The sequence below is a fragment of the Platalea leucorodia genome, assembly GCF_965183815.1.
Source record: "Platalea leucorodia genome assembly, chromosome: 1".
Lineage (NCBI taxonomy): Eukaryota > Metazoa > Chordata > Aves > Pelecaniformes > Threskiornithidae > Platalea > Platalea leucorodia.
Window position 1 is genome coordinate 116,603,810 of NC_138823.1, and position 144,179 is coordinate 116,747,988.

General features: G+C 42.3%; 2 protein-coding genes across 5 annotated transcripts; both read left to right on the forward strand.

Moving 5' to 3' along the window:
* Nucleotides 1-6,699: 6,699 nt before the first annotated feature.
* Nucleotides 6,700-66,322, forward strand: TRANK1 (tetratricopeptide repeat and ankyrin repeat containing 1). 4 transcript variants are annotated; one of them, XM_082319166.1, is made up of 24 exons: nt 6,700-6,766; nt 22,589-22,723; nt 24,356-24,479; nt 25,941-26,091; nt 27,177-27,295; nt 29,842-29,925; nt 33,462-33,600; nt 34,193-34,324; nt 36,086-36,253; nt 39,037-39,195; nt 39,579-39,830; nt 40,686-40,862; nt 42,411-45,290; nt 45,901-46,100; nt 46,566-46,703; nt 49,738-49,875; nt 50,596-50,752; nt 51,333-51,421; nt 54,133-54,236; nt 55,858-55,990; nt 56,902-57,047; nt 58,813-61,883; nt 63,470-63,571; nt 64,818-66,322. In XM_082319166.1, the coding sequence occupies exons 2-24, from the start codon at nt 22,590-22,592 to the stop codon at nt 64,928-64,930; spliced, it is 8,910 nt and encodes a 2,969-aa protein (XP_082175292.1). In that variant the 5' UTR covers nt 6,700-6,766; nt 22,589; the 3' UTR covers nt 64,931-66,322. The 4 variants fall into 4 exon arrangements, with proteins under 4 accessions (XP_082175292.1, XP_082175295.1, XP_082175293.1 ...); XM_082319169.1 differs by having other exon boundaries at nt 34,193-34,321; XM_082319167.1 differs by lacking the exon at nt 6,700-6,766 and adding an exon at nt 6,840-7,092.
* A 29,837-nt stretch (nt 66,323-96,159) lies between these two features.
* On the forward strand, nt 96,160-121,809 carry DCLK3 (doublecortin like kinase 3; the record flags this gene model as incomplete). The annotated part of the gene is made up of 5 exons (XM_082310532.1): nt 96,160-96,229; nt 109,848-111,736; nt 119,154-119,286; nt 120,219-120,386; nt 121,249-121,809. 5 exons carry the CDS (start codon nt 96,160-96,162, stop codon nt 121,443-121,445), a joined length of 2,457 nt encoding a protein of 818 aa, XP_082166658.1. The 3' UTR covers nt 121,446-121,809.
* Between the last annotated feature and the right edge of the window lie 22,370 nt (nt 121,810-144,179).

A 144,179-nucleotide genomic window follows, 5' to 3' on the forward strand; every position in this document is an offset into this window, starting at 1 on the left:
AGCAATCTGTTTTTCATCGCTTCCTTTTTTAACTTAACCTAGCGGACATTTAGTGGAGGGGATGTATGTGAGTGAGAGGGTTGGGTATAGAGCTTGGCAAGGGGTAAGTGATTCAGGAAGAGAAATCCTGCCAGCAACTCCAGAACCAGGCAAAGGCCTAGATACGGACCGAACAAGCAGTCCTGCAGCTGGAGGAAACGTTCTGCACGGGTGGAACCGACACAGGGATGCGGTGGCTGGATGCTCAGTTTTGTGCAGGAGTGGCCATGCCAGCCACGCTGTACCCCTGGGATGGAGGGGATCACACTGGCTCAGTTGGAAGGTCCTGGAGGATGGGTGGATTTAGGTATCCTTTTTAGTAGCCACTGTCATGAGCTGGTTTTGGGAGGTTGAATCGCATAAAGGGAGATGAGGAATTTGGAAAAGCTGTTCGCTCCTCTGCACCCATGCTGGCGGTGCCCACTGTTGGCAGTAAAAACAAATACCTCCTGCGTAAAACTTGGCATGTGCTCATTACAAAAACAAACACGGAAATTCCTGACAATCTCTTCTGCTGTGCAGCCACGAGTGTGCTGGTGCTGAGACCTGGGTGAGGACGTTTGAGTTAGGTGTCGTGGTTAGCCTGCGCAGATTCTTGACTGGTTTCCTGATGCACAAACATCTCCTGGCCTTTGGGCATCTCCTCCTAGGAGCATTCCTCTTTCTCCCTTGTCACCAAGCCTGTCACCTCTGTTTCTCATGAAGTAAGGCTCAATGCCACTCTCTCTTGCTAAAATCCTGTCCAGTCCTTGGTGTCGTAGATGGACATGTTCTTTGCTGATTCAGGCCTCACCTTCATGCTCCAAAGCAGGTGGTGGCTCTCTGCTACTGTTATTTTTGCGACTGGCTTCATGCAATCTTAGCTATCCTGAGGGTTTTGTCATTCCCATATCCCACCATCCGTGGGCGGCTGCACCCCATCAGATGGTACGGAAGCACAGGGGCGTGGATCTGAAGTTATTGGCCTGAAATTGCCCAAAGTAGAACCGGGGCAAATTTATAGATTGACTTCAAAACAAAAGAGTACAAAACTATATATCTTTGGTTTATTATTATTACGGGTTTCTCCCAGGATGACTCATCCCTGACGACAAGCCCCATGTTTTTGTTTGTTCTGTTGCTGCCAGCTGTTGGTTGCCCTTTCTCCAGATTCCTTCAGGCACTGCTGCTGGGGAGACTCACTGGTCCCAGCCTGTACCAGTGAGCCTCAGGGAGTGCCTTTCCCAAAACCATCTTCTTCTCCATGCTCCACCTTTCTCTCTTTCCTCCTTTGCCCCTGCTCCCCCTTGCTCAGCTATTTTGCCTCTAAAACAAACAGATTGAGATCACGGGTGCAGAAGAAGGAGCACGTTTCTTTACCCTGGTCACACCTATTGCTCTCCCTACCTGTTCTTGATCACTCATGTGGCTCAGTTTCTGGCTCTCATAAGACTATCTGAACTGCTGTCACAGCAGTGACTACACTTCATGTGAACAGTCTTGAACTCGTTGGGTTATTCCAAATTGTTTAGCAGCCATAAAAGGAGATGATAGTAAAGGAAGGTAACTATTTGTGTGGTACGAAATGAGTTTTATGCTGCTGCAGCTTTAATGCTGCTATCAATAGCCAGCTTAAAGTCTAGCTAAGAGACATCCCTGGAGCAGTCTTTCCGTGCACAACATGCCTTGCGGTGTAAAAGATTCTATTGCTTTCCGAACAAGATTCACAGTGCTTGCTGTCGCAGGACTCCAGTCCCAGCTCAGGACATACTTTGTGCCACAACCGTTTTAAGTGTATAAAGAATAACACCGGAAAATGGCTGTGGACTGTGCTGGTGGCAAACACAGGAGGAACAAAACCCCTTGTCTTGCAAAGAGCGCCAATGATTGTGTGCGGATCGCTGCCAACTGCTTGTACAATCATACAGACCTCTTCTTGGATGGCTATTAAAATGCCTTAATAGACATTCAGATGGCTTACAAGTATACTTGCCTATATATGATTGTCCTGGTTTCAGCTGGGACAGAGTTAATTTTCTTCTTAGTAGCCGGTATAGTGGTGTGTTTTGGGTTTAGGATGAGAACAATGTGGATGATGATACACTGATGTTTTGGTTCTTGCTAAGTAGTGCTAAGTTGTTGCTAAGTAGTTGCTAAGTAGTGCTTACACTGGTCAAGGACTTTTCAGCTTCCCATGCTCTGCCGGGTGCACAAGAAGCTGGGAGGGGGCACAGCCAGGACAGCTGACCCAGACTGGCCAAAGGGCTATGCCATACCGTATGATGTCATGCTCATAAACTGGGGGAAGAAGAAGCACGGGGTGGGGGGACACGTTCAGTGTGATGGCGTTTGTCTTCCCAAGTCACCATTACGCGTGATGGAGCCCTGCTTTCCTGGGGATGGCCCAACACCTGCCTGCCGATGGGAAGGAGTGAACGAATTCCTTGTTTTGTTTTGCTTTGTTTGCATGCGCAGCTTTTGCTTTACCTATTAAACTGTTCTATTTTATTTTACTTCAGGTATTAAACTGTTCTCATTTCAACCCACAAGTTTTCTCCCTTTTACCCTTCCGATTCTCTCCCCATCCCGCCGGTGGGGGGGAGTGAGCGAGCGGCTGTGTGGTGCTTAGTTGGTAGCTGGGGTGAAACCATGACAATGATGCTGACACAGGCAAGGTTAAGCAGTCAGGCTTTAAGGAAAAGGAGTAAGAGGAAAGGATAAAAAGCGAGATAAATTTGACAGGAGTGATGTAAAGAGATTTTTCAACATTAGGGCAACTAGAAGCAATATAATAAAATAGGCATGTATCTGCTGTTAGTTGTGTTACCCTTTATTTATTATGTGCTTAAGATTCCATTAGAAGTTCTTTTAAAGCTATTATTCTGAAGTACCTGATTTCTCTGGGACAAATTTCTTGACCTCAGAAATAAACTAGGGTAAACAGAAGTTCATCACCAGTATTACTACGTCAGTTTGGAGATAAGCTTTTAGAGTCAAGCAAACATCCTGAAATAATCACCCTGATAGAAGCTGCAGCTTGGATACCTCCACGAAACCACACCTACACCACAAACTTTGGCCTTCATAGCTGTAATAGCTGGGGACATCATTTATGGCCAGTGTATTTTTGTTGACTAACTCTCTCGTGCGGGGCAGTTATGCCAGGAAAAACATGTATTTCCGTGTATGGTGTCAGGGAGCAGCAAGGGCCAGCTGCTCCCCAAGGGATGGGGAGACATGGGGATCCCCAGGGGACCGGCTGGACAGGGGCTTCCTCAGCCAGGGTCCATCCCACCGCTCCCAGTGAGGGAGCTGGGCAGGCTGGGGGGCAGCTGGGCGCAGCCCCCAGCCCAGGGCATCAGGCAGCTCCACGGGGACGGGCTGAGGCCAGGCTGGGATGTCAGCCTGCGGGTGGGGGTCAGGATCAGGCCCAGTGAGGGGAACCAGGGTCAGACACAGCCCCGTGATTGCCGGGCCCATGGGCTGAGGGATGACCCAGGAGAGGCTGCTCAGGGCCCGTAAGGCCAATTGGTGTCCCCAGGGCCCTGACGCATGGTATAGTTTGCTTGGGTCCTTGAGGGAGAGAGAACAATGTCGATTTACCAGTTCAGGTTGTGTCAGTGTCGGGTGCATGTTGCCACTACAACAGATGCAATGCCTTCAGCTGGGAGCTGAGTCTGCATCCCACCAGACGCAGGTCTCTGGCAGGACGTAGCAGTATCTGACCTGAGCTCGGCGCTCTGCTCTCAGGAGCCGGGAGATGTTGGCTGCTCAGGAAAGCAAGAGCTGTTGGTGGCATAGCTCCCTCAAGCTCAGCACGGCCGAGGGCGTGCAACACATGCTGCAACTCTCTTTCCTGGGTGTGTTACAAAGGGTGTTCTTCCCCTCAAAGTGAGGTTTTCCCATCACTGAAAAAGGAGCAGAGCTAAAGAGCACGATTTCTAGCATCAGCCTTGTGCCAAGGCCCATCCTTTCCGTGCAATGGATGCACCTCCATCAGGAGCTCTGATGCACGGGTTCACGTGTGGAGTGACAAGGAAGCAGAGGAATCTGTTACTCACTCTCCCATCCAAAAGAAATTTTTTGCCTTGGAAATGTACCCACACCAGTGCCTCTACAGTGCTGTTGACATTCTTGAGGGCAGAGAGGCCCTGCAGAGAGATCTGGACAAATTAGAGAGCTGGGCAATCACCAAGTGTATGAAGTTGAACATGGGCAAGTGCCAGATTTTGCACCTGGGACATGGCAACCCTGGATGTACATACAGACTGGGGAAGGAGAGGCTGGAGAGCAGCCCCACGGAGAGGGATCTGGGGGTTCTGGTAGACGGGCAGTTGAACATGAGCCAAGAGGGCCAACCGTGTCCTGGGGTGCACCAAGCACTGCACTGCTAGCTGGCCGAGGGAGGCGACTGTCCTGCTCTACTCTGCACTGGTGCGGCCTCATCTTGAGTAGGGTGTGCAGTTTTGGGCGCCACAGTACAAAAAGGATATGAAGCTATCAGAGAGTGTCCAGAGGAGAGCCACGAAAATGGTGAAGGGTTTAGAGGGGAAGCTGTACGAGGAGTGGCTGAAGTCACTTGTTCTGTTCAGCCTGGAGAAGAGGAGACTGAGGGGAGACCTCATCGCGGTCTACAGCTTCCTCACGAGAGGAAGAGGAGGGGCAGGCGCTGATCTCTTCTCCCTGGCGACCAATGATAGGACCCGAGGGAACAGCAGGAAGATATGCCAGGGGAGGTTTAGGCTGGACATTAGGAAAAAGTTCTTCACCCAGAGGATAGTGGAGCACTGGAACAGGCTCCCCCGGGAGGCAGCCATGGCGCCAAGCCTGACAATATTCAGGAAGCGTTTGGACAACGCCCTCAGCCGTATGGTGTGAATTTTGGGGTTGTCATATGCAGGGACAGGAGTTGGACTCGATGATCCTTGTAGGTCCCTTCCAACTCAGGACAGTCTATGGTTCTGTGATTCTATGATACTCTACAGTTGCAACAGAAAGGGTGTAGGAGCTAGCTAGAAAGGGCTTTACACATCATTTTATGCTGCCTTGCTGGACTTTATGAGCACCTCCTCCCAGTGCTCCTTCTTCCATGCACCCCATATCAGTCAGTACGCCTAACCGCTTACCTTGCGGTAAGACATGCGGTACTGCCACCCCAAGTGGGTCCACCCTTGCCAGTTTCTATTCCTTCTCCACTCATTTAGAAGAAGGAAACGCAATAATTTGCAGTCAGTAATTCACTGGCAATGTGTGTGTGGCAGGAGCGCAGCTTTTGCAAGCATTTCGCTCTGCACGAGAAGGAAACGCCCTGGTGCACACTGACGAAAGGCTTACAAGATGCCAAGTTTCATTTTTACAGCCAAGTTAAAAAAAAAAAACAAGTTTCGTTTTCTGTCTCATGACTGGTTTGACAAACACACCCGTGGCTTGCAAACAGATGCAGCTGTTTGTTGTGCTGGTGTTTAGGTCAGAGTCCCTTCCAAGCTAAAAAGCAGTGTTTTCCACTTTCTGCACCAGAAGTGAGGTGGGTTGGTCCTGGGTTTCTCTGCACTGAAGTGAAACGCCCCTAAATAACAACAATAGGGAGTTCGGAGGTTACACGAAATGCCAGACACGTTAGTCCCCACCAGCCACTCACTCCTCTTAACATTTATATTCTGTTGATGCACGCAAACACTTTTGCCTGAATAAGAACTGCAAAATCCCACCCATGGCCTTTGATTCCTTTAAGTCACTGTAGGAAACAAGATTACACCAGGGAGCATGCAGTTTTCCCACCTCGTATGGATGCAGCTCCAAAACAGCAATTGTGGCTGTACTTTTGACTGTCTTTTTTTTTTTTAAAGTGGCTTTGCCCCACTGTTTTGATGCGCTCCACTTGGAGCGAAGCGATAAAAACACCCACGCTAAGGTCAGCATTACTGCGCTCCTCCAGTCCCTAAACGGGCCGCAGGTTAATTTGGGGGAAAACTCAGCGCAGAAGACGGATGATTAGCAGATATTCATTTTTGTGTGAGAAAGATGTGCAGACGGTAACACTTGATGACAGAGGAAAACCCGATTAAAAGTGTGGTTCACAGAAAAGTGAATTACTGAACGATCCCTCGTGATGTATTGATCCTTGGCTTCTTGATCCACTTTTCCCAGTGTGAAAAGACAATGGGACATGAGGAATGAGGGAACGATGACAACGGCAGGAGCCTTCGCTCCCTCCGCTTCCCTTAAACCCTGGAAGACCAAGCAGGAGCTTTGTGGCAGCAGCTGTCGCAGTAGCAGTAGCAGGAGGTTGTCTTGAGAAATCACCGGCGACAGCCTCGGGATGAAGGGCTGGCCGAGGCGGGGACGCACGCCGATCTCTCACGTATGCTGAAGACGCGCCGCTACGTCATTTTTAAAAAATGCCATTTCGGCTGCCGCTGCGGCGGGAGCCCGAAGCCACCCGCAGGTTCCGGGCTGCGCTGCCAGGGCAGGGCCGCCCCGCTGCCCCCCGCCGCGGGTGGGGGGACGGGACGGGACGGACGGGACGGACGGGACGGGACCCCCCCCCCCCACGCGGGGGCGGGGCGGTCTCGGTTTCGATTCCCCGCGCGCGCCCCCGGCTCCCCGCGAGGTGACGCGGGCGGCGGGGGCGGGGCGGGGGCGGCCCGGGGGGCGGGGCGGGGCGGGGCAGGGGCGCGGGGCGCCCGTGTTTAGGGGCGGCGGCCGGCGCGCGCTCTGGGGGCCTTGGCGCGCGGCGGCGGCCGGGCAGGTAGGTGTGCGCGCGCGCGCGCGCGCAGCGGCCACCCCGGAGATAGCGCCCCGGTGTGTGTGCGTGCGTGGGGCAGCGGGGGCACCGGCCGCCCGGCGCTCGCCCGTGTCGGGCGGGATTTTGGGGGGGTGGCCCGTCTGATGGAGCGGCGGTCGGGGTGCCCGCTCCGCACCGCACCGCACCGCCTCCTCCGCACGACTCCGCATAGGCGCGCGTCCCGCGGTTCTTCATGCCCTGCACGGCTGCGTGCATGGCACGGCGCTGCGTGCGCCGCGGTGGGAGCCGTTGCCCCCTGGGGGTGGCTTTCCCACCTGGGCCGAGCTGAGGTGAAGTTCCCCGGGTGCTTCAGCGGGGGGGTCCCGCAGTTCGGGAGAGGGGTCGTGCTTCCCTGGTAAGGGGCGCGGGGTGGCGGGCAGCGAGGGTGGCTGTGCTGGTTGGGAAGCCCGCCGGGGAACGTGTGGGGTGGTCGCAAGAGAAGAAGGGAAGAAGAGCGCATTCCTGCTCCCGCCAGGCATCTGGGAGCGTGTGTTGGCCTGGTACAGCTGGCGCGGAGGAGCTGGGGGAGATGCGGTGATGTATCTGTGCTTGAAAAGAAGAAAGAGAACTTCTTTGGCACAGCCCTGAGCTAAGCATTGTTTGCAGTGGTTTTGGATCCTTTCCCTGAAAAGGAAAACTGTTGTACAAGGTCGTGGAGTGGTCACTTAACAAAACAGACTTTTTCATTTGAAAAGGAGTTTGGGCACAGTGTGCACTTCAGAAGAAAAAAAGCAACAGGATCTCTCATCAGTCTTTGTATTTTTTGCCCAATTTACAGAAAATGAACTTCGGGTCGATAGAGTGGGTTTATTGCAAATGGGAAGAGGCTTTGCTTTCCCATGAAAACGTGCAAAAGGGAGTCTTTCCTACCAGTGTTTTTACCAACATGCAGTTAAACTTGTCAGGCATTGGCTGTGAACTGCACAAGCTTGAAAACCTTGCTGTTAGGGGAATCTTGTTGGTTTGGTTTGGTTTTGTTTCTTCCCCCCATTCCAGATGCCATACCATCTTGAGCTAATCTATACAAAGGAAATATTGAGACAGTTTGTTGCCATTGCTTTCTTACCGGGTCAGCTCTGTTTGATGACAGGAACATTGCTGAGCTGAGCAAACAACTGCAGCAGAGTAAACACCTCCCTCTTGGACCGAGTTAGGTCTTGTATGGCTGAGCTAGACAAGGGGTTTCAAGATTGTTGTTGTTTCAGACAATAGGAAGCAGGGTTAACTGTTGATGCTGTTTTGTGAGGTTTTGGGCTTTTTTTGTTTTGTAAAACAGTAATGACACTGTGTGGATAGAATATTGAAGATGGTTTTGCATCAGTTTTTCTGTATATAAAATGGGAGATGCAAGTCCTTTCTTAGTTTACTAACAAAGTGCTGCTACCGGAAATCATAAGTATGTGTACGTATGCACAGAGTTTTGCTTGAAAATGCAACTCCACACTTGCCGTAACCTATGTTCTCTTAGGTGTAACTTGTTACTGGTAGGCTACAAAGAGGGGAGAATCCTTTGAAACAGAAAGCAAAAAAGCCTGTTTTGTTTCACTTAGCAAAACAGGATGTGCTGGGGAACAAGGCCAAACTGTCACTGGTGCAAGCTGTGAAGCAGTCTTCAACAAAAGCTAGTCCACATGTGCTTGGCATGAGTTCAGCTTGCGAGGAAAGGAGGAAGGATGTTCTGAGATGCCACCTTAAATCCAGGATGATGTGCCATAGTGTCCTGGTTTCAGCTGGGATAGAGTTAATTTTCATCTTGGTAGCTGGTATGGGGCTGTGTTTTGGGTTTAGGATGAGAACAATGTGGATGATACACTGATGTTTTGGTTCTTGCTAAGTAGTGCTAAGTAGTTGCTAAGTGGCGCTCACACTGGCCAAGGACTTTTCAGCTTCCCAAGCTCTGCCAGGTGCACAAGAAGCTGGGAGGGGGCACAGCCAGGACAGCTGACCCAGACTGGCCAAGAGGCTATGCCATACCACATGACGTCATGCTCAGTATATGAGCGGGGGGAGTTGGGGGGGGGGAGGGCAATGATCGCTGCTTGGGGGACGTGCTGGGCATTGGACGGCGGGTGGTGAGCAATTGTACAGTGTTTTGCTTGTTTTGTATTACTCTTGTACTATTATTACTTGTTATTATTATTATTGGTATTATTACTATTACTACTGTTCTATTTTTATTTTACTTTAGTTGTTAAACTGTTCTCATCTCAACCCACAAGTTTTCCCCTTTTGCCCTTCCGATTCTCTCCCCCATCCCACCGGTGGGGGAGTGAGCGAGCGGCTGCATGGTGCTCAGTTGCTGGCTGGGGTTAAACCACAACACATGGCCTTGTGTGAGGACCTGTGTTGCCAAATTAATCAGCAACACGTTGAGGTCTTGCCTATAAACTGAGAGCTGTGATTTTTTTTCTCTTTCAGTAGTGTTCTTTTTCCTTGTAACTTTTCTAGGGGGCTTCCCAAAATGAGGTGTAATTTCAATGACATGAAGGTACCTTATGGACAGGCTGAGGACATCCCAAGTGGTCTGTAGGAGCCAGTCTGTCAGGTTTCTTTTGCCCTGTTCATGGATGTAAAACCCTGGTTTCACAGGGAGTGCTCACAGTATAAAGCAGGTACAGAGCTGGTGTCCTGTGGTGTGTGCACCCATCTTGTTTTGTGGAAACTGTTGTCTTGTTCTTGGTGATGTGCTTTCGATTTCCATTTCCTTGCTTTGTTGTTTCCTAGCCTAGTACATTTCCTGTGTGCAAGTCAACCACAAATCCCTACTCTAGAGGATTTCTTTGTAATATTTTAGTAGCGTCCTTGTCTTGAGGTTTTGCTTGGATTACTGTGAGTCAGCAGGGCTGGCCCAGTACTTCTGGCTGGGTTTGCGTCCTGTTTCTGTGGTCTTGTTTGCTGGTCGTGCATCTGAAGAGGAACTGAACTGCTAAGCAGTGTCAGCTACGTCAGTTTGGTATGTGGCTAGCTGGAGACGTCAGGCAGCTGGGCTTAGTTATTAGTAATAATTGCTTTATAACAGGTTGCATGAATAGAAACCACAGCGGTAATCTGGAGAAGGAGGACCTCGGGAGGGCATTCAGACCAGCGTTGCCCAGAGCAGGGTCCTAGGCCAGAGCTTGCGTTTTCTTATGTTTGTATTCCACTTGCTCCCCTTGTTTCACCCAGACCTTGCACACATCTCTTCCTTATCTGTTTTGTACATAGCGTTTGAGGTATTAACAAGACACTGAGATGTCTGTGTTAATCATACCCTGGGGTGTATTTGCCAAATGTTAGTAAAGATATATGTCTTGTTTCTGTGCCCTACAATTGTCAGTTTACTACAGAGCATGTTTCCAGGAAAAAGCTTGGTATGAAATGAAGAGCAGCCTGGGATGTTCTGTCTCGTTTGGGGCACCAACAGCCATTTAATATCTTGTCCTGGTTTCGGCTGGGATAGAATTAATTTTCTTCCTAGTAGCTGGTATAGTGGTGTGTTTTGCATTTAGTATGAGAATAATGTTGATAACGCACTGATGTTTTAGTTGTTGCTAAGCAGTGTTTATACTAAGTCAAGAACTTTTCAGCCTCCCATGCTCTACCGAGTGAGGAGGCTGGAGATGCACAAGAAGCTGGGAGGGAGCACAGCCAGGACAGCTGACCCAAACTGGCTGAAGGGCTATGCCATACCATGTGATGTCATGCTCAGCATATAAACTAGGGGAAAGCTGGCTGGGGGGGCACTGCTTGGGGACTGGCTGGGCATCGGTAGGTTGGTGGTGAGCAATTGTTTTTCATTTACATCACTTGTCTTTCTTGGGTTTTATTTCTCTCTCTTTTTGTTATTTTCCTTTTCATTACAATTTTTATTATTTATTATTATTATTATTATTATATTTCAGTTATTAAACTGTTCTTATCTCAACCCACAAGTGTTCTCACTTTTACTCTTGCAGTTCTCTCCCCTATCCCACTGAGGGGCAGGAGTGAGCAAGCGGCTATGTGGTGCTTAGTTGTGGGCTGGGGTTAAACCGCGACAGTCCTTTTTGGTGCCCAGTGTGGGGCATGACTGGTTGAGATAATGACAAATCTGACCAGAGCATGTTACAACAAATTTGTTATAAACATTCATTATATTAGTTTGATAGTCTCTGGTCACAATGTTGATTAATTTGCTCTAGTTGTGCTTGTTCTCAGAGTTTTGTTACACCCTACTTGCAGTGTATGTTCCCTGTTGTGCTGTTTATCACCTCTAGGAGCTGGGTCAAGGTTATAATTTTGCTGAACTTTGTAACACTGGCTTATGATATGATAAAATGGCTGGTCGTGAGACTTATCTGGTATTTGTACTCATCATTGCCATCATCTGTGTACTTCAGGAGCCATCTCTCAGAAACTATTAATAATAACTATTAATAATTACACTTTTTACCTCTCCTCAGAGAACCAATTTACGGAGGAGACACCTTCCTTCACCTTCCTCTTCTCCTCCAAGCTAATTACAATAGCTCTTGAGAATATTGAATATCCTTGGGATGTTCAAACCAGCATGTTCCTGTTGCACCTACTTCTGAATGTGTTTCAGGTCTTGTTTAAAGCTAAACAACTATTTAAGAATACCACCCAGAGATCTACCCTGAGGCTGGACAGTTATGAGTGGCAGGGTGTGTGGGATAGCATTGGCAAGTACCTAAGACTGTGACCACCTCCAGTGTTTTGGAACTTCACCCCTGAAGAAGTGCAGAATCCTGAAAAACTAGTAAAGTATTTGGAAAAAAGTATGCTGTCACCCTGGCAACTCCAGAGAGACACAAATCACTGCAACATGGTGGAGTCTGGCCCATGCCTACCAAGCCCTGTTCAACACTATTCATTACCCTCAAGGGGAAGAGGTCTCTGGATCTGATGACAAAGCGACAGGTGCTGTGGCTACTCCAACCCCGGTGACAGACACTGCGGCTGAACCAGAGAACCAACCTGTGCTGCTATCAGTCACCCCCATGCACAAGAAGAAATCTTGGAAGTGGAAGTCAGCTCGTTTAGTAAGGGATGAAGAAGCTCCTCCTAAGAGGGAGCAGGAGGAAGAAGCATACTGCCCCACCAGCAAGGAGGCAGACTACTCTAAAGCAGGGCCATCACAAGAACAGGAGGGCGAAGAGGAAGAATTCCTCGCTTCTCCCCAAGGAAGAACTCAACAGGAGGGTTCCTCTTCTTCCTTGGAGGGAGAGGAAGAACTCATTTATGAGATGGTAACCACCTGATCTCTACCCCCAAGTGAGCTGTGAGATAAGTAAAAGGATTTCAGCTGTTGTCCAGCTGAGCACATTGTCACCTGGGTGCTCCGATGCTGGGATAATGGGGCCTGTAGCCTGGAGTTGGAGGGTAGGGAAGCCAAGCAGCTGGGATCCATTTCTAGAGAAGGGAGCATTGACAAAGTGATTGGAAAAGGGGCACAAGTCCTCAGCCTCTGGAGGTGACTCCTGTCAGGCATGAAGGAAAGGTATCCCTTCAAGGAAGATGTTCTATGTCACCCAGGCAAGTGGACCACCATGGAGAGAGGTATCCAGTACCTGAGGGAATTAGCTGTACTGGAGGTGATTTATGATGACCTGGACAACAAGCAGTTATCCAAAGTTGCCGATGAAGTCAGATGCACATGACCCATGTGGCAGAAGTTTGCACGGTGTGCACCATTGTCACATGCCAATTCATTGGCATAATGACCTGGAAAGACTGAGAGGGACAAACGGTGGATGAAATGGCTGGCCAACTCTGGCAATACAAAGAAAATCTCTCTTCCTCCCTCATCTTAGCTGTGGAGAAACTGGTCCAGCAACTCAAAGAGAATAGACCCTATTCCCCACCTGTATGGACCAGTATCTCGGCTATTAGGAGTAAGTGCCCCTCAGCTCAAGAGGGAGGATGTAGTGGGTACACACCACGGGCCACCCTGTGGTTTTACCTGCGTGACCACAGAGAGGACATGAGGAAGAGGGATGGAAAATCTACCTCGACCCTAGAGGCACGGGTACGTGAGTTGCAAGGAAAAACAATCACAAAAGGGGGTTCTTCCAGGAAAATTGCTGCTCCGGTCTCCAGTGGGCAGTTCCCCAGAGAGAGTAGAAGGGCTGATCTTACTCCTGATCTTAATTAAAGGACTTGTGATTAGTATTTACAAGAAGTGAGTAGCAAATATTATGACCAGGACTAGAAAGGCCCTGCCTCCAGCCAGGTGGAGGAAAGGGACAACCAGGTTTACTGGACTGTGTGGATTCGATGGCCTGGCACATCAGACCAACAGTAGTATAAGGCTCTAGTAGACACTGGGGCACAGTGCACCCTAATATCATCAAGCTATAAAGGGGCAGAACCCATCTGTATTTCTGGAGTGACAGGGGGCTCCTAACAGCTGACCGTATTGGAGGCTGAAGTGAGCCTAACGGAATGAATGGCAGAAGCACCCTATTGTGACTGGCCCAGAGGCCCTGTGCATCCTTGGCATAGACTACCTCAGGAGAGGGTATTTCAGGGACCCAAAAGGGTACCGGTGGGCTTTTGGTATAGCTGCCTTGGAGACGGAGGAAATTAAACAGCTGTCTACCTTGTCCAGTCTCTCAGAGGACCCTTCTGTTGTGCGGTTGCTGAGGGTCGAAGAACAATAGGTGCTGATAGCCACCACAACAGTGCACCGGTGGCAGTATTGCACCAACTGAGGCTCCCTGATTCCCATCTGTAAACTGATTCGTTGACTGGAGAGCCAAGGAGTGATCAGCAAGACTCACTCATCCTTTAACAGTCCCATATGGCCAGTGCGAAAGTCTAATGGAGAGTGGAGACTAACAGTAGACTATCAGGGCCTGAATGAAGCCACACCACCACTGAGTGCTGCCGTGCTGGACATGCTAGAACTTCAATATGAACTGGAGTCAAAGGCAGCCAAGTGGTATGCCACAATTGACATCGCTAATGAGTTCTCAATCCCTTTGGCAGTAGAATGCAGGCCACAGTTTGCTTTCCCTTGGAGGAGCATCCAATATACCTGGAATCGACTGCCCCAGGGGTGGAAACGCAGCCCCACCATTTGCCATGGACTGATCCAGACTACTGGAACAGGGTGGGGCTCCGGAACACCTGCAGTACACTGATGACATCATTGTATGGGGCAACACAGCAGAAAAAGTTTTTGAGAAAGGGAAGAAAATAGCACAAATCCTTCTGAAAGCCAGTTTTGCCATAAAACAAAGTAAGGTCAAGGGACCTGCACAGGAGATCCAGTTTTTAGGAATAAAATGGCAAGATGGACGTCATCAGATTCCAGCCGATGTGATCAACAAGATAGCTGTGTCTTCACCAACTAGCAAAAAGGAAACAAAAGCTTTCTTAGGCATTGTGGGTTTTTGGAGACTGCATGTTCCAAATTATAGTCTGATTGTAAGCCCGCTCTATCAAGTGACTCGGAAGAAGAATGATTTCAAATGGGGCCCTGAGCAATGAGAAGCCTTTGAACAAATTAAACAGGAGATAGTTCTTGCAGTAGCCCTTGGGCCAGTCTGGGCAAGACAAGATGTAAAAAATGTGCTCTACACCGCAGCTGGGGAGAATGGCCCTACCTGGAGCCTCTGGCAGAAAGTCCCAGGGGAGACTTGAGATCGACCCCTAAGGGTTTTGGAGTCAGGGATACAGAGGATCCAAGGCCCGCTATAGACCAACTGAAAAAGACATATTGGCAACATATATGGGGTTTGAGCTGCTTTGGAAATGGTTGGTACTGAAGCACAGCTCCTCTTGGCACTCTGACTGCTGGTGCTGAGCTGGATGTTCAAAGGGAGGGTCCCCTCTACACATCATGCAACTGATGCTACGTGGAGTAAGTGGGTTGCACTGATCACCTGATGGGCTCGAATAGGAAACTGCAGTCGCCCAGGAATCTTGGAAGTGATCATGGACTGGCCAGAAGGCAAAGATTTCGAAATATCACCAGAGGAAGAGGTGACGTGTGCTGGGGAGGCCCCACTGTATAATAAGCTGCCAGAAAATGAGAAGCAATATGCCCTGTTCACTGATGGGTCCTGTCGTATTGTAAGAAAACATCGAAGGTGGAAAGCTGCTGTGTGGTGTCCTACACAACAAGCAGCAGAAACTGCTGAAGGACAAGGTGAATCGAGTTGGTTTGCAGAGGTGAAAGCCATCCAGCTGGCTTCAGATATTGCTGAACGAGAAAAACGGCCAGTACTTTATACTGACTCATGGATGGTGGCAAATGCCCTGTGGGGATGGTTACAGCAATGGAAGAAGACTAACTCGCAGCGCAGAGGTAAACCCATCTGGGCTGCTGCATTGTGGCAAGATATTGCTGCCTGGGTAGAGAATCTGATTGTAAAAGTATGTCATGTAGATGCTCACGTACCCAAGAGTCGGGCCACTGAAGAACATCAACCAGCAGGTGGATCAGGCTGCTAAGATTGAAGTGGCTCAGGTAGATCTGGACTGGCAACATAGGGGTGAATTATTTCTAGCTCGCTGGGCCCATGACACCTCAGGCCATCAAGGAAGAGATGTAACACACAGATGGGCTTGTGATCGACGGGTGGACTTGACCATGGACACTACTGCACAGGATATCCATGAATGTGAAACGTGATGCAATCAAACAAGCCAAGTGGTTAAAGCCTCTCTGGTGTGCAGGACAATGGCTGCAATATAAATATGGGGAGGCCTGGTAGATTGATTATATCGCACTCCCACAAAACCGCCAAGGCAAGCACTATGTGTTTACAATGGTGGAAGCAACAACTGGACGGCTGGAAACATATCCTGTGCCCCATGCCACCACCCAGAACACTATCCTGGGCCTTGAAAAGCAAGTCCTATGGTGTCGTGGCACCCCAGAGAGAACTGAGTCAGACAACAGGACTCATTTCTGAAACAACCTCACAGACACCTGGGCCAAAGAACATGGCATTGAGTGGGTATATCACATCCCCTATCACGCACCAGCCTCCAGGAAAATCAAACGATACAATAGACTGTTAAAAGACTACACTGAGAGCAATGGGTGCTGGAACATTTAAACATTGGGATACACATTTAGCAAAAGCCACCTGGTTAGCCAACACTAGGGTATCTGCCCATCGAGCTGGCCCTGCCCAATCAAAACTTTTACGTACTGTAGAGGGGATAAAATGCCTGTAGTGCACATAAAAGATATGCTGGGGAAGACAGTCTGGGTTACACCTGCCTCGGCCAAAGGCAAGCCCATTCGTAGGATTGCTTTTGCTCAGGGACCTGGGTGCACTTGATGGGTGATGCGGAAGGATGGGGAATTCCGATGTGTACTTCAAGGGCATTTGATTTTGGGTGAAAATAGCCAATGGACTGAATTGTATGATGTTAATTTTTATATAATATTGTATATCATCACTTCTATGAGGGCTATATGCCATATCAAAGGTGTTACGGTAAGAATCACTCAGATTAATGAAGAATGAACTTTGATGAAACCGAGCAAAGTGCAGCAGTGATGGAACCAGAACTGACTTCAGCATGCAACAATCCAACACCACACGCCATCTCTTCTGCCCTGAAAGACTACTATGAGAGATGAAACCTGAAGTCATGGACTAAATAAACCCAATGGACATTATAGAGGGATGGCCCATAGACCAAGGGAGTGATATCTGTGTGTATATATTAAAAGACAGGAAAAGCAGTAGTGATTCATTGAAATGTATTGGAAAGTATGGGACCTGGGGCATGACGTAGATGATATAAAATAAAGGGTGGATACTGTCCTGGTTTTGGCTTGGATAGAGTTAATTTTCTTCCTAGTAGCTGGTATAGTGCTGTGTTTGGATTTAGCATGAGAATAACGTTGATAACACACACATGTTTTAGTTGTTGCTAAGCAGTGTTTTTACTAAGTCAAGGACTTTTCAGCTTCCCATGCTCTACCAAGTGAGGAGGCTAGAGATGCACAAGAAGCTGGGAGGGAGCACAGCCAGGACAGCTGACCCAAACTGGCCAAAGGGCTATGCCATACCATATGATGTCATGCTCAGTATATAAACTGGGGGAAGTTGGCCAGGGGGCAGTGACCGCTGCTGGGGGACGGGCTGGGCATCAGTCAGCAGGGTGGTGAGCAATTGCATCACTTGGTTTTTCCCGGGTTTTGCTCCCCTCTCTCTCTCTTATGTTTTCCTTTCCATATAATTTATTATTAATAATGATAATATCGCTATTATTATATTTTATTTTATTTCAATTATTAAACTGTTCTTATCTCAACCCACAAGTTTTCTCACTTTTACCCTTCTGATTCTCTCCCCCCTCCCACTGAGGGGAGTGAGGGAGCGGCTGTGTGGTGCTTAGTTGCTGACTGGGGTTAAATCACAACACCAGTTTGGATGGAAATAACCTGATAAAGTTTTCTCTCTATTCATTTACCAAAAAATTGTTTTCTTTGTCCTTTTAGAGGCAAACACAGCTACAGAGATGCATGCTGTCTTCAGCTCTGGAGTACTGTGATGCATAGGACATTGGCTAGCCATAGGGCCCAGAAGCAATAAAGAAACGTCATTTGGTCCAATTTGTGCTAAGTTCAGGGCAACATTCACTGATAAGAAGCTATCACTATGCTGCTCTGCTTGCCCTAATCTGTTTCAAATTTGCTCTAGAATCTTATTCTTCGTTTTCAACGTGATGCTGGCTTTTACTGGGAGCAAAGGGTCTTTTGGCACTTCCAAGCTCTGGTACGAATCTGGCAAGGTGACTTGTTACAGAAATGTGTTTTTGTTTTTTTTGTTTCATAGGGCAGAGTGAGAATCTATCTAATGAGAGGCTATCCCTATCTATCTTAATCTATGCCTAACGATAGGGATGTCTAATGAGAAGCTATCTAAATGATAGGCTTTTCATTTGAGTTGACCAGCTTCTCCAAGATGAGCTGACATATTTTACAAGGGCGGAACACATTCTTCATGAGATACTGGCTGAACATTCGATTTAAATGTTCAGATAATCACAAATACCACTATGACTTTTTCCAGACTAAACAGATCGATGAGGATGACCATGTCTAAATCTCAACTTCTTTGCCCTCTTCTGCATGAGATTTCCTAATGTGTCTGCTTATGGCCTGGTCCGTTATAACTTCTTCATCCTGATTGCAGAACTTGTATTTTTATCTCTGCCGTTTCTCCAAGGCTTCTTCTGAAAGTACAGGCAATTCAAGATTTTTCGTTCACCATTTCGGCATTTGATGAAAAAGCAAAGCTCCTGAAAGAAGTACATTTTTTCCGCTTTTCACTGTCAGGGTTATGCTTATATGCATTCAAAGGAGGTTGCGTTCTGTAAATATGTCTTTGGTAGCTGTTGTTGTTATTGTCAGGAAAGCAAATAAAACTGGCTAGCAAGCAGAGCATTGTCTCTTCAAGTTATGGGCTGCTAGAGCCTTCTCATCCTATATTTTTCCTCTTTTCTTGGGCCTGCCCTGACATTCACATACATCTATACCAGGACACACTGAACGTGTCATTCGGAAGACCTATATGCAGTGTCCTTTTGTTGGGTGACTGCAGGACTGCCTGGACGGATGGTGCCAGCGGTGGGCACGTGGGTGGAGGGGTCCCTCTGATGTAGCAGGTTGGGGTGACACGGCAATTCCTTCTCGGTGGTGCCGTGCTCTCGGAGCCAGCGTGCTTTTGTTGGGCAAGAGCTAATGAGAGCGCGAAGGTTTCCTGGTGAGAAAACGTGAATTGTTAGAATGCTGATGAAATGTATTTAGTTGTCACTCAGCCACAGTTTAGATGCGTTGTTGGGCTTTTTCTCTCCCTACCTGTTGCCAGTGCTAATGTCTGCCTGTTAGGTTAAGGCAGAAGAAGGAAAGGTTCAGTCTAAAGGCACAGTCTTTAGAAGTCAGATTTCCTGGAAATAGGATGATGCTCATTTTTCACGACTATTTTAATTCAGATGCGGAGCTCCCCGTTTGTTGGTTCAAGTAGCTTTTGGTTCCTTCATTTGTTGCTTGCATTATGGAAAGCTACTGTGTCTCAAGAATAAAAACATTATTCTACCACTGAGTAATGCCATAGGGATGGAACCTCAAAGCTTAACTCTCAGTATCAACAATAATTAAAAGCATGGCTGTGTAGACCTTCCACTTTTTCTCTGTGAATAAGCAGTGTCACACAGTTTCTCTTTTAAAATGTGTAAACCAGATGAAAACCAGATGCAGACAGAACAAATCAGCTGCTTGAGTTCACTCTCAGATTTATAAAGTTTTTAGTATTGCCAACTTGAAATGTTCAGAAAGCACAAGCTGGCCTCTTGAGACTGATAGCTGGCGTAAGGAACACAACATTTTTCAAGAATGACAAATGGGTTTTCTGGGCAGTCTCTGTTTGTGTTTTCAAGCTTATCTGCTGAAGCAAGAAGAATCAAAACTTAACCTTGTAAACCCCCAAAACTGCCCTGCTTCTGAGGACAGTCTGAAGCAGTTCAGTGGGACACCAACCTTCGCAATAACGTAAGAGTTGGCAACATGTGAAGTAAATGGGAACTTTGCCCACTGGCAGCAGTAGGGGTTGGAGCCAATTGTTTCTGACTTAACTGTATAATCTTTTGTTTTAATTCTTTGAGTAGAAATTAATATGCTTCATTTTGCTGTCACAGTTGTGCAGGTGGCCTCAGGAGCCATAAAGAAAGTGAAGAGAGTAGACCATCTTGTCTGGTTTCTTTTGTTTGTTTCTTTGAAGGACAAGGTCTCAACAGTACACCGAGAAGGGTGTCCCAGATCTTAGGGTGTCCCCGCACATTTATGTGTTTCAGGGACTCCATAGCTTAGGAGAAATCCCTGTTTTATGAGGGGAACCTGTCTCACTCTACTGTGTCTGGCTGGGATGGAGTTAATGGTGCCATGTTTTAAACTTGTGACAAAAACAATGCTGATAACACACTGGTGTTTTAGCTGTGGCTGAGCAGCGTTTGCACAGTGTCGGGGGCCTTCTCTTTTTCTCCCTCTGCCTCCCCAATGAATATATTGGGGGTGCACAAGAGGTTGGGAGGGGACACAACTGGGCAGATGACCCAAACTGACCAAAGGGATAGTCCGTGCCATCTAACATCATGCTCAGCAATAAAAAGGGAGAGGAGGGGACTTAGGGAGATTAGCCATCCCTAGCTTGGGAACTGGCTGGGCATTGATCTACGTGTGGGAGGTGGTGAATGATTGCCTTTGCATCACTTGTTTTGTTTTCTTTCTCTCTTCTTCCACTTCTCTTTCGCTTATTAAACAATTTTTATCTTGACCCTTAAAGTTTTCTTGCTTTTACTCTCCTTTCCTCTTCCCCCATCCCACCGGGGTTAACCCACAGCACTCACCACGACAAAATCTTTCATTAGTTATGTTCAGATGCAGTTGTGACCTTTACCTGTGCCAGTTAAGCCAGAGACAGCATCTTTATTTAATGCTTGCCATGCTCAGTAGACTTTATATAATACGTCTTCAGTTAGTCCACTGGTTTTGAGTTAAAATTGTTTATGCTTCAGGAAGATGTTGGGCAATAGCATGACATGCTGTGCTAGTCAGCACAGCGATTTTTTTGGATCATTAACTTAGATGTCAGATTTGCATGCCTGTGTATCTCTTGGGTCTGCAAACTTGGGTGTAGTTGCTAAAGGCTGCAGCAGACATCCCAGTTATTTAAAAGACCTACAGTTTGGAGTTTTGGCTGGGAAGCTCCAGTGCTAGAAAAGGATGGGAATTTGTGGTCTGCTGGAAATCCTGCCGCCCGGAGTGGTGAGGGGATGCCACCTCCTGATCTGAAACAGGGAGCTCAGTTCCAAAACTTCTCAGCACGGGACACGTTTGAAAGTCCTTTTAAAATGTATATTTTAATTGGGGGTCTTTTGCTGTATTGTGGGAAAAATAATCCTTTAAACCTCTTGTAAATACCTTTTATTTGTAATTGTACTTTAAGGTAAATATAATTCTGGGTAAAAAATTTGCCCTAAGTAGAAGCATAACCTTCTTAGAAAAAAGAAAAAGCTTGAAATTCAACTATGATTTAGAAAACCACAGGTTCATGTGTATTCCTACATGAAGAAGCTCCTGTGTAGTTGAACTGTTTCAGTATTATTCTTGGTGAAAATAATTTCTCTAACCTTGTGATGCTAGAAAGTTAAAAGCTGAAAGAATTAAAAAAATACAAGGTAGAACCATCTTTTAGCACTTGCTTTTTGTTCCTTGCACTGTTGCTCTATTTTTTTCCTTTTCTTCACCTCAATAGTCCTCATACCGTGCAGTGTAAAAAATGTCTTGCTCACACTATGAGTACACTTGATTCGCTGTCTGGATAAGTAGTATTTTTAAGATATATACTGTATGCACATTGCTCAATGAAGTGGTGATTTAATTTGCCTAGGGTAAATGTCATAATTATTCCTCTAGCATGACTGGTCGTTGTACCTCCCTCATGTAGATGGGACCTATTTTTCTTCAGTTTAGTTTATAGCCAGGAATTTCATCTGTTCTTGGAATTCCCTGGAATTAGGGGAGGTGATGTTTGGATTGCAGACATCATCGCAAGTGTTTATTTGTTTAATTAAACAAGACATAACTTCCGACAGGCCTTTTCCCAGCCAGCCTGAAGCACTCTGGATCTGAGCTTTGTGGTTGCACCTGGTTTTTCTGCTGTTGCCTCTTCAGGGTTGTGGGCTGCTGCTCCCCTGTCTGCTTAGTGCAGATGTCATCCTGCCGAGCGCCTCTTGCGCTTGGATAAATGAGGGAGGCGCAGTGCCATCCGTAGCGTGCCTCGTCGTACCTCTGTGGTCACAATCCAATATTGATTCTCAACGTTTCAGGTTCGTCATGAGGAGTACTATAGACAAAATATGTCAGTAGCATTTCTCGGTTTGTCTGTAGGTTCATACACTTAAAAATATCTAGTTTGCTCTGTTGTGAAGAGATCTTGCAGATTATGTTAGCAGGTTGTGAAGTTACAGATTGTTACTGGGTTTGTTCCAGGCCTGCTAATACCTGGCTAATAAGTAAATCTGTGCATTCCTTTTTGGTGAATTAATCTTATTTAATAGCACTGAGATTTGTGAGATTCATACAGGTTTTTGCAGGTAATGGAAATGGCTTTTAATCATAAAACCCGTCTGTGAAGAATGATTCTATGCAAGGCTTTAGCATTGGATTTTTCTCTTGTCTGTGATTTTGATGTTCTGTTTCTCAACATACATGTAGCTGTTTTTCCTCTTGTGTTTGTTTCCTTTATCTAGCTACTTGACCATGTGATTAGTTTTATGTAATGAACCTGGACAAAAAAGTCATAGAGATAAATAAAAAGCAAGTAAATGAGTTTCGTGTTTAATTACTTGAGATGTATAGCTTCATGTATTTCTTAAGCATATGAACTCTGTTTGTTCTCTCAGATATTTCCTCCCGCATTTAGTGTGTGTGCACACATTTAAATAATTTGGAATCTTAATTTAAAAAATATGGTTTAAGACTTGAGGAAAAAACTGAAAAAAATGCATACCAGTGGTAGATCTGGTTAGCTGAGGTTGATTAAAAAATAGATGGGAAGTTGAGGCATCAGCAGCAAAGATGAGGCTATCACCTCAGTTATGTTTTACTATTCCAACTGCAGCAAACAAAAAAGATGTGCTCTTTTGTCCTCCTTTTCATATATGCAAAAACTAAGGTGAAAATTTAAGTGGATTTTAGGGAAAGAAGTGTCTCATAAATCAATGTTTTTGACTGATTAATTTTTTTTTTTTTTTTTTTTTTTTGCTCTTAATTAGCATGGATCCCATGGAATATGCACAGAGTATGAAACAAGCTGGGAACCAGGATTTTAAAAATGGAAATTACTCTTTGGCCATCAGAAAGTACGATCAAGCTCTACATGTGCTCAGTTATTTAATGCAGTGGGTCCCGTAAGTATTCTTGAATTACAAGATGTAAACCATAAGACAAGTCTGAAATTTGTACAGTACTGCAATTAACTCAGAACTGTATTTCTTGCCCTGACGTCTGATTTGCTTGTATCTTTTGTCACACTCTTTAGTGTACCAGTTTTATAATTAAAGAGGAATTGTTGTTCCTGACATATATGTGGGAGATTAGTTAGTGACTGTAATATGAATATGTTTATATAAGCATAAATTATAAATTAGTGTAATTAAAGCTCAAATTAATTTTCCATAAACGATGTTTGTTTCTGTTAAATTACTTCTGTTTCTCAGCTGACATGCTGTGGATTAATCTTGCTGTGATTCTGCCGTATACTGGTCATGTCTATGGCCTGTTGTTGCATGGGTCATCTGATTATCTTTAAAATGATTCATGCAAATTACTTTGTTCTTGTTATTTTGTCTTTCTTAGTATTCTCAGATTTGTTAAAAAATAATTTTTCAGCAGAAGAGTTCTTTGGGTATTTCTTTCCAAATGTTAAGTAGTTGTTTTTTTCAGTTAACATCAGTTGCTGATGTTATTCATGATTAAATAGTTGAGTGTTACGTTAATAATTAAATATTGATTACTACTGTATATTAACACTGCTGTTAACCTACTTTAACACCAGCCATTGATTTATTTTGACTATTAGCCATTTAGACTAAGTAGTAAAATCAGTCTGGAGCATATGCAGGGAGCAGGACGGAGCGAGGAGGGAGCTGAGCAGGCTGCGTCCCGCGCCGGCCCCTGGCAGGCAGAGGGGCTTTGTCACACTGCAGGGACCCGCTCCTGAGCGTCTCCTTTCCCCTTGCCATAGGTTGCCTCGTCAGGATTTGCTTGCACGCAAGACTGTGCTCCGAATGCATTCAGTATAGTTGAAACAACTTTCTTCAGTGTAAATTAGTAGCTAGGAATAAGATGAAGGATGCAGTTCTGTGGCATGTACTATTTGTTTAAGCGCAGGCAAGACAGGCTTTCCAGGCCCCCCAGTACCCTGTGGGCTGTAGTCTTGTAATTTGTGTGCAGCTCTTTCCAGAAACTGTCTTGGATCCAGCAGATGCTTTATATACTTCAGTATATCCTGTTCTCTAAAATACATTTCTTTATTTCTTAGCTGCTGTAAATGTGGGTAATTCTGTTGACTTCGTCAACGGGTGATACAGTAAAACGTGTTTAGGTTGTTTTTTGGTGACCAAAATGTGTTTAGCATTCTCTCCATCTAGCAGCCTCCATTCGTGTGTCTGTTTTCTCCCATTCTTGGCCACTGGCTTTCACTGAGCCGTATCTAGGTGTCTCGAGATGGTCTTTCTAAATCCTCATACTATGGCTCTTTCTAAATCCCCATACTGCGTTAGTCCAGTGGGTTGGCTTTCTGCTTCAGAAGAGACCAGGATATCACTAAGGGTATCACTAAGGTATCATTTAGGATGTCACTAAGGGATTTCGTAGCTGATGTTCAAATGATCTTTATTTTCTACAACTCCATTTGTACCTCTAATTTTGTTAGGTGGGTGATATGTAGACTTTTTTTCTTTTTTTCTTGTTGCTAACTCTAAAGTACCATGCGTCCTTTTTCAAGCGAATAAACAGTTATGCTAAAAATGTATTTTCAGGTGTTCCAGAGACATAGCTGTGTTACACTGCAACAAATCAACTGCCTTGTACAATCTTGGTAAATGGAAAGAAGCAGTGTTTTCAGCCTACCAGAGCTTACACTGGGATCGGGAGTATGTTAAGGTACTCAGATGTTTAAGCTGGCAGCTTTTGTATGCCTTACTTTCTAAAACAAGTATCAATATCTGCTTTTTATTGTGTTTTGGTTTTGAGGTGTGATAAGCCAATATAGCATAAAATATAGCACAAAATTCCAGAATGCTCCAGAAAGCAAATATGGCATAAAATATCACATAAAATTCCAGAATCAGTGTCTGGCTCTGTACGTGGGCATCAAAATTACTACTGTAATAGTACTTTTAATAAAATGAAGCAGCTCTCTTTTGCACCAGGAGATGCTGGTTCTTTCTCGGGCCCAACAAGAGAGGCAGCAACGCTTTCAAGAAAGATGACTATTTTATTGATATCCCAGACAAGGTGATAGCAAGTAATAAAATCTTACATGTCCTTGTGATGCTGGAGACCTGGGGATGACGCAGCACTGGCCAAGTCTCTGGTCAGGCCGCAGCACGCTGTGCAGATCTGGTCTGTGGTGAGGTTCACCAGCTCTGTGTTCACTTGTGGTTTTACAGAGACTGGCTCACGGTACAGATTGATCAGTCACTGACAGCAGTCAGGTCTGGGATGGGGACTTAGCTTTGAAGGCTCGCTTGGGCAGTGTGCCCTAATATTCTTTACATGTTAATAAGCCTACGGTTCCTGGGGACAGTACGTGGTGATCAAAGTCATATTGTATTTCCAGTGGACAGAACAATACACTACACATACGTTTGTGATTACGTACACATTGATTAACTACACATTGACTCAAATACCCATCTGTTAGGAATAAGTAGCAGTTGTACAGTATTTATGATACGGAGGCATACACTTGGATTGGCTTTTATGTACAATAAATAGTCTTCTGGACTAACCACTACAGACTCCCAGAGACTTTAGTAGAAGGTATTTGATTTAGATATGGTAAAATTGCAGGCAAATATCAATTTAAGTTGCACTGTATTGTAGCATGCCAGTTATCTGGTTTGAACAAACTGATTCCACTGTGACTCTGAGCCAGTACAACCTAGTTCGGTAGTGAATATAAACATGTTCAGGTGCCATTGGCTGAAGAATATATGCGTTGTGGTAAATACTGCAAAATGCAGTGACATGGGGACATAAAAATACATTCTGGACCTTGTGGGGAAAAAAAAAAAATAATCCTGTCCAGAGGAGGTTAAAATAAAGTTACAAACACTATGTCTTTCATCCTGTAGTTATTTTCCAAGTTTTGTATTCCAGGATTTATCACGATTTCATAGTATCTGTGATGACATCAGCATGTTGTGGATTTCAAGGGATGTTTATTGCACTGTTTTTGGATCTGTGTGTAAGAAGCTGTAAAAATAGTACTACATATCACGTATTAATTTTATAGCATAATTAGAGAATTTAGGAAAGAATGATAACATTTTGTTTTGTAGTAAAGATCTCTGAATATTTTCCCAACAATGGTCTTTTTTGTTCTCCTTTTTTTCTCAGGCTTATTATAGAGCTGGCCACTCACTGATCATGTTATCAGACTCTTCTGAGGCAATTTGTATGTTTCATAAAGGTTTGATTCTCCTGAATGCTTCTGCAGATCGAACTCAAATTGTTGATTTTGTAGCAGCAATCTTCATATGTGTCAACGGTAAACTCAATTAAGAGCTTAATTTTTCTAAGAGCCTTTCAGTAGTGATCACAACACAAATCCTTGGTAGAGTGTCCTTCGTGAGATCATTCATTTGGTCCTTAGTGCCACAGGTCTGTTTGAGGATTATGAATATGTTGAGTGGCCTAATCAAAAGGATGTGGTGAACTTGGTCCAGTTTGTATACAGCAGATGCCAGCAATCCCAAAACACTGTGCAGGGGAGCATGTTGTCTCACAAGAACACCTCAATTGTGGAATAGTTAGATCGAAACTTAGAGTCAAGGAGACAAGGTTGGACATTTGGAGCTCCAGACCTCTAAGGCTTTAGTGTTTTTTGTCCAAACCACTCTGCTGTTCTTTTAGCTAGGTAGATTTGAAAATAATTAGAAGATACTCAGCTTAAGCTTGAGTTTACAGTGCAGTGTATTCCAGTGTGGGGGACTTTCCCTCAGCTAGTAATGGGCAGCAATGAAAAGAGGGAATTTGGCCTTTCTGTAGCATTGTGTGGGTTGTGTGGTGGCTTTTTTTGTTTGTTTGTTTTGGTTTTTTTGTGGTTTTTTTGTTTGGTTGGTTGATTGGTTGGTTTTTTTGAGCAATGTCCACCCCATGTCTCCCTGCCCTCTCCTCAGTCTCTCCTCCTCTACTTGCTTTTTTGGCCGGTTCACAGGGGTTGTCTGATAGGTCATGCAGGTGTGCCAGGAGATTTTGGGTTGTGCCCCTGCTGCATTTACTTGAACTTGTAGCCCTGTGTTAAGGACCTTGATTAGCTTTAGCAGCATCCATAACTGGGCTCACCCACAAGTGGAAGAACCACCACAAGGTTCACAATGTCTTGGGGGTTGGAGGTGTTTCTTGAGGGCAGGGATTATTTTTTTTTTTTCACTTGTTTAATGAAGACTGGCCACTAATAACAAGGTGCCGTATCGGTTGGGTGGCCAGGGATATTTAAGCCCCCATTTGGCATTCTCCTGGGTATTAATCAGTGCTAAAATTGTCACTGTGCAATCAAATAATTTAGTTAAGACCCCAACTTTAAAAGTGCTGTGTATAGTAAACAGTTTTCTCAATTGCTTATTCTTGCAGATGAACGAGTCTTTCCACAAACTTTTTTCCCTGCACATGATTATATTTTCAGTGCAAGGTTTGATGCACTGATTTGGCAAGCAGTGATAGAAAGGTTGGCCCAGAAAGGGAAATGGCGGGTAAGTCTGTCACTGCATTACGTACTGCTACGCGGTAGGCGCTCACATCTTACCTCTTCAGGGTAAGCTCGTGTTACCTTTAAAATCCAAAACAATGGATACTTATTGCTCCCTGCTTTAAACGTCTTGATTTTTAAGACTTGAAAAATACTTCTAGTTAGAAATGATTTCGGAATTTCATTTCTCGAAGGGATACAATGAACTTGAAATCCCACTTGTCTCTTGCTGTTGTCTCTGTTATAATTACGGTGCCATCTGGTGTTGTTATTCTTGAAAGAAATTCTTCAAAGGAAAGAGGGGAAAAAACGCATGTTTATTTGTGGTCCGTTTTACTTTTCCTTCTGTATGACAAGCTGGACTTTTGAAGCTGTCTGTGAAAGACCCACAAATAAAGGAGCATCTCAGTGGAAGTACATGGATATTAAAAAAAAAAAAAATCCAGATCATTTAGAAAAATCAAAAGGTGAATCACCTGAAATTATTTTAATCCTCTTTTCTATGGTGACTGGATAAAACATTGATCATTGTCATGATTACTTGGGTGTTGGTGGCGAGGTGCTGGCAGTGGGGGCTGCAGGGGCCTCTGTGGGGAGAGGCTGGGGCTGCCCCGTGCCGGACATGGCCGGTTCCATCGGAGCCACTGCAGGGCACAGCTGAGCCCCTCGGCCAGGAGGGTGGCCCCTTGGGGAAAGTGTGTTTAAGAAAGGGCAAAACGCTGCCTGGCAGAGTGAGGGGGAAAAAAAGTGAGAAGTGGCCCTGCGAGCACCAGGTTTGGAGAAGGAGAGAAAGGAGGGGGAGAAGGTGCTGCAGGCAAGGAGCAGGGATTCCCTTGCAGCCTGTGGAAAGACTCCTGACAGGAACCGCAGCCCATGGAGGACCCATGCTGGAGCAGGGGAGAAGCATAAGGAGGAGGGAGTGACAGAGAGGGACTGCTATCGACTGACCGCAGCCCCACATTCCCCATCCAACCCCTCTGCCGTGGACGGGGATATCTTTCACTAGAGCAGGTTGCTTAAAGGTCCATCCAACCTGGCCTTGAACACTTCCAATGGTGGGTCATCCACATCTTCTCTGGGCAGCGTGTCCCAGTGTATCACCACCTGTATCATAAAAAATTTCTTCCTTATGTCCGAATTAAACCTACCCTCTTTCAGGTTAAAACTGTTGCCCCCTGTCCTGTCACTACAGGCCTTCTTAAAAAGCCTCCTACAAGCCCCCTTTACGTACTGAAAGGCTGCAATAAGGTCTCCCCGCAGCCTTCTCTTCACCAGGCTGAACAGCCCCAACTCTGTCAGCCTTTCTTCACAGGAGAGGTGCTCCATCCCTCTGATCATTTTTGTGGCACTCCTCTGGACCCGCTCCAACAGGTCCATGTCCTCCTGCACTGGGGACCCCAGAGCTGGATGCAGTGCTCCAGGTGGGGCCTCACCAGAGCAGAGTACAGGGGCAGAATCACCTCCCTCGACCTGCTGGCCACACTTCTTTTGGTGCAGCCCAGGATACGGTTGGCTTTATGGGCAAGAAGCGCACATTGCCGGCCTATATCCAATTTTTCATCCACCAGTACCCCCAAGTCCTTCTCCGCAGGGCTGCTCTCAATCCCTTCATCCCCCAGCCTGTATTGATACTGGGGATTGCCCTGACCCAGGTGGAGGAGCTTGCACTTGGCCTTGTTGTACTTCATGAGGTTTGTATGGGCCCGCTCTTCAAGCCTGTCAAGGTCCCTCTGGATGGCATCCCTTCCCTCAAGCGTATCAACTTCATCACTCAGCTTGGTGCCATCTGCAAACTTGCTGAGTGATTGAGTGCACCATGCAATCTCACTGTCCATGTCATTGATGAAGATATTAAATAGTACTGGTGCCAGTACAGACCTGTAAGGGACACCACTTATTACTGGTTTCCACTTGGACACTGAGCCATTGACTATAACTCTTTGGATGCAGCCATCCAGCCAATTCCTTATCCATCCAACAGTCCATCCATCAAACCCATATCTCTCCAATTTAGAGCTAAGAATGGTGTGGGAGACTGTATCAAAGGCCTTGCAGAAGTCCAGGTAGATGACATCCATAGTTCTTCCCTGGCTAGGGGAAGCTAGGTGGATTTTCAAAGAGCAAGGGAAAGTTTTTAGGGAAACTGAGAAAATGGAAAAAGATAGAGTATGCATTTCTTGCTTTCTGCTCAGGATGTTGGTGAAGCTGGGGAGTCTCATCCCCATGAATGTAAAGGTCCATTCCTAAAGCAAAGGGTCACTTCCAAGGTGTATTGGAGAGACTTTTAGGGCCTGGCCTTTCTAGGTAGTTTTTATTTCTGAGGAAACTTTAATCGATCATAGCTTCCTACAGTCCAACGTATATTACGTATATTAATTCAGTTGATAAATGGAAAGGGAGATTCAGTAATCTGTTATGATCTTAAAAAAAAAAAAAGATCTGAAACATTGTTAGCCCTCATTTGCTTTCTTACAAGATCTGATGAGGCAGTGAAAAACAAAGTTTCTAAGTGTGCTTATAAGATCACCAATATTTTTTTTTTTTTCCCAGTCTTGTCTGTTGTTGTTGTCCAACAAGAAAGGGTTGCCTGCCAATCTCAGAGTCAGCCAGTTATCACTGAAGAATCTCTTTGAGGTAAAGCAGCATCCTTTTTTTTTTTTTTTCTCCTTTCTTGTGTCTGTTTCTTCTATTCCTGTTCACTTTAGTGAGATATTTTCCATCTTGTGTGCAAGACTAAAACAGGTCAACAAAAAATAAAATGGAAATAATACATGGACTTTGTATGATTATATTAAATCATCTATTTTGTCCCTTTTCATTTGATGTTAAAAAATCCTTAATTTGCGTAACTTTTGTGTGTAATTTAATGTTTCCTTTAATTTGATCAAAAGAAATCATCTTCCTCTAAGTACAGCAAGCTATTCATGTCATGCTTGGAACCTGAGAATTTAATGATGAAAAATGTCTGACATCAGTTAAGTTGGATATGTCTGTTCAGCCTGGAGAAGAGGAGACTGAGGGGAGACCTCATCGCGCTCTACAGCTCCCTCACAAGGGAAGGAGGAGGGGCAGGCGCTGATCTCTTCTCCCTGACAACAAACGATATAACCTGAGGGAATGGCAGGAAGATATGCCAGGGGAGGTTTAGGCTGGACATTAGTAAAAGGTTCTTCACCCAGAGGGTAGTGGAGCACTGGAACAAGCTCCCCCAGGAGGCAGCCATGGCGCCAAGCCTGACAACATTCAAGAAGCGTTTGGACAACGCCCTCGGACATATGATGTGAATTTTGGGGTTGTCCTATGCAGGGACAGGAGTTGGACTCAATGATCCTTGTGGGTCCCTTCCAACTCAGGACAGTCTATGATTCTGTGATCTGCAGAGAGGAGAATTTAATCTTTATGTTGCTCTTCTGGAACTTGCTCTTTTCTTTATCTTGTGATTCCTCATGTCTGCAGCATTTGAGAACCTCCAAAGCTTTCTATGCTGGCAGAATAAAATAAAATCTTCCAGCTGTCATAAATGGCCATGCTCATGCACACTTTGACTGCTGCTGGCTGTCTGTGCCTGCCTGCCTGCCTGGTGCATGTGCTGTGCTGTGCCTTGCACACTGGTACACCCCAGAGGCTCCGCCCGCATCGCTGTGTGAGCTAGGTGGCCTTGTAGGGCTCGCTGCCGCTTGCCCCGGCCTTTGTGCATGGGTATGCAGCCACTGCTTATGGCCCCTTGGGAATCAGGCTGTAGCTGGAGGCCGACTGTGAGCCAGGAGCTGCTGGGAGTTCACCAGCTCTGCCGCTCAGGAACAGCCAGTGTCCGCAGCAGTAACACACTGACTTTCTAAAGGCATCTCACAATGTATATATCTGTTATCACACAGTGGATGCCCAGCCTGTTTCAATTGCAGTTAAGTAAAGCATTTCTTATGGACCATTAAAAAATTCTTCTCTGTATGCATGCTTTTTTTTTTTTTGTTTTATTCTTCCATACCTTTGTGTGTATAAGTTAATTAACTATAGTTCTGCTGTAGGTAACCTACTTTTAAAAGATATGGTTACACATTCATTGAGAAATTCCATTAGGCTTTGTGCTGAAGTATACTAGATTTCTTACAGCACTGTGGTTTTCCTGACGGAAGCTTTAGAAGATGTTAGCTGTAGCTACACAGTACATTTGCTTGGCATTTACTGGCTGGGATATTAACAGTTTAGGACATATTGATGGAATATGCCAGAATTTGCCATTTGGCTGTTACAGTGCTTGTGGTAGTTTTGTCATAAAAATTTCAAGCTGGGGCTTTTTCCATAAATGTGTCTCAGTTAGGTGCCTGATAGAGTGAGCAGGAGTAATTCTGAAAAAGAAGGGTAACACAAAGGAAATAAATTGACATCTAATTATAGGCTTGTTTATAGTGACAGCAGAAGAGTTAGTGGATGAATATATGCAAGCATGCCTTGGTTAGCTATCATTAGGCAGGTATGCTGTGTTAGTGCCAGCGGAGTAGCCCATATGGGCTACCCGCCATCATCCCTCATGTGTTCACTCAGTTTTTTGTGGGAAGGGAGGGTGGGTCAGGGTTCGGTCCTAGATCAGCCAGGCCCATGGCCAGGCAGCAGCAGGGCTGTGGTGCTAGAGCAGCATAGCCATGGTGGGGACAAGGCACGAGAGCCTCGGATTAAAGCAGCTCCCAAGCAAAGGTGCCCGCTGCTGCTGCTGTGGTTTGCAGCTCTTAGCAGCATCCTGGCCTGGGGCACAGCAGCAAAGCAGTCCTGCAAGGGATGAACGTGCTCCTCACACTGACAATAAAGCATGGCAATGCAGTAGAAGACATATGTGGGGTGTCTTGGCAAAAAGCCTTCCTTCCTAGGCAAGCGAATCAAAATGCGTCATTGAGAGAGGAGGATAAAAGTGGGTTGCCTTTGCAAAATAGTATGTCCTTCATTGCTGATTGGCCCCACCAGTCCTAGCTGTTCTAGTGGCTTTGCTGTACGTGAGGAAGACTGAAAGAATCAAGATGAAAGATCCCTAAGCACTGCTTCTCTTTTGCAAAAATCAGAAAATGTGGCTTTCTGACAACTCAAACTTCCCCTGCTGCCACTACATACTCCCTGTAATGTGTTGTATTTTGATTTTGTAACTGCACAAACAGTAATTCTTGCCAGTCAAAATTTGGCATGAGGTGTTAGAAAAAGAGATTTATTTGTGGATGTTGGAAGCATGTGTGAAGACTGCTATTTAAAAAGATGACTGGCATAAATGGAGAAATTATGTCTGAACGCTGTTTCCGAGCACCCCGTCGTGTCCTGATCCTTCTGGCATATTGTCTCAATTTCCACCTGAGCTTCCTCTGCCCACCTCCAGAGTTCTCCATATTGCTGCACCCCTTGTAGACTGTGCTTCATGTTCATTAAGTCCTTGCTGGAACACCCTTTTTCAGTTCAGCCGCCTTCTGCTCAGGCTGTGTGCTTTCAATCTGTAAACTTCTCTGTAAATTCCATACTTTTATCAGGTCACCTTCTAGGAATTTATCTGGCCAAAAATCTGTCTCTTAAGCCTTAACACCTTTTCTTTGCATGAGCAGTCATGTTATCATTGTTGTCTTAATAATGCCAGATGCTTCCTGAGCAGGCAAAGCCCTGCTCTCCATCCACAGGGTTCCTGAGCTATAAAAGGACTGGTTACCTGAGTTCCCTAAACCCCCTTCCCCCAGTCTCTAACTCCCTTTTCTCAATTTCAAGTATTTCCCCAGCCTCTTCTTGCTTTGGGGTACCTGCCTGCATAAGCTGCCTCATCCAAGCTTAAATATTCAGTTACAGCTGTATTTGCACTGAGATACAGTAACATTTAATAGACAAGTGGAAGGCAGAAAGTTGCAGTCAATTACAGAGAAGAAATATAGAAATACGTATTATAAAATAGACTTCAGGTTCAGTGCTCTTCAGAGCAGGACAAGATTCTTTAAAGATTCATGAACATCTCACAGGAGAAAAGTATTTGTTTTGAGCTTCTACTGGAATTGTTACATATATAATAAATGTTTCATTTTATAGTGGATATGGCTTGATTGTCGTTGTTCTGCTGATTCTTCTCATAAAAACCACGGAAATAGGATTAAAAAAGAAATGCTTTTTGTGTATGTAAAATAATGTGTTGTAATTGTTCTCTTTGTTATCAGACTTCTGAGTTGTATGGACATGGTGAGAAGATGCAAGAAGTGGCCGAGTTAGTCAAGTGGCTAATTTCCATTGGGGCGAAAGTTGAAACCATTGGAGTGTATCTGCTTCATGCTGTTATCAGACTGTGTATCAAAGCAAGTGAGTGACATCCGCAGCTAAAATAAAACAATGGTGGCCTTCATCAGAGAACTGACAGCTAGAGCTTTTTATTTATTTATTTATTTTAAACTAATGAATCAGATCATCTAGGTATAACCTTGCATGTGCCAGTAAGGCACTATTTTAAAAATGTTGTAAACAGTCTCTTTATTCGTCTGTGCCTGATAGTGGTACAGACCTAATATGGTGGTTCTCTTCGGTGGTTTGAAGCAAAAGTGTGATTGATGTGGGTCTTTTAGAACCTGAATATGTCAGCTTTGACAAAAATACAGTATTTCTTCCTGCGACCTCAGTGTGGAGCAACAGTTTCTGTATGTGCTAAAGAGTCGTGAGTCAACTTCAGAGTTGCACGTGCTGCTAGTCAGCGAGAATGTAGCATCATGTCTCCCACAATGCAGCTGGCTCTTACCATGATTTCATTTACATATTTCTTCCCTCTCCCACTCCTGGTGTTCAAGAAGAGGTTTCATATGGATGCATCCTGATATTTCGTGGGGGAAAAAAACAGGATCTGTTTCTTCTGTATCTCTGTTTACCATTTATAACAAGTGGGGTTTTTTGATCATTTCAGGAAAGAACCATCTCTTCAGGTGGTTACTGACTCAGAGGCCAGACTTGAAGGATAGGATCAACCAGCAAGACAGAGATGGATGCACCCTCCTGCATATTGTGGCATCTTCCAGTGAATATTCCCAGAAACGCAGTAAATACAATCCTTTTTTTTGTGTGTGTGTGGTGTTTTGTTTTCATATGGAAAAATGAATAATGGAAGAAAATTTCAGACCCCAGTGTTTACTATTTCATGCTAAGGAAAAAAATGAGAAAGTCCTGTTACCTGAATGTAGACTTTGTAATGGTAACTAATATTTAAACATTTCAACAATTCCCTTTTAAATTTGTATACCTGATTTGTGATGACTTTCTTTGCTCTTTGGTTTGACTGGTTATGATTTTCCCACAAGTATGCTGCCGTTTTTAGAATCATAGAAGTTACCTTTCAAAGTTTGATATGCCCTTAAAATCATATTAGACCACCTGGAGACCTATCCTGTTCTTTTAAATAGGTGAAGATTTAAAACCTAAGTAGCAGTGTACCTTGTCAGAGGAGGAAAATGAAATGCTTTCCTTCACATTTTCTGTGGGATTTCTTTTATGTTAACTTAGTGTGGCTTTTTTTCTTGTGTTTTTTACTCTGCCCACTAGGTGGCAACAGGAAATAAGCAGCAATGCCAAGATAACACCAGACTTCTAGGTCATTAAATGCGATGATATTCTGGTGGTTCTCATTAACAGTATGAATGAAATGTGCACAACCTATATCTAAATAATTTTCATTTTCTGGAAAGGTGTAACACATCTTTTGCAGCAGTTCCATCTGTTGCTAAATGACTCTCACATTTCCAGAAGAGACTGTGTATATTCATTTATTTATGTATTTATTTATTTCTGTTTATTTACTTATAATTTATATAGTATATATTATATAGAGAACTTATATTTTTATATGTATTTATTTATTTAAGTATATTTATATTTATATAGTATGTATATTAACTATAGAGTATATATTTAATAAAAGTTTATTTATATGTATAGTGTATATATATTGTATATACAGTATATTTATAAGTATATATAAATATATATTTAAAAATAAACCCTTGCACCCACTTGTTAACCAAAAATAATCCCTAAAATAGCTTGAATGGTAAGGCTTAGACAAACAAAGCAGACATTTGTGTTAGCCTGCATCATTTTTTCTTCATCTAGGTTTTGCCTCTGGCACATGCAGCAAGAGAGGCTGTGTGCTGTGGTGGTGTGCCTGGGGGAAGTGCGGTGGTCTAACACTTACTTGCTCACCATCGCTCAGTCTTCTGCATGACTTGGTGGTTTGGTGCTCCTGCACTGTCCCAGCTGTTCTGAGAGCATGGCTTATTGGAAATGTGCCTCTGGGAGGCAAGAGGAGTACAGGCAGCTGCTTGCCAGGCTGTAAAGTTTCCTCTGGTAGTGCAGTGTGACATACTAAGAAGAGAGCATGTAATCTTCCAGAATATTAGATACTGTGTCAAGGCTTTAAATCACCATTATATTTATTGTGTTTATGTGTGATCTGTAATATGTCATATGTTGTGAAATGCTATAGAGGGTAGTAGTTTCTGCTGAAAGCAATGGTACCTACCATTAGTCAAACTAGACATCTTTGTTATAAAGCTTATTACCAAGAAATTCATATGTTTTATGTTGCATAGGAAAGAAACTCAGTGCCTAGCTGTGTATATTCATGCCTGAATATATGAAATATTCCGGTTTATTGAGTCACCTTCGGATTCAGATTTTTTTTTTTTTTAATTAAAATTATGCTAGAAATTGTGCCAGGAAATTAAAAATCCAAAGGAAAACAGAACAAAACCCCTGAGCAATGAGAATTATTCTTCATCTAATGTTTATTCATGTAATGTTTTAGGCCAAACAGAAGATGTGATCATGCTCCTGAATTTTGGGGTTGATCCCACTGTTCCAGATGCACAGTCAAGATATGTCATAGATATCTTGAAAAAGAACAAAAACTTCAATGCTGTAAAAGCAGTCAGCAATCACCTTGAGAAACACGCTTCCTCTGAGGAACAGACAGGTACTACATGAACTGTGTGCTTCTCCTGTTTTAAAACTATATCCTTTAGATACAAAATTGTTTTATTTGTAATTGGTAATAGTAGGTGGTTTTTGTGTAACTTTTCCTATGAGTTGTCACCCTGATCTTCTATCAGTCAATGATGAACATTTTGTCCTTGCCTGAAGGTGACTGGTGTCCAACTGATAATCTTAGTATATCATGCAATAAGTAACTACTGCTCTGAGTTACTATAAGCCACTGGTTTTTTTTTTCTCACCCTTAACATGAGGCTCCCCTCACCATAGAAACTGCTTCTTTTTGATGCTTTTTCAGTTTTAACCTTTTACCTTCACTTTAGTTTTTGGAAAAATAAACATTGTGTTGAAGTATTGTTGGCATATTTAAAATGCTTTTAATAACAAAAGATATTGACAAAAAAAGGGAAGCTCTGAAATAATGAAAATGTGAGTGAAAAGTTGGTGACATTTTTAAAAACAAAATAACATTTTAGTAAGATCTCTTTGTTCACAAAGTTTTAGCCATCTTTGATCTATGTCAGTGATATGCAGCTAAAATTCCTGTATTACTAGGAAAATTTTAACCTCTGCACATGTTAAGGGGAAAAAAGTAGCAGAGCAGACTACCAGACTAAAACTACAAGAGCCTCTCGTAACCAAAGCAGGGGAACTAAAATTTAGTTACACTCTTGGAGTATGGGGAAACTTCAAAGAACATTTTAAAAATTATTAGTGATATTTCTAGGCAGTTTGCAAAGGACCTGTTGTCATACAGAAAGACACAAATCTTAATTGTCCGAGTGCTAATATGAAATTTCATGAACTGGGGTGATCAATGCATTTTTATAATAGTCCGTCAGTTCTGAAAAGGATTCTGACTTGTCTGTTTTTTATAATTTTCCATTCTGGAAACTAATGTGTCAAGTGTGATTGCCCAAATATTGGGAATTTCCTCTTCCATGCCAATAAACGAGAATGAGAAAACATACAAATTGTACAATACCACCTCAGTGTGACAGTATTGAGGCTGGCTAACCCATATATATTTTTTTGTCTGCCATAACAAATGGAGCAAGCCTGAGCTGCCTGTACTGCAGTATGGTCGGAGAGATGCTAGTTGGGGCAGGAGATGGGGAGCTGTCTACCCTCAGGACTGGAGGGTCTCTGCAGGATGCAACTTCTTGGCAGCATGGCGCTACAGCTTGGTTGCTACTTACATCCTAGCTCTGAAAGGGACTGTAGTGGGCCACAGACATTTCCAGTAGAGGATCCAGTCATAGGAGGCCATTCAGAGAAGCTCTTGTGAGTATCCACATGAGAACTGATGGATTGGCTGGTGAGGCAAGATGTTTCTGCAGGACTCTCAGGTTAAGAAACTCAGGAGCTAGATCCTGCAGCTGATCTTTTCAAGCCATGGTTTGGACTGCTGTTTAAAAGTAAGTCCCAAGTGTGGACATTGTTCATCTTGAAAGCATTTCTTCAGTACAGTCTTTCTGAGATGGCTTGGTGCCTGATCTGGTTGTTTTCCTTGGCACTAACTGATGGGAACTTTAAGGTAACACCTGTATTAGCATTATTACTGTGTTAGCCCAAAGCATAACCTTTTCAAACCAGCACTTCCTTTTGTCATGCAGATCTCAAAGCGCAGATGGAGCAAAAGACTGCACAGGCAAATCAAACTTGGCAAAAAGCAAATTTTTTAGGCTACATCCCTGTTTTCATGTGTGTATTTTATATAAGTTTGCTGGAAAGCACTGGATTTCATTGCACTTCCATCTTATGGCTCCTGGCAAGCAGATTCCTGCAGTTCCTCTTTCTTTACCTAGAGATCTCCTGCCCTGCTCTGGAGAAGGTCTTAGCCCAGTGGTTCTCAGTTAGGAGGTTAACACCAATCCCCTGGGGTGGTAATCACTTTGGTTGGTGTTCCATGTAGCTCAGGCTGTCTTTTGTGGTCAGTTGTTTGGTTTTCTGGGTTTTTTTGTTTGCTTGGTTTTTTGGTTTGGTTTTTTTTTTGCCAATGCACAGCCCCAAAGAGTTTTTTAGGCTTAGTGCAAAATGAGAGTCTGGAGAATAAGCCACTGCTTTGCAGATAACAGTCTGAGATTAATCCTCATTGCTAAAAAGATGACCAGCCTTGTCTGTCTCTTTGTCCTAAGGGATAAAGCTACTGTTTTGTTTTGTCTTTGATGTACTTGACTTCCTCAAAGATTTTAGGAAAGTCAGGCCAAGTTTTTCAGTTTTCATTTAAGGGCATTTATGAGGACATAATTTAAAATCTGCCGTTGCCCATTACCTAAGTATCTTTTAAACTTGTAGGTATGATTTTGATGTGGTGGGTGTGTTTTCTTTTTTTTTTTCCTTTTAAGAGGACAAATTATTTTATGGCTGTATTTCGTAAATGCCACTGAGGAATCGGACAAGCTCAGGACACCTGATTAAAACTATGCTGAAAACATTACTGGTTTTAGTCATCTACTCTAAGAATTCTGAACAATGATATCACTGCAAGGCAGCAGTGTCCTGCCTGCATGCAGAGCAACTTGAGAACTATTACAATTTTCAGCTTGGTGTATTATGGCAAAGAGTGTATTCGATGAGAGTATCAAATATCCTTTGGGATATGAAGTCCATCACAGGACTGGCTTTGGCAGTAAGAGTTTCAGCCATCTGATTTTAACCTGCCGGTACACATTTCTCAGAGCCCTGAGATGTAACATATTACAGTCCTGCCCTGAAAACATGCCAGCAAGGAACTGGATTTTCAATTTCTATAATGTTTTGCAGGGAGGAATGAAAGCAAAGCCATAGCTGATACAGATTCTCTCCTGGATGTTCTTGAACAGTTTGTCCAGTTCTACAAGTCTGAAAATGGAGCACATCATAAAAATGTATTGAAGGAAGATGCAGTTAAGCGATTTCTGAAAGTGCTGTCTTCTGTGAAAGGTACAGCAAGTTCCCATTTGTCCCCTTCACAAAACGTAATCACTGTGAAAAATGTGTTGGATGCTAACATACAGTTTTTGCTCTCTTACCCTTCCTCCCCTTCCGTTTCTCCAACTGATATTACTGGAACAATGTGCTTTTACTTGTTTTTACTGTTGCGTTTTGCACATAGAACCACCAGAATATGCACAAAATTTCAGTACGATGAATCAAAATGTTCAAACTTAACTTGGCTGTCAGCATCAGGACAAAAAGATGCAAGTGTTGCATTTTGCTGTTCCATACTTTCAATTTAATGAGTTCATTACTCTAAAATTAGTTTACAGTGAAATTGATTTTATTATGTGGTTTGAGTGAGTTATGTTGTCTTGACTGTCTTGCAGAAATCCCTGAAGGAGTGGTTTGCAATATCTCCCATGCCTGTGCTAACAGCTTCATAAAACAGTTGCTGGAGAAGCAAATGTGGCATCAAGTTTTGCTGCTGCTAACAGGGAAAGCCAGTGGGGAAGAGCCATCAGGTGGAGGACTCTTCAAAAACTGCAGTCTTTCAGATGTTGACATTGGCAACGTTATCCAGCGGTGTGACAGACTGGATAAGCAAGTGCACCTCATAAGATGCTTGATTGAACGAGGAGGTGAGAAACTGTGCAATTTCAATGTGTTATAATAGATTCGATATTTTGTTTGGCATGTTTGGAGCAACATAGTTTCAGAAATAGCAACACATGTTTTTTGTGGCTCTGTCTAAGTGCAGTAGCTTGTTGGAGTGCAGCGCATTGGCTGCATCTGCTGCATGCAACATGGGGATGCTAGTAAGGCTACATGGGATGGAAGATGTTTTTCAAATGAAATCTGGTTGTCAGGGTTGGTAAAAGGTAAAAGGCCAAAGATTATTGTTGCTCCTTTGCTTGTAGTTTCTTTGGTTTTTAATTTATCTGTCTTCAGCCACAATATTATCCTCATAGAAATTGTAAGCCACAGGCTTTGGGTTCAGTCTGTTGTTATGTTACAAGTAATTGACTATTTCAGTGATTTCAAAGGCATGACCAGATGTCTTTTGGATTTTTGTAGCTAGTGTGGACATCATAATTTTTCTTGTTTGGCATGAGGTTTATTCCTAGGGTTACTCTAGCATTTTTCATTTCATCTTATAACTTGATGTTAGCTATAAATTATGGACACACAGTCCTGCTGTGGTCTTGTGAATGCCAGAGGTGCAAGGAGGCTTCTTGTTTCGGTCAGTGACTGACTGACTTGAAGATACGCTCTGGCCTTTCTGTCTTCCTATCACAACAATGGAAGATCAGAGGAGATTCTGAAGATTTTCTTAGTCAATAACTCTTTAACAGCTACATGTAAAAAGCTGACAAAAAAAAAAAAGTCACCTGCACAGCAATCAGCATGTACTTTCATCTGTTTAGAACTTTCTGTAGTGTGCAGATTTGGCGTATCAGATTTAACCCCTGATATTTTCATGTCCTTCACACCAGCTCTGCCAGATGGGATTGGAACCAACTCTGAAATACCACTGCAAATATGCCTCAAAAAGGATTATTTTGAACTGGTATATTTGCTGCTGACCAAAGGTGCAGATCCTCGAAATGTCTCCATTGCACAAGGAGATACTCCTTTGCATGCTGCAGTTTCCATCTGTTTAAATAATAGAGGTAAGGCTTTTGTGTGCCCAGGCCTAGGGGACACAAAGGGCTCTAGCAGACGTGCACCGTTCGTTTTCACAGCAACTGTTGAAAACATCCCTATTTCTTACTGGTCCGGCCCACTGCCCCTTCTGCTGCTGTTTACTGATGTGATAGCAGCAGATCAGGATGTTTGACCGTGTCTTAGCCCCCAAAGCTTGCAGGCCAGAGGTTACGCACCAAACTTTTCTAAGAAGATGTGTTCTGTTTTGTGTTTGCAGTGGCTGGGACTATGAGGAGAGTTAATGGCAACTCAGGTGACCAGGGGCACTCAAGCAGCTGTGATGTCTCTGTCAGTTACTGTGTTGTGAACATATACTTGTTTAATCAAGCCGATTTAGAAAGGAAGGCTCCTCTTTGAAACCCTGTAAAATGTGTGCTAGGTGGGAATGAAGTAAACAGGAAAGATCTAGGAAGAAACAAAAGTAAAGGCAGAGCAATGGCAGCAGACTTTGAAGGAAATCCTAGTGACATCTGAAATCTTGTTTCCCAGTTTTTGTTCAGTTGTCAATCAAGCAAAGTTTTGTTCAGAGGAGTGAGTGAGAGGACTGTAGGGCTTAGATAAAAACATAAGAAATTCAGATAAACTATCAAATTAAGCCCCAAAGATTTTAAATTAAGAAAAAATGCATTTTTGAGTTGAAGGATTAAAATAATTAAAAATACTGAATTTATTGATTTTTAAAGCACACACATTTCATTTAATAGCTTTAGAGAGATTAAAAGCATAGTTGTTTACAACTGCCAGTTGTAAATTTTAAATCAAAAGATTAAGAAGTTCAATGACAGTATCTTCTCTTAAGTATTTTTCACTGTGTAAGGTTTTTGAGGTGGAATTTCTTTATAATGATTTTGGTGTGTCACTATTTACAGTGAGGAAAGAAATGTTTCACATATATTATGTGGTTTAAATCACATATATTATCTGGATTAAATCCAGAAAGCTGTAGAATCTCTCTTCCCCGCCCTGCCCCCGAGAGGTATTGGACTAATCTTACTGTGTAGGAAATTGCTCTAGGGACCTCAGATATCAGGAAATATTGGGATTTGCCACAAGTTATTTTAGTAAACCAAAGTTATCTGCAGCAGATTACTTCTGGGTGGCATATTAAAATGAACCAAATGACCCCAGAGCAGTACCCAGAGCTGCTGCTTGTCCAGATGACCAGAGTCACCAGCCTACCTTGGGTAGCAGTCAGGGCTGATGTTGGAAGATGAACTAATCTGTCTGCACCCAGAGGTTAAAAAAAGGAATGAAATTGACTGATGCTACAGGAACAATTGCAGCACTAGGGATTTTTAAAGCTTTGCTGCCATTGCTTTGTTTTCCCTGGGTATTAGAAAAGCTCAGTTTTGAACCATTTACAAACATGAAATGTAGATTTTTTTTTTTTTCTTTTGAAAGCAAATTGATTTTCATTTAATAGCTGCAGAAAAAAAGTATTAAAAATTGCTGGCCTACAAAGCAGGATTGTAAGTGATTTGATTTTTTTTTTTTTTTATGTTCTCTTGCTTTAGATGGCACTGGTTTAAACATCCTGAACTACCTACTTGATCTCTTTGCTTCAAGACCTTCTGACTTTCAATATCTTAATCCAAACATACAAAACAAGGATGGAAATACAGTGATGCATGTTATTTTTCAGAGAGGATTTTCAAAACAGGCTAAGAGAATAATAGATTCATTGGCAAAATTTGATGTTAACTTTAATATAAAAAACAAATTAGGAAGAGATGTGAAGCATAGAATTAAAAAAAATGACCCATTGCTACTTGCCTGGAATAATGCTGCACTGGAGAAAAAGAAGTACCGGCAGGATATGGCAGGGCAGTTGGCTAAAACATCTAAGCCCGTTGCAGCCTCTGAGATTTCACAGCCAAAGAGTGCAGGGCGTTCTTCATCTGGGTCCTCATTAAAGGCACCACCTGGCAACACAGCACATAAAGATTTAAAAACCCCGTGTTCTGCAAAGACAAAAAAAGATCAGATGTCGAAGCAGGAAACAGAAAGAATAAATAGCTCTTTAACACTGCAGGAAAGTCTAGTGCAGGCAATCGCAGCTTTAATTCAGCAATTGAAATTGGGTGACACCCTAAGAAAGGATCATCCTCTGGTACAAAAGCCATCTTCAGCTCAGACTAATTTGGAAGAGGGAAAAAGTGAGTCCTTGCAACCTTGTGGAAGCATAGCTTATCCCAAAGGAAAAGGGGATAATTGGGAGAAAAAGAAGGGACCAGGGGAATTTAGTATGGCTCTGCCTAATGGAGAGAAAGAAGAACCAGAGGAAGAGAATGGGAAGATTCTGGATATTGAGACATATGTGCAGGAGTTTGATAACATGACCTGGGAAATAGAGTGTACTCCTGAAATGCTGAAGATGTTGGGCAGCAAAGCTGTGCCTCATCATGTGAAAACTAAAACTATAATGACAATTAAGCAGCTTGGCAATGGGGAATGGACTAGAGGCCTTAAGAAGCCACTGAAACACTTGAAAGCTGATATCCAGCTGTATGAAGCCAAGTTGGGCAAAGGTGCAAGAATGCTGTGGGAACTTGCGATCGACTTTTCTCCTCGTTGCAGTGAGAGTGCGGAAAAGATTATGGAGACAGAACAGACAAAAAGTCTTACAGAAAAATCAGGAAGAGTTTACACGGAAATAATCAGAATTTGGGCCATTGTTCTTGACCACTGCAAGCTGAACCGTGTCTTAGAAAATATATGTATTTCCTACAATCGTGGTTTATCCTGCATCTTGAGGAAAAAGCTCAAGGGCATAAATGAAGGACATCAGAACCAGCATGTGACAAAAGAGAAGCGCATTCCACGTTGTTATGTTGAAGACCCAGAGGCGGAAAAATCAAAAGAACGTACAGTACCTGAGTATTTCCCTCCAGCCAGTGCAGCAGAATTGGAATACAATATAATGAAATTTCACAGCTTCAGTACTAACATGGCACTTAACATTATAAATGATGTACATTCTTCTGTTGAATACCCTTTCCGAGTTGGGGAGTTGGAATACGCAGTAATTGATCTCAATCCAAAGCCCATGGAACCAATCATTTTAATTGGGCGAAGTGGGACAGGGAAGACGACTTGCTGCTTGTATAGGCTTTGGAAGAAATTCTGTTTGTACTGGGAAAACGCGACCTCGGCAAATAGTCCTCTGCTGGAGAGGCAAACATGGCAGCAAAGACAGTGCAGTGAGGCTGAAAAAGCTAGGTTAGAGAAGGAAGAGGGTGAACTAAAACAAGACAGTGATGATTCGAGTGAGGAGCAGGTGAGCAACGAGCAAGACGGGGACAGCGAGGATGAAAACATTCCTGCAGGCACAGATGGTGCGGAAATGAATTCATGTGATGACCATGAAGAAGGCCAAATGCATTGCGCAGAAGCATCGAACGTGCTGGAGCACCTGCACCAGATCTTTGTGACAAAAAATCCTGTATTGTGCCAAGAAGTTCAGAAGAATTTCATTGAACTTAGCAAGTCTTCCAAGGTAACCAGTCACTTCAAGCCTCTGGAGCCAAATGTTCACAAGCTACAAGACGTTAAAGATGAAAATTTTCCACTGTTTGTCACCTCCAAGCAGTTGTTGCTGTTGCTGGATGCATCCATGCCTGACCCATTTTTTCCGAGAAATGAAGATGGAAGCCTTAAAAGAACCATTGTTGGCTGGAGTCCTCAGGAAGACTTGGTGGTACCAAATTGGCAAGACGAGGATGAAGAAGGTAACATTGAAGCAGAACATGGTGATGATGAAGGAGCTGCAGATGCATACTCTAGGGAAAGTGATCCTCGGACTTTTGTGACTTACAATGTATTTGCAAATGAAATATGGCCAAAAATGATAAAAGGTAAAAGCTTGTACAATCCAGCACTGGTTTGGAAAGAAATAAAATCATTTCTGAAAGGCTCTTTTGAGGCACTGAGTTGCTCTGACGGTATACTTACTGAGGAACAGTACAAAAAGCTAGGCCGAAAGAGATCACCAAACTTCACAGAAGACAGGAGTGAAATCTATCACCTCTTTTGTCTTTATCAGCAGATACGATCGCAGAGAGGTTACTTCGATGAAGAAGATCTGCTGTATAATTTATCTCAAAGACTTTCAAAGCTTAGGGAGATGCCATGGTCCATCCATGAGTTTTATGGTGATGAGATACAGGATTTCACCCAAGCTGAGCTAGCACTGTTAATGAAATGCATCAATGACCCTAATGCCATGTTTCTAACTGGTGATACTGCCCAGAGCATAATGAAAGGAGTTGCTTTTCGTTTTAGTGATCTGAGGTCACTATTTCATTACGCAAGCAAGAACTCCATGAACAAGAAGCAGCGTGTTAGAAAACCAAAAAGGATTTATCAGTTGTACCAGAACTACAGGTCCCATTCAGGTAGAGTAACAAATTTATTTATGATCTGAGCCTGTGCTCTTCAGATGTCACTAATGATTTAAGTTTTCTACTGGGCAATTCAAAGCATCTCTAAGCGCCCTGTTTTTTTAAGAGATCAGATGTCAGCTTTTTCTGACATGCGAATTCTGTGTTTTGACATCTCAACTGGAAAACCAAGAATGAATGTTCTTTAAATTATCGTTTTTTTGAACACTCATGCTTACTGCATGCTTTGACTGTATTTGTTTGAAGGAAAACATAAAAATAGTCATACCCATTTCTATTGCCCCATCCCCAAATTGCTAGACTTTGCAGCATTGGTGTACTACTTCTGCTTTTCTTGTTTGTTTCTTGTTTATGACCTTCATTTTGTGAGGACGCTGCTAAGCCTTTGTAGCATGCTTTCTGATCTCTACAGGCCCAAGAATGAGGTCCACTCAAAATGGCAGAAACATAAAGTGGACCTTACAGCTTCTCTCTTCTCTAACTAGTGTTTTTGTCATGATATTTCTTGATTTCAAAATTCTAACCAAATCTTTTAAAACTGTGTTTGCGAGAGAGTATGAGACAGTCAGACTGAAGTTTAAAATCTGTATGCTGCTTATTACAGGTATTCTCCGTTTAGCGTCTGGAGTGGTTGATTTGCTTCAGCATTATTTCCCAGAATCTTTTGATCGGCTTCCTAAGGACTGCGGTCTCTTTGATGGACCAAAACCTACAGTCTTGGAGTCCTGCAGTGTTAGTGACCTAGCAATTCTGCTGAGGGGCAACAAAAGGAAAACACAACCCATTGAATTTGGAGCACATCAGGTTTGCTTTTCTTAGGTATACGGCTTTTTGCAGATTCTTCCAGCTCTGTTGCTAAATCATCGTTTTATATGGACTGCCCACAACTTTCTTTTTTAAGCCCTTGTATCTCACTGATAAATTATTCTTTTTAAACTTAGAAACATTTATTGTGTTGGTTTCTGTTTCTTAACACACGTCTGGCTCTTTCTGTTCTTTTTTCCATCAGGTATTTCCTGTCCTGTTCCTTTCTAACTCCAAATTTTTTTACACCAGATCTATGACTGTCTTCTCATACCATGCATTTGTCAGTCTTCTAGTGCCAGCTTTATGACCTCTTTTGCGGGGTGTACTGGAATGTCTGTGTTAAATGCTGTCTGGTTTTGAGAAAGCTCTTGCATTATCGTGACATTTGTGTGCTATCTCTATGAGGCTGTTACCTTTTTTTGCTTCCTAATATATTCTTTTCATTAATGTATTTTATGACAGGTGGTATTAGTGGCAAATGAAACTGCAAAGGAGAAGATACCTGAGGAACTCAGTTTAGCACTTGTACTGACAGTTTATGAAGCAAAGGGGTTGGAATTTGATGATGTACTCCTTTACAACTTTTTCACAGACTCAGAGGTATTTAATTCTTATCCATTTTCTGCATTTTTTTGTTAATGTCTTGATTTTACAAGTGGTCTAATTGGCTTTACACCTGGGGAAGGATTCATTGTTTTCTCTGAAGATGATTGGTTTTGTCACAGTAGAAAAGAGAGCTCATAGGTTTATGAATTAATGCCTCTTCCCTTAGTGCTGCATCTTCCTTCAGACTGGCTCTTGCAACGTAAGGGAGAGCCTTGGGGTTCACACAATGGTGCACACACACGCACACACACACATTTCTGCTACATGCCAAGACTACGGTGCTAGCTTACAGCGTGTCCCTACCAGCTGCTCCGTGTTCAGGTCGGAGCAGTTGCTGGAGGGACATTCCATCACCCTCGCATACCCTTTATCTTATAGTGGGGTTCTGGGTTCCAGAAAAACACTTTAGACCCCCTGCTTTGCATCACCACTCTGTTCACAGTGCAATTTTTTGGGTTTGCTAGCTCATAGATGAAATCTTTTGTCAGCCACAGACGAAACAATGATTTTTTTTTTTTTTTAATTAAAAGCTTAGTAAAACAATTATGTTTAGAATCAAATAGTGTGTGTATGTGTCTGGGGGGAGGGAGGGGGTGTGCTGTGTAGCCATCCACAGCTTAGATCCAGAAAACTCATTCTGGTCTAGCTCAGGAGTTGTCAGGAAACAGGATGATCTCTATAGTGGAGACCATCGCCCATAGAATGGCCTCGGCTGAAGAAGGCTTTTTTCCTGGAGGTGTTTTGTTTTGTATTTTTTATGTACTTCCTTTTCCCCCCTTTGTGGTTCTCCAGGGAGCTCAGACCCTGCCCCTGCAGGGTTTCCTGTAACTCCAGACCTGGCAGGGGTGTGGTTCTTGAGGCTCCTCGCAAAGAGCTGTCGAGCGCAGAAGCTTTGCTGTTGTTGCTGGAGCATCACCGAGGCCCCTGCCCCAGCCAGGCAGTAAGCAGCATCCTTACTGAACATGCCTGAAGAGACTTGAGAATGGCCATGACTGAGTTGTTCTGCAGTTAAACATTCAGTGTGAACATCTCTGTTGCAGATGCCCTCTGCCTCTAGCCCTCAAAACAGTGTCTCAGATGTGGGTTTCAGCAGATGAAAACCACAGATGTATAAAGGAAAACAGGGCAGCTTACTAGTGACTCTTCGTAGAGGCTAGCAGACATCAGGTGGTGAGGGCAGAAGGAAGGAACTTGAGGTGAATGACCTTGAATCTTCCTCACTGAGATTTGGGGACAGTATTATAGTGGCTATCATGATAGATTTCTTGAAGTTGATATGGTTTTGGTGATGCGAGTTGTGCCGAGAAAAACGATGAACTAATAGCAGAATCTGGAGTTGAGTGTGTTGAGCATTTTAACTCAGCCAGACTAATGTACGTCAGGCCTAGAGAACTGCTCCTGTCTAATTCTTCCATCTTCCTGCAAGTCAGGAGTAATTGAGTTGATTTGAGCAGTTAAACAAGCAGGCAAGAAAGAAGCTCACCCTGAGGTTTTCTGGTTTTGAAAAGCTGAATTTCTGAACTGTTGTAAACACAGCAAATACGGCTATGTACTGTTTATGATTTGTTGGGTTTGCTTTTTATTGGCCTTGAAAATGAGATTTGAAATGAGTCTCCTGTTTCATGAAGCAGGTTTGAATGAAGACTCAAAAAGGGAAAAACCCCAAACCCCAAAACCCCAGCAAGCTGTTGACCAAATTGATACCGCTGATACCATCAACCCTTTTGTTTGTCCATGGCCATACCTGCCCCCTCCCTTCCTCCTCCCCCCATCATGCTTTACATAAGCAGAGATGACTTGCATGCCAAAGATGATGTGCCGAATGGCCCTCTTCTTAATCCACTGCCCTTTCCTGCCAAGGCGAATGATCTGGGCCCTGTTCAGAGAACTGCCTCTTCAGTGCACCAGCCAAACGACATCAGGCATTTGCCTCTGCTTGTATGGATCCTGCTTGCTACAAGGAAGAGGTTCGGTGAGTTGTAGGCCAGTTGGCCTGCAACTCGCTGAGCTTGGCGGCTGCCCATCCTGACCTACAGGCTCAGATCTATCCAACATGTCTTAGCAGATTTTACCATGACAGTTTGCAGCTCATGAGCATTATCCCACCACTGTTTACCGTTCATGCTGCCCTGGGCTGGCAGGGAGCTGCCTGGTCCAGCAGACAGTGCACCCCCACAGTGAGTCTGCCTGTTGCGGTATTGGGGTTTGTAGGAGAATCCTCGGCACAAGGACTAAACCTTGAGCCTCCTTCATAGTGAGGGTAACCTGATTTGCTCCTTTTCCCCATAGATGGGTTATCCATTGTAGGGGTGTATCTCCAGGTTTAGCTGAAAATTTGTAGTCTACCCAGGGAGGTTTTAATCTTTAATATCAAATTTACTTATTTACATTAGGTGTTGCATGTGATCTGGACTTAGATGAGTAATACAGCAGTAAGCTGAAATCACAAGACAAGCATAACATAACAATAACATAACAATGGCAATATACAGCAAAATCACAATACAAACGTGATTCCCATTAGCAGTGCCTATGTGCTCCACCATCATGATGCTGCGCATCCGCAGTCCCTGGGAAGTAATATGTAGCTTGAAGCCAGCTCAAGCCAGTTGCTCGCTTTCAAGTTTGTTTTGTTTGTTGCTCAGTTTTTGCACGCTCTGGGCTGAGCCACGTATTCACTTCTCCCATGTTGGTCTGGCTGGCTCAGGAGGACGTTACTTTCTACTAGCTATTTCAGGGAAAGTTGTTTATTCAACCTGATGACTGCCTGGTACAGCTGTGTTATCTCAAACAAAGGTTACCCTCCAATACCACTTGTATTGAGATGAAGTTCAGCTTTCTTGATGAAAATTTGTGGTCATTCTTTACATTCTTCCTTGAGATACTTTTTTTTTTTTTTCCTCCCATCTCCTCTGAGCCTTCTTCAGTTGTGGGTGTGTGTTGGTCGGTCACAGCACATGACCTTATTTGCATATGTGGGCAGTAGTGATTGCTGCATACAAGTAACCTCATTCTCTTGACATTTTAGGCCAGCAAAGAATGGAAGATCATTTCTTCTTATACTCCTGGTTCGGATGTGCAAGTAGGAAACAAATTGCTAATCGAAATGCCTTTAGAGGATGCTACTGGTACACAGAAAAGAACTTTTAATTTAGAAATGTACAAGGTGAGTTTTTTGTAACACTGGGAATAGAAAGAATAAACTAAATTCTTAAATCTTAGAAGTAGGGAAATGTCTTCAAGAAATACTTTCACCCTGTAGTTCCATGTTTATCAAGGTTGCTTTATCTTTTTGGTGGTTGTTCACATTTGTATAATATAATCTTGATTTTGAAAGGTAAGAGGTTTTTTGCAAATGTAATTTGATAAGAGAATAAAAATTACATGTAATAGACTTTTAGGTATATTTGCAGAACAGCTGTGGTTAAAGCAAATAGCAAATCAGTTTGTTAGTATTTGTTATTTAGTCTGGTTTCAGATCGGTGTCACTACCTTCAAATTAAGGAAACTTCTTAGAACCTAGTGAGTCAGATATTTTCAGGATTGTATGGTAAAAAATCAGTAATTATATGTGCAATTGATTAGAAGGAAAATGGACTATCGCACCTGCAGCTGCTAGATTTGCTGTAGCTGTAGTTGCATGCAAATTAGCTGGACAATGGCCTATGTATTTGAAAAATCACATATTTAATATTTAGACTTGCTTACTTAAAGATACTTTCTTATTTGTTATTCGTTCTGTATATATTCACTGTTTTCTTATAACTGCAAAGTATTTTTCTTTCTAACAATTCAGCTCATCTGGCATTTCATTTATTTTGTTTTATTTTATTTTGGTGTGTTGCCCTTTTTTTTTTTGTTTGTTTGTTTGTTTTTTCTGCTTCAGATGCTGAATGGAGAACTAAAGCAATTGTATACTGCCATTACAAGAGCCAGGGTCAATCTTTGGATCTTCGATGAAGACAGTGATAAACGGGCTCCAGCTTTCAAGTATTTCATTGAAAGAGAATTTGTTCAGGTTGTCAAAGCAGATGAAAAGAAAGGTAAAGTTATCCTAAAACTTTCTTAAAGGACTGTCAGACAGAACAGCCTATTCATGCCTTCTTGCTTTTAGGCTGTGTAATAAAGAAGGTTAAATTCCTTGGTCCTTCTAACAGTATGCGTTGATAACTGCCCTTGCAAATTTCCACTGCTTTCGGTGGGTCTTATTTCTTTTGGCTCTAAAGATCAGTTGTATATGTTAATACATAACTTCATTGCTAATTCATTAGTATAATTTTTCCTGCACAGTAATGAAGGCTGTTCATGGAAAACCATCCCAGCTAAAAGATTTACCAAATGAAAGAATTTGGCTTCTGTAAAGACAATGGATTTACTCAAAGTTTTGTCCAAAAACCAAGCATGATTTTTAAAGGTCCTTCAAAACCAAACCAAACTTGTTGATTTTCAGTGCTGATTGAGAGGGATAAAATGTATTTAACTCATAGTTACCATTACTGATGTGAGCACAAATCATGAAGAGTTTGGAACATTATGAGATGTTAATGCTTAGTTTTGGTACATGATAAGTGGTTTCTGTTCTTTATCCATTCTAACATAATATAATCACCCCTGACCTTCTAGACTTAGATGACAGCATGTTTGCTAAAACTTCAACTCCAGAAGAATGGATTGCACAGGGAGACTACTATGCTAAACATCAGTTCTGGGAGGTAGGAGCATATGTTTATCTGAAATAAGGATTCTTGCCTATTCTGAAACCTTTCTTTTTTTCTTTGTGTCTATAAAATTATCTGTAAGCCTTCAGTTGCTTTGTAGCAGTGTATCTTTGTGGTTTGTAGTTGTGTAGGTGTCTACAGACTACTTGTAAATGACTTGCCAGAAGTAGGGAGAGCAAGCCTATTGTCTGTAATCTTAAATTCAGTATGCAAAAATTTGCAGTCCAGTGAGGGGAAAAACATTTTAATGTGCACAAATGAAGGATGGTTGGAAAAAACAATTATTAGTAACAACTGGAATTGACTGGAATTTGTGAATCTGAACCACGTGCTTGACAATATCATTACACATTACTGTAGGAAAATGAAAACATTTCTTGGAAGTATATTGATTTGAGTGGTGATCTCAGAGCCCTTTTATGGTTTTTTGGACAGTAATTAGGGACAGATACAAAAAACACATTAAGGAAGAGCATGTAAGAACCAAGGGAGCACTAAGAAAACCGCAGAAAGAGTAGCAAAATGATGGTTTCGTTCCCTTACAGAGATTTTACAGTCTTTTTTTCCTAAATTGATAGTTGATACAATCCAGATATGGGATGACAGTTAATGGAATGGAAGCAAAACCCAGCCACGACAACACCACCAATGAATTATTCTACAAGGGATTAAAGGATATCTCTAGACCAACTGCCCTTGTCCTTATGGGTGATTTTAACTTTCCTGTGGGTGAGCAATTAGCTGACGGCTTGGGCTCAGAGAGTTATGGTAAATGGGGGTTACATCAGGCTGGCAGCCAGTCACCAGCAGGGTCCCCCAGGACTCAATGTTAGGGCCAGTGCTCTTTAATGTTTTTATGAATGATCTGGATGCAGGAATCAAATGTACATTAACTTAAGTTTGCTGATGATACTAAACTAGAAGGAGCTGTGGACTCCCTCGAGGGTAGAGAGGCCTTACAGAGAGATCTGGATAGACTAGAGATCTCAGCAATCATCAACCCTATGAAATTTAACAAGAGCAAGTGCTGGATTCTGCACCTGGGACGGGTTCATCCTGGTTATATGTACAAATTGGGGGATGACAGGCTGGAGATCAGCCCTGTGGAAAGAGATCTCGGGTTTGGGTTCACGGCAGGTTGAATATGAATCAACAGTGAGCCCTGGCAGCCAAAAGGGCCAACCGTATCCCGGGCTGCATCAAGCACAGCTTAGCAAGCCAGTCGAGGGAGGTGATTGTCGCACTCTACACTGCACTGGTGTGGCCCCACCTCGAGTACTGTGTGCAGTTTTGGGTGCCTCAATATAAGAAGGACATAAAACTGTTAGAGTGTGTCCAGAGGAGGGTGACCAAGATCGTGAAGGGTCTCAAGGGCAAGACTTACGAGGAGTGGCTGAGGTCACTTGGCTTGTTCAGCTTGGAGAAGAGAAGGCTGAGGGGTGACCTCATCGCAGTCTACAATTTTCTCAAGGGGGGTGGTGGAGGTGCTGATCTCCTCTCTCTGATGACCAGTGATAAGACACGAGGAAATAGAATGAAGCTGCATCAGGGGAAGTTCAGATTGGCCATTAGGAAAAGGTTCTTTACTGAGAGGGTGGTTGGTCGCTGGAACAGGCTCCCCAGGCTCACGGCACTAAGCCTGTCAGAGTTCAGGGAGCATCTGAACGATGCTTTGGTCATAGGGTTTAGTTCTAGGTAGTCCTGTGAGGAGCAGCGCGTTGGACTCGATGATCCTTATGGGTCTCTTACAACTTGAGATAATCTATGATTCTATGAAATAAAATTCTGGATACTTTGGCAGAAGGAAGGCTTCCATTTTTTTTGCTGATAGAAACATATAATTTTTTTGTATGGTAAATAGATATTTATAGGAAGGCAAAAAATAAAATAATCAGCTGCCACTATACAGTCTTTATCTCCCCTTGAAAAAAAAGGCAATTTCCTGAATGGGCAGAAAAGTGTTTAGACAAAAAACATACAGCTGAGAAAATTTCATCTTGAAATCTGAAGTGTATTAGCTATATTATCTGCTATTCTGTTTTCTTTATAACCCTGATCTTTGCTTATCATTGCTACATTAATAAGAAATTATCTGGTGAATTTGGCATTTCTAAGAGTGGCTTGCAATGTGCAATTTCCAAACAGAAGCAAATACTAAATTAATGGATAGAATAAAGAAATAATGCTATTGCAGAATAAGTGAGGTGATAATGAAGCAAACCTTGCTAGGAGCATGGTAACTCCCGATGCTTCTCTTTAGCTTACCACAGAAAGGGCCTGGTACGGTAAGAGCATGAAGAAATGTTCCATGTTTCTCAATTTAACTTTGCACACATTGGTTTTCCTACTTTTATTAACAGAATTTATGTGGCAGATGCCTGGTGACTTACCAATTAATGGTTTAGGCCATCATTCAAATTGCACGTGCTATTTGTTCTATCAGCCTACCAGGAATTTTGCTTCCACTACTTCCATGTAAAACATCATAATTAAAATTCTAATTGTGCTAGTCACATGTGGACTGACTTCAAAGCTTTTCTTTTTGTCCTAAGAACATACTGCAATGTTTTACCTTTTCCTTCTCCAGGCACCCTGCCAGTCTTTCTGTTTTCCATTACAGTAACTGTAAAATTAAGTATTGCTTTTATATGATAAGCCATGGCCTGGATGTACATGTGTGAATGCTGTGTATGATTTCACCCCAGGTGGCAGCCAAATGTTACCAAAAGGGAGGAGCAGCTGAGAAGTCAAAACTGGCCCTGGCACACGATGCTGTTCTCAAAGTGCGCTCAAAGAAAAGCAGCCCCAGGTAAGTGTAAATGCAGATGAGCGAATGTCATTCTGTGGTGCCAGACCTCCTAGGTGTGTGCAGGGGGAGATTCCCACCACAGTTGTGGGACTGGACTGGAGACACTGGAGAACCATGTGGGTGAGGTGTCTTCACATCTTTGTCTGTGGGCAGCAAAAGAGATTTAAGAAATTGGAAGGTCTAGCACAGTTCCAACAGGATCTGGGGCACTGCTGCCTTTGGGCAGTAGTGAAAGCAGTTGTACCTCATAGGCTGTCCAAACCAAATGTGGCCATTGAAAGGGCTTACTGGTTATGTGAGAGAAAAGCAACAGGATTTGCATTACCTCAAGAGGCTTTATATTCTTAGACATAGATAGAAGAGCATATGCCATCAGCAGTGCTCAACTTCATTTAATCCCACTGCATATTCACTTAACAAAGAAGGAGGAATGGTGTTGTACATTGGGGAAGAAAAGCTGCTAATAAAATGTGAGCTTTGAGGTAAAATTAGTGGTAGAGTCAATGTAAACTAAAAAAGCAGAACTTAGGTCTGAACCAAAGGACAATTTTAAAGGGACAGATTTTGAGATGAATCATTTAGTTCATGCTGTCAACTGGGCAAAATAGCTCAAGAGTTTGACAGGGGAGAAAATTTGCAGTTTCCTGAACAGGCTGAAAAACTGTTTGGTACTTGTCTCAAATAAGACAGGAAAAAAATTCATGGGGAGGACTCTAGACCTAAGTGAATTAATTCCTGTTCATGCTGGGGAGGCTGAAAACTAGCAGTGATAACAGAGTGGGTAAGGAACGACCAGAGCAGAAGAAGCTAGCGCTGAAGGGAGAAGGGGGAAGGTCTGGAGAAATGTTATGGCTGGAGTTAATCAAGGTTTTACCTTTTTTAATTACCTGTTTTATATTAGTGGCCCTGGATAGAAGTATAAGGATACTCATAAAATTTCATAATCATAGAAAATTTGTTGATGGGACTGAAAAAACTTTTTTTCAGTTGGCTGTAAGCTGGGGTGCTTGTCAACTGGATAAAACTTGAGGAGAAGAAATTGAGTATATTAGCATATGTTAAGTTGACAAAACATATGTAATAATGAAGCTGTGAAAGTGGCATATTTTTTTGTAGCAGAGATATTAATGCTGGTGTACAAAGAATAAGTAAGATTCCTGTGTGCTCTATAATATGAAATTCTCTGTACAGTTCTGATCCTCCAGGCTCAAGAATGATGAATTCAGACTAGGTCTGGGAACAAACAGACATGCTGTGATGATACCAGAAAGGCTGGGCTTGTTTCGTTATACAGAATAAAGGCTGAGAACAAATTTGATTATTGTCTTTAATGGCATTGGGGCTAGGCAGCAGAAAGGAAGAAGGAGCAAGTTAAGCTAGAAAAGAGAATCAGCACAAAACCACACTAGTATACTTAGTTTGAGAATTTGAAAAAAAAAAAAAAAAAAAAATTACTGCCAGATCAGTGAGATTCTGGAACAGACTTCTGGACAGAACAGCATCAGCCCAAAATATAACTAATTGTAAGGTAGTATCTCAGTGTTGGTTGGATTCAGTGACAGATCATGTGATCCTAAACTTAATTTGGATGTAAGTGGTAATTTTCTCTTACTTTCTACAGGGAAAAACAGATGGAATATATGACATTGGCTAAAACTTACTTGGAATGTGGAGAACCAAAACTGTCACTAAAATGTCTGTTTCAATCAAAGGAGTTCCGGCTTTGTGCAGAACTGTGTAAAAAGTTAGGAAAGGTATTAAATCCTCTAAACTATCCTCTCCTTACACTTTCCTTTTCCTACAGCTTTTTCCCCCCTCATATTACTCATAAGGTAATAGTATTTTTCTGTGACATGGTAGTAACTGAACTAAAACAAGTCTTTAAGCTGGGCTGTTCAAGAGGAAGCATTTGTCACAGAATAGCCAGAAGAGGAATGAAGAGGACAATGATGCAATTATGCAGTCTAGGTTTATTTCTTTGGCTTTCCTCAAATGTCACCATCAGTCATTTCTGCTTTGCAGTCGAAAGTTGATTCATGACTGATTTCATGAAACTTAAGCTGTTCTTCATTCAATACTCTGATGATATTGAAACTTCATTGATTAAAGCCATCTAAATGGAACCTTGAAACTTGCAAGGATTAAGTAATGTACTAACAATAATTTTCCAGGTGTATGAGGATATTTCACATTTTGTATTTGCAGTGCATTTCCACTAAAAGAATGTAAAGTAATTGTTCTCAAATATTTAAATTTTAAGATACAAGGTTAGGGTTCCCACACTGCATCCGTAACTGTTTTAATTTAATCCTGTTGATTCTGAGAAATTTGCAAGATTTGCCGGTCAACAGAAGTGTGTGTGGTGTTCTCTAATAACAGGCAGAGCTGGGTGAATAAAAAGTATAAAGAAATCCTGTATAATACCTTTAATTTTACATTCTAGTTTTTCGGACACAAATATTTTGAAGGCTTTTTAAAAATCTGTTCAGTTTTAATGATGGTTACTTTAATAGGTATTTGATTACATTCAGATACTTTAATAACATTTTAGTAAAGTGTGCTTCTCTATGAGACACCTACATGATGGAATTACTACATTTATTCTATTCATGTAGTTTTGACTGGGTAGAGCACTTCAGTTTCATTACTGACTTCTGCATTGCAGATGAAAGATGCTGCAGTTTACTATCAGAAAAGCCAGTGCTACAAAGAAGCATCTGAATGTTATGAACAAATTGAGGAGTTTGATCTGGCAATTAAAATGTATTGTCAGGAAGAACTCTATGAAGAAGCAGCAAAGGCAGTTGAAAGGTATGTCTTCCACGATGGTATTGGAATATAATTATCTTTCCCATTTCCAAATTCAACATAATACAACTGGCTCACCATAAAATTTTCACAAGCATTTTGGCTGATGACTTTGTTTTATATGAAGTTAAATTAACTTTGTCAGAATTCTCACTTGAGTAATGATAACATGGTGAAAGCATTCTACTGCATTCACAGCTGGAGCAGTGAGTAGCTTCATTTTCCTGGGAATTTTTTCTCGTCTGTATTACTAGTCATGCAAGTTCTCCTTCAGTCAGTCCTCTGAACTAGATTCTTATGGTAAATATGACAAAAACAATTAATAGAAGTATTTAATACTTCTCTTTTAAGAGTGAAGTAGTAATGGATTTAGCCTCTTAGTCACTGACTTCTGTAGGAGTATAACCATTAGATGTGTGGTATATAATGCAGCAGTTGTTGTGGCAAATAATAAACTATTTGTCTCTCAAAATCTCTAACTTACAGAAGAGAATAGTAATTTAAATGACCAATGTTTACTGCCTCTCTGACAGATTCTTGGTCCCAGTCTCTGAGATGAACTTTTCCATACCATCTCCCCTGTGCTGGCTCAGGGCAGTTAAGATCTGCCTCACACTGTGCTTGATAATCTGATTTTATTAGTATCTTTTTGACAGAACTTTGCATCTGGGACCATCCCTGTGACCTCACTAGCCCATTCTTGCATAAACAGTTCATTTATTGGCCACACCTTTCATTACACCTAAATTGATTGATGACTTTTAAAGAATATATACACCAATTAGAATTCTAGCAAGGCCTACAGTTACACACCTTCACTGAAATCCTTTGTGATGTACCTTTAGTAATGGCAACTGTTTTTTGAAGGACTAAGGTTGTTTAGTATGTAGAGATAGTTTGATCAAAAAATTCAAGCATTAAAGTCACCTTACCAACTAATGATTTTTTAAATCAGCCTCCCCAAATCATTCATGCAAATTCATAAGCATAGGTACAAAAATCTGCACTCCCACGTTTATCATGAAAAAGAGGATAATGAAAGGCTAATGATAATTTACTTACCCATCAGGAAAAAATTGCTCATTCTCAGCATGCAGGAGAAAATACTTTTGCAAGACTGGCTTAGAGGATATCTTAATAATTTCACATCAGCCAATAGTAATTAATAACTGAGTGGTTTAAAGTGCATGTTTTGAAAGATGCAACCAGGTACTTTGCTCAGGCACTCAATAAGCAGCAAAGTATATGTAGATACATACGACAGAATTGAAAGAGTTCTCTAAACTGAGCAGTTTATGTAAATTTTACAGAATATTATCTATATTAGCCTGTGGAGAATTCATTGAAATTCTGATTTATTTCATTCTGGCTTCTTTTCATGTAAACAACCATTCTATATTGAGGCTTACTTTAATAAATAGAAGATTATCACTGGCAAAATGTGATTAAAATAATTTGTACAGTGATTTGACAGCATGGAGAAAAATTCACTAATGCTGTAAACCTTGTGATCTTCTTTGTACCAGAAGTTTTAATGATCTTGCTTCAGACAGCCTTACGTTGTAACTAAATTCTTTCTGTAGATCTTTTAAGATGATATGATTGTTTTTCACATAATAGACATATCACTTGAAATAGTTGGCCTTTTTGAAGGAAGGGCTTCTGGGGGCAGCTATTTGTTTAATGTTTTGGAGGCTTTTTAAAAATGCAGTATTTTTTTGTCTAGGTTAGTCATCTATGGCAGTAATTGATGTATCTATTCTTTCAGATATGAAGAGATGTTAAATACAAAAGGACAAATGGTTTCCAAACTCTCATGTACAGCAAATCAGTTGTATTTGGAAGCAGCTGCAAAGTACCTGCGTATGAACAGAACTGAGGAAATGATGCGAGTCCTCTCAAAACTTGATATAGAGGATCAGCTTGAGTTTCTGAAGTCTCGTGGATGCTTGCGCCAAACAGCAGACTTATTGAAAAGGGAAGGTCGAGAGGAAGAAGCTGCAAAGTTAATGAAACAACACGGGTTTGCTCTGGAAGCAGCCAACCTCACAGCTATAAAAGAGTTTCGTGCATCGTGTTTGCTTGCTGCAGCACGTGCCAGAGTGACTCGCTGTTCAGAATCAGACCTGGCGGGCACGGAGGTCATCCTAAGAGAAGCCCTTGAACTTTGTGAACAAACTCAGCAGAAGTCTGGCATTGCTGAGGCTGTGTTTTTGCAGGGAGTTCTGAAGGGGGACTTTGCAAAGCTGAGCAGAGCATATGGTCAGTTTTTATCTCTGAATCATTCTGCTGGTGCAGTTGAAGCCCTCTTTGCATTATCTCGCTGCAGCACTCCTAGCCAGAACATCCTCTTTATGGCAATGCGCGGCTTAATGGCACTTCTGAATCTGGTTAGGGGTTTGAAGAAAGCAGCCACCAATGCGGAGAAAGATATGGTGAAGTCATGCTTTGCCTATTTTGGGATTGTCCCAACAGGTGACAGTTGCCAGGTATCTCCAAATGAAGCTGAACCCATTCTCAAGTTTTTGTCAGACAAGCTAAGTCTAAAAGAGAGGAAGACAAAAGGTGATTTCTCAGTAAGCACAGAGGAGGTAAAATCAGCTTTGAAGCAGCACTTGTTAAGCAGGTTGTGCTCTATAACCCATGAGTTACTGAACAAGCATTACCCTGATATTTGTATGAAGTTCATTGTTGGCTTGAACTGTGAAGATAAAACATGTGAGGATTACCATCAGCCTTTGTTGCGCCATGAAGCAAAGAAAATATTTCAGTGTAAAATGCATCTGGTGGCAATAAACGGACTGCTGTTGGAAGCCACACGCACTTTCCCTGAAGAGCTACTGAATCAGTGCAAAAGCTTTGGTGACATTCTGACTGCTGACAAATATGCATCATGTAAAGCCCTCCTGGAAGTGTTTTTTCCTAATCATTTTCATTTGAGAATACTCTCTGAGAACCCAAAGGCATGCAAAGAAATACTGGAATTCAGTAACATTATTTCCAAACCCTGTAGAGCGGTGTTGAAGGAATACATCACATTTAAGTTTAAAAATGAAGATGCTGCAGCCAGAAGAGAATCAACTGACTTGTGGCTAAGTGCCATGCAAGTTTTCGTCTTATCTTCGGGATATCCTGAAGAATTTGAGAAACTTCTTTTTAAGGAAGAGGATGATTATAACAGAGAGCTAAACTTTGCTTTGTCAAAGGCAGAAAACTCCCCAAAGAGTAAAGGCCGAGGAGGAAAGGCCAAAGGAATAGCAGGCAGACATGGTATGTTGCTACCCGACAAAAATGCTGAAAATGCAGGGAGAATGCACTTGTGCTTCATTCGACTTCTTGAAAATTCGCTTGAGCAATTCTATGTTCATAAGAACCCGGAAAACTGTAAAAGTTTTTTTTTCCGTTTTATGAACGTCCTGGTCAAGAAATGCACAAGATACTTGATTCCAAGCATAGGAAATACGGTCATGTTGCTGGAATTCCAGTATATTCTCTGTTGTGCTGTCCTGATGCGTCTCTCCAAGAACATTACTCTCTGCTTTCCAAAGAGTTACATTGCTCTGATTCATTACTGGGAGTTTTTGTTCAGAAGCAAGGACCATACCAAAGAACTTAGAGACACATTTTCTATTATACAGGACTATAGACCAATGGACGCATATGCAGCAGTACAGAATTTCAGATTTCATCTCAATTATCTAGCAGAAGTTTTGTGTGGAGTTTATGGAAAGTTCAATGTCCTTCTGGATGCTTTCGAGGATCCTGATTGCATAACTTCAGGGGAGGCTGAGCGGACTGTAGTGCTGTGCTTAGTGATGTTACTGAATGCTGACCAGGTGCAGAATTCTAAATATAGATCCCTCTTATGCCACCACTTTCCTGAAATCAAGGCGATGCTGAAATCAATGAGAAAAGACTCTCCCTCTAAAGTGCCTGAAAGATTGCTGAGGGTTGTGGAACGAGTGAGCGATGCTACACATGTAAGAGAAATCGCTGCAAGCCTGCAAGAGCTTCTGACAGAGCGAGATGCAGAGTACTTGGTTGACTGCCGATGGAAGTGGGACTCTGTGTACACTCAGGGGCATCCACCCATACGGGGCATCCTGTATGAACCCATAAACCTTGACAGGTTTATGACCTCTTTGGATAAGACAGAATACGCTGATGAGCTAGAAAAGGAACTTGAAAGGGTTCATTGCTTAGAGGACCAAAAGGATCCCCTGGAAGTCATTGCGCTCAGCAAGCAACAGAAGCAAGAACAGAAAGCATCTGCTCAACGCCAACTGCGTCGTGTCTTCCGGTTTGTTTCTCTGTGCGTGAAGTGGAAAAGGAAGGCCTGCTCCAAAGCTGAGCCTCTTGCAATGGAAGGAGAGGAATTTTTATCGGACGTCTTCAAAAAAGCAGATATTGATCAAACCCAGTGTGACCTCTGTGGAGTCAGATTTATCCAGAGCTCTGAGAACTATTTCAGCCAGTCAGAAAACATGGAGGCAGACACTTCTGAACCTGTGACACCAACAGAGAGCAGTGGGGAAGAAAAGTTGCATGCAGAAGGAAATGCAGTGGCCAGTGCGGCTTACATAGAGCACAGAAACACAGATGAACACAGAAATAATAATGCTGACTACAAATACTATGCCAACTTTTTCAGAACAAAGATAGATCCAATAATATATGATGGACGGGAAGTAGTGAAGGCCATTACGGAAAAGACTTACACCCAAGGCCATTTAGCATATAAAGAAGGTTCCAACTTATGCCAGGGAAAAATCAAAGAGAATATTAAGAAGATTTCAGATGCGGTAGAAGAAATCTATGAGAGAAAAGCCTGGGCTAAAGGTAGGACCTTTCCAGTTTTCTTTTAAACAATTTAATGTCATTTGTGGCCAAACTTCTAGACCTGACAAAGCTCCATTTGAAAATCTTAATGTGGTCAAGAGAAAAGTATTTCCAGGTATTTCAGGTAGCTGATGAAAAGAGGAACTGAGACAGCTGAAAATATTAAAAAAATATATTCTCACCTCTTCCAAGCACAAAGTAATACATCAGATAGTACAGGTAAAGTGACTAGTGGTGAATTTTAGTAAAGTGAATTTTAACTACATGATCAGATGTGCTATGTTCTCTGCATTTATACAGTCTGACAGCAGCCTGTTACATTAGACCAGGTAACCTTTACTAATATTTCTACTATTTCCTACTTATTTAGTTCTGCCAGCCATAGTAATTTGGATATGCAGGGGTAGAGTGTTAGAAGTACTTGGAGTCTTCGGTTAAGGATATCTCTGATTAGGCTGCCCTTGAACTTGTAATTTTGCTAGCGCTGAACAAAAGTGGATACTTAACTACAAATCTGTGGGATGTCAGGCACTCAAAGGCAACCCTGATATTATAAAGTCCAGTAAATTATAGTACTTAAGAGATACATATTTTGATACTTGATTCTCCCCCCCCCCCCATCATATGCCTAAAGCATTATTCTGTGCTAATTTTTGCAATCAAAATCGAATCACTGAATCAGTGGCCTAGGAACAGAATTGTTTGGGGTACTTGCTCTGGGAAAGTGACATCTTAAATCAAAACATTGTTACTGGCTTTAGTTGCAGAAATCCACCAACCCTGTCAAGTTGTCACTTTGCCTGTGATGTCTGACAGTAATGAAAAACTGTAATATTTGATATGTTCATCAGCTCTGATCAGTGAAATACATTAAATTTGTGACTAAAAGTTAGGTTGTGGTCTTCATGTGTAAGCTTTATCTTTACTCCTAGTGGAAAGTGTTTACATATGGATGAAGTCCATAAAGTTTTGCTTATTATTTAGTTGGCTTTCTGCTCAATGAACCACAATAGTGATGAATATGATATATGTAGTAGGCTTAATTAGGTAATAGTTGATTTTGTTATGACAATTGCTTGATGAAGGTTACCTTGTTCTTCCACTCAGTAAAAGTATATTTACAGAAATTATTTGCCTTTGAGATTACTTTTCCCTCACTTTATAACAAGCATTTTTCAAGTCCTTAATGGTGCAGTTAAGCAAGGGCTGCAGCATCTCGGGTCCGTGTTTGAATTGTATAATTTCAGAGGGATAATGAAAGCTAGGAACCTTAATACCCAAAAATAGATAAACCAGAATGTTTTCAGGAGTGTCAGGTATACCTTAAAAAGGACAGCACAAGGATGGAGAGCTTTTCCTCAGATAGTGCTACTAATGCTGATTGGAATTGGGAGTAATACATACAGCATCTTCATCCCCAGTAATGAATTTGGCTGCACATGAGATCACTGGTGACTGGAGACTTCTTGCTTTGCAGCATCATCATACAGCACAGCTCTGTGTAACTTCGTTTTGTGCTTAGCTTTTAGCTGATGTCCATCTCTCAGCTAGTGTTCTTACAGAATGTTAATTGTGCTCCATTTCAGCTGAAGAAATAATAACCGAGCATGCCAACAAATTGATTGCCACCATTGATGAAGCTAGTAAGTGGCTGAAGAAAATGGACTCTGATAGAATAAAAGAAGAAGGTATGTTTTAAAATTACACAGGTTTCTGTGCTCCCTAGAGGACACTGTTCGGTAATGGTCTCTCAGCATCACTTTAGTCTCCAAGTGAGCAGTGTTGTGGATATTCGCTTACCCTCTAGGCAACAAGAAACAGGCACCTCCACAGGGGCATTCTGGAAAACATGAGTTAACCAGTCTTTCCTCAGTGGCTCTTTAAAACAGAGCATGAACCTCGTGGCTAGTTACAGGGTGGCCAGAATGGAGCAAGCATCCTCCCCTGGCCCTCAGCGTGTCCCAGCCTTCATAAAATATGTGTGTGTTTGTGCACACAGGCACACGCAGATGCGCACGTAACTATGGTTCAAGTGCAGTCTTCAGGATATAAACTTGGGCAGGGGAGATAGAAGAGAAGCTATTTTCATCTTCACCAATAAGATAGTGCTGTTTCTTAACTCTGTTGCAGCAGTGCATTTATAGGCAGTGTGGATCCAAGTTCTTGGAAACCAGCTTCCTAGCAAAACTAATCCTTAGCTTGCTTTTAAGAGTTCTGTGGAAAAATATTATATGCGGTTGGTTTTTTTTTTGTTTTCTCTTCCATTTCACTTGGTTTCACACCAAAAGTAACATACGTTGATACAGTCTGTTGCATCACAGACCTCTGAGGACAAGTTTAAGACTTCGTCGTGCCTACCTGTATGTTTAGGTTTAAGCATGTATTTAGGTGGTGGGATTGCAACAATTGCATAAAAAGGCAGCAATGAAGTGATCATGCTTACAAATTGCACTATACGTAAAGCATTAAAGTAGCTCTATTTTAGAAAATTTGATTGTGATAAAGCCTTGTGGTACACCTTCCTGTTCCAAGAAAGATGTAGTTCATAAGACTACATGGGAGTGCTCCCATGGTCTCACAAGCAACATTATAGTCTGTCTTTTAAGTCAGTAAGGAAATGTATTGTCTGCTGGAACTGAACCTTGAGAGAAGAGAGACATACTTCTTAAAGAAAGTCAAAAGCGGTAACAATAGAAACAGATTTTCAGTCTAAAAATTAATTACTAGGGCAGCAAGCGGCTTAGCAGTCTCTGCTTCCTAGCAGAGCTCTTAAGCACATTGTCATGTTAAGCCCAATACTTCTTAAACATGGTTATACACATATGAAGGTATATTGCTGACATATAAAATAGCAATGGCATAGCTTGTCATACTATTAAGAGGACAGGGTGTTGGGGTTTTCCATTCTGCATTAATTTCTTGTTTTTAATATAGGTTTTGCGCATGATAGAGACTTGGAAAATGAAGTGGAAGATGAAAGCATGGCTTTTGAAGAGCTTGCCTATAAAAAAAACACAAGAAAAAAAGGAAGACGTGGGAGACGGTAATTAGAAAAAATATGCAGGTGGCTATTCTATCCTCTTAACAATCTAATTCTGGAATAAAAAAAATTGTTAAAAAGAAAAATAGAGGGATGGGGTCAGAAATGGGAAGAGTGTGGAGAAGAAAAGCAACTTATGCTATTGGTTTTTTATCACTTGTATTGTGTCAAAATAATTACCTATGTGGTGATGGTGTAATTGTTAAAACCTATGACAGGGCAGATTTCTTTTCAAACCTATGTGGTAGCTTGAAAGTAACAAAAAGCCAAAGAAACAAACAAGCCGGTAAAAATAATAATGTTTCTGCCTTATCTCAGGGGTGTTTTTCCACTCAGTCTTCTTTTTCTTCTTCTCTGTTAATTTACATCATCGTTCTTCTGAGCTGGAACCCTCAGAAAAATAGAAGGATAGTTTCTCTGATTTTTAAGAGGTTTTAATCGGTGTTTTTAGGTTACCATTGTAAACCTGTTGTGTTCTGACTCCTGTTATGTTTGGAAATTGGAGGTACTTAAGACTATCTCTCTTTTCTATTTTTATAGACCAAAACAGTAATTTCTAAACACATTCATATTTTTGACAGTGTACATACTTCTAATTAGAGAGGTATGAAAGTTATGAATTGTCTTCTGTTTGATCAAGTTTTGATATAAACTGTTGCCTGTTGTCGCGGATAGAGTGAGAGTGCACTTCACTCGTAAGAGAGAAGCAACCATATACTTTATTGATATAAAACAGTGAGTTAACAAAGTTCAATGGTAAACGTGACAGTGAGTTAACAAGATTGGATGGCAGGGTGCACTTGATTATTTACTGCATAAAGGACAGGGTCAGACAAAACTGTCAGGGAGACCCTCCCGTTGAGTCATGAGGTTCAGAGAGGACCCCCTTGCTTTCTAAACTCCTTCTCAGAGAGGAGTCTGGGTGCAGCTGCATCCAGTCCTAGTCCTAGACTTGGTCAACAGTTTATGTCTAAAGGCTTATATATGCACAATCAGTCCTTTATATCACTTAGCTAAGATTTCATGCCGTTAGTCACTTACCGAGGATCTGTTGGGGCAAGGAATCTCTCAACCTCGAGGACTAACCTTGAGAGGTGTCCCAGCTCAAGGGGAGATCCTGGTGTGCAGCCCACTGCCGTGCAGGAGAGCTCAATGGGCCGTGGGCTGTCCACTATTTATGGAGTAAGATGATTGACTTAGTCATATTTGCATACCAGCAATACGTCTGGGTCGCTAGGCCAGACAGCCCTTGGCTACTGTGTTGCCACCCATCTCCAAAGTCCAGCATGAGCTGGATGTAGCCATCGTGACCCCCACTGGTGGCTATTGCTATACGCCACACCTGTACATATTGAAATATAGATAATCCTTCCTTAAAAGAGTATTCAACATTTTAAGTGTTTTGTAAGTTTTAATTGATAAAAGTCTTTTTGTAATGTATAATAATGCTTTTATAAAACCTGTAAGATTTTAAAAATCACTTGTTCTTGTCTTATTTTTTGAATGCTTTCTGAAAGCCATGTGTGACTGACTGCATGAGTGAGATTTACAGGTTGGGTCCAGGGTATCAGTTCATACTGACGTTGTTTTACTTCTGGGATTTCAATGTCTCCAACATACTGTAGTCTCCTTTAGCAACATTTTAAATTAATGCATTTGCATGTTAAACATCATTAGCTAGAGTATTATTTAGTTGTTGAAATATTTCATCTTGAAAAGGGAGCCACTTTGTATACATAACAAATTGTTTCAGTAATTACCTTTTGCCAAAAACTTAGTAACTTGTTATTGTGCTCAATGTCGTGGAAGTGGGACATTTTACATGGGTAAAACTGAAATGCTACTGTAGAATGGAGCAACGTGGGCAGCAGTAATAGTTATCTATTGCATTGTAATTGCTGTTGTCTGCCAGAAGACTCTTTACTAAGTGCTTCTTCTTAAAGAAGCCTTGTTGCTTAAGCAAGCGTCTAGAAGACAGTTTAAAAACATACATTGGTGAAAGGTAATGCTAGTCACTTGCACTGTATAGAACTCAAGAAGAAAGTTGGATCATTAACATAACATACTTAGCTTTGTGTTCTATAATGTATAGATGTGTATTTTGCATTTGAGATTACTCCAAGAAACTTTCCTGATTAGTTTCTCAGCTTGAGTATTTACATTTGTGGCAGTAAATGCTACCTAAGCTTTTTAAGGACAATTATAATTTTGAAATCCTTGCTGGCCACAGTTTAAAGATCTAGTGATCATACTTTTTCTTTATGGGAAAAATGAAGCTTTAAAAACATTATTGCAAAACACCAAGCAAAGAAAAAACAAAGAAGAAGTAAGAACAGAAGTTACATTGCATGAAGAACTTCATCTGGAGTACATTTCCTTGATGCAGGGACCTATCATCCTCGGTATGGTTCAACACAAACCACTGGTCATTCTGTGACTTTGAATCAGCACTCCCAGATGGAACTTATTTCAATAGCATGTGAAATACTGACTCCTAGCCAAAATTAAGGGCAATTCAAATTTCAGGGCTCATGGTTTCAGAGCTATATTAGGCCAAGATTTCAGTAATGTTCAAGTGGAGATGAGAAATCTAGTTGGATCTCCAGTCCAATACCAGTGCTTAAAGGGTTTTTTCACCTATAATGATATGCATAAATAAACATAAACCTTTCTTTTCCATGGCAGTCTCTTCAGATAATAATGATCTATGTGCCGTAATCCTGTTTGAATGTTTAATTAGCAAAAAGTGGTTGTCCAGATATACCTTTGGGGTTTCTTTTTTGTTTATTCAAAAATCTTTCTCACTGCTGGTGGAAGCTCCAGTGTTCTGGGACCATCTAATGCCTTTGACTCAAAGGGCTTAAGAGCCATGACAGGTGCCTTGGTACGTGCGAGATGCATATTGCACTGAGACCCCTGGGGCTGAGTAGTGGATGCAGGCTGTCAAGCTAATCCACTCGCTTCTGCCTGTCTGAGCCATGCTGAGTTGAAAAGAATTTAGAAAAGGCTTCAAAAGCACAGAAACTGGTGACTTAAAATCGCTCTCCCTGGTGATACAAAAATGACACCTAAATGAAAAAGAAGAACAAACTATTTACTGTAGTTGGAAGATAGGGGTGTGACCTAAAAGATGACAATTCTCCAAATTCCAAACTCCTCAAGAAAAAAAATTTCTTGCTTGCTTGAACCTCATTAATACAAAGGACTGTGTGGTAAGCGATGGGTACTTTCCACCTTTTCCCTTTATTCCTCTTAAAAGCATTGTTTCATAATATTGCCCACAGTTTTATTCCAAAACACTTTCCTAACAATTAGCTGTTACAAACTCTGACTCAGCAAAACATTTAAACGCTTGCTGGTTTTTAAGTGTTTGCTTTCATTCCTAAAGGGAAGCCTTTTGCTTTTATGCTCACTGAAAACGTAGGAGGGAAGAAATTGTCTTATCTCAGTGTAAATAAAATAAAAGGTTTTCCTGCCAGCAATCCCCATGACGTCATCTGCTGAAAACCGATGATGAAGCACCCTTTCTTATATGAAAGGGGACCAGAGCCATTGCTGCTGACCTTCTACCTTTGTTGTTGGAGCATTCAGTTTTCATGAAAACCTTCACACCTGCACTTTAGTCTTGCTCTGTATTAGATTTATGGCACATCTATCGTTCAGGCTTTCAGTTAGCCTGTAACTCAGAAATGTATTTGTTGTGATTTAATCCCAGCCAGCAGCCAAGCACCACACAGCCGCTCACTCACTCTCCCCCTGGGTTGGATGGGGGAGAGAATCAGAAGGGTAAAAGTGAGAAAACTCGTGGGTTGAGATAAAGACAGTTTAATACTTAAAACAAAAGCCACACACATACGCAAGCAAAACAAAACAAGGAATTCATTCACTACTTCCCATCGGCAGGCAGGTGTTCAGCCATGCCCAGCAAAGCAGAGCTCCATCACACATAACAGTTACTTGGAAAGACAAATGCCGTCACTCTGAATGTCCCTCCCTTCCTTCCTCTTTCCCCAGCTTTATATGCTGAGCATGACGGCATACGGTGTGCAATAGCCCTTTGGTCAGTTGGGGTCAGCTGTCCCAGCCTTGTCCCTTCCCAGCTTCTTGTGCACCCCCAGCCTCCTCGCTGGTGGGGCGCTGTGAGGAGCAGAAAAGGCCTTGACTGTGTGTAAGCACTGCTCAGCAGTAACTAAACCATCCCTGTATTTTCAGCACTGTTTTCAGCACAAATCCAAACCATAGCCCCATGCTAGCTACTGTGAAGAAAATTAACTCTCTCCCAGCTGAAACCAGGACAGTATTAGCAAAGTACGAGGCAACACCCGTACTCTTTACTTGTTTATCTTGGTGTAATAGATGTCAGAAATTTTGAGTGTCTTCCCTAATGCCCACTTCTAAGAGCTGGTGTGGCGGGGAGTGGAAGAGTTTACATATTTTATTTTGTAGTTTTCATTACTACATTCATATGCCAAGATTTCTGACTGTATGTATACTCCAATAAAGTCAATGTGAAACAGTTAAGAGTCAGATACTTAAACACCAAAGCAGTTGACTTTTCAGATTAATAGCCATTACAAACAAATAGTCTGTGAGATTCAGAGCATTTATTTCAGTTTTCTGACGTGGACTTCTGATGCTGCTTTCAGCCTGTGATCTGGATGGGCATGGTATGTGTATGTGCATAGGTGGTGTGTATTCATATCGTCATCTTCGCTGTGTTGATCCTGCCTTGTTGCAAGAGGATGGGTTGCAGCGTCTTTGAAGTCTGTTACAATCAAGCACTGTGGTGCTTGATCTGTGGAAATAGTCTTTGGAAAGAAATTGGTGGAAGACTTACTTACCTACCTACAGCCCATCTTCCGTTTAGTCTGCACACAAAGTTTCATCGTTTAAATAAAGATGCAATTGCCAGTGATTTAAATAATATTAAAAATACTTCGGGTTTCTGATCAACTGGTTTCTAAATTGTCCTGTGTATACCAGTGCTGAAATTTGAGAAAACAATTGATAGAATTAGGTTTACCTCTAAGACATCCTGCAGGAAAATAAATAATAGTGATGCCAGAAAATAGTTTTAATTAAATCTTGTAGAAGTAAATTGTAATTCCCTTTTGTGAAGGGGTGAATAGGTCTTTCCTGAAGCTACGTCACACCAGTTCAGTGCTGTATGCCTCCCTGCGAACTACTCATTGTGACATTTGCTTGTCTTGCACTAGACATACTTTATGAAATCATGGGATGAGATTTTTACCTTTGAGCCATCAGGGGTAGAACATTTGAGTGGTTTAAAAGTTGGCTGCTTCCCTAGAAATGGACAGGTTAGAGCAAAACATTTTAAGGAGATTTGCTGCTGACTCGCCTTGTCAACTTAGATACGCTGAGCTTTGAGTTACTCCAGTGTTAGTGATGTCCCAGAGAAAGTTGGTATCTATGTAATTTGGAGCACTCTACATGCATTATACAGCCTTTCTCTCAGGAAGTTCACATTTCTAGTAGTCTTGGACAGGGTCCCCAAAAAGAGAAGAGCCCTTGAACATGGAGCTGCCTAAAAGGACCCTGAAGCAGAAGTGGGTGAGGTGCCTGTTTCCTATGGAGAAAGCTGGGTACCTCAGTGTGGTATATGGAGCAAAAGCGTACTGAGCCGAGAGGTACTGGTGATCTGAAACGGTGTTTGTCTGCAAAAGACATGCAGAAGGGTGAGTTTCAGACCCTCTGTATCTTTGGAGCTTAGACTGGGGGAGTCCCGGAGTAGGAAAGCGTCTGAAGTGTGCAGCCTGGAAACCTTCAGTAGTCTCTCTGTCAAAAGAACAGATCAGAGTTCTTTATTTTCACCAGGAGACAGCCAGAAAAAGGTTTACGTGGAGGAGGAGGTGATGATGAGTATTTATGTAACAGCCAGGTGGCTGGCGTACTTCTCGAGGCTGCTGAGACGGCCAGGTTTCAAACTCGCAGGAGGGTGCTCTGAGCCATGTGCTGATTTGCCTGGAGGAGCATTCACTGCAGCTGCTGCTGAAGGTGACTTAATTAGGGTTTTTTTGGGCCAGAGAGAGGGTGGAAGAGGCACCCATTCAGGAAGGGAAGACATGCATTGCAGTTGCAGGTGTCAGCGCTAGTAGTCCTACATTTAAAAAAAGCAACCAGCCCTTGGAGGAGGACCTGTAGCTCCAGTGTTAGTGGTGCTTGGTCACCAGGGCAGCGTTGAGCCCCCTTTCTCTGATAAGTGACAGCTGAATTCATTGCACAGTGAAATGGCTTCAGCGGAAGAGGTGGAAATGCCAGCAGCCCGGTAGCCAGGCTTGTCCTCTGCTAAGCGGTAGGAGATGTGGAGTTAAACCTGGATCTCCTGTTCCCTGGGAGAACGCTCTGATTCAGAGGCTAGTCAAAGGGACCATTCTATGTTTTACGGGGATGCCCGTGGTGTGCAGAAACCTTGGGGAGTACTTTACTGGACTGAGGTCCAGTAAAGATGCGTTTTCTGGATCCTGGTTGGACTTACAGGTAGGTAACATGCTGAGCTGCTCAGCCTTGTCAAAATGTGGCAGTTCTGGGTGTATAATGGAGCTATTGGGTCAGACCAAGGGTGGTGCAGCTGGATATCTTGGTTTTGGTATTGGCCAATTGCTGATGCCACCCATTTTCTTCTGAAGCCCCTTTCCTTCCCTCAGTCAGTCTGCTCCTTTACAGGGTCAGGTTCAAAGTGACGTTACCTTCAAGGCAAAGAATGCTGTTTCACAGCCCATCCCCGTGGTGATGAGGCTACTCCTGCCCTTATGTCCATTAAATGCTGATACTAATATTGCTCACATAACTCCATCAATTTTTAGAGTTGGCAGATTTTAGGACACCTGGTGCTTTGCACTGTTACATGATAATTTTTCACTTAAAAGTGGTGGAGTAAGTTAGCAGTGCTGTTGTATTTATTTGAACCATGATTATCAGGCAGATAAGAAGCATTTAAATACTTTGTTTTAACAAATCATGCAGAACCACATTTTCCACAGTTCCTAGATAAAACATGGTCAAGTTTCCTTAAAGATGCACTTTGAGCAGTTAACAAGGAACTCTTGGCTGGAGACTTGCATGAAGAACAGAGGGATCAAGCTGAAGTAAATAAGTAAGTAATGAAAAAAACCTGTCAGCTTCCAAGTTACTCTGCTTGTCTCTGTGAGTAACATGCCTGGGCAACTCTCCCTTTTTCTTGACTTTGAATGTGTTTGCTGTTCAATCTGATGCTGTTCAGACAAGATTAAACACCAGCTAATAGGAAGGAATTTCCCAATGTTACATTCACAGTTTCTCACCACTCTTTAGTTTGGTTGGAGGAGTCATTGATGTTTAAAAAAGGAATAAACTTGTAGTACAATGAACTGTACCTGTGAGCTGGGGTATTTATAGCTCCGTGCTCTGCAGCAGTCTTGTTGTAGGGGGGAAGAAAAGACTTTGGTTGTTGTGTGGAATGTTTTTTTGTGTTGGGAATTAAAACTAGATCGCTCTTTGTTACTGAACTGTGAATATGGGTGTGGCGAGAGGAGGATTTTGCCTATTTCCACCACCAGCCCTAAGGACATAAGTCCTTCTTCATCCCCTCACCTTGCCCATTTTGTATTGTCTGGTTCAGAAATAGCTCTGTCTATTTTTGCTGGAGGATCTTTTTAAAGCTCTTGTGGCTTGTGAGTCATCAAGATAAAGATACTGAATCTTCAGTAAGTAGTGTTTTGGGGACCTAGCTTAGACAACCCCCTTTGGCCAGAAGGACCTGTAAGTCTCTTGAGCAGCTGTCAGGATTGACTCAAGCTTGTCCAAGGCTGAAGCCACCACTTGGGACTGGCCACCATTCCCCAACCAGAAAACATTCCCTTCTAGGTGTAACAAGCATTCAATATAGAACCATAGAATCATAGAATGCTTTGGGATGGAAGGGACCTTTAAAGGTCATCTAGTCCAACCCACCTGCAATGGGCAGGGACACCTTCGACTCGATCAGGTTGCTCAGAGCCCCATCCAGCCTGGCCTTGAATGTTTCCAAGGATGGGGCATCTACCACCTCTCTGGGTAACCCATTCCAGTGTTTCACCACCCTCATTGTGAAAAATTTTTTCCTTGTGTTCAGTCTAAATCTACCCTCCTTTAGTTTAAAACCATTACCCCTTGTCCTGTCGCAGCATGCCTTGCTAGAAAGACTATCCCCATCTTTCTTGTAGGCCCCCTTTAAGTACTGAAAGGCTGCAATAAGGTCTCCCCACAGCCTTCTGTTCTCCAGGCTGAACAACCCCAGCTCTTTCAGCCTTTCCTTATAGGAGAGGTGTTCCATCCCTCTGATCACTTTTGTGGCCCTCCTCTGGACCCGCTCCAACAGGTCCATGTCCTTCCTGTGCTGAATACATATGAACTGTATTCTGGAGTATTCATCACATATGAACTGTAATCACTTGGTAATATAGCACGGGCCTTTAATTGGTATCAGTGATGCATCTGCTTTTCTGGTTGAAGCCTTCTGATAGGAATTGCTAGAGCACAGTCTGAAGAAGTTGCATCCTTATAGAAGAAAGGACATAATCTTTCCTGGTTCAAAGCTGTAGTATGGACCTCCATCTCCATATTCCTGCTAACCAAAACTGGGGTGAGAGAGAAGAGAAAATGCCACTTCTTGTCTGACACTCATCTTCCAGCCATCCCCATTTTGTACTCATTCTGCAAAGATTACTGAAAAATTAGCTGAAAATGTGGGATAAAATTACCTATCTACCTAAATCAATTGATAGACAGACCATTATACATACTTGGGAAAGATATTTCCTTTGACCAATCAAATTCAAAGATGTCCCAAACTGTACAAACCTTTCTCTTTATGAAAGCTGCAATATTCAGAATAAGAATGAAGTTGGGAAGTTTTACCTCAATGATAAATGAGGCAATATCTCTGTTTTTCATCTAATTACTCTCATGCTTTCTCTTTAAACAGTATCTCAAGCCCAGTCCCTGAGATCTGGACTAGAATACTGTCTGAAGACAGGTTTTTATATTCCCTTTAGTTAAAAGTGCTGGACAATCTTGTATTCATGACCACAAGCTTTCCCCACTCCTCATAGTGCCAATTCCATGGATGTAGAAGTGTAGCACATGGGCTTAATACCAAAGGATTATATTGTGTGTTTAATGAATTTTGATGCTTTTTATGTATGTCTGTTTCCTGACTCTTTTTGAATGTCTTCAGCCAAACCTAATTTTCCCCCGTAGCCAGGGGTGCTTGACTTAGAATCATAGAATCATTTAGGTTGGAAAAAGACCTTTAAGATCATCAAGTCCAACCGTTAGCCTAGCACTGCCAAGTCCACCACTAAACCATGTCCCTAAGCACCACGGCTACCCGTCTTTTAAATACCTCCAGGGATAGAGACTCAACCACTTCCCTGGGCAGCCTGTTCCAATGCCCTTTTGGTGAAGAAATTTTTCCTAGTGTCCAATCTAAACCTCCCCTTGAGGCCGTTTCCTCTCATCCTATCACTTCTTAATAGGGAGAAGAGACCGACCCCCACCTCGCTACAACCTCCTTTCAGGTAGTTGTAGAGAGCAATAAGGTCTCCCCTCAGCCTTCTCTTCTCCAGACTAAACAACCCCAGCTCCCTCAGCCGCTCCTCATAAGACTTGTGCTCCAGACCCTTCACCAGCTTCGTTGCCCTTCTTTGGACACGCTCCAGCACCTCAGTGTCCTTCTTGTAGCGAGGGGCCCAAAACTGAACACAGTACTCAAGGTGTGGCCTCACCAATGCTGAGTACCGGGGCACTATCACCTCCCTGGTCCTGCTAACCGCACTATTTTTGATCCAAGCCAGGATGCCATTGGCCCTCTTGGCCACCTGAGCACACTGCTGGCTCATGTTCAGGCAGCTGTCAACCAACACCCCCAGGTCCTTTTCTGCCAGGCAGCTCTCCAGCCACTCCTCCCCAAGCCTGTAGCGTTGCATGGGGTTGTTGTGACCCAAGTGCAGGACCCAGCACTGAGCCTTGTTGAATCTCATACAGTTGGCCTCGGCCCATCAATCCAGCCTGTCCAGGTCCCTCTGTGGAGCCTTCCTACCCTCCAGTAGATCACTCCTGCATAACTTGATGTTGTCTGCAAACTTACTGAGGGTGCACTCGATCCCCTTGTCCAGATCATTGATAAAGATATTAAACAGAACTGGCCCTGGGGAACACCACCTGTGACCAGCCACCAACTGGATTTAACTCCATTCACCACCACTCTTTGGGCCTGGCCATCCAGACAGTTTTTAACCCAGCAAAGAGTACACCTGTCCAAGCCATGAGCAGCCAGCTTCTCCAGGAGAATGCTGTGGGAAAGGGTGTCAAAGGCCTTACTACAGTCCAGGTAGACAACATCCACAGCCTTTCCCTCATCCACTAAGCGGGTCATCTTGTCACAGAAGGAGAGCAGGTCAGTCAAGCAGGACCTGCCCTTCATAAACCCATGCTGACTGGGCCCGATCCCCTGGTTGTCCTGTACGTGCCAAGTGATGGCACTCAGGATGATCCACTCCATGACCTTTCTTGGCACTGAGATCAGGCTGACAGGCCTCTAGTTCCCTGGATCCTCCTTCCAGCCCTTCTTGTAGATGGGCATCACATTTGCTAACTTCCAGTCAACTGAGACCTCCCTGGTTAGCCACAACTGCTGATAGATGATGGAAAGTGGCTTGGTGAGCGCTTCCACCAGCTCCCTCAGTACCCTTGGGTGGATCCCATCTGGCCCCATAGACTTGTGCGTGTCTAAGTGCTGTAGCAGGTTGCTAACCATTTCCCCTTGGATTATGGGGGCTTTATTCTTCTCTCTGTCTTCCAGCTCAGGGGGCTGGGTACCCCGAGAACAACTGGTCTGACTATTAAAGACCGAGGCAAAGAAGGCATTAAGTACCTCAGCCTTTTCCTTGTCCTTTGTCACTATGTTTCTCCCTGCATCCAATAAAGGGTGGAGATTCTCCTTAGCCCTCCTTTTGTTGTTAATGTACTTATAGAAACATTTTTTATTGTCTTTTATGGCAGTAGCCAGATTAAGTTCTAGTTGGGCTTTGGCCCTTCTAATTTTCTCCCTGCACAACCTCATGACATCCTTGTAGTCCTCCTGAGTGGCCTGCTCCTTCTTCCAAAGGTCATAAACTCTCCTTTTTTTTTCTGAGTTCCAGCCAAAGCTCTCTGTTCAGCCAGGCTCATCTTTAAGCACACGGGGACAGCCTGGTCCTGCGCCTTTAACATTTCCTTCTTGAAGAATGTCCAGCCTTCCTGGACTCCTTTGCCCTTCAGGACTGCCTCCCAAGGGCCTCTGTCAACGAGGCTCCTAAGCAGGCCAAAGCCTGCCCTCAAGAAGTCCAAGGTGGCAGTTCTGCTGACCCCCCTCCTTACTTCTCCAGGAATCAAAAACTCCATCTATGCCCAAGACAGCCTCCAACCATCACATCACCCACCAGTCCTTCTCTGTTCACAAACAACAGGTCCAGCAAGGTGCCTTCCCTAGATTGGCTCCCTCACCAGCTGTGCCAGGAGGTTCTCTTCCACACACTCCAGGAACTTCCTAGACTGTTTCCTCTCTGCTCTATTTCCAGCAGACATCTGGTAAGTTGAAGTCCCTCATGAGAACAAGGGCTAGCGATTGTGAGACTTCTCCCAGCTGCTTATAGAATATTTCATCTGCCTCTTCACCTGGTTGGGTGGTCTACAACAGACCCCCACCATGATATCTGCCTTGCTGGCCTTCCCCCTGATTCTTATCCATAAACGCTTGACCCTTTCATCACCATTGTCAAGCTCTAGACAGTCAAAACATTCCCTAACATACAGGGCTACCCCACTGCCTCTCCTTCCTCGCCTATCCCTTCTGAAGGGTTTATAGCCATCCACTGCAGCACTCCAGTTGTGCAAGTCGTCCCACAATGTTTCTGTGATGGCAACTATTTCATAGTTTTCCTGCTGCACAATGGTTTCCAGGTCCTCCTGTTTGTTGCCCATGCTGCATGCATTGGTGTAGATGCACTTCAGTTGGGCTATTGATCCCGCCACCTTTTCTGGGGAGAAGCCCCAGTTCCTACGTAACATTCCTACATTCTCAGGTGCTCCCGTGGTTTCTAAACACATCCATAACCTTGTGTCTTTGCTGCTGCATGGATCTTCATCCCCTGCCTCCACTGAGATGGCAGAGTGAAGGACCTTGCTAGCACGCCATCCCTCAAACATTGGCATGCCACCCCCAAGCTTATCTCTAGTGAGCCTTGTTTTATCCCTTTCCCCCTTCAAATCTAGTTTAAAGCCCTTTCAATGAGTCCCGCTAACCTCTGTGCAAAGATTCTTTCCCCGCTTTGAGACAGGTGTACCCTGTCTGTCACCAGCAGGCCTGGTGTCGTGTAGACCAATCCATGATCAAAAAACCCAAAATTCTGCTGGTGACACCAGGCTCGGAGCCAGGGATTGATTAGCTGGCTCTTCCTGTGTCTTTCCTCATCTGGAAACTGGATGCAACTGGAAGCATAGAGAACACCGCTTGTGCTCCTGATCCCTTAACCAGTCATTCCAAGGCCTTGAAGTCTCTCTTGATTGCCCTCAGACTACTTGTTGCAACTTCATCGCTACCTACCTGAAAAATCAATAATGGATAATAATCCAAGGGCTGTACCAGGGTAGGAAGCTTTCTCTCCACATCTTTAACCTAGGCCCCAGGGAGGCAGCAGACTTCCCTAAGAAGTGAGTCCGGTCTGCATATTGGACCTTCTGTTCCTCTCAGAAGAGAGTCTCCTATGACAATGACCCATCTTTTTTTCTTTATGGAAGCGGTTTTGATGCAGGGCATAGGCCAACTTACCCTCGGTGACACCTCCAAGCTGGATGAACCATCGTCCTCATCATTGTTCGGGTCCACTTGCAGAGCCTCATACCTGTTATGCAAGGGTACCTGGGGAGGTGGGGTAGTGACAGAGGAGATGTGTCTGCTGTGCCATTGCCCCCCATCCCTTAAGTCACTGTGTTCAGCCAAGCAGAGAGGATAGGGAATCCTCCGTATCATGCATCCTTACTGCTTTCTTTTAAAGAAACAGAAAATCTAAAGTGAGCGCTTCCTTCCAGGAGCCAGGTATTAAAGAGAAATACCAATTGGTCATGACACTCAGGATTAAACCTCAAAATTTGGAAATAGTGAGGCATATGACTGAATTGGACTGTTTGTGACAGGGAAAAGAGAAAGAAAAATAGTCTTTATTGTCAGATATAGAATCATAGAATGGTTTGGGTTGGAAGGGACCTTAAAGATCGTCTGGTTCCAGCCCCCCTGCCATGGGCAGGGACACCTTTCACTAGATCAGGTTGCTCAAAGCCCCATCCAAACTGGCCTTGAACACTTCCAGGGAGGGGGCATCCACAACTTCTCTGGGCAACCTGCTCCAGTGCCTCACCACCCTCACAGTAAAGAACTTCTTCCTTATATCTAATCTAAATCTACCCTCTTTCAGTTTAAAGCCATTACCCCTTGTCCTATCACTATGCTCCCTTGTAAAAAGTCCATCTCCAGCTTTCTTGTAGGCCCCCTTCAGGTACTGAAAGGCTGCTATAAAGTTTCACCAGAGCCTTCTCTTCTCCAGGCTGAACAACCCCAACTCTCTCAGCCTGTCCTCATAGGAGAGGTGCTTCAGCCCTCTGATCATCTTCATGGCCCTCCTCTGGACTCACTCCAACAGGTCCATGTCCTTCTTATGTTGGGGGCCCCAGAGCTGAACGCAGTATTCCAGGTGGGGCATCATGAGAGCAGAATAGAGGGAGAGAATCACCTCCCTCAACCTGCTGGTCACGCTTCTTTTGATGCAGCCCAGGGTATGGCTGGCTTTCTGGGCTGCAAGCACATATTGCTGGGTCATGTTGAATTTTTCATCAACCAACACCCCCAAGTCCTTCTCCTCAGGGCTGCTCCCTATCCATTCTCTGCCCAGCTCATATTTGTGCTTGGGATTGCCCTGACTCATGCGCAGGACCTTGCACTTGGCCTTGTTTAACTTCATGAGGTTCGCATGGGCCCACCTCTCCAGCCTGTCAGGGTCCCTCTGGATGGCATCCCTACCCTCCAGCGTGTCAACCACACCACACAGTCATCAGCAAACTTGCTGAGGGTGCAACTCAATCCCACTGTCCATGTCGCCAACAAAGATGTTAAACAGTGCCAGTCCCAATACCAAGCCCTGAGGAACGCCACTCATCACTGATCTCCACTTGGACACCAACTGCAAGTCTTTGAGTATGACCATCCAGCCAATTCCTTATCCACCGAGTGGTCTATCCATCGAATCCGTGTCTCTCCAATTTAGAGACAAGGGTATCCTCTGTTCCTTTCTGTTCCTAAGAGGTAGGGTGGAGATGATCAGCAGTGAACACCATGTGGGATTTTATAGCAGCTTTTTAGTCAGCACCTAATAAAATGTGCTGTAGAAGCCTCTTCTTACACAGGGTGTTAGCTAAGAAGCGATGTCATATTTCAAAATGAAGCACTTGGGCAGTGGGTGTGTGTGGAGGAGAGAGTGGGATCATGCTGTAAAAAGTGCTCACATTTTTAGCCAGACAGCACTTCTGCAGCAAATAAAATCTCTCCCTCCAACAGATGGAGGAGAGGTGAGTGGGAGGGAAGTTTGGAAGCGCACTTTGTCATTTCTGTTCGCTCACTGCTTCGGCTGCAAGGGAGGGATGCATGAAATACCAGTCGATAAAAGGGTGGATAAAAAAGTGCAGCAGCATCAAGGAGGTAGAGGCAAATCTGCATAATTATGGAGCAGCTTCCATCTGGGGCTGTCAAAATGCTTTACAAACATTAGGCAACTGAGCTTTATGATATCCCAATGGACATATATCGATCATTCCTATTTAGAGATGGGAAAATTCGGGAATAGAGAGTATGTGACAAGCTTTAGGTGCGCAAGAATATTGACTTGTAGGGCTGGACCTCGTGCTACTAGCATCTTCTGCTCCCGATCCCTATATGTGTTGTTCAGACTCAGACTAGCTGCCTGACATTAACGTGGACAGTTCTGTATGTGCCTGACCCAGCCTTCCCCTGGAATACACTGTCATTTACTTTCCTTGATCAGGCTTAATTTACCTGTCACTTTCATTAGAACCGATCACTTTAAAGCTCTCCTGAAAAATGAATTTTCTCATCTGAGCGTGGCAGGGAGAGAATCACTAAGTAAGAGTATCTGTACTGTTTCCACCTGCAAAATCTTAGGTTTTCCCCCTCAACAGTTATTTTAAATGGGGGGGGAAAAGCATCTCTCATAATTTGTGGCAATATAAATTAATTAGCTTTCCACATTTCCTCAAAAAAGGACTGCTGTTTTAAAGAAAGGTCAAAATCATGGTTACATGAAGATAAGTATTTGGGTGAAATGTTTAAACATGAGCTCACAGAGATCTCTAAGTTCTGCTGTCCATGCACTGGAAGTAACTATGTGAGTATACTTGCACCCAGCATAAACCCTTCCCGACACATTTTAATCTTATTTAGTGGGGAAGTGGAGTAAATTGGTAAAAATCAGATTAATTTCACTGGTATAAAAGGAAAACAAACAAAACCAGAGTCAGATTCTGTAAGTCTTAGTGCAGGGCAGTCAGGTCTGAGTACAAGCTGAGGTGGACCTTCTGACCGCTCTGACCTGTTCACCCAGTCAGAAATCAAAAAAGGACACTTCTCTCGGCAGTCCGACTGGACGTCGATAGTATTGAACTGCTGGTGAAGGCTACAGGGCAATGAACCTCTTGCTTGCTTTCTCAGGTTCTAGAAAGTGTTTATTTCCGTGGCTAGGAGAGTGTGTCTCTGTGCATATGAGGACTTCTTAAGCTAAGCTTCTGAAGCGTCAGACTGTTTTAATTTGTGAGGCGATTCTGCCACTGTCACACAAGGGCCTGGTGTTCTGGCTGCTTGATTAGGTGTCCAAACCGTGGATTCAGCTCCTGGGTTTATGCTTTTTAACTGTGATATCTCAGACCAGTCAGTCCTGTTTGTTCCTGCCTTGCTAAACTGGGGTAGCAAACTACATTCTGCACATGTCTGGCGTTCATCATCTTACTATTGTTATAATTGCAAACAATTTGTGTCTTCAATGCTTGACTCATAAAGCAAGGTATTTCACTGAAGCTGAAAGGGAAATGACCCTGCATCTTTTCCAGCTTATTTGTCCCCTCATTTTTTTGTCCCTCTTTGGGGATCTCTGTCCTACTTTCCGTCACACATATTAGTCTTGGCTGATTGATATGAAGAGATAAAGAGCCTTGAGCAAAAACAGTTTCATAAACAAAGATAAAGAATTCTTTTTCTTCATTTATAAGAAAACTATCTCCAGCAGAATGAAAGAGCATTAACTGACCCATTTCCAGACTAACTTAGGAGTAGGTTAACAAAGAAACTAAAATGTAAGTTTGAGGGTTTATTTTTCTGCCTTGATGTGAAAAGACAGAATAAACCAACGGTGGCTTCAAAAAAGACATGCAACTGGGCCCATTGTCATGCATATTTTCTACTAAAATGTGTTTACAGCTTATGACGTGAATATTGCCATGAAAATGTATATTGCAGATTAGATTTATTTATTAAATTCTTGTAAATTACACCTAGAAAAAAGTCTGTATTTGTTGTCAGTCACAGAAGTCCAGCCAATGAAATAGCTGAAATCACCTCTAGTGATTTTGTGCATAGAATTAGCTGACTTAATAAATTATATATAGATACTCTTACTTTTTGCTGCATGAAAAACTAAATTCAACGCAAGGACCATTAGAACTTGACAAGTTGATTGGGAGTAGAAATCTGGATAAAGAAAATTAACAATCTAATGACACAACCTAGTAGAGGAGGAGTTAACCTCCTCTGCTTCTAGATATCTTGAAGGACAGATGGCCAGGAAGACTTCCTTATTCAAATAGTTTTACCTTCAAGTATAATTCAATAAATGTTTTGTTATTATTCATGGTATTCCATATAATTATATTTAATTGATTAAAGCATATCAAGTTTTTGCCTTTTATATGTAATTGAAATTTCCATCCAAATTAGCTCAACTCAAATCATGAATAGAAAGGAATCCCCTTAGATCTAAGAAGCATTATCTGCCTTTTTCTAATAGAATACAGTCTAAAAATTAAGTTACCTAATTATATGTTCTTCTAGTTATCAAAGAAAAAGTACCCGATTTAGTAAAAACACCTCACTTACTTGCAAAACAGCATGTCTTAATAACTGCTGAAAGTGAGAATCAATCTTCAGAAAAATAACTAAGTATAAAAAATGTGAGATAAGAATAAAGCCACATTTTGAATCAGGATGTGTTCTTTGCTGAACTAAATAATGTTAAAATTAGCTTTTTCAGCCTTACCCATATGTTACCTTTCTATTTGAGCTCTTGTAGGTTTTGTGTGCATTTGATGATAGCTGTGTTTCTGAATTTAATTTTTTTAGGTTTTCTTTCTGGCATTAGCTGAGTAATGAACAATTAATGGGTGACCTCAAAAGATGTGGTGACCTCAAACATGCATCTTTCTCTCCCTCTTTTCTATTTAGTGAAAGCACACTAAAGCCAATGTGTCCAGTGAATGTGTTAGGCACTCAAATACTAGGTGCTTGTTTCCACAATGAAATTTGAAATCCTCTGTTCAGAAATACATGCAGTTCATGTAGAGAATGACACTCTTCAGGATGCAATCCCGTGCAGCTATTACACTGATTTGTGAGATCAGGTAAAGCATACAGCTGCCTCAAGCTAGGCATGTGGAAATAATGGAGAGAAGGATGAACCCCTGTCTGAGGTACCCTGGTGTCCACATGGCATCCATCTCTCTAAAGCGTCTCCTGCAGCTCCATCTTGAAGACAACACGGAAATGGTGGGAGCATTTGGCCACAAAACAGGAGCACAGTCAGCCTTTTCCTCACCCAGGGTATTCAGACCACCATCTCCCACCTTGAGACCATGACACAAAGCGAAGCTGGAGGCAAGACTCCCTCTTGAACCTGGCCCTTTCATGCAAACAATCATTAAGAGACTTACTGGGTGAGAAACGGAGCGGATACAGGGACCAAGACCTTGCAGCCTGGCGCAGGGATCATTCAGTTATGAAGCCTGTACACCTCTCTGGTTCTGCATTGTACACTAAACAGCTTCTGGATAAAATTAAGGTGCTGACAACATTTAGAGGTGGCTAAGGGGAAGGGGAGATGCTCTAGAATGTGATTTTGATTTGGTGAACTTAAGCCTTGCTTCCGTGACTTTTTGTTCTTTCTTAAATCTAGCTCTTGGTCACTCCTCTGAGAGTTTAAGAGTAAAAGAACTGGCACTGCTTTGTTTCTCAGCACACGGATACTAATTGTTTCCCTTTGGATTTATGCCATGCCATTTAAAAAAATATGCAGTGAATAAACAAGGCTGTAAGTCATGTGCAATCATCCCCAACCTACTGGAGTTATCAACAGCACCCACACATTGACTTTATAACCCAGAGATTCAGCTTTCCTCTAAAGACTCACCTCAAAAAGTGGCCGTAGAAAAACACAGGCTCAGATAGACTCTATTCTGAAAGAATTCTGATTGATTGAAAACTTTCAGTATTTACCACAGTGTGATTCCTCTAAATTATCCTCCTTTGGAGTGCTCACTGAACACTCAAAACTGCTAAGCTGGTAATCTTGCCTCCAGGTATTTTCTATGCCCTTGCAATATAGGTGTATGTATTACTGTAACACAGAAATTTGATTAAAACATTTATTTTTTTAAATGTCTAAAATAAATGAATTCCCATTCCTGCCTTAAAAAAAAAACAAAAAATGAAACAACCAAAAAGTTTAAAACATAAAGCAAGAATTTGTTCGCATGGTGCTGCTCTTTACTGTATCAACTTGCTGGAGACGAAATTTTTGTTACAGTTTTGATTTTCAAGTGCAGTTCACACTCACCACAGGGCATGAAGCACCGAGTAGAGTGAAATAATGGGTGTTGCCTCCTTAAATCTTCCAGTGGAAAGGGCAGGGGAACAGCTAGCCTGCACTCTTCTCAGAACATAATGTTAAAGACAGTTCTGCACAGACTGAATTAATTTCCTTAGCTCTGATTCTTGGGAATTTGTCATGCACTGGACAGTATTGACATATGACCAATGCAAGTATTGGCACATGTATGACTTATGTATTTAATACATTCAGTATTTAAAAATGTCTGAAACTCCAGATAGCCTCAATCAATTACTTCAAGTGGGCAGAATTTATACAGGGAACACCTGTTTTCTCTTTAAAGAGTAGAGTCTCTAGGTTTGTTCCTAAAATGAGCAAAGTTACCATAAAAGCATCTCATTTGGTTGGTTTCAGCAAACAGATTAAGAGTTTTTACATCTTTAGTTAAGGCTGACTTGCTCTTTTATTCACCTTTGATGGCAAAACTCAACAGATTATTCTAATTACTCCCTGATACAAAGACGGCATTTTGAATCACATCTTCAGTTTCACACAAAGGTCTAAGGTATGCCACATTTCAGCACCAGCTTCACGTAAGGGAAATTCATTTTTGGAGTGTGTTTGACAGTCTTATGGTGATCTTCAGCACAGGCACAGGAGGAGAAAGCACTGGTTAAAAATTCCAATCAAGTTTTCATTGTAAACTTTGCTCCTTTCTTTACAAAAACTGTCAGACAGCTGCTGTATTTGTATCTTGTTAAGTAAATAAAAGACATAGCTGGTGAGATGCAGGGTTTTTCATTCAGATTACTTTGCAGATACTATCCACAGGGCTTTACTGATGATGTGAATAAGTTGCCTGGGTAGCAAAATATCGTCCCCAGGCTATGAGCAAATACTCCATCACAGGCCTGTTCCTAACAAGCGTAGAGGGATTAGAAACCGTTTGCTTACTTGGAACTGTTTCACTCCTGCTTCCTTATTTGAGAGAGATTTATGGATCATTTAAGGGAGGGAAAAGTGCTGTTTTCAGGGGACATTTTTAAAGTGAACTTAATTTTTTGGGTGACATAGCGTGTTCTCCAGGCAAACTACTGCTTGGCTAGATGAAGTGACACAGGCAGCTGGCCCCCACTGCTTTGTGGTGCCTTTGCCTGAAGTGAAGTGCCACATGGGGTTTTGTGAAGTGATCTGCAGTGGATTTAAGATGGCGTTGAAGAGACTGTCTGAATTCTCTCAGAGAAAAGGAAATTGCCACTTGCTTTTCTTTTGTCACCTTTTCACCATTGAAATGTCAAGCCTAGTTTTCCTTGGTTTAGATGGAGACTGTGAAGAACACTGTTGAATGAGAAAATTATAAATAAAAGGTTGTAGCCATCTGTAGCCATAACAATAATTGTCTGTAAATTTAATACTTCATCCATGTCTTCTGCCTGAGACTGAAAAAGCATTCATATCAATGCACTATTCCTCATTACTCAGCATGTACAGAAAAATTTCATCCCTTTCGGCAGGAGCAAAATTTGTCTAGTCTTAGGTCTCTTAGTTCAAAGCAGTTTAAAAGCTTAGCCTAGCTGTTTAGGAATGAAATTTGAGTGGCGGCCTGGTAGAAAGGTATTCTTCTTCTCTTGCAGAATGGTTAATTTAACCCTGTAACAGATCATCACTTAAGTTTGAGCCTCCTGTGAAAACAAGACCTTAAAAACAGCATTGGATAGAGCACTAGAGAATAAGCTGGGTCCACAAATCTGGGCCAGGGAAGGAGGGACAGAAAACTTCTTATCCAGCAGATCTTACGCCAAGTTCTGTTCTAACAAGATGTCTCTGAGATAGGGGCAGCTCTGATCTGACTGAGCTGGGAGAGGGGACGTGGGATTGTGCCCATACCATTTGATATGTAACGTATGCAGGCAGGAGCAGGGAAAGGAGCTTGTTTCCCTCTCCCTCTCAAGGAGCTTATTACTGTGTCTGAAGGACACATGGCAGAGGAAAGGCTATACTAGGCACAGTCCTCATGGCTGAGTAGCTATGGTTTGGGAGCCCCCTCAGCTTTTTCTCCACTTTCTTTCACCGCACCACGAGGAGAAGGGTAAAACCAGAAAAAAAATGGCTTGCTGCCATGCAGCTGTGTGCTAAAACACCATCTCCATCAAAATCCTAATAAAGCACTTAACTGCCTGCTCTTGCCTTTTACATCTTTCTCCTTTACTTAGGTATGGGTAGATTGGCAGCTACATAGAAGCACTTTCAGTACTTCAGCTTCCCCTGTGTTCTCTGGGGTTGAGCAAAGTTCATTAGGGCCAGTGTAAAACCACGTGATTCCTCATGATTTTTCACCTTGTCCAGTTATGTGCATCTTTTGCACTCTTGTTTTGCAAGGCTAAGTCAGAAAAGCAATGAAATTAATGCATAAAGAGCTCAAAAGCTTGTGAATAAGGTAATACTGCATATTGGCACAGGAAGCAAAGGAAAGTCCTATCAAAAAAAAGGTGGCAAGACTTTTAAAGTGCTTCTCTGAAGAGTCAGAATTAATGCCATGTGCTCATTTTACTGTGTTCTTCTAAAATTGACAGAGTGTCTGTGCTGTGGTGTGGCCCCTATCTTAAAATCAGTGAGATTTAAGCAAGTTGTTCTGTGAGCAGTGGGACTAAGCAATCCTGGTTTCCTATGAATTGTCCTTTGCCTCCAGTCTTTCATCTCCCCCTCTTATGCTTTCCTCCAGTTTGAATAATGTCAGCTCTCCACCATGTGCTGTTGATGCAGCAGCTGTCAATGCTTGCCCTGAGAAACAGGGCCAGGGCTAACGTGAAGCTACCCATGGATGATTACCCATGTTCGACTGCCAGTTGGTTGTCAGCAGTTACATATCTGAAGAGCAGCTACATCCTACTTGCTTTGCCCTCATGAGGGAAAATAATTTGACTTGTTGTGTGCTAGCCAGCTTTAAGTTTTCACAAAATGTATACAAGACAGCTATATTTCAAATGTCTACCGCTTGTCAATTTTGGTAGAAATTAGCTAGCGGTTTCAAAATTATTGGGTGAGGAGAGAGAAAGTGCCAAATAAAACAGGTGGAGGAAATCACAGCATCAGGTCCTTCTTCCTTGGGAAGTCAGGCTTGAAACAGTTAATGCTAGTCTTGCGTATTTGTCTGTGTGCTGGTTTTGGCTGGGAGAGAGTTAATTTTCTTCACAGTAGCTAGCATGGGGCTATGGTTTGGATTTGTGCTGAAAACAGTGCTGAAAATACAGGGATGGTTTAGTTACTGCTGAGCAGTGCTTACACACAGTCAAGGCCTTTTCTGCTCCTCACAGCGCCCCACCAGCGAGGAGGCTGGGGGTGCACAAGAAGCTGGGAAGGGACAAGGCTGGGACAGCTGACCCCAACTGACCAAAGGGCTATTGCACACCGTATGCCGTCATGCTCAGCATATAAAGCTGGGGAAAGAGGAAGGAAGGGAGGGACATTCAGAGTGATGGCATTTGTCTTTCCAAGTAACTGTTATGTGTGATGGAGCTCTGCTTTGCTGGGCATGGCTGAACACCTGCCTGCCGATGGGAAGTAGTGAATGAATTCCTTGTTTTGTTTTGCTTGCGTATGTGTGTGGCTTTTGTTTTAAGTATTAAACTGTCTTTATCTCAACCCACGAGTTTTCTCACTTTTACCCTTCTGATTCTCTCCCCCATCCAACCCAGGGGGAGAGTGAGTGAGCGGCTGTGTGGTGCTTAGCTGCTGGCTGGGGTTAAATCACGACAATCTGCTCCTTCTTCAACCTGTTAAGGTTGATATTTTCAAGATACTCTTTCTCAATCAGAAGGGCTGAACATTTTTTTATGGTAATACAAATTCTCATATAACTGTGGCTGAGGCTTAAAAAAATCATTGTTATATTGTGAGATTAATTTAAAAAAAAAGTTGTCAGAACAGGTTCTCCTGTTTTGGTTCTGTTGCTCATTTGGTGTCTCATCCATCAAAGTCCAGTATAAATAGCTGATTCTAACCAGGGGTCCCAAAAGTTATGGAGTGGCACCAGTCGTCCTAAGCATGCAGAAAAGGAACAGCTGGTGACTGTTTTTACACATCATCTTCCTCTAAATGTTAGAGGGTGCTTTACAATGTAATGTTATTATTTATACTTCAGTAATACCAAGAGGTCCTAGCTGAAAACGGAGCCTGAAGGTACTATTTTTTCTATCTACATGCTGTAGGAGATAATCCTGTCCCCAGTTCTCCTCTATGCCTTTCCCCCAAAATATCATAGCTAATTAGGCAAAGAGTGGAAGAGGAAAGACAGGCGCCACAAAATGAGGCGACTTGTGCCTGGCTCCAGAGCAGATCAGTGTCTGAGCTGAGAATAGAGCTCAGTGTCCTGCCTCCCCATGGGAATCTCTTCCCTGGACTCCCCTGCCGCATTGCAAGGTCCCAAACAAAATGTTGCATTTTTAATATGGTGTTATGAAACTCAAAGTTTTAAGAAAACATAATAAATACTTAATAAATATAGAAAACTGCGCAAAACACTTGACATACACTGCATCTTGGGATATGGCTGAGCAGTATTCATTCACTTTTATGGAAGGTTGTTAAAATCTTTGTTGAGACAAGGGAAAAAAAGGGGGAGAAAAAATTTATTTCAAGGATTCTGCTTCATCACATGCTTTTCAGGCACTCATGAATTGTCATGCAGCTGTGACCTCTCATGAGAATTATATTCTCATTAAGTATATTTGTGTTTACATTGTCTTTAGCATAAATGCATGAACACTCCATGCATTTACCATGCACAGGCGTGTCTTGTTTCTTGGCCTTGTCAAAGTGATACAATTTTTTCCCCACCACATTTTTTTTTAATATACTTTTGTGTCTTGTAGGACTTTTCTTTCTTTGTTACTGACTTGGATCACAAACGGTCTTTGTTTCCCTTTTCTTCTAAACTAAATAGCTAAATGCAGGTTCCTGTGAATATGAAAGGGGCTATGAGTCATACAAACAAAAATATGTTAACTTCTCCTTGTGTGTTGTAATCCATTAGAAACATTCTTATTCTATGTAGTTTAACCTTGTCCTTTTTTCCTATTATAACTGACAAACCACAATTAATTAAAGTGTAATTTTGGACCCAGCTCATCAGAATGTTAGACCTGTTTGTCACAATGCATTCGTATAATTCCAGGTGCAAAGATATGCCACTTTACATCATCACCTCTCAGTATTACTGTACTATGACAATAATGGATTGAATAACTGGATTGCAAGGCAATCTTCTGGGGGTTAGGGTACTACAAGTGAAGGGAAGTTACATGCTCTGAATTCTCCTCCCTATTTGGTACAAAGCAACAGATTACCTCCTGTTGCAGGGGCTTCGTATTTCTGTATAGAGGTCTGGCTCTTTTCAGCTCTCATGAGGATACAGTAAGAGCAGGCTGGTCCCATAACCTGTCTTCCCAGATGGTTTGTCCTGCCTAACGCGATTGCCAAGGAGTCCTACTCAGGTCTGTGTCCACGAGATCACCGCCTGTGTAGGCTTACCCCATGAATTCTCCGTGGGAAGGGGTGGTGAAATGCTGAATCCCTGCGTGCCTGAGTTCCGTCCGTGTCACATGTGCTTCTTATGGAGAGACTGAAAAGGCCACCAGGAACTCCGCCATGGTCAGCACTGCAAAAGCATGGGGAAGCAACAAGTTCTGTCTTGGGGAAGAAAGTGAAAAGTGATATTGCAAGCAAGCAGAAAGTAACGGTGATAGTTCCCTGTTTGTTGTCTGAATTTTAACAGCAGTGGAATGTATTCAAGAGTGAGGAGGACAATACAGATTCCTTAACCACCTTTCCTAAGAATCATAAGCATTATTAGTCAGACTGGACCTTGTGCAAGAGACAGTTTTCAAGTGTTATTAATAAAGGCACAGAAGATGGGATGTTTCTTATGATGATGCAAAAGCCCACATTTTGTATTATTTGGGAGGTTTCTCAGATCAAATTCTTGCTTTTCCCACCAACCATAAGCCAGGGCATTGTTTGTGACAAGTCCTTATTTTAAAATATAATCTTTAATTTAAGTGAGAATTAATTTAAGAAATATCTACAACCATATTACACAGATGACTGCCTGCAGAGTCTCACTAAGTCCCTCCCTTTTGCATGTATGAACATGACAGGCTGTGGCCACATTTCCCAAAGATGCAGAGAGGCTGGGGAATTTGAGTCCAGTCCACCTACTCCTGGAAACAGAAATACTTCCCTGTTCCAGCCTTTTCATTCAATACTGAAGTGAGGAATTGGATTTATTCATCAAGCCCAGCTGCTGAGCATGGGGAGAGAAACATATATTGCCCATCAATTTACCTGAAGAGGTGCCCAGAAAATCAGCAATGCCTCTCTTGCCTTGTCAGAAGCAGCTGCTTTCCTCTGGTGGCACTCAGAAGTCACACATGTTCATCAGTACTGACCTGTGTTAGATTAAATGACCTTGAGGTAAAAGACAGTGTCAGACTGGCACTGTTATTTCTGGTTTACTGATCTGTTTCTCCCTTCCATCTTTATTTTTCTGGTAGTATTCCATTTCTACAAGAAGAACATAGACATGATTAGGAAGTAGAGACTGGCTGCTTCCAAACACTATGAATTGGGTAATTTAAAAATGTATCTGTACAAACACTGTCTCACGCTGTTTGCAGCTAAATTCTCTGTTGCCTGAGCCGTTAGTGGCAATGAAAATTGTGTCTCCCATAAGCTAAGATTCCTCTTCACTTTACACGAGGGCATGAAATAAGCTGCTATGTAGCAAGTAGAGGTATTCATAGCTGGGAGAATGTTCAAAACTTCTGAGCAAGGAAGAGAAAGTATTTTTAAAGCTATGTTGTCAACCAGGGAATTTGGCTTCTTCAAAATCCATGAGCTTATGTGTGTACGTAGGTGTCTAAATACATAGGGTACTTTCAAGAAATGCATCCAGCATCAAATATTGTAATAATAATGGTAAATATTGAGGCACAGAAAGTCAGGCAGTTTGGGTTCTGTTTCTATTTCTATTGCTATGACTTGCTATATGACCCTCATTGAGTCTCTTTGTGCCTCAGTCTTCTCACTTCTAATATTCATTTAAGGTAATAAAATAAAATAAAATAAAATTTATGCACTTTAACTGGTTTTCTTCAGCTCTAGGCTTTGATCAGGTCACCTATTAATGAAGTCCCTTCGTGCCTTACATCACTGTGTGAGATTTCACTGAATGTTGATGAGCTTTGAGACACTTGAACGAAAGGCATTAGTATATAAAATGTCTCCCTGGAGGAATGCCTTAATGACAAACATGCCATTCTGTGAGTCTTCCTAGAAGGCAAGGGTCATAATCCTGTATGTATTAGTTTAGCACAGGTAAAGCACAAATCCGGAGTGTCAGGGGATGTCAGGCGGTCACAGTTGAGTTGATACCAACGAGTGTCTCTTAAAATAATACATTAACAGTTTCTAAAACAAGTCATTGAGAATTATCCCACATCATCAAAACCTTGCCACTTATAATACACCTATTATCAATGCCCTTTTCCATTGCAGCTTGTAATTATCTGAATTTGACACTGATTAAGTATATTCATGACTTAGAAACTGAAATAAGGCAGTATATTAGAGGAAGATAACACAACTTACTTTTGTGAAACTACAGTGCTTTTTTTCTAAATATACCCTTTAAATAAAAAGTTAATTCTGGAAAGAAGTACAGAATTATGTTCATTATCATTATGCTTGGTTAGGTAACAAGAAGTTGCCAAAGTCTGGTTTTTGCTTTGAGTATCTGCTGGTCTGCTGACTGAGGCTGAGAAAGTTTGGGATCCTGATCTTTTTTCTTGATCTTGTGAATTTGTCTGGTGCTGTTGTTGCGTATATGACTGTAATATCACTGTTCTGGCAAAATGCTACATTGTCTTGGTTCCACTCAGGTATTAGGACTTGGTTTCTATTGGGAGTTATTTTCTTCTTTACATTTAGCATACGTCTAAGGAGTAGCATGGATGTAAATTCTTTGATGATTTTTTTTTTTTAATTTATTTTTGAGGGTGGAGGGTAAAACCTGTATTCTTCACATACAGTTTGGCATTTGTTTTTTGTGGTTTGAATAATGCCTGTCATTTTTGTTATTTTACTGATGGCTTTTGATTTCTTATTGACAAGGCCTGGAAAATTGCTTCTGGAGTTGTAACAGCAGCTGACTGTGAGCTACTATCACCTTTATTCAGATTAATTCCTTCATCTTTTGCCCCTTGTTTTTCATATACTCAAGCCATAGAACATGAGATAGAAATGTGGTTTGGAGAGAACTCAGTCGTATTTTTAGTCCTCTGTAAAGGTCAGGTTTTTTGTCTTTATTTTTATGTTAAATGCATTGGGTTTCTCTTTTTAAAGGGAGCCATATTAACTGCTGCCTTATTTACAATATAGGTATTTTTGCAAATATGAAATCATCCCTGTTAGTTCTGCCAGTAGCAGCAGTGTCAGCCTGTCATATATGTCTGTATTTCAAGCTCTGTGTCAGCGAGAGCTACCCTACGCCACATGATGTGACAAAGTTTAATGTGCCCAAAGCAGCCGTCAGCTCCTGGGTGTTTGGAATACCCCAGCGCCATGGGGTATTCAGATTCATCTGAAAAGGATACGCACACTTCTTTATAGACTAAGGACAGATTACATCATAGCGCTGGGCTTCGAGACTTCAAACCTAATTTGCCTCCTCAAGGACTATTAGCAAGCTGGAAAACCACTGCATATGAATGACTTTCACACATAAACAACAAGCTAACGCTTCTATTATTGAAACCACATTATGAAACTGCTACTTTTATGCTGATTTCTTCAATATTCTAGATTAGATTTCTGGACATTAGGAAGACAGCTCTTATCAGACTTTGTGAATAAACTGATTAAGCTTAAAGTAGCTGTGTTTTTCTTGTCAATGGGCAATCATAATGTCTTTTAACTTAAGTAAAACAAAGAGGCAAATAAACATATATAGTGCAGTTGTTCCTCTGCTCTTGCTACTTTTTCCTCACTTGATATAGTAAGTGTGTCCAGGTGATTTATCATTTTCAAAACAATGTGTTGTGATATTGGAAGGGACGATCATATCTGGGGTACAACTTAATAGATCCACCATGAAAAAGTGTGGATTTTATTTTAATTATATTTTCCTAAGAACATGATGAGAAACACACAAAATGCAATCTCTAAGCATGATCATCTGGAGAGAATAATTCCTCATAAGGATCAGTAGGATCTTTTGTTTTACAGATCTCCTTTAATTTAAGTACGGCCCTTGAAACAGAGCAGGTGCCACCAGAATCCCGGGTCTCAAGGGAGGGGAAAAGGGAGGCAGAGAGTAGGTCATTCATAAGACAGAAGGAAATCACTGAGTTTAGGACAAGGTCAAAAGAAAGCAGGATTTCTTCCTAAAAGAACATCCATTTCCAAGGGTGTACCAACATACCCGTTGTCAGTCATAGGCATATGTAGATACCATGGATGACCTGGGTGTGCAACACACAGAGACACGTATTTGACAACTTTCTGCTAATTAGTCATTAGCCTGTAATATCAGTCTGTGAAATTAAGCATTCTTACAGGTTAAAAGGCTATTATTGAGAAGCTGCGGATGGTTTAGCAGAGGAATGGGATGATTGAGATCACCGCCTGGTTAAAAAGTGGATTAAAGGGAAATCAGCTTCACTGACTGTTAAAGAGAGAGGTGGCAAACTTCCAGAGGTAAGTAGGAATGAGGTGTCTTCAGAAGTCTGTATTCACTCTTCCTCTGTTTTTCATTCTACGATAAGAGGTGTGAGTACTACCGATGAGTGTTGACTTTTGAGTCATGTTACATTCTTATTTCGGAAATCAACTACGGGGAGTAATGCCAGATAATTAGGTTTGATCCTTAGCTCTTCTAAGGATTTTGTGTCTATAGACAGCAAATCCCTTTAACTGGTGTCATTATCCACATTTTACAGGTGGAAAAGGTCACACACAGAAATGTGGAATAACCTGACGGAGGAGTCCCAGAGCCAGGAACTGAACACAGTTTCTGAATTCTTAAGACAGTGTTGAGTCATCGAGATGCCAAGAACTGCAGAAATTAGTTGTAGCATTGTTTAAAGAACCGTGTGAAAGACAGGGAATAGCAGAAGACACCTCCCATTGACTTTAGTGAAGCCAAGATTTCATATGGGCACTGAGGAGTGTGATGGAAGAGGCAGCCTGTTATGCCATACAAGCTGCACATGTGAAAAATGACTGAAAGGCAACATTTTAGTTATGCTCCTCCAGGCAGTTCTAATCCTGAAGACCTATTATTTGAAAATAACTTCGATACTCAGGGCAAACAGATAACAATGACTCTAGGATTACAAGCTCTAGACAATGCGGTAAGGCAAAAATAAAAAACTAAATATGGAATCACAGAGTATTTGAGATTTTAAACAAACTGGAAGATTTTGAACGGAAGTGGAATTATGCTAAATTTTTAGATAGCAGCTTGCTAACTTGTTATTATAATGCATTGCAGGTTTTGACAACCTGGGATTTGACTAGTTTACATGACAGTTTTTGTCTACGCTTTTATTTTACATGGCTTCATTCATCATTCATCTCTGTGTCAAAAAGCCGGAAAAGATATTTGAGCTTTCTGTCCATGACATTACACTCAATTCTTAAAAAGCACAGTGAAACATATTTCAGGATAAATATTGATCAAGATCTACATTTACAAAGGTGTTTGTGTCAGATTGTATTGCCTCAAAAACGATGAAATACCGTGGGAGTAAAATCACAGAAGAAAACTTACTTAAACGGGTCAGCGGGACAAAACTGACAGTAAATGACAGAAACCCGAGGATAAGGTGTATGCATTTAACATGTTCTGCTTTGTCCTGTTCATACAATCTGAGGCCAGAATGATGGAGCACTAAGTCTTTTAGTCTGAGCTACTAGGTATCCTTAGCCACTAAATTTTATCCAATTATACCTATGGTAAGTCCAACTACTTCTATTGAGACACAGTGTATTTTCCACCAAGACACCTTGTTTTATCAGAAGATTTCCAGAGAAGAAGAAAACACAACTTCCCTCTGTAATTTGTCCCAATGATTACTCAGTCCCATTGATAAAATTTCTAATTTGAAATTGTCCAACTTCAGCTTCTAGATGCCAACTCTCCATTCTTCTTTTCCTCTAGAAGATTAAAGGGCCTTTTAATTTCTAGTATTTTCCCTTATGAAGGTATGTACATGCTGTTATCAAATTGCATCTCCTTCTTAGTATGGTAAGCGGTCTGACTTCTTTTTCTACAATCCTTAAATCAGTTTTGTGGCTCGTCACTTCACTCTCACATATTTTTCAAACGTGCGCCTACGACTACGTGTGCCAGACACGTAGCCAGTATCCCATGGGCAGCCTGGATGCTGCAGCACGGGGAGATGAAATTAACTCCTTGCTCCTCCTCACCTTCAGGTGTTCAAGGCCAGGCTGGATGGGGCTTTCAGCAACCTGGACTAGTGGAAGGTGTCCCTGCCTGTGGCAAGGGGGTTGGAACCAGACGATCTTTAAGGTCCCGTCCAACCCAAAGCATTCTATGATATCTCATACATTACAAAGACGATGGGAAACCCGTTGTTCGTGCGTCCAACGTACGCTTTATTTGCGTCGCTTAGCACTTGTCTTATTTTAATCCAAGCCACGTTAAATGACTTACCACGTCTACTTGGCATGTCAGGGGCTACCACAAAAGCGTCCGCACTCGTGAGCGGCCTTGCTGCTGCGCCTGGCGCCCCACCACGCGAGGCACCGCCGCGGGGACGCGTGAAGGCCCGCCACGCAGCAAACTCCCGTGCCGGGCGGGTGGGCGCCCGGCTGAGGGGGAAACGGGGAATTCTCGGTGCCCGGGGCCGAGCACGACGCCTGCGCTGGGCGCTGAGAGGAGCGGGGCCCGGGGAAAGGCGGGAAGCCGTTGTGGCGCCCGGAGAGGCGGGCGGGGAGCGGGCGGCCGCCTGCGGAGATGGCGGCGGGGAGCGGCCCGCCCTCCCGGGGCAGCCCCGCGGGGCGGCGCCTCCCCGCCGCCTGCGCCGGGGAGGGGTGTGGAGGTGTGACCGCTGGTGTGACCGTTACGCGGCGCCGCCTCCCCGCCGCCTCCCCTCCCTCTCCCTGCCCTCGCAGCCGGGAGGCGGCGCGCAGGGACCGCGCCGGCGGTGGGGCGCGGAGCGGGCAGCCCCCGGCCCGAACCCCACCGAGCCGCCGCGCCATGCCGGCCGCCGCGCCGCCCCCGCTCCACCCCGCGGCGGGCTCCTGCTGCCCCTACGGCCACTGCGCGGGTGAGTGTCCCCTTCCCTCGACCCCTCCGCCGCCCCGTCCCTGGATGCCCTGCCCGGCAGGTCGCCAGCTGGGGGGGGTCCTTTTGGGAGGAGGGGGGCGTGAGGCGGCTCCGGCGGCGGCGAAACTTCCAGCCCGGGTCCTTGCGCGTCTGTGGGGTTGCGGTGAGCGGGGGGAGCTTTCGGTGGCGTTTGGGCTTGAAATGGGGGCTGGAGAAGGACGGAGGAAGGAGCGGTTCCCGCTTGGCGGTGGGATTGAGGCGAGGGCTTTGGGAGGGAAGGAAAGCTTTTTTAAAAAGGGGATCCCCGGAGGTGCGAAATTGGGGTGGTTATTCCTCCATGCTTATCGCCCGGGTTGTGCAGCCTCCAATTACTTTTCATTTTGATTAAAGAGAAACCCACCCCACCCGGCTTTGTATCGTAGTGGAAACTAACGAAGTGGATGCGTTGCACAGCTTTTGGGAAGCGGAACGAGAGGCTACTGCTACAGGGAGAGCCGGTCTCTGCTGCATCCCCCAGGGGTGCGGGGGTCAGGCTATCCATCCTCCCCTTTCCCAGCCTGGGAGACCGCCTCAGCAGCTGTGCGAGGTGGCAGAGCAAGCTTTGAAGTCTGAAGGTGAAGTCAGTGGTCACTGTTCCGAAAGGCACGCGCGGTGTCATCAGGACTGCAATAAAAATAAATCGAAGATGAGAAGTAACTTGCGGTCTTAATAGTCGGTGTGAGTATAGGTTCACTTGGAATGAATGCCCGTGGGCTGCTCAGAGAGCACCGATGCTCTGCGAAAAAGTAAATAGCCCACAATGTAAAGATTGTAAGCTGTTGCACAAACTGTGTGTTAAAACACACTTAAGGGCTGTGAATTTTCCCTCAGCTGGGATATTGCTACAGCTGGAGCTATGCGGGCTACAGGTGCGGGCTCAAAGCGTGGGGAGGGCTGTTGTGTCGGGTGTGGATGCTGTGACATGTGGTAGCCAAGCCCCTCTGTTGTGCCCTCGTGTCCCCTGACTTCTGTAGTTATATCGGTTACGTTTGCTTCTCTTTAATAACAGAACAGGTATTTATAGGAGAACTATTCTGTAACTTTTCACTGCGCGGCGTTATTTTCTGCCTTCCTCAGGGGACATTCAGTACACAACGTCAGCAGGACTGGACGGGCCACTGGTTTGAGCTAATGGAACAGTTTTCAGGTTGTGAGACACTGCGTTTGGAAACAACCCCATAAACTGAAACTTTTGCTACACTGTGTACTGAAATGTTTCATTTTTTAAAAAAAAAACAAACAGACCCCTCATAACAGTATAACAAAATTCTGGTTTCTTCCTCTGAGCATTCAGACTGCAACTATATTGTGTGAGGGGATAACCTAAGAGTTTATCACCAAACCTGATAGTTCACCATGCATGCTTTTGCTACTAGCTTTACATAGAAATGAAAATGTACGTATATGCACATTAACATGCAAGTTTGTCTTCCCACCTCCGCGTTTCCTTTTTCTTTAGCCCCCCTTTTTCCTCTTGATGCTTGTGTTTTTTCTGCGGTCTAAATGCAGTTTTGACTCTTTGAAATGTTGAGAACAAGCACAGAATCCCAAAACAGTCAGCAAGTGAAACCAAGCTTACAAAACATATTACAGCTACTTTATGTAGTAGAAATGCAGTTATTACAGCAACTCTGTCATGCTCTTCTCAAGAGGTGGCTGCATTTTATATCTTAGGAAGCCATCCTGCGGCTCTCTGGATAAAACTGATCCTGCAGAGTTAAGAGTCTCTTTCTTGTAGTGTAATGGGTGTGGATCTTCTGAAATGGCATGACTCTTTCCATGAAAGTTTTTGTAGGATGTTAGGACATATCAGCTGAGAGCTAGCTTCTGGTAAATCTCCATCTGTGGTTCATTAACTTGAATTGGTTAATTGGACTTAAACTGTCAGCAAAGATAAGATAACTTGGTTTTAATTCAAGGCATTGGCAGCTGTTCAAGCCTCTGAATTTGAGCTGTGCTAAAGTTACCTTGTCTTTATTGTTTTTTTAATACTCAAGTTAATTACCTTGGGCATGCTAACCTGAGTTTTGAATGTATCTTTATCTGGTAGTGTCACTATATGCTTTGTATCTGTCTGCGCTGCTGCTTTTTCTAGTCATGTTCTGCAGAGCTTCACAATTTTGGCATCTGCGGGACTTTTAGCATGTGGTGACTAAGGGAAGTTGTGTGGGAGTCACTTCCCCATTTCTAAGATTACTTAGCTTTGTTTTCTGCAGAAACATCTATAGTTTTTGCTGAAATCAGGGGAGCTGGTGGTCCTTCCTTCTTTTCCAACAGCTCTAGGGTGAATTGACTTGGGTTTTGTCACTGCTTTTCCTCTTTTTCTTTGACTTGATGATTCCTAAACATTTAACAACATTTGAAATCAGTGTTACATAGATTTTCTTGTAAATAAAATTAACATCAGAACATTATGGTGACTTTAACAGTCTCAGTTAGATCTGATCCAGATCTCAGTGAAGGTAATGTGAATATTTTAATTAGCTTCTGTGCAACTTGGATCAGAGCTGAAAATGTAGTAGTTGAAAGAGGTGATTGTGACGCTTCTTAACAGTATACTATTTTCCAGGTTTTTCTTATTTTCAGGGTACAGGGTCTGTCCTTTTGGAGTGTTCACCAGATACTGGAACAAATGAGAAAAGGAAGGGGAGCTACTGCCTCAGTTGGTTCTAATGTAAATTTGTAGTTTTGGTAATGCAAGTTGTTCATCTTACCTAGCAGTAGTTTGCCTTCACTGCAAATGAAAGTCAGGCACGTTTACCATTTTCCCTCTGTTGCTAGTATGGTTTACTCAGTCTAATTATTGTAAGAATGCAAAACAATTATTTATGTCATGTATTCTTAGAAGAAGCTCTCAGTAATCATTCTGAAAACACCATCTCCCACTCAATCAGTATTGCTAGCCTCCTCATATACTACAATTTTTTAGTTTTGTTGTCACCCCAAATAATGTAGTTAATGGAAATGCTGATAAATGTCTGGTGGTGTGAAAATCCTGATCTTTCTGCTTGTCATCATGTTTTTAAGTCTAATTAGCACTGGCTTAGAGTTTTCCTGAGAAACCTGTTTTCTTTTATAAGCCCTGCAAAACAATTTCTTTTGCAATGTTGACTTTAATATATGAGTCTCTTCTGAAAAGTCGTTCTGTAATAATAGGGTTGGGAATTCTACATGCGAGTTAACCTCTCCTAAATGTGCTAAATTTCCAAACTTTTGGGTAATTGCCCCTTTTGCAAACCAGATGGAGAATCAGACTCTGGCTGGGTCTTTCCTTTAGTTATGCAACAAGGTTATTGGTAATAAAGGATCTGGAAGCCTAATTAAACCCTCAGTGACACCTCTGCAAGCTCTCTTTATTTTCACTGGGTTTGCTCAGTTGCAACCGATTAGTCATCAAGTTGAGATTTAGGAAGCAATGCAAATAAAATCTCCCACAAGAAGAAACAGAATCTGGCTCCTTTGACTGAGGCAACGTTGGCTAACAGGATTAAAAAGCAGTGAAAGCTTACTTTGTGATGAAACATGAATAATTAATTTTAAATATATGGTAGTTCAGGAGTGAAGAGCATCAACATGAAAGTGCAAGTCCCTGTACGCTGAGCTTTGAGAAACACATGGAAGGCTTTGCCAGATGGATCCTGGCAAATATCGCAGTTGTGTAAGATGTTTTTTGTTTCCCTCTGTCAGTTCTGTCCCTCTCCTGAAAGATTCTTGATGGAAGGTCCTGGACTGTGGAGCTCACTTCCCTGGTTACTGGGGCAGACCCTAAAGCTGTCAAACTGCAGAAAGCAGCCATGGCTGTTCCCAATAAAATACACAGCCTGTCATCTTTGAAAGAAATTAAATAAATGAGCAGTTTCATAATATTCTTTTTTTGGTTTTATGCAGGGTAACAACTTAAACTGAGCCTCACACCTCCAAAGGCACTGATTCATTTCACGTGCAGTCTTACGTTTCACTTAGTCTTTACAGATTATGCATCTGTGTACTTCTTTAAAGGGCTTTCTTTATGCTCGCTTTTTAATTTGCTATCCTTAAAATGTCAGAAAGAAGATAATGAAAGTGGGGTTCTGCTCTAAAAAAAAAGCAAAAATGATGGCACTTGTGACTCAGTACCAGACTACATGAAGTCTTTACCTTCATCTGCTGCTCTGGGGGTGATTCAGCTCAGTTTAACACTAACACATGGCAATAGCCATCTGTGTTTGCTGTAAATATTTTATTTTTTAATTACAAATGGCTTGATTTAGAAAATCTTAAACTGTACAGTGGGGTAGCTGTGGGCCTGCAGGGGAAGGAGGTGAGTGCCTGGGAAGGTAATTTTTGCCCAACCACTGTTGCCAGGTCAGAAAAGGGAGCATAACACTGAGAGAGCAAACCAGGCCACCCCGCAGCAGTCTGGCCCCTGCTGCTCCATCCTGGGGGGAGCTGGACAGGAGATGGCCAGGGCAGGCTGCAAAGGGGCTCTGAACATTTAGTGAAGGAGAAGGGTAGGGAAAAAAGAGGCAAAGAAAACCCTGAGTTTATCTTCTTTGAGGAGAACGAAGGAAAGGTAGCTGCTAAATGTCATTTATCCCTCGTGGTTCTCATACAGTAAATACGGTCACATGTTGCTGCATGCTGAGCCTCCTACATGCATTTCACTGCAGGATGGCACCCACACTGGGGCTGGGGGTGACACAGAGGCACCATCCATCCTCAGAATGGAAAAATCCAGAGCTCGTCTAGCCATAGTGAGGGATCCAATGTGGGCATCCCTCAGGCTCCCTCCCTTGGCTGAAGTCCAGCCGACTGCAAGGTTTTTCCACCCAGGCTGTCCCTTCAGACAATCCTTCCCATCTTAGGAACTCCTTTGCTCCAACATCTGCCTGCTTTTTAGCTACTCTGGTACTCTTTGCCCTCTGGGATCTCCCATAAACTCAGAGGTCTATGTCCCAAAACTGGCAGTGAACAGGGAGTGAGAGAAATGGGCAGGGAGAATGGAGTAGAGTCCCCTCTTCTTTCTTTCTAGAGTGAAAGACTGGGGAAGAATGAGAATGGGTGTTTATTGGACTGAAAGAATTGGAAATCTCTAGTTTCCAGTTTGAATGACATAATGGATGTTTATTCTTAAAATAAAAAGCACATATGTTGAAGATACGGTGTATAATGCAAAATTTTGAAGTCTTCTTGCCTGCCCTTATGAGGACAGGGAGTGGGTACAAAGGTGTGCGTCTCCCATACTCTTGCACTCTAGGAGTAGCCACTAAGGATGTTTTCTTTCCTCGCAGCTGACACTTTGGCACTCACTTAATGGGACCAGACGTATTTGGCCGGGAGAAACTTTAGTTCTGTTGGTGACATGGGGGATGGAAAGAACCCAACTTGACACACAGCTGAGTTTGCAGGGCTGACAGTTAAAGGAAAAATAATATTGCATGCAAATTTAAGCATGCTTGATGTGAAATTGTGAAAGATAATGAACTTGGAATCCCATCATACTAATTTTACTGGATCTTTTAGGGCTAAAACTGTCTATGTATGAGAGAGAGATATTATTCTGTTTTTTTTTTTTCCTTTTTGTAGATAAGCCCGAATTAGTTTTTCTTCGGTGAACTTAAAATACTGCCTGAGCTGCTGAGTGATTTTAGTTTTCTACGAATTGGGTTAGACTGGGTCAGCGATTGATCTCCGTTACACTGGCGCAAACTGGACCTGGATGTGCTGGCATGAGTATGACTGGAGGTGCCCATTAGGGTAGCAGAAATGATGTTATAGAAATTAAATTGATGCCCCCTTTTTCTTTTTTTTTCATTCTGACAGTATTAGAACTGTTCTTGAAAGATTCCAGCTGATAAATGGTATTTGTAATATTGAACATGGTTTTGTTTTTCTTCTGCACCAGTAGTTAATGCAGATAAAAATTCTTGCAAATACCATAATGGATTAATTTTTTGATGTAATTGGATAAAATGCACTTTGGTCTTCTAAAAAGACTTAGATTGTGCTTATTTTATTTGTTTTAGTAAACCATGGTTATAATACTGTATGATTTACAGTAAGATTTTATTGCACAGTATATTTCATAATTTCCTTACCATCAAATATATTCTGAACACTTATAATTTGTTCAAGGCATTTGTTCAACATACTAAAAAAATGTATTTCTATGAGGCCAGGTACTTACAATCTAATATTATTCAGGTTACAAAGTCAATCCTTTATGACTATTGATTAGCAGTGCTGTCCCCCCAACCCCTGTTCCTGTGCATTAAGATATAAACAGTAATTACACTATCAGATGCTGCTTTTTTCCCCCTAGGGTCTCTGGCTCCATCAGTGCATATGATGGACAAAGCTTACCTAATGAGCATCTACTTACTGTTTACCTTGGCTGTTTGTGCCTTTCACTGCATGCTTTTTGAACCCTGCTGTTAATACAGGCTTATTAACTTATGGGCTTTTCTGTCATGGTTATTGCTGCAGCAACAAACATGGATTAGCATCTCTGTGACACCTGTAAAGAGAGTGGGAGTCAAGCTGCAAAAAATAAAGTCAGGAGTACTTTAATTTGGGGAAGAATGCAACTTGAGATGCCCAGATCCTGAATTTTGGTATGACTTAGCATTATCTATGTGTTGTGTTATATTACCTTGTGTCTGAAGTACCTCTTCCAGTATATTCTCTTGCAGCTGTAAGCACTGAGCAGGTTTGCGGATCAGGTCTCAGGATATAGTTTTGGCCACCAGAATGTAATCCTCTCTGAGAAATCTAGATTAAGTCGATTGCTTTGAAACTCTGTGCGGTTGGTTGAGAGAAAATCCAGTTCTTCAGGGCTGCACTGCCTTACGCAGAGAAACTGAAACACAGAATTCCTCTTCTGGTATTCTTTCACTACACACTTTCAGCTCTTCTAATTACAGAGGTTAAGGTCTCTATGGACAACTGATTTTTTTTATGGCACAGTCCTAATTCCAGTTTATCTGTAAAAGAGGATTTGCTATAGCCTGGAGTAGACATAGGAAAAAATGTATGCACTTCTAAACTATCTTGTATGCAAGGAGGAAGTGAATTCAAGTCATGCTGGCAACTTTAATTTTGTCCTATGTTAATGATGACCTTGGTAATGTTCTCTTAATGTAGTCACCTGTTTGTGTGCATGTAGTTTTACCTGTTCTTTAAAAAAAAGAAAATCAAGGTGAACTAATGGGGTAAGTGACAACAAAAGCAGGTAGCTGTCCTTTATGAAGAACTGCAGAGGAGCAGACCGTGTGAGGACAGTGCTGTTGCTTGCTCCCAATCCCATCCCTTTGCCTAAGTTCAGCATCCAACCTGACTTCCCGACGCGTTCTTATTCTCACCCTCACATTTTACTGCTTCTCTGTTACAGTCTCCATCTGCTTCCAGTGTGTCAGCAAAGTTCATAGAAAGCTATGCTACTAGCCAGTATCAAAGTTCATAGGAATTGCTGTCAGATAGTGTCTAACTATGGTCCTATTTGCTCCATTCTCTGCAGTCTGTCCCAGTCCCTCTTATAACTTCTTTTCTCTTATCCTCCCAGTCAAATTCTTTACTGGGTTTCCTTTTTCAGTTTCAGTGTCTGGCCCTGCTACACACTGACTGGGTTCTGGGTGGTGATACCAGAAGAGCAATGCCCCTTCCAGTTCCCTCTCCTATTCCCAGCCCTCCTGTTCTCTCCCTGCAAGTTCCAGCTCCCTCTCCCAGCTCCTACTGCATTCTCTCTCCTTGGCATTTCCCCAATCAACTTCCATTTTTAATCCCTTTGCCATACCCTGTTTTATAAGACATTTCTAATCCTGTCTCTTTGCTGGGCCAATTTGTCTTCCATAACACGTGGGAGGACAGAGTGTTCCCCTTCTCCCTAATCCTGTTTGTCTGTCTCTGTGCATGTTTGTCTATAGTCTTAGTTTCCTTTGGTAGCAAAATCCCTGTGCTCCATGTTTTCTTCCAGTCTCCCTTCTGGGAAGCCATGCCCAGTCTCCTCATTTTCCCTTATTGACTCTGTCTCCATGTGAGAAGCCCAGCCACCTTTACTCAGTCCCAAACTTTTGATTTAACTGTTCAACTTCCATTTTTCCTTATTAACATTACTGTCTTGGCCTGATAGCTGGTGGGGTTTTTGAAAGCAGCCAGACACTGAGCTCCCACCAAAATGGCTTGCATAATACCTCTGAATGCCCCATTTTCAGATGTTTCTTTCCTTCATGATCTGCTCTGTCTGCTTTTGTCTGAATTAAACAGCTTCTACACAGAGGAACACTATGGGACTGCCAAGAAGATGGAGGGGCAAACTGTATTCTCAGTTCTGGTGCTTGACCCTCCTCTAGCAGTTACTGAAGTAGCTATTACAAGGGAAAAGACATTTTTGAAGCTTGGCTTGGAGCCTGCTGGGGTTCTCAAGGTCCACCATACCTCTGAGCTGTGTGAGCCCTTGGAGCTTGCTCAGGCGGGAACTAGCAGGGGCTGTCCTGCTACATTTGATTCTGTCCCAATCCAGTTCTTGTAAAATTTGACTTTCTTCTTCTACTCAGGATTTTATCTGGACAAAACTGACACAGTGTGGCTGCCTTTTGTTGTTGCTGAAATAACCACAAGTTCTGACTCAAACAAAATCTCTGCCCTAAAATGCTGTAAAATATGGCAGGGTGGCAAGGATGAGCGGGAGGAAAGGAAAGAGAGGGTGCTACAGCTACGGCTCTTTAAAGAAAAATTCACCAGTAGTGTTTTCCAACAGTAAGGCTGTAAATAATGCCCATGTAAAATTTACTTGCTGTAAAAGGATGCCTGTGATCATATTTTGTTTCCGTGTAACTAATTTAGTACATTGAGACTTGTCATAGTACTACTTCAGTCTTGGGCACTAACAGTGTGCACGAGCCCTGAAAGTTGCAACATTTAATACTTTACAGCAAGAAGAGGAGATCAAGATGGTATACTTCTAGAGGACTCAGATTGCATCCTGGAGCCGACTGCGGATGCTCATTGGTAACCTGTGTGAACTACACACTTGGCTGCTCTGAGTTAAAGGCCAGAGACATTCTTCACTCTCGAGTACTTTAAGATACTTGTTGATACTTTGACATGAATTAAATGTTTTGGGTTCCAATTAAGATTAATTTTTTCCCCTATGGTCTTTGTTTTGCATGCCCTCAGCAGGAATTGCTGGGGCTTAAGGATAAAACAGACATTTCTAGTGCTGTTCTTTCCCTTCCCATTTGAAACAGTATTTTGTTTATGCTATATTGGGACCAATATATCAAAACTACTCCCAGGTACACAGTTTCTGTATGTGCAGCTTCACTTGCGTGAAGAATGCTGCTAATGTTTTGGGGAGATTTCACGGTTGCTTCTGTAAGTGGAGGCTTTCATATTGATCCAAGGCCCTCTAAAGAAATTGCAGGGCTTAAATAACACCATCTTATTCACAGAAAGCAATGCCATAACTAGATCCTATTTCAGTGTTGCCTTCTGTTTTAAATTGTGTTGTAATACTACTTGTAAAAATTTAATTCCACGGCAACCTGTGACTTGATAGCAGAATTAGCTGCTGGGTAAACCATTCAGTTAATTACTGAAACTGTGATCTCAAGCGGGAGAGCCAAGAAGGAATGCAAGATGAGTAGAAATATTTTAATTAATGAACAAAAACTTATAGGCTGGTCAAGCGAAGAGATAAGTTTTGAAGGACAAATGGCAGCAACACATTTTTAATTGCAAGAATAGGTGATGTCTGGCAAACCCCATTGTTCTGCTGTTGTAGAGGGTGTTGCCAGGCAATTCCTTAAAATATAGATTGGTTGAAACTCTATACATGCCTTATTTAGAGCTTAAGTCTTCTGAATTCACTTTATTTTACTCCAGGTCCAGAGTATGAGCCAAAACCCTACAAGGAAAGGTCTGCTAGAGGAATTTTTGTGGTTTCCCCCCTATGCCTTCCCCCCTCTTAGTGGGATTGACTGTGACAATCACAAATGGTTTGTGAATTGGCTTTTAAAAATGAACCACGGAAGCTGTACTCCCTGCAGCAACCATTTTTCTCTCCAAGGAGCACTTGTGCTCTGGTCACCAGGTGCTGAACTTCTTGTTCCTGCTACCTGTTCAAGCCCCCAAATCCCTGTTTGCCCCAACTTCCCTGCTTCTCTGGGATTTGGTGTGATCGTTTACCCCATAAGACCATCGTGTCTTCATCATCTGGAGCTCTGTATCGCTCTGTGAGTCCCAGTTTTCTTTTCTCTGTGCCCATGTGTGCAGCTTAGGTGGCACACGTGGTGCCCTTGCCCAGCCCTGCTGCCTTACCCCGCCCTTCCACAGCAACGGTCCTCAGCAGCCTCCTCGGCCATGCTGCTCCCCGACAGTTTTCTGCCTTTTTAATCTTTTGCATCATCCTATATGTTGATACTTGATGATACACAAGCATATATAGATAGATGCGTATATGGATAAAAATAGAGAGATGCATGCGTGCATCCATCCATCCATATTAACATTTATAAGAAATATGCATATTTGATAACTATTAGCTCTCAGTAAGACAGTAAAAGAAAAAACACATTTTATTCTCTGATGTATAATTTGCCAGTACTCAGACTCATTGAAGTGTGTTTCTGATCCCACCTCCTTCTTCCTCCCTCTCCCACTTGTATATAAATATAGAAACAAGGTTTTCAAGCAATATAAATTGTAACTATAGGATATGTGTGTGACCTTTGAAGGCTTTCTAGAAATGCTTGTTACTGCTTTAAGTGTGTGCACTTTCCTGACAGATTGAGGCTTGCTTAATGTGTATCAGTTAAAGTAAATATAGAATAACTGGAAAATAACAGAAATTATGACTGAAATAGTTGTAACAGGCAGTTGAAATTGATTTTTTAATTTTATTTAATATATGGATTAGTCATTGTGACCACCGCTTTGACAAAATTTGACTGTTCCCCTTTTCTCAGAAAACATTAGGACATGCCATTATGCATTGATTTAAGCATTCATATAACTTCCTTTTTCATCTGAGAAAAATATGCAGTATTATTCTTATTCCTAAAATGATTATATGTTAACTTGTGGCTTGTCTCAAACTGTTTTTGGCTAGGAATTAAGCCTGTATAAAAAGCACAAAAACACATTCCTGGGTTGTTCTTAATAATTACATAAAACTGCTCCTATTCCATTAGCTACAGAATTATAAAATAAACTTGGTTTCTGTTTAAAGCTTAGCCGATTTAGTGAAGAAAGGAAACATAATTGATGTTTGGATAATTGAAACAATCAACAGGGCAGGCAGGCACTTAAAATGAATGGTTTATAGAAAAGTGTGATAATAGCAGCATAGCTGGGAGAAACATAATCTGTGGGAAAAGTCATTATTAGTGCAGCATTGTTGTTATGTTGTACCAAGGTTATAAGCAGTAAAAATGTCACACGCTGTTCCCATAAGCAAGGTAATGCTTTGATGATAGTGGGTACGCAAGAATCTGGAAATGTTGATTAAATTCAGAGCTTCAACAGTTCCTGGTAACCAACATGTTCTGGGGTTGATTTAGATTTCAGAGAACTATTATTACATCTGAATTTTTTTTTTTTCCCCATTCACAGTAGCCTTTATTCTGGGTGGAATGTAAATACCTGATTGCTGAAAAATCACTAGCGCATATGTAGTCATCTTTTGATAACAAGAGATCGAGCAGAATGAAGACAGAAATAACTTGTACAACCACCAAGCATTAGTCACACGTAGCTCTTATATAATGCTTACGTCTTCAATCAGCATGCTGGCAGCTGGGCTTCTTTGTAATATTTACTTGGAGAAGTAGTATCTGTCTCATTTGGCAGAGGAAGAAAATGAAGCCAAGAGTTAAGGGACATGCTGGGGGGCACGCAGCATTTAGGTGGTGAGAGCATTACAACTAAGAAGGGTCCATCATCGTACATCAAAGCAAGCCAACAGCAGAGCGGAGATCTGTAGCAGTGTCTCCTTGTGTGCTTTCCCCAGTCAACCCCTGGCATTTTGGATCCGCTATTTTTGAGGCAGAGCGAGTGAATGCTGCAGCACTTCTTGTAGTTTTCCCTTTTGTTTGTTATTGTAGGTGAGGAGGCGTATTTCCTCTTCACTCTATTATGCCTTGATGGAAAGGACAAATAAAAACACATAGCTTGAAATACTGAAAATGGCTTTTAGGCAGTTGGAAACCAAAATGTAGTAGGTTTAAGCTTGCCAGAACTTTTGAACATGCGCCTGTTAACCCTAGCACCAAGAGGAATGCTCATATGTGCAGATTTTCCTTTGTGGATTTGCCTACCGCACTGTGACTGTGTAATGTATGAAAATGGGTGGGATTTTCTGGGAGGTAAGCCATTCGTGTATGGGAATTTCCTTGTAATGGTTCAGTAATCATTCTGGCTGCTTTCTTTTGGCTTGATCCTGTTAGTTCGTACATATTGAATGTTTGTTCCCAACTGAACCGCAAGACTATTAAATGCAGTTGGAAGCACTCTGTGATCTCATTCTGAAAGTTTATTTCCTGAGGCTGAAAAGAATTGCATTGTAATCAAGTTTTAATCTTAATAAGTGTAAGAAATCAGAGTACTTTAAGGGGGCATTTTTATTCTTAGCTTATTGTTGTGTTTATAGACAGTGAATTATGTTATAGCTTGGCTTGTCCATAACCACGTGTTATGTTTTCAGTTCTTCCTTTTCAGAATGACATGTAATGAATGGTGCTGTTTTCTTTGATTGGTGTTCTAAGATGAAATATCGGAGGGAAAATTGTTAATGTCCCTAGAGGATATTCAGGACTTTGCGTGATGTTACATAATTTTTAGAATAAAAAAGTCAAATGAAAATATTTGAAAACTAGGACTCCAATTATCAAACAAAATTAAGATGGCCTTTCTTTAAGGGAAAAAATTAAATTACATTGCTATTGAATGTACTATAAAATTGCTGTAAAATTATAGCCAAAGTAAAACTTTTTAAAAAGAATCTCATTTACTTAGTTTGTTATAGAAGTCTAGAAACTAAATGAACGGTCCAGGGAAAGTGAAGATAATTATTTAGAAGAATATAAGGTTGCACACACATAGCCATCTGGTAGCAATTTTAAAGCAGAAGTAATTAATTTCTTTTACTTCATGCAATGTAACTGTGGAACTTGTTGCCACAGGGTTTACAGAGGCCAAAATTGTAACTGGGTTCTGAAAGGAATTGAGTGAGTTCATGGTAGGTAGATTCATAAGAGGATGCTTGAGAGTCTGGATGCAATCCTGGCACAAGTAACCCCATTTTTTTGAGGATTTCTGGAAGATGAGAGGATTTAGGAGAAGGATCTATTTGTTTCCAATATATATATGTATTTTTTAATGTATTTCTCTTCACAAGGTGCATTTACATTTTCTCACAAACTTGAAAATGTTTGTAGTTGCATGTATGTGGAGTTACTCCTTAGTGGCAGCTTAAGTTCTTTATAAGCATTGAGTGCACGTACCCTTACTCTCTGAGATCATGTACACTGATACGTAGAAAACTATTATGCAGAAAGATCTGACGATGCAAAATGAATAATACGCCTACTCTTTGTTTGCTCTAGGACACCAAGGCTTGTTTGACCATTCGTCACACAATGCAAGCTCAAAAGTAAAAGAGAGGAAGCTACAAGGGACTTGTCCTCCTGTTGGTCGTGGAAACTGTGGAAAACCATGTTTGAGTGAAAGCAGTCATAGGTCCCCATTTTTTAATCCCCGTAATGGTTTTCACACGATACATTCAGAGCACAGTCCTGTGAAGCCAAGGATTATTACAGTGGTGAAACCTGGCGGACGCACACTCAGAAGGATAACCTTGCTTCTCAACAGGAGATCAGTTCAGACCTTTGAACAGCTGATGGCTGACATTTCAGAAGCTCTGGGATTTCCACGCTGGAAGAATGACCGTGTGAGAAAGCTTTACAATCTGAGAGGCAGAGAAATCCGAAGCGTTTCTGACTTCTTCAGGGAAGGTGATGCTTTCATAGCTATGGGGAGGGAGCCCCTTACTTTGAAGAGCCTAGAAGTGGTATTACAAGAACTTTACCCAGAAAATCCTTATGCTGACAGTGCTGCCATTCAGCAGAATGAGGAGCAGTCCCAAAAACTGAAGAGTAGGCTGTATGACAAGGCTTTGAAAGTGGACAGTGGCTTTGATGAGACAGAAATTACCAAGAACTGCAGCGATGGCATGTCTCCCAAACTGGTAGCTGGACATGAAGGAAAAAGTCAAGCCAAGACAAAGCAAGAAGAAAAAATGAGAACCAAAAAAAAGTGGAGTAGACAGAGCTGGTGTGGTGAACAAGGAGCGAAGCCTTCTAGAAAAACCCGGGAAAGCGAGAGGTACCTTAACCATGAGAAGAGTCTTGAGGAGGGATTAGAAGGGAGTTTAGAGGAGGTGGTGAGGTGTGAGAAGTGTGAACAGGAAAGGCAGGCCAGACAAAAGTTACAAAGGGAAAGGCAGGTTGAGGCCTCATTTGAGAACAGAGACCTGAACACAGGCGCATGTCAGAGGTACCATGTAGAAAGAAATGTAAAAATCAGGAATAGCCGAAAATCTTCAGAAACTTGTCTGGAAGGTGAAGAAGTTGGTTGGAAAGATAATGGCTGTAGGAGGACATGGAAGCCCCTACATAGGAATGTTAATGAAGGGCTGGAGAAGCAAAAAAGGGGCATTGAGAAGGAAAGGGATGTGGAGAAACATGAAAACCATGGGAAGGAATTAGTAAAAATCAAGAAGAATGCTGTAGAAGGGCTGCAGCTAACTCGTGAAGCAAAGGAAGAGAATGGAAGTAGCTGCATAATGAACCAAAGCGGTTGGCTAAAGAAAGACACTCCAAGGGATGCTGAGAAACCATCTAAAACACATAGGGAGGGCAGAGAGGGACAAAGGGCTAAAGAGGAGGGTGCCAGAAGAGAGGGGAATATCACGCGTAGAGAGAGTGACATGACGCGACGAGAAAAAACAGGGGAGCGCAGAGTGAATAAAGAAGAAAACAAGGCTCAGGGATTGGAAAACACAAGCCGGAGGCATGCCATTAAAAACAGAACTGATGTGGAAAAACAGTATGAGATTGGCAGAACTATTGGGGATGGGAACTTTGCAGTGGTGAAGGAATGTCGCCACTGTGACTCCAATCAGATCTATGCCATGAAAATTGTTGATAAATCCAAGCTGAAGGGGAAAGAGGACATGATGGAAAGTGAAATTCTGATCATTAGGAGTCTTTCTCATCCCAATATAGTAAGCTTAATTGAAGTGTATGAGACAGAAGCTGAGATCTACCTAATCCTGGAGTATGTCCCAGGAGGGGACTTATTTGATGCAATCATAGAAAGTGTGAAGTTCACAGAGCATGATGCTGCTGTCATGATCACTGACCTGTGTGAAGCACTGGTTTATATTCACAGCAAGAATATTGTCCACAGGGACCTCAAACCAGAGAATCTTTTGGTAAGTATTGGCAAACACATTGCATGTGTGCAGGAGCTGAATTTATTTTCCTTTTAGTTATGGATATTTGAATATTTTAAAACAAATAGAAAGAAAAATGGGTACAATTTTGAAGTGAAATTACCATTACAGTTTATTTCATGTAGATCTGCTATGCATTGTAGGTAGCAGCGCTTGCAGATAGAAATTCAAATAAAAATGACCTGGCTTTCAGGGGTAGTGAGCATTTGTATTTTTCTGGAAATCAGGCCTATTACTTAGCATCTGACTTTTAGGTATGCTAGGATGAATTTTTTTGCATGAAGCATGCACTGAAACATAAGGCATCTTCCTTGCAGACCAAAATTTATTAAAATTGCTAATTGAGCTTATTTATTTGGTGGACTTCTTGTTCACTGCAGTCACACATCCTGCAGACCGCTGTGCTAGTCCTCTACTGTAGTGATTTCTCTCTTGTGACAATTTATTTTCTTAGGAGCAGAAGTACGATGCGGTTGATTGCAATAATCTCACAGTAAAATGTGAGCATTTTGGTGAAACGCAGCACTAAAGTCAGCTCAAATACCAACTTCATGCTAAAGAGAAAAGTTGTTTTTTTGATCATGTTTCTGAAGCTACATTCTTTGCATCCAGCACCGAAGTAAATAGAGTACCCACATGTGTGAACGTGCGTAGAAATGTTTGCAGTATTGACACTTGACAAGACACCCATTGTAGAACAGTAACAGTAAGCAACTCTCCCTTGCTAATTGTGTGTTACGCCTTTGTACTAGGGTTCCAAATTTCCTGATAGATAAGATACCAAATATTTCCCAGTCTCTAACAAATCGAATTTGATCTGCTGGTGGAAGATCATAGCTAGCCAGAAAAAAAGGTAATAGATGATTTAGTCCTATGTGCCATTCAGTTCTTCAAGGGAATTAATCTGGGGAAGAAATCAGTGTGAATTTCTGGAGAAAAGCAGCAGTGTAGCCTGTAAGACATGCAGAGGTTGAACAAGGCTGGGCCTGAAAGGTTTGGTCCCAAACCTTTTGACTAACCAATAGCATCTATACTAGGCCCTGCTACGCATCCTGCTTAATCTGATGAAAATCCTTGGTATGTGGTCTGTGTGTAAATAAAAGACAGTGAATGCAAGTGGCTGGTTTGCAGGAAGAAGTATGCATCTGGGCCCTGCCTTCATGCCTTGTTTTGCCATTAGAACAAAACCTCACGTAGAACTGCAGGGCTTTCTTCCAGAAGCTGATTTTTCCATTATGAACCAGGCTCTGCTCCTTCCTATTTGCTGAATATACGCTAGTGCATGTGAAATGCCTGAGACCAGATGCTTCATTTCCCTCTATAATATGTAATCATCACAGTGATGCAGGTAAGCAAAGAGGCATGATACAGGTCTGTTCTGGTTGCTTTCACATTTAGTTCACAGCACTGCAAAGCAGAGATTGCTGGGCAGTGGCAAAGTTTTGTAGCACTGAAATAATCATGTTGCCCATTCTGACAGTCAGAAAATATTTTTCAAGGACAGACTGGCCCCCAACCTATAGGTAATTTGTCATATGAGAGCAGTGTTACCCGAACACTATGTGAAAGAAAATTGTACCTGTTCCAGTTTCACCTTGCTGCTAATTGGCTGTGAACACCTGCATTAATATCATTTACATAAAGCATCCTTTTGAAAAGTTAGTCTGTTCAACATGCCAAATGAGTTTATAAGCTCTTGATAGTGTTGGATAGCTCATGTGCTATCTAAGAAGCGTCCCTATAAATACAGGGCACTTGAGCAAGTTTCTGGCTTTTCTGACTTTTTCATGTGTTACCTCTGACTCTTCAGAGTGACTGGAGCCGTAGCAGCAGAGCAGGAAGGAGAGCTGCCACTAATCTTAACATCAGCCAGTGCTGAACAGTAACGAACAGTATTGAAGCAAATTTCATGGGTTCATCTGCTGCTGGTGGGTCAGGGGCTGGGGGCAGCCTTCTGGAGAGGAAGCACAGTGCTGAAAGTGCTGCCATCCTGCAGGGATGTCCTTGGTTGTAGGATACCTCTTGCTTCAGATTCCTACACTGCAGATATTTAAGTCTGAATTAGTCTCCCTAGACTTTCTTTGTACACAGAGAACAGAAATAAGTACGTACTTTTAGGCTGTTTACTTGTTTGTCCTACTTTGGCATCTTCTTTTGGTCAGGCGAATCCTGTCCTTTCTTGTCAGCTGTTTTTCTGTACTTCCTAACCCTTTCCAGCAAACAGGGAATGGAAGAGAAAAGATCCTTAATCTGTTTTACTAAGGAAATGTGTTTGTCTACTGTAAACCTGCTTTGTGTGAGAATCTAACCCTGCCTCTAGTGACTTTTGAACCTACTGGCTAATTTCCATCAGAGCTGACAGAGAAGCAGAAAACTGGGGAAAAAATATTTCCATAACTTTCATGAAAATAAGCAGCTGGGGAAAGGAGGGAAACCGTTTCTGTCCCTACAGAGGAAAAGGTGGAAATACACTTTGATGTCTAGTGAATTGCAAAATTATTCACACAGGAGAGAGTTGGAAACCTGGTTTAATTATTAGTTCACTGCACTACTGTTCCTCTTGTGGAACTGTCCTCTACTTATAAACTTCTGTAACAGTCCACCATCATCCTTTTTTGTTTTCCCCCTCCCTCTTTCACTACCGTGCCTGCCCACAATGATCAGACTCCTTGCAGTATAGCTGTGAGGCAGAAGGTTGGTGACTTGCGCTGCAAAACCAAAATCTGTTTGACAGCCGATGTGAAGACAGCTGCTCTGACTCCCTCCCATCTGCTAACAGAATCAGCTCATTTAGGACTAGGTGTTCAGCAAGAAAACCTTTGCTACCAAGGATGAGCAATGTGGTGTATTTGGTTCCACAAAAGAAGCCAGTCACTTCTTTAATGCTACTTGGAGGGGCAGAATTTGCTGGCAAGGTTTTTAGCTAAGTGACTGTTTAGTTCTGCAGGTGCTGGCATTTCTTGACTTGTGGGTGTGAAATTAATTTCAAAGTGTAGTGGTGTTTTTTCAGGTTATAGCTGTAAAAGACCCGAAGCCACATCCTTGACCCCTTTTTTGTGTGTATATTTGTGATTGTAAACCCATCTCTTTGTACACTTCCCAAACATACTAATGTGGTAATTGTTTAACACTCAGCATTATAAATAATGTAAGTGTTGTAGCTTTTTATGTGTTTGAGTTTTTTTTTCCCCCTCCTTTTCTCTCTCTCAAGTTTTTATATATGTATGAAAACTTCAAGTAAAGCCTTTCTGTCCTTTAATTTTGCTTTTGTGACACTATTTACATATACACAAAGCACTGTCAGAGGTTTCTGAGTGTATTTGAGTTAAAATCCTGTTTAACCAGTTACCTGTTGGGCTTTCAGTATGATAAACCTACACAGGGAATTTTCTGTAAGATTTTTCATAGAGATTCTTCTAGCTAGCTAGCAGCAAGGGATGTCTGAAACTCAAATGTGTAAGCGTTGCTTTTTCTTTAGCTCTATCTATTTCTAATATACAAAATGTCCCATGGGCTCACTTGCTTTCATGATGCCTATATGAAGAATCTGTGCTACCATATATATGTGCATACAGAGAAATATTAGTGCTATAAATCATCTTCTTAAACACCCTGATGGATTTCACAAGGTAGATATGAAAACAAACAAGAGCATGAAGAGTTGGGAGTTGTCAACAGACAGGAGAAAAGGAAAAGATCGATTCATCCCTTCTTTGAAGATGAACTTGGCTTTGTATTAGTGTATTATAATCTACTGGGTGTATGGCTGGGATAGCTAGAAATCCTCAGACAATATTCTAATATCCTGCTATGGCATGCGCATTTGAGAGAATAGTGAGCAATTCTGACTGCCTTTAGTCTGAGACTACCAGATACTGGCTTCCCTTGCAGTTGAAGGACACAAGTAGTTGTATGGCCTAAACTGGCTGTCTACAGAAAGTGTACTGAATACTGGTCTTCCTTAACTCCATTAACTGCATAGGCAGGTAAGACAATGCAGCACTTTTAAATGGACTTTTGGAACCATTCTTTGTAGTCTCGAATGCAGAAACAGCAATAGCTGTCTTCTAGGTGTCACAGTAAGGCTAGTATGTTCATCTAATGTAACCATTTTTGCTTTGTTCTCACCATTTCACAGAGCACATACTGTAGATGCCAGAGGCTAGATTTCTCTTGAGCAGTTTGTACATTTCTGTGATACTGCTATGAGTAAGTAGTATGGCCTCCCTCGGGAAGGAATAAAAGCAACCCGAGAAGCTTTTGTTTCTACAGGGAAGCATATTTGCATGCTCAAGGCGATGCGAGGTGACAGAAAGGTAGACTGGAGAGTACAGAGTTGGGGATGAAGGGAGTGCTCTGTCTGCCCAAGCTGACTTTGAGTTGTTCTGAGCGTAGTGTTAGTGAAGATGCTGACAAGTTCTGGGCTGAGGTTTTCAGGCGTGCTGACAGGTTACATGCTGTCTTTGAAATGATTGTCACAAAGCTGTGAAAATATACCCACGGTGCATGCTGTTCCTACCTGTTCGGTTGTTAAGTAAAATGAAAGCTCTGTGGTTTTGTCCTGGAAGAACAGATGGTGCGGTGTTGCCACCTTGTGCTGTGATGAGAGATTAGGAGTCTGGCATCCTGATAAAGGAAAAAGTACAACAGTGTATTTTACAAAGCAAGACACTTCCTGCTGATTTTGGGATTGGGATTAAGACCAGTGTGTTCTCCACCCTCCCCACCCCCCTGGTGGTTTCTAAAAATTTATGTAAACATTTCAGTATTATTTGTCTTAGTACAGTAGCATGCAGGCTATTAGTTGAAATTCCGTGTGACGTAATTTTCTTATATAATTTTAAGAGCTTTATTTATACAATAGGAAAATATATTCATGCTCATGTTTTCATAGCACATATAAAATTGAGCATATCAATTGTGAGTTTTTGTAAATTCTACCACTATGACCCCAATGGTTAGAATATAAGTCTTGTGGATAGATGCTGCTCTAGAAAGTAACTGTTACCTTTTTAATTTATTTTTTATTTTTGTCAGCTGTTGTGTCCACAGTGCATCATGGCAAAAAGTCATGATGAAGTTGACTAATGTAATAGAGAAAATGGCTATGGTATTTTAGCTTTCTCCTGCAGAAGTTTTGACTGAATGGTTGTAGTAAACTTTGTTTTCAGTTTCATACTGAAAAATAGTTTTTCTTAGAAAACCAGGAAAAAACCCAAAATGTTTTGCTTAATCAAAACTAGAAGAGTGCTTATATTTTCTATGAAGAAGATAAAAGGGATTAGTAAGCTATAATGTATTATTTTGTAATGTAATATTTTTTCTTAAAAAAAAAAAAAAGAAAAACCTTTTTGCTTAATCAAAATTGGATGAGTGCTTACAGTTTCTATAAAGATGATTAACGGGGATTAGTCAGCTGTAATGGAGGAGAGCAAATTTTGTCCCATGTGTGCCCTTAGTTGTCTTGTAATAGAGACCATCTTGAATTTTTGGCTTTCTCAAGCACTCTCTGATGGCAAAGTATGAGGTGTTAAAGCATGGAGTATACCTGTTGCATTATACTCCAGTTTGTCCATTCAAAACCAGAGCCTAGATTTCCTTGGCTTTCTTGTAGGCATTTTAGCTGCTGATCTGTTCCCCATAGTTCCAGTGACAGGCCATTTTTTATTTAAAGCAAATGCATGACATTTTTTACCTCTTAAAGAATATTTGAATATCAGTCACCAGTATTAAGAATACTATGTGTTCAATTATCCTGATACATTCTTTATGACTTGGCCTTTGAATATAGGATCATAGAATAGTTTGGGTTGGAAGGGACCTTTAAAGGGCAGCTAGTCCAACCCCACATTGCAATGAGCAGGGACATTTTCAACTAGATCAGGTTGCTCAGAGCCCTGTCCCACACCTGACCTTGAATGTTTCCAGAGATAGGGCAACTACCACCTCTCTGGGCAACTTGTTTCAGTGTTTCACCACCCTTGTCATAAAAAATTTCTTGGTCTATTGCTACAGGCTCTCCTAAAAAGTCTGTCCCCATCTTAAAAGCCCCCATTAAGTACTGAAAGGCCACAATAAGGTCTCCCTGGAGCCTTCTCTTCTCCAGGCTGAACAACCCCAACTCTGTCAGCCCTTCCTCGTAGGAGAGGTGCTCCATGTCTCTTCTGGACCTGCTCCAACAGGTCCACATCTTTCCTGTGCTGAGGACCCCAGAGCTGGATGCAGTACTCCAGGTGGGGTCTCACCAGAGCAGAGTAGAGGGGCAGAATCACCTCCCTCAACCTGCTGGCCACATTTCTTTTGATGCAGCCCAGGATACAATTGGCTTTCTGGGCTGTGAGCACACATTGCCAGCTCATGTCCAGTTTTTCATCCACCAGTAGCCCCAAGTCCTCCTTCGCAGGGCTGCTCTCAATCTCTTCATCCCCCAGCCTGTATTGATACTGGGGATTGCCCTGACCCAGGTGGAGGAGCTTGCACTTGGCCTTGTTGAACCTCGTGAGGTTCACATGGGCCCACTTCTTGAGCTTGTCCAGGTCCCTCTGGATGGCATCCCTTCCCTCAGGCATGTCAACTTCATCACTCAGCTTGGTGTCATCTGCAAACTTGCTGAGGGTGCACTCGATCCCACTGTCTGTCATTGACATATTTTGTTTCTTAAAATAATGTTTCATTAACTGCATTATAAATTAATGCTAAAGACCCATACTTACAAAATTAGAATGGGAAAAAGTGTTTTGATTACTTTCCAGGAGATGGAAACTGCTGAAAAGAACCATTTAGGAGGACATTCTGCATGGATCCATTTCTCCAACTATTACTATGTGATGACTGTGACTCATTTATTTTTAGGGCAGCAGGTAGAGTAGCTGAGAAATTTGCAAAAAAAGTAAAACTTTTGTTTGTTTGTTTGTTTGTTTTTATTGTTAGACTGGTATGATGGAGATATGCTTTTCAAGTGACACTGTAAAGTCAGTAGCTTACCTGGGAATATTGCATTTAAGCATAAAGATGCCCACAACATTCTTCTTTGCTTTCACAGGGGAAAAGAAGAGTTTACTTTCCCAAGAGAAAATAATAACATTTAATTGACTCTTGGTTATTTTTTGTCTTCCTCCTTTTCATTTCTTGGAAATTACAGTGTGCCAGAGTTTGTAGAGCAAAGTTTTCTTTTTCCACTATTGCTTGTCCTCTTAAATATAGGCACCCTCTTAATATATGGGGGCAAAAACACTTTCTGAATACTGTTTATCAAAATACTGTTTCCATTTCATATTGCTTTACTGTATGGCACTATTATTAGAACTTCTTCCTGTTTATTATTAACTACTTCCTTTATCTTTTGCTGTCTTAAAATGCATCTGGACTAAATATATGTATTTTCTGTTGAGTATAGGTTCAGCATAACGCAGATAAATCTACTACGCTGAAACTAGCAGATTTTGGCCTTGCAAAGCAGGTTACGAAACCCATATTTACTGTGTGCGGAACACCAACGTATGTTGCCCCTGAAATACTTGCTGAGAAGGGTGAGTGTATATATTTATAATTTCTTATAAATCATACAATTACTCTGAACTTTCTAATCATGGAAATATTCCAGAATGTTTCAACCTACTGATACGTCTTTGTAAGGTAGGAGGTTGGCTTGCAGCGTAATCTGTGAAAGGAGAGGAAAGGAAACCTTTTAGCTTTTGACAAACACAATCATGACATCAGTCATGTTTGCATTATTTATGTCTATGGTAATATAAAAGTGATTTCCAAGCAGACAAGCCATAAAATATCATGGATGGTAATTGCTGAAGTGGGGAAATGAGCAAAAGTTCATGTTGCAACCTGAGGGTAATAAGCCCCATTTCATGACTGTAACCCAAACAACTTTCCAAGGCCCCTAATGATGCAAAGGCATTGTGAACATGTATGTTAAACTTATGTAACAAGCCAAAACATGTTTTGCATCAGAAGAAATTTTGGAGATTTTCTATCTAAAAAGATTCAGACCTGAAAAGGAGTCAGTTTTGTTGATGACTCAAGCAAAGCTATTTCTGGTTTTTGTTCTGTGGAGCTGGGTTGCACATCTCCAGTTATATCCAATTTCAATGGAAACTTGGCACTCTCTTAGTGCTTTTTTGAAGGGAATCTGAGGAGGACTATTTTAGAAATATATGCTGTGTTTTCTCAATTAGTCTCTAATTGACACTGGCCTTGTGAGACAGTGTTTGTGAAACATGTTGAAGAAGAGGGGCACTTTGTGAGAGCTGTAGTTATTAACAGGCAGAACAGCTCAGCTTGTAAGCGTGGTGTACCAGCCACTTATTCTTCTGTTGACCTCATCTTTTTAAGAAACTGAGCAGAGCTTCTGTGTTTCTTGGAAAATAGAATGAAAAAGAAACAGTTCCCTACCAGCTGTGAGTTTTCTTTCTAAAACAGGACTCATGATTTGTCTTCTCTTCTTTAGGCTATGGGCTCGAAGTAGATATGTGGGCAGCTGGTGTGATCCTTTACATTCTGCTCTGCGGTTTTCCCCCTTTTCGCAGTCAGGAACGTGATCAAGAAGAGCTGTTTCAGATCATACAGCTGGGTCACTACGAGTTCCTTTCCCCATACTGGGACAATATTTCTGCAGGTAAGATTCAGCACGTATACTAGATCTGAGAAGTGACAGACTTCTTCCTTGGATTGGGAAGAACTCCCTTTTGTTCAGGACAGTGACCTCAATGAACTTGGGGGTGTCTTACAGGTCTCTTGTGTGTGATTCTGTGTTTGCTTTAAATGTGAATTTAGTCCTCTGGTATTATCGATGGCTGTGAATCTGAATTGATTTAATAGATTGCTCCCTTTCTGAGGCAAGAACAAGGATTTTCCTCACCTTGCTTATATGAATTGGCTCTGTAGAAAAAGGTACCAAAATAATCTCCAGTGTTATGTTAGATTGTAAAGATGTACACAAAAATCTCAAAAGCTGAGAACAAAATCTTTGCTCTGCAGAACGCAGTGTGGATTTTCTATTGAGATCAATGGGGTCTGCACACAGTAGTTTTTTTCCTTCTCACGGGCTAGTGCAGTCTTTTGTGCACTTTTCAAAATCAGAAACCCTAAAACCCCTGTCTCCCTATACAGTCTTTTAAAGAACGTGCTCAACAGCATTCAATGACTTTTATGCTCCTTGAGGGATGAGATAACCAATGCTAATTCCTGTGAATCTGAACACCTAGCATGATGCTTTCAGCGTGCTTTCAAGATTAAATTCTCTTCACTTCCTCCTCTCTTTCTGAAGGGGAGAATGATATCAGGAAAAGATGCTGGAGATTTAACATCTCCTGTCACTAGTTCTAAATCCAGTTGTTAGAATATCTCCTGGTGATAGTCACAAAAGTCATTATGGTAAAACTAATAAAAATAAGAAGGACGTTTTGCGTAGGTATAACTGTCAGCGTCATCACGTCACTGTTCTTTTCTACTCTTTCCTTTTCTTTCTTTCATAATAGCAGCAAAAGACCTCATAACCAGGCTGTTGATAGTGGATCCCCAGAAGCGCTACACAGCACGACAAGTACTTCAGCACCCTTGGATCAGAACAGCTGGAAAAACTAACAGCAGAAATTTGCAGAGGGAAGTGACAATAAATATTGAGCGTCATTTCCGGGCCCAGCGCCGAAAGGAAATTGCAGATGAGGACACATGAAATCTCTTCAAGCTCGTTTAGTCGTCTTTTTATTGATTAACAGATTATTTGTGTTTTGTTTTCTAAATGAATTGGGCCTTTAGTGTATAGCTGTTGCTGGCCATCGCCATGCCTTTTTTTTGATTCTGAGATTCTGAAGGACAGAGATCAAATTTGCATCCACTTCCCTCTGATGTTACTTAGGAGTCTCTCTGTTGACAGCATTGAGGACTAGATATATCCTGGAGGGTATCTATTTTTCTTTTAATACCGATTTGGGCTTTTACATTACAAAATGTATATCTTTTAGATGACAAATATTTGCTTCTGTGGCTGACACTAGTGATGACTGTGAAATGCTTTCTCTTGTCTCTTTTTCTATGATACCTTCCAGGAGTTTTGTGTTTATAATGTTGTCAAAATAGGTGTCTACATACACATCCTGCACTAATTGTCTAAACTGTCTTTTCACCAATTCTTGCTAGCAGTGGAGAAGGTGAAGGAATAAAAAAACCCCAAATATATTCTTTAGCTGTAGGATATGTTAAATGAGCAGCAAGATACTATTTATTAAGTTGTGAGGGAAGAAAAATCCTTATAAACTAAATCAAGTATTTTATGATGATTTTATGATATCTCCCTTGGCAACATCTTTCATGGGATGTTCTCATGGACAGGGCAATAGACTGTACAATGTTTCTGTTAAACTATGGTAGTGCTGTGTAGCGTGGTAGTGTCGTTTGTTTATGAGAAGTGGGAAGATATCATGGCTGATACCTTTTCAAGACTGTAATAATAACTTTCAAAGTGCTTTTCTTCCTACTCTGGGAAGTAGGAAGTTAAGCAGTTCTAAGGGAACTTTGGTTCTTTTCCCAAAGGTGTATTTATGGAATGATAACCCAAGTGTTTTTTCAAACTGATCTTTTTCTTAGGAGCCATCCACGTGCATCTGTGACTTTTCTATGCTGATGGAGAGGAGAAAGCTGGGAAGCTGCTTTTGTGACTTAAGTTAACCCTTACCTTCATGGTTCCCCTTCATCAACATGCTTCACAGCTGAATTACTTTGATACACTTTTCAGTGTAGTTTAGCAATTGTTTGGTTTTTCTCCCTGTTGCCTCCCCTGGGGACTCTTTCTCCTTGCTTCCATAAGAATGGGCAATGAGATGAAATTACTTTAAAATTCAACTCTGGGAAAAACAACAAGTTGTTGGCTATGGAAAGGTCTCCCAGGGGAAGTGTCAGATGCTTCACTGCATATGTTTTTTATAATTTGATTGGATGCAGTTTTAAAGAAATCCTGGGGGAAAAAAATACAGTCCTGAGAAGGGCCGTGACCTAGAACAGCTTTTGAATCTCAGAATTTTTGGTTAACTAATCAAATCCAAAAAGCACTTGAGTTGCCTGTTTTATAATGCTTTGTCCATGAGTTCCATGTGCTAGCAAATGATATTGACGTTAAAATATCAGTGGTATTGGCATTGAATCCATAGCTTGTAGAAATGAATGAGGGTATTTTACAATTGCGGTGCTGCTGCTTTGCCTATGTATTTCATAATGAGAAATGTCAGAAGCGTTTCAGAATCAGCAGAACATCTTCATAACTATATGAACCAGAATATTATTTTTGGTGAGTGCTAATATTTTGTGTGAACTTTCTGAATTATCAGAAAGTGTGGGGTACTGTCATCATGTTTCTGTTTCAACTTGTGACTGTTTTGCCGCAGGAATGATGTATAAAAATAGAGACAACTTGGCTCTTAAATGAGAATTGCACTTTCAATTGAACTGGCTTATTTTTAATACATATTGGAATAAGACTTGCTGTGGATTTCAAGAATTTGTGAAACAAACCAGTCAAATCTTTACTGTATGCCCAAGTAGTATGTATATAATATGTCATACCTCTGCTTTAGAGGCCCTGACTCAGGAAGACCTTCCCTTTTGCCTGAAAACAAGAATGGATTTAAGTGCTTTCCTGAGTTAAGGCTATGTATAACCTCATATTCTAAATGCATTACGTGGTCTTTGAAGTACTAGTAATAACTTCTCCTCTGTTAATTTAAGTCTGTTTTGGATAGGAAGCTGTGGAAAAATAGCTTCTGACTTGCAATATTATATATTGTAATTATCTTATTTTTAATATAGTCATTTAGGAATAAAGTTTGAAGTGACAAAAAGAATACTTTATCAGCAATGAATCTGACAGTTTGGAGATTGTGTTACGAGTTGCCTTTTTCACCTTTAAGAACCTGTCTACAGCCTTATTCATAGTGCAGAAGATAAAGAATTTGCTTGTAATGAATATAAAAGTAATTATTTTTTCAAAGATTTTTTTTTTTCTCTCAAGTTCTCTGGTTCCCAGACAGACTAAACATGGACTGTGCTGCGTGCTGTCACAGCGTTGCACCTGTAGGTACAGACACTGCTGTGGCAGCGCTGAGGGACTGGTTTGTTGGTGTTGCTAATATACATGTGGCATTAGGCCCTCCTCCTTCAGGTTGGAGGCTGAAAAAGCTTCCAGGTGCTTCTCAGGGTTTTTTGCCTCTTTCTTTCTCTCTTCTACTTAGATATTCCTTCTTTTCTCCCATTGCTTCCCATGTTCTTGCTCTGCCTCTGTGCTGCTCTAAGGAGTCCAGGTCCCCAGTCATTATGGTTTAAGTCGCTTGAAGCAGCGAGAACACATGATTGTGGTGAGCCCAGCCTCAAGCATTGCTTGCAAATGCTGAAAGTTTGTAGGATTAGAGAGGACTTAGACAAAAAACCTGGTGAAAAATCCCTTATTGGTCTCAAAGATCTCTAGTGTCCCCTCATCTCCTACTGCTTTTTCTCAAGCTTTTCTCTTCCCACTGCATGACATTCCAATGCAGACCTGATCTTTACGCCCTATAAGACAGTTTCTAATACATGAACCAAATTCACAGTCTAGGGGTGAGGATTTTTGCTGTTCTTACTTTGTTTCCTGAGATTTTTCCAATTATTATTGTCTCCTTGGGTTCTGGAGTCATCTTCCCCTTATGCTTGCATTTCTTGATTGGTTCCTTTGTCTACAGAAAATCTGAGGAAGCTCAAAGCTGGCAAAGATTAAAGTCTCACAGAGAACAAGTTCTTGCTGATTCATTAGGAAGAAGAAATATCCCTCCTTGCCCTTCGCTAAGTCTTTGTGAGTTAGCCCCTCATATGGCCTTGTACTCTTCTGCAAGTAGAACTAGTTATAGAGTCCCTAGGTCTTTAGGTATTAACAATGAAGAAAGTCAGAATGTACCACCAAGAAAAACGAACAAAATACCCCAAAAAGCTAAGTGCAAAGTACGAATTCATATTGCAGACCTCAATAGAAAAATCCACTTACAGAGGATTTGCTAGGTCTAAGGCAACAGAAGGGAAGAACCTGTTTGTTTCCTGAAAGCTTTTGCAAATCAGCTGAGAAGGAATCCTTTCATGCCTCTTAAAGGTGTTGGTTGATTCCTGTCTCACAACCAGAGATCCTGACCAAGTTCTAGTTATTCCAGGGTTATTTCATTACTAACCATTCCAAAATTTTTCTCTTTTTAGAAACCAGAGACCCTGACTCTCCGTTATCTTTAACCATAGACTTGGCTATTCTCTAGTTTCTTACAGTTTTTAAGCACACTCTCATATTTTCATGACCTAACTGTAAGACTGCTCAGATTTTCAGGCACCAAGATCCAAACATATAGAATTGGGTCATCAATATTTCATTTCCTAGTGACACACATGCCTCATAGTCAGAGTTGCCCTTTTTTTTTTTTTTTTTTTTTTTTTAATTACTTGGTCAGTGCTTAAAATCACAGTCAAGGCTTTCAATCACAGTAGGGACAAAAGTGGTCACTGCAGGATAGTTGGGGTCTATGTAAGGATGTGCTACTCCCAGAGATCAGCTGAAGAGTCCTATGAAGCATTTTGAGCATCCTTGAAAGCCAGCGTTACTAGCTTTGTGCGTCATAAACTTTCCTTGACTGTGTTAGGAGTTTCTGAGTATTAATTCCAGGCTTTTAGTGACTGCCTGTGACTGACAAAACTAAGTAATAAGTCTCTCCAATGATACACTTTCCATTGTCTAAAGAGAAACTGGTCCCTGGATGTCCCCTCCATTTCTCCACCAAGGTCAACTTTTTCACTTTCACATATGCTATTACATTTCATTGATCCTAGACCTCACCTGCCTATTTTCTATCACCTATCATCTGGCTGCTCTCATCCACCTATCTTCTCCCCTCAGATGACTCATTACTGAAAGATGGTAAAATCTTCACATATTAATATGGTTTTTTTCAGGGCATGCTGGCCGCGTATGAAGGAATTATCAGAAATGGGAAACAGGAATGTGGCCAGTGCAGGAAATGAGCAAAAAATTTTTGAAAGTATTTAGGCATCTGAAAGTGTGCAAAAGATACTAGCATTTCACATTGCGTAGTTCTTAACTGCCTTAAAATGAACAATGAGAATTTGGTCCCTGCCTGTATTTAATGACCTAATATTTAAAAATGTGTGCCCAAGAGATGGAAACTTAGCAGTACAGCAGAGATCCTATTTCCTCTGAGACACAGACACTCTAATTTCTCTTACTCAGCGACCCCTCTTCTTCATCTAAGATTTGGTTAGCTACTCTGTGGAATAGCTGAACTCAGAAACCATTAAATCTGCCATCTCAGTGTACTGTTCTGACTGGCATGATAGGTGCATCTGTTGTATCTCAGTTATTACAATTTTGGGCTGTAGGGTAAAAGAGGGGTAGCAGAATGTTATCGTCTGAGCTTGGTCTTTTGGGTTATGGTCCTACTGTGAAAGTGAAATTTCTGGAGTTGACTGCTTGCTTTTCTGCAAGTATCTGGATTTGGGGCAGTATTCAGTCTGCTTGAGAATATAGTAAATTTGCTGTGCTTATAAACTGATCTTCCCAAAGACAAATAAGTGTCAGTCCGAAATGTTCCTCCTGTCATTTCTCCTGTTGCCTAGATTTCTTTTAATTTAAGCAATGTATGGAAGATGCTGTTTATGTTGCTGGGCATGCGTTTCTCTGTCCTCTCTGAGTCCACCAGTACAACTCTTTACTGTTGACATTCTTGCTCCTGAAAGGAATATGGGCACTTTAACTGGGCTAACAGTGTATATTGGCACTGTTTCTTCTACAGTATGGTTTATTTGCAACTGTGTGGAAGGTGTCATTTTCTAAATTAAAATACATTATAGACTTCAGCAGAAAAGTGGTTGTTCCTACCGCTGGTAAAGGCAAAATATATAGTGGATGTTATATTTCTATATTCTTTCAAAAAAATTGGGAAACAATTGCTTGGCCAAGTACTTTGAGTTGTGGGGTTTTTTGTTTGTTTGTTTGTTTGTTTTCCCTGACAGTTTATCTATTTGGGAAATGCTTGTTTTAAAAGGTTTGCAATTCCATTAAGTATTGTGTGTACCTTCATTTACACTTAGAAGGACCCATTCTAATGTTGCAGTCCTTTGAATACTCATAGGTGTGTTTTTCTTTGCTGCTGTATGTAATCCCATTAAAATCGACACAATTCTTTGCAAAACTGGAGCTGAGATTCATTCTAACACTGTTTTTGTCCCTGTACTGCATTAATCATGTCTGCTATGGTGTTAGAGCAATCATGACAAGCGGAGCTAGTTTCACTGAAGCTTAATGCACACAGAACTGAATTCTTCCATCATTAATTCTTATTCTGTAAAATTCAAGTTTATTTAGAAAAAATTTGCTTTGTTTGTGGAAACAGGCATTCTAGTTGAAACTGAGTTGATTGCAAAAGCAGCTTTTTCAAAGGACACAGTTTCTTAGTAGCTTGTGTATATTTCAGTTCTGTTATTAAAAATGGTATTTTACTGCAGGCCTGCAGTATCAGCTGAAGCAGTGGAAGTAAAAATGCATCTAATATATTGATGGTGTTTTCGAAGAAACTACCTTCTCTGGATGTGCGCACATGTGATAAAGCGGCTGCCAGTGAGAATCAGTACAGGCTCTCATTTGTTACGTATTGGTACTTAGAGACCACAGCCTCCCCACTACTCTTAGAATAACTGTGGGCTGGTATGAATGACTGACTTTTATGATAATCACACACATTTATTGCAGTGCATTTTAATGGTATGTCTAGGTGGCTAATTAGAACTGATGTAATGCTTTGCTGTTAGGAATGGGGTTCAGCTATGTTTCCCGTGTCACTAGTAGCTGAAGTCAGAGTCCGGCAATATTTTTTTTTTTTTTTTTAATGGGCCATTAAAGTTGTCGCTGCTATGTGCTATTTCTTTGGAAAAGAAGAGATGACCCTTTGTATCATCCAGTTTGCTGACTCACTCTGTTACCTTGTGTTATAACACAGCTGTTGTATTCCTGCAGAATTTTATGTTTTGAAATTAGAGCTGTTTTGATAATGTAGCAATTGGAAAAACAGAAAAAGTGAAGCTAATAACCTTAAACTGTTGCTGGAAATATATTTTGTTTTCTGAATTGAGAAGCAAAAATGAAGAGGTGGAACCATCTAAAAATTTAGAGAAATGCAAGATTATTCCTGTAGTAAGTGTTCCAGCAATTCAAGCAGTAAGAATATTTGACCTAGCGAGAACACCAAGCCATGCAGTACGTTGCTAGGGTCAAGTAGGTGCTGCAACAGTCAACTTCTGAAAGTGTTTGAGATTGCTATATTGGATAAAGGGTGCAGGACTGAATAAGGGGGGCTCCTTCTAATCACTGGAAAAATGTGACTCATCATAAAGAAAAGGTTATTCCTGCGTTGTCATTGCTGTGTTTGTAAAGTTTTCTAGATTTCAGTGACCACCATTGTATTGTAAGAAGGCATTTCTCATGAAGGATTTCAGCATAAAACATTTTAAGTAATTTTTAACATCAAGGATTTCAGCAATGAAGCCAGTTTTTCTAGAAAATGGAAATGTATGATCGTTAACTGTTATAGTAAGTTGTCAAGCAAACCTTACTGCTGGATTTTCAAAAAGAGTGTGATTTTGTGATGCTAAGTGTTTGCAACTACCCAGCTTGCAATGTTGACAGTTTTAATGACGTTGTGATGCTTCAGCATATAAACTTATTATTTAACAGGCTCAGAAGAAACCTGTGTGCCTAGTGTAAGGACAGAACTAAATGGGTCGAATATATTTTATTCACTCCAGCTTGGCTGGAAACATACTGGCTACAATAATGTTCACATAGTGACTGATGGGTGGAACGTATTATTGACCAGTATTTCAAATGGAAGTGTAATGTTGTGTCCTTAAAAATGCGAGCATGTTGGCTGTTGGGCTAAAGGCCAGCACGTGTCCTGGTAGGGTATTATTTCTATGTACTTTAAACAGAGAAAGAGAGAGACACACCATGTAAAGTAGCCCCTCACCATTTGAAAGAAAAAAGATTGTGAAAGAAAAAAGTGGAAGAAAAAAACAAGAGGAGGAAAAGCTGAAGAAAAATGTAACTTTTTCCAAAATGTTTTATTTTCTTAAATAAATCAATGCTGTGGACAAGTCTAACAAAGCTTTACGAGTGAAATAAAAAAATGTCTTTTCCCTTGCTGGTGTGTAACATTCCCGTGATGGTTCCCCAGTTATTTCTGTGTGTCTGGGGATAACTGATTCCAAGCAGACACTACAGCAACCACTAGCTTTATCCCACCTGGATTGTAATTCCCTAAAAACGGGACAGGAGGAGAATCCCTTAAAAGAAATAAACCCAAAACTGCTCCACCATGTAAATAACTCTGAGCAATTATTCAGCCACACAAGAATTTTACAGAAGTTTATTTTTAAAAGCTTTCATAACTCACACAGTTAATGTTCAAGGGACAAATAGTCAGAGCTGGATGCCCAAATGTAACAGTAATAAACCTTTCCTGACAGATGAATCCTCACAGAAATTAATGGCAAATGACTGCTAAGGTTGTAAAATCAGAATATTCCAAAACCTGTGTTTAGGTACGCAGTTCACCTGGGGAAAGGCTGCAGGAGATGTGAGGAAAACTTGAACAAAGATACGCAGATAAGACCCTTAATGACCAGGAAAATGAGTCAGTTCTCTAATTGCCAAAACAGACCACTGTATGTGGCGGTCACTGAAAATGATCCTCTATTTCTTTTACGATGAAATATTTCTTTTATTTATTTTAAGCTCTGAGGGTGGGATCTTAAAAGCCACCAACAAGTGATTATCACTTTCTATGAAATAGTACAATTTATGCTTTTGAAGTAATTAGCTTTGAAAATCCCACCCTCCATTTAAAATATTTTCTGCTGGTTGTTAATCCAGTTTTTAAGGAAAACAGAAACAGATTTCTATGACATTAAACTTGGCTCCTATGTACTTGCCATCAGCAAAGATTCCTTCATAAACATCTTCCATAAATGTATATTTTGAAATTAAAAGATCTGCCGGTGTTTCTGAGGGCATTCCTGTGTGTTTCAATGGGTTTGAGCTGGCGTACACCGAGGGAGACTTTTGCCCCTTAGTGGCACGTAACTATTGCTTGAGGCTCTTCAGGTTAGCGGCTTTTGTGGGGGGTGCACGTCTGTTTTAATGATACAAAAGCTGTGTTCTGTGCTGGCTCTTCTGCAGTGCTAATTCTCAGAGCTATCTGCCAGTGTTACTACTTCTCCATGCAGCAGAAAAAAGAATATATTATTCAAAAGGTGCTATCAAAAATAGTGTCATCAGATCACTGTTTTAATGAATTAGTGATGGGACTGCTATGAATTGTACCAACAGCTAATCAGCCTTTACCAGGAGGATACTTTGGGTGAACTCTTGGACAGATTCTGTATGAGGAGGGGTTCTGGGAAGAGAATAGACAAAGAATTCAGCAGCTTCATTCTGGCAAGGTAAATCACCAGGAACCCGGATTTGCTGTCGTTCAATTTGTTTTCAATGTCAAACGGACTGATAGAGGAAGGCTAAGGATGGGACAACTTTGTTTTTTAAGTGGAAGCCTCCTTCTTGGCAGGCTACGATGATTTGGATTCTGGGGAATTTGTTTTTTTTAATGTCAGTCCAAAACATATTTTGTGAGTCCCAAACTAGAAGCTTTTTCAGTTCACATATGCATACACATTTGAAATTTTGAATAGGACAGTTCTGTGTGGGCTGAAAAAAGCATTCTTTATTTTCATTGGTATATTAGCTATTATACTTAGTTATTTTACTGGTTTTCAGGTGTGGTCTTTTTTGGTGAAAAATAAAACTTGCAAATCAGGATCTATATTGAACGCCATATAACCGCAGATATTTAGGTTTTCAAGGTGACACTTTACATATGTTTCTTTGGAAAGAGATCTTTTGCATTTCTGTGGTGTGTGGATGTTTCTTGTTAACATGATGCTTTCCTGCATCTGTGTTAGCTAGTAATAATAACAGTGATGCTTCTGGGGATCCTCAGAGGCCTAAATGAACTTTAGCTCTTGTTTATTTATTAGGCGTTAGTGCCTTGATGCCTCAGTGAATGGCTTTGCAATAGGCCTTTCTGTAAAAGCACAGCAACCTGAATTCCTTCCTGGGAGGAATGCTGGAGCACGGGGTGCAGGACAGCTGGGATCCAGGATTCACTCCTGCCCTGCCAGCCTGGCTGATCCTGGGCTGGCTCTGGCGTGGGGAAAAGGGCTGGTGTGGAGGTCTGGAGGTCAGGCGCTGCCGCCATCCTGCTGAGAAGCAAGAGAGGCCTCAACAGCAGCGACATTTAGTTAGAGCAAAGCTCTGCCTGACATCGGTCTGTCCTCTCACTCCTGCAGCTGTGGTCCCCAGCGGCCTTGGGTCAGGGTCCCCTTCTGTCCTTGAAATCCTTCCCTCTTGTCTTTGCCGTGTCCATCTTTGAAGCCTCCGCTCCTAGGAACGGTGAGAATAGCACTTAGTGCTTGTACAGTGCTTCATGTGTTCAAAGCTCTTCACAAACATTAACTAATTAACCCTCAGCAAGTCCTTGTGAGGCAGGTATTTATTCCAGCTGAGTGTTTGCATTCACAATTAAGAATATGCTAGACATAATCCTGCTGTCAGTCAGCTTAATTGACTTAAATGTCTAATTGGGTAGATTCCCCCAAGTAAATTCAGTTTTAAAAAGGTTAGCCTGGGGAGGGGAATTATGCAGTGGAGAAAAACAGAGTGCAAGAGGAAATCCTCAGTCAGGGAAAGGCAAGGGCAGCTGTCGGTGGTGGTTTTAAAAGCAGCCAGGGAGACAGGAGCTATTTTGTCATTGCTGCAAGGTATTTTCAGAGAGGCTTAAATTAACCTGGAGTTTAAAAGTCAGTCTTTGTAACTGGGTTTCTTTTAACAGGGGAAATGCAAAGAGAAAACCCCTAGTAGTAGCAAGGAGTAGTAGTAATAGCAAGAAGAGCAACAAGGGACTGAGGGTGGCTGCTCCGTGCATAAGCACGGGTTCAGACTCTCTCATCGGGACTTCTGTTTTGCTAGAGAGCGACAGCTTCCCTTCGCATCTTGCAGGAGGCCAGCATGTAACCTGCTTGAGGCTGACATGCACCAACATAAACATTTCTTACTGTGGTGTTGAATGGGAGTGAGTATCTAAAGTGCCAGCAGATGGTACTCAAAAGATGAAATGTCTGCTGTCTGGGACACGTGAGTTTAAGGGCATGTTAAGTCCCGGTCTGATTGTCAGGCTCGGGGAAGGTTTGTAATGATCCCAAGGGCGAAATTAAGACATAAATGAGGTCATATGCCGCCAATCAGATGTTTTATTGGGTAAATATAAAAGAGTAAAGCGATAGGAAAGGCAGGAAATATTAGGAGGAAATTAAGCAAGCATTCAGAGAGATAAGCAAAGGATAGTCACCACCATGGATCCAGCGGCGTCCCATTGGTCCCATTGGTGGATGGCCACACTCAGGTTTCCTTGTGCCATCTTTTATCCGGTGTTGGAGAGGGAGTTTCCCCTCTCGTTTCTGTTTGGTTACCCAGGGCAACATCACGTACCCAACACATGCACATCTACTGGTGGGGCAAGGGGCCTGACCAGATACCAGTTGGTGTCCTATTCTTGGTGGTGCCTGATAAGCCAAAGAATGGCCTGCTGCTTCAGCAAGTTTGCAAAAGTTTCCTTGCCAGATGGTGGTACTTGATAAGCCAAAGAGTGGTCTGCCCTCGGGTCTTGTCAGACAAAAGAGTGGTCTACTGTCCGGTCTTATCAGATAAACACACACAAGCAAGCTTTAAGACAATTGTTCTTAACACTTCAGTCTCTTACAGGGCAGTTGGAGACTGAACAACAAATGGCAATTTTTAGTTATAACCACATATACTAATGCACATTATAAGCATTATGTGTATGATGGATACAGTGAACAGATACAATTATTACTCACTTTTCCTAGCCAGCCAGGTACAGTGGTGAGCTCAAGTCAGAAGACTTCTTTACTGAACAGATCCAGCAGACTTTGTGCAAGGCGTCTGAGACTCATGTGCTCAGCTCCCTCCTTCGCACTTCCCGCAGCCCAGGCCGTACACCGCACACTCACGCAATGCAGCACCACGAGCTGTGAGCCCGTGTGCCGCAGGTCCAGGCTGTCTACTATGGGGGTGTGGAGAAGGGGAAAAAAGTCACAAATGGGAGACCTGAGGCAGCAAGTGTTACCAAGGGAAAACCCCAGAGCTTGCTTATCTGCTGCAGTCTGCCTTAGACATTTTCTGTGACTCTCCAGGGGACTAGAAGGCATTTCAGGAGGTCACCACTCCGTCTTCTTCCAAGGTAAGATGCCTGTGGCATTCCTGATGGACACTGGCTAGCCTGTTCTTTAAAAGCTTGAAGAAAAAGATCTTGTATGCTTTTCAGGCAATCTGTAAGTATTTTGCTCTTCTTACTGTCAGAAAGTGTTTCCTAATTTCTCTCTTGCCAAGCGAGTCTCTCTTGCCAAAACCTTAGCTCATTGCTTCTGCTCATGGCCAGAATGGATTTAGGAGAACGGGTTATTCCTTTCTCCTTCTGCACCTGAAGGTCGTTCCCTTCAGTCACCTCTCTAGAGATGTGACGGGGCCGACTCATGCCTTCAGCTAGAAAATACCTGGGAGATGGGTAAAAGTTTTGACATCGTCAGGTCTGTTCTCCAGTAGGCTTACTGTCATTTTCTCAGGTATTAACAATGGCTTGAGCTGATCAAGCCTACAGTGGGATTGATATCTACGCTTAAGTGCATGTCTTGTCTTACCTCACTGCCTACACCTCGTTTCAGTGCTGTGCGTAAGCTACAAGCACTTTCCAGGTTAGGTCTTGCCTCCCCCTTTGCACCAGTCTCATTCCTTTGTCTGTGGCTGCAGCACATACTAGCCTTTATAGCTTGGGACATTGCTGCTGGAGAAATACTTTTGAGAATTGAGCTTTAGTGGCACTTTATATGAAGATTTTAAGTATTTTACTTAGATCAGTACTATGAGCTTTAAGAAAAAGGAGGTCTACAAAGACTATTTAAAATACCTTCTGTGTGGCACCATGCAGAGACCCTCCAGGGTGGACTCTTGTCCTAGGGGAGGTACAAGCGGGGTGTAAACAGCAGCTTACAAACAAACAAACAAAAAAATCCCATGCCTTTCTTCAAAATTTCACTACTGAAAGAAATCCTTGTGGAAATTCACAGGGAAAGTGAGCAGCAAGTAATATTTTTGCAGTTGCTGCAGAGAAACCATCTTGCCTGCATCCTTCGCTAGGATCTGCAAACTTGGCTTTGAAAAATATATGTGGTTGTAGATTCAAGCTGACAAGTATTACAGCATGAAATGTATTTCAGAGGGGGAAAAATGACAATATGAAAAAGTATGTTTAGGAAATGATACGGCTTAGGAAACTGTATTAACCTGTTGAAAGTGTTGCTTTACATATTGTGACATCAGGAAATGTTTATGTCAAAGTAAAACACAGTAACATTATTGGATTTTAAAAGCAAATGCTGCTTTTGTGATCACCCATTTCTTATGAACAACGGAATGGTGGTTTAAACCAAAAACACCTGAATAAATTCACCAAAGAGCTTTAGGCATGAGACAGATAATTTTGGGTTCTTCCTTATTTTTTTTGTATTCTGATGAAATTTCTATGATGATGTTTTCAAATGCCTACTAACACCTAGAAAAAGCATACTCGGGTAACATTACTCTAAGTTTTGAATTGGTGTGGGCTTATCTTTTCAGTGTCGCCCTAGAAAATTGGGCCCTTGCAATATTTGGAAACTAAAGCTTGACGCAACATTTTGTTCCACAACATGTGTGTGCATGTGCGTGTTGACTCGAATGGTTGTACGTGTTTGCACTTATTTTTTCCAGTGATGCTGACTTGTCCCAGAAACTATATTGCTCACAGTACAAAACACTTGAGAGGATTTTTCTATTAACTAAAATGATAAAGGTTTACAGCACTGCAGTGTCTTGAAGTGTCTCTTGAAGTGAAGAGCCTTTTAGGTAATTCTAGCTTTACTAAAGCACTTTTGATATTTTAGCAAAAAAACACCTCTCGTGATGTGGTTGTATTTAGGAGAAGTGACATCCAGAAGATAAACAGGACAAGTACATGCTGGATGTATTTATCACACTTTTGTAGTACTTGTCACAGCTAGGGCTGCATGACCTGCCAGTGGTCTGCTTACAGATGATAGAAACAATTCTTTCTAAAGTCATAAGGAAAATGAAAGTGGAAAGGACAAGAAAGGAAAGAGAAATGAAAGAGGAGAAAAAGAGAGGTGAAGGACTGCATAAGCTGACTGAATGCTATTGCCACAGTTCCCATGACCTGGTGAGCTAAAGGTGCGCCGGGTGATGCGAACTTGCACGTCAGCCAGGGCTGCGCTGCCAGGCTGAGCTCGCAGGCATTTGGTGTAGGCTGCTCACTCCCAGATTAGCCCTGCCCGACCCTTTCCTCCTTCATGCCCATACTGTTGTGAGGTCTTTTTGTTTATTAGTACTTCAGGTAACTGGTCAGTTCACGTGCCTGCTTGATAAGGTCTCCTGTGCCAGGCAAGAGCATGGCTTTCTTGCACCTGTTTCAATTTTCCCTCAGATCCATTCAGGTCTTATAAAAACTCCTCAGAGCAGTATACTAAAAGCACTGGAGCTTTCTTATTCTTTGCACATGGGTCTTGTGGCATAGCTGCTGGGAATTATTTGTTAGATGGACACGCTCCTTTTTCATCTTAATAGAAGTGTGCATTTTCTTTTTCTTCCTGAAGATTTCCATTAACAGCCAATATCACTAGTATAAATTATTTCCCACAGGGCTGTCTCCCTTGCCAGGACTGAATTATTTAATGTATTCTTGCTTCAGGCAGCTGGAGGATACACACAGAAACCCCACCGCACTCAGGAACATCTTCCCTGGTGAGCGTGCCCCGGGGAACCCAGTGAGTGCACAACTCCAGCCAAAGCCTGGGAGCTGCATGTGAAAAACTACTGATGAGCATGTGTTAAATGCTCAGTTTTAGGCCTCAAGAACTTCAAAGCTTCAGAGAAACACGCAGTAAGCCTGTGAAACACCCTGTGTGGGAGTGAACTGATAGTGAAGGGAGGGTAGAAATGGGGAGGTGGGTGCCCATCTCTGCCCAGGCCAGTGGTACCGGACCTGCCTTGGCTGGCTGATGGCCCACAGAGCTGTGCATGGAGCAGGGGCACGCTGCTGCGTGATGCAGCCCCTTTGGGATGGCGGTACTTGCCCCCCACGAGCAGCAGGGCTGCCCTCCTGGGAGGTGAGGTGCTGGAGGAGGAGGAGGCAAGTGACTGCCATGACTGGGACCGGAGCTTGCTCTCTCAAAGCCTCTGCAGCCCTGCACATTCAGCTGGTCCCAGCAAAACCCACCCAGCAACTCTTCCCTCTCCCGTAAGAAGTCTTTAATACAGGATTTCGGTCATTGCTCATTTGCTGGCTGGGTTTCATACAATAAACGCACAGGGGTTTTGCCCAGCTTATCCATACAGCTCTTTGCAAAACTCTAGGCTTCTGATTTTCCCTTCCCCTTCAAATATTTTCGTTTTATTACGCTTTCTGAGGGAGAGCGCCGCGGCCGGGGAGGCCACCGGGTGGTGCTCTTGGCACAGAAATGGCGGACTCGGGCGCTGCAGGGTGCTGCTCTCTGCACGGGAATCAGCTCCACATAAAGGCTGTGGTTTGGCTGCAGCATTAATTTGCAAATGAACTTTGACACGAACAGCTGTTTCTCTCCAGGATGCGCAAAAGGCCTCTGACTTTGAAATGAATCCAGAGAAAGCTGTTTAAATATAGACATCTTCCAGTACCTCCAGAGGGGAAAAAAAACCCGGTTTTAAAATGGGGATCTTCTTGACACCCCTTCATCAGGGAGCATGGCCCAGAGGATGGCTCTGATGATGCCCCTGCTCGTGCGTGAGAGAGGCCTGGGTGACTGGGTGCGCCAGCGTAGCTGCCGGGACATGCGCCACAGCTGAAAGCAGGCAGCGCATGTGAAAATTTGATATTTTTGTTCTGAATCTCCCTAGAGAAAAATACTGAGGAGACATCTTCCCTCTGCCTGCCTCCCTGGGAAGCCTCTCTCACGTTGCTGGTCCAAAAGGGCTGCCCTGGGAGAGCTCGCCCAGCACCCGTCCCGGTAGGGAGGTCCCAGCAGGGATGTCGCAGCCCTCCCAGCAGTGTGTGTCAGCTCCCAGTTAGACCCCTCCGCTGCCCCTGCAGGAACAGGGCACCTTGCATGTGGTTGCAAAGGCACTCTTCTCTCCTTCTCCCGCAGATATCCCTCGAGGTGTTCCCTGTTGGGAAACACTTCACCCTGTTTTTTCCTGGCATGGTTCCACAAACAGTGCCTGTAGCAAACACCCTTTGGCAAAAAACACCTTATTTTTATACAATTTGAAGGCTTGGCCATTTTGTCCACTGTTTTGCCCTTGCCTCCTGTTCAGCTTGTCTGTTTGGGAGTTAAACACCAAGATTTGTGCCTATTGCCAAGATGATCAGAAGAGTTATCAGAGAGTTGCCATCTGGCACCGTCAGATACCAAGGAGGATCCAGACAGAGGTGAACAGGGGATGGTCTTTTAAGTTGTGTCTCTGAGTGATAAACAGATTGAGGGTGAATGGAGATGCTGGAGATAAAACGTGTTATGTTGTTCTGTATCTTACTAAGCTCTGTAGGCTGTTTTCTCTCCTCTGAGTCACAGTCGAGTAGCTTTGGCCCTGTGCTGCTGGAGCTTGGACTCCGTGGTCCTGGACCAGCATTTTACAAGCAGTTGAAGCTGCTGGGGTAGGCAGGAGGCATCTGAAAAGAGGTTTTTATCCCCAGACAGGGTCTCAGAGGAGGACTTGGGTTCTCAGCAACCTCTCTTTCCCCAGCTTTTTTTTCCTCGATGTCTTCCTTCCTCTAGGAGCAAATGCTCCATTTTTATTGCACTCTGCAAGTTCCTGCGCTCAGCTTGCCCCCACACTCTCCAGCACTGGCATGAGAAGATGAGGCACCTGGCAGAGAAAAGGCCTTTGAGGTGCTGGTGAGCAATTCTCTCCCCACCACAGGAGACGGCAGCCCAGTACCTGGTCACTAGCTTTCATTTCGGGCATGATGCAGGTGCTGTGACGGCGCTGGCCTTTCCACATTACTGCCTGGGAGCAGCTCTTCCAATATCAAAAACATTGACCACCGATGCTACTGTTTTAGTGGGTTGTGTTAAAAATGAACAGACACCGGAACGAAACACTGGAGTTTTTGTGTGCAGAGTCATCCTTTAATGGCTCATCACTGCTCTTAACTGATGATCAGCCAGTGTCTGACAGCAAATTTATTTCTTCCTTTATTTTCAGGCTGTACTCGGGGAGTCTCAGCTATTCCCTTGCCATGGCCAGAAAAAGAATTGCAGCTGCCTCTGGTTCCTGGAGACAGCAATTCTTTGGGCCATGCCAGGTATTCTGCTGGGGTTGTTTTTAGCCCAAGTTTTGAGACTTGATCTCTCAAGTCATGGATTTAAGCCATCCCACAGCTGCTGCCATCCATGGCAGTGCTGAGGCACTGATTGCAGGTCCCTGTCCCACACTGACTGCAGGGGGTGCGCACTGAAGCTGGAGTTTGAGCCTGTGGAAGAAAGTACCATCAATGAGCTCGGTGGAGTGCATCTGCTTTGCAAGGCTTGTTGAATTAGACTTGCACTGTATAAAAAGCTTTCTGACAAGGAAGGCTGTGATGACATTGAAGCTGTTCTTAGAACAGGGTCAGGGTACACGAGCTCTTTGAGCACCGATAGGCAGACAACTCGCCTGATGCCATTGTAACATCCAGTTTACTAAGGGTGCGTGTGTATAGATCCCTTGTGGAAGCCAGAGTTACAGATACACTTGCACTCTACATCGAGCACTTTTACTGTTAGTGTGTAATACACCCAGCTCTGCAACCAACCAAATGGAGCCAAAGCTCTGTAAGGTGCAGAAGGACTTGTCACTTTAGAGAAAATAAGTCTCCGGGCATTGTCTTTGGCTTTTTTGGTGTCTGTTGCTTGTTGCAATAGTTTTGTTTTCTGCCACTGGCTCCGACTTGCTTATATTCTTAGAGTCTTCCTTCTATAAGAGCCAAAAAATATAAAAGAGAAACTTTCAAGTGCTTGTAAAGCACTTTGAAAACATATGTGTTTTCAGACATATGGTGTTCAACATCAAGCCTGTTGAAATAAATGGAAATTTTTATTCGAGCACAAAATTAACTTATGGTAGAAGCCATTGGTCAGGGTCCAAACCCTTCTGGGTCTCCCAACGATGTGGAGACTCTGTGCATCCCTGTCAGCTGCAGGACCTGGACGTGTTCTTCCCACCACGATGCTGCTGGCTGAGATGAAATCAATGGGGAAGAGGAGATGGGTATGTTCACTGAAGAGCCCGTTAGTATGGAAAGCCGGAAAAGAAGGAACATGCCAAGAAGGCGTGTGGTGTGTGGGCTTGCAGTACATCGTTCTTTCACAAGAGGTCTCTCTGTCTTCTTCCAAAGCTCTGACAAGCTGTATTTGGTAATAAAAAAAGTCCAGCGATGAAGGAGTTCTTCTGTAGATATTTTGTTTAGTGGTTTGGATAATTAAAATGGTGCCAGAGTAAGATGGGATATGTTTTGTACATCCCTCTGATCTTTTTTCATAGGCAATCCCTTTTAGCGACATACATCGTTAGAGTTTTTAGATTTTAAAAGCAAATGGAATTAAAGTTATCATGCTTGGACAGGAAATAGGTTATCTGATCTAGCAGACAGTCTGTTTCTTCTAGTAGATCAAGACTTTCCAGTTCATGAGATTGAATGTACTGTTCAGTTGCAACTGAAAAATTTAATTTTAAATGTTTGTCTTATTCCCAGAAACTCGAACTACAAAAATGACAGTGCTGCTGGCTCCACAGCAGCTGAAACTAGTTCAGGTTGTAAACAGTTCTGCATATACTGCTTGCACTTTCTGTGTGTCCCTGCCTCGTGCTCTGCTACTTGTTGTAGCATGTGCCTGAAAGTGGGACCCAAGATCCTGCACCAGCAGTATTTCTGGTGGAGACCCCGCGTGGGACTGTTGCGGAAGCAATGAAGTCAGAGGCAGGGATTTGTGACCTGAGCTGGACCATGAACCATAAGGCTTGATGAACTCCTCATGAGTAGTCCTGGTTCTTGTGAAAACACTCATCGGAAAAATAAGATGTAAGCAAGGGGAGACAAAATTCTATGAACATAATGAGTAGAATGGAGGTTAATTTTTTTAAAATTTCTATTCTGAGCTGTAGGTGGAAGTTGGAGCCCTTCTTTTGCTGGCAGTGCCTGAAGGATGGAGTCCTGCAGGTATCTGGCCCTTGGGGTGACCTGCTTCACCAGCTGGAGGTGGGCACTGAGCTGACAGGAGGGTTTGCTCTTGGCTAGCACCGCTTTGTCTTCCCTGGTATGAGTCCTACAGCATCTTGTCTGCCTGCTTGGTACAGCTATCTGGTTTTTGGTAAAAGGCATGAGATTTAGCTCTTGGGGATTCTAAACAGGTGATTGGCTGAGAAATCCTTTAGTGGGCATTAAAAGCTGCCTCTGGAAGTGGAAGCCTACATGTGCGCAGGTGAGGGATACATCAGTGTAGTACTGGCATAAGTAAAAGGACATTCCGGCACTGAAAAGAACCATAATGGCACTGATTTAGTGGTCTGGAAACTAAATGGGCTGATTTGAGTTGTTGGTAAGTAGTTTGCTTTAAAAGAAATTTCCTGTCTAGAACATTCTTTTAACAAGAAGTGATGTTCTGCTGATGCTCTTGAAAGAGTACTGGGAGCTGTTCACATGCATAGCTTAAGGAAAAAAGGAACATACGAAATATAATCTGCTTTGCATGCCTTGAGGTGAAAGTGGCCAGAACTCTATGAAACCATGAAGAAAATATCTGTATTTCTGCTGCAGGCATTTGCTACCTGGTCTGACTGTTCAGGCCAAGAGAATGATGAACTTCCTAGACCTGCTGTGCAGATTTTATTTAAAAGTAGGTTACTGCAGCACCTGAAAGTTCATTAGCAACTGCCAGGTGTCAGGCACATCCCTGTGACAGGGCTGAGGTTGCAGTGACAACGGAAGGAAATGGCCTCAAGTGGCTCCAGGGGAGGTTTAGGTTGGATATTAGGAAAAACTTCTTCACTGAAAGGGTAGTCAGGCACTGGCACAGGCTGCCCAGGGGAGTGGTTGAGTCCCCATCCCTGGAGGTATTTAAAAGACATGTAGATATGGTGCTTAGGGCCATGGTTTAGTGGTGGACTTGGCAGAGCTAGGTTAACGATTGGATGTGATGATTCTAAAGGTCTTTTTCAACCTAAATGATTCTATGATTCTATGATTCTATGACAAGGGGCAGGGATTTGATTTTTGTATAAAAAAAATGGGAATTTGTTGAGCATCTGTGTGCATACATCATCTGTGAGCAGGTAGGTGGTCTGCTCCTTTTCTTTACCACTGAAAGGTGGATTTGATAGCATGTTTTATACACCACATGCAGCACTGAGTTGCTTACAAGGAATACATTTTGGAGGGAAGCCTTTTGGAGAGACATTTTTTTTACGCAAGTGCAGCCAAGACTGAGGAGCTGTAGGGATTATACAGTTTTTGTTAACCTAATAAAGAATCTTGGGAATAAACAAATTTTGCTGCAGTCCATTACCTGGAGCCTGGTTACATCCTTGGAGAACACAGAGAAGCTTCAGAACGCAAACCAGAGACTCCTCTGCCTCCTCAACGTCTCTCCCTGTCCCTGTGCTACAGGCACTGCTTTGAGCCAAGTTTCTCCTGCAGTTTGTTTCCTACCTAGAAAAAGACCCCAGATCTTACTGACTCCCTTCATATTTCAAATCCTGGTTGATACTCAGTTGATACATTGGTCTATGTGTACAAATTTCTCTCCTCCTGGGCTTTTTTTTTTTTTAATGTTATCTTTATAAATCCCCTGGAAAAAAAACAGTGGGTGTAAGAAACTTACTGAAGGAAAAAAATCTCAACACATAATTATGAGGGTAGAGATCATCCATACCCACAAGTTCACAAGAATAAAAGCTTCAGGATTGGGTCCTGTAATCTGTATATATAAAGCTGTTGTGGGGAAAAAAATAAAGGCTGCCAAGTAGTCTCTATTAGAGAATCAGCTGATCGCACAAGTTCAGAAAAGGCCTGGCTTATAGCTGTCTTTATTATCCAGGCACATTTGGGTTTGGGACTGCATCTGTCTTGACTTGAATGGAGCATAAATGGCAATATGGTTCTGCTTGAAGCTACAGAAACCCCTAAGGTTTATGTAGGCTTTAAATGTTGAGCTCTGAGTTTATCTGTTCCCATTTGAAAAGGCACCTGAGTTTAAATATCTAATCTGACTTCTTTCAGCTCTTAAAAAAATAATAAAACAAAATGGGTTTGAAAGAGAATCAAGTACAACATTTAAAAAAAAATCGTCTGGGTTGTTTCTGGTTTTGCTCTGTCTGACTTGCTGGATAAGTACTTAAGCTCTGCCGGGGTTGATTCATAAGACAAAGCTGTAATGAATTATCCCATATATATATATGATTATCCTTTATGAGATGGAATGTCACACCTGCCAAAGTGTTAAACATAAAATATTTTTATATGGCATCTGTTATCTCAAAGCACTCTGTGAAGCACTGAAATGGTGCCCTAAACTTGCAGATGATGGGGACCATTACTGCTGGGTGAGTCATGTTTTCAGAGACAAGTGAAGGATTTGGGATTTGGACCCATAATCCTGATCCTCCTCTTATGTTCTCCCCTGCAGTCAGGAAAATTTCTGGTGTGTTGCAGGGAAAAACTGCTTGACTCGCATGGTTAAATCAAATCAGGATCAAAGCACTTTGTTGATTCCTTATGGGCATCTAATAAACTGGCAATCGGTGAACTGTCAGCAGTTCAGCATCAGTATTAGCTATACAACAGATAAACCATGGGACTAGGTACTTACAAGATGTTAATGCCTATAAATGCCTAAATTCCTTCTTATAACTAACCCTCCTAACCTTCTGGCAGTGTTGGGCTGAGATTTGCCTGCTGCTGTTACCGCTTTTCTCCCCACTGCTGCAAATTTTCATGCGTCTTTCACACTTGTTTCCAAGCTGATGCCTTTCCTCAAGTCTCTTGGGAATTCCCTGCCCGTTTCTGTTTAATCCATCTGATCGTTGTCTTAGGCAAACTTTGCTATTGTTAATTTTCCTTTTGGCAAGGTGACTTTTGGGACAGGCACCGTCTCAGCACAGATGTCTCAGGTCTTTATTTGCAAGCACTGTTGACTCCTGCATGCCTCTCACATCATCCCTTGTTATCCAGGTGCAGGTACCCCCACGTTACTGTGATTTCTGCTTCTTCCTAGAATTGGAAGTAAAAAAAAAAAATCTGTTGATGAAGTATTTTAAAGCACTTGAGTGGCTTAGACAAACCAAATTGCGTCACTTTGTGAAGCTGGGACTCAGGTTCCCAAGGTGCTATTGAAAAACCTGCACATCATTGTGGTTTTTCTAAGGACCCTTGCATGAAAGAGCACCTTGAGTGAAAAATGCTGTGAGGTCTTCAGTGTACATGCAGAGTGTGCAGTTTTGGGTTTTATAGTCTCAGCTGGAGGACCATCCATCCATCCTATACATGGGATCCTAGAGCATCCTACAGCAGGGTGTAAAGCGGTATGTTCCCTTCGGAAGACAAACAGCTCAGCCTGGCCAGAGTGCTGCCCCTGCTGCTGCTGGTTTGGGGGTTAGCAGAGCAATGTAGCGTCCATGCACGTTGTCCTATGGCTGGAGCTGGGGAAGGAGCTGTCTCGCTGCAAGCAACTGCTCATGGAAACCGCTCACATTTCGGGTGGCAGAACAACTGCTCGTGGACGCAGGGAGCCTTGGCCCACATCCCAGCAGGGTTCGATTCCTCGTTAGTGGGTCAACTGTCCTTGCACTGACTCTGGTGCAAAAAGGAGCTGTGAGTTAGATGGCTTCCTTACAAAACCTCATGCTCAGGCACACAGGCGTTACTGAACCCTGAGGAACAATCAGGTCCCCAGGCAGCAACACTGTTCTCCTTACAATTTCTCTCTCCTGGTGTATTTTCAAGAGAGAAGTTAGTGTTTACGAATTGTGTGTGCAGGTGTGCATGTTTGCATTTTCATTTCTAAACAGAGTACAGGAGGCCCTTCCTGCTCTGGGGTGAGGAAGTCCTGCCAGAAAAAGCACCGAGCTTTTCAGCTTCATGGGAATATGGAAGCAAACACAATGAAGAACATAAAAACCCATTTTCCTTTCAAATTCAGATGG

Excerpts from the sequence above, each read along its gene's own strand:
- TRANK1 (XM_082319166.1), top strand. The coding sequence starts at position 22,590 with ATGGATCCCATGGAATATGCACAGAGTATGAAACAAGCTGGGAACCAG. Across the intron at positions 36,254-39,036 it reads TTCCTCTGAGGAACAGACAG|GGAGGAATGAAAGCAAAGCC; the intron begins GTACTACATGAA and ends AATGTTTTGCAG. Across the intron at positions 61,884-63,469 it reads GAGAAAAGCCTGGGCTAAAG|CTGAAGAAATAATAACCGAG; the intron begins GTAGGACCTTTC and ends GCTCCATTTCAG.